General features: G+C 28.3%; 2 protein-coding genes and 1 long non-coding RNA gene across 7 annotated transcripts in view; 2 read left to right on the top strand and 1 right to left on the bottom strand.

Annotated features, from left to right (window-relative positions):
• The window catches only part of LOC101236342 (axonemal dynein light chain domain-containing protein 1), a 75,478-nt gene extending 43,026 nt beyond the window's left edge, over nucleotides 1–32,452 (top strand). For 2 of the 4 annotated variants that reach the window (XM_065791468.1, XM_065791469.1), the window contains exons 12-24: nucleotides 2,944–3,005; nucleotides 14,620–14,792; nucleotides 15,910–16,005; nucleotides 16,119–16,171; nucleotides 17,030–17,219; nucleotides 19,522–19,688; nucleotides 19,964–20,273; nucleotides 20,374–20,646; nucleotides 20,750–20,884; nucleotides 21,078–21,257; nucleotides 26,675–26,696; nucleotides 26,873–26,933; nucleotides 32,262–32,452. In XM_065791468.1, the coding sequence (XP_065647540.1) occupies nucleotides 2,944–3,005; nucleotides 14,620–14,792; nucleotides 15,910–16,005; nucleotides 16,119–16,171; nucleotides 17,030–17,219; nucleotides 19,522–19,688; nucleotides 19,964–20,273; nucleotides 20,374–20,646; nucleotides 20,750–20,884; nucleotides 21,078–21,257; nucleotides 26,675–26,696; nucleotides 26,873–26,933; nucleotides 32,262–32,400 (1,861 nt within the window). In that variant the 3' untranslated portion in view covers nucleotides 32,401–32,452. Of the gene's footprint in view, nucleotides 1–2,943; nucleotides 3,006–14,619; nucleotides 14,793–15,909; nucleotides 16,006–16,118; nucleotides 16,172–17,029; nucleotides 17,220–19,521; nucleotides 19,689–19,963; nucleotides 20,274–20,373; nucleotides 20,647–20,749; nucleotides 20,885–21,077; nucleotides 21,258–26,674; nucleotides 26,770–26,872; nucleotides 26,934–32,261 lie in introns of those variants that run through there. The other 2 variants (XR_010636792.1, XR_010636793.1) reach the window with 2 other exon arrangements.
• A 37,421-nt stretch (nucleotides 32,453–69,873) lies between these two features.
• Nucleotides 69,874–112,077, bottom strand: LOC105844254 (uncharacterized). Of its 2 annotated transcripts, XR_010636791.1 has the most exons (7): nucleotides 112,060–112,077; nucleotides 111,845–111,912; nucleotides 79,803–79,893; nucleotides 79,559–79,614; nucleotides 79,302–79,324; nucleotides 70,286–70,376; nucleotides 69,874–70,023 (listed from the first exon to the last, which is right to left on the bottom strand). It is a non-coding gene; the product is annotated as an uncharacterized LOC105844254 (long non-coding RNA). The 2 variants fall into 2 exon arrangements; XR_010636790.1 differs by lacking the exons at nucleotides 111,845–111,912; nucleotides 112,060–112,077 and adding an exon at nucleotides 80,055–80,260.
• A 2,455-nt stretch (nucleotides 112,078–114,532) lies between these two features.
• On the top strand, nucleotides 114,533–134,800 carry LOC100208781 (tetraspanin-9). Its single transcript, XM_065791467.1, has 6 exons — nucleotides 114,533–114,679; nucleotides 114,795–114,983; nucleotides 115,302–115,376; nucleotides 115,468–115,758; nucleotides 124,859–124,942; nucleotides 134,486–134,800. The coding sequence occupies exons 1-6, from the start codon at nucleotides 114,617–114,619 to the stop codon at nucleotides 134,549–134,551; spliced, it is 768 nt and encodes a 255-aa protein (XP_065647539.1). The 5' UTR covers nucleotides 114,533–114,616; the 3' UTR covers nucleotides 134,552–134,800.
• Nucleotides 134,801–144,179: the final 9,379 nt, after the last annotated feature.

Genomic DNA, 144,179 nt, shown 5'->3' with positions numbered 1-144,179 from the left:
GAAAAAAAAAAGGATAAACCATAGAATCTAAGTTGGTTAACATACTCAATATAATTTTTAGAAGATGGCCTTTGATATGTTTTTTATAACAGCTACCCTGGAAACAGGTGGAACACCATCTGTCCTTCAAGTAAAGACATTTTTACAACTGAGCCTAAGCAACCTTCTATAGCTGTTTGATGAATTTCTCCATCTTCTATTTTAGCCATGTTTTTAAATGCAAAAACAAATGGGTTCACTTTACTAACTATAGTTTGCATAATGAAACATTAAATCATGTAAGTAAAGATTATTGCCACGTTGTTGCTTTTTAAAATTTACTGTTGCAAGTGTCATATATATACAGTTGACAATATGTTGGGGGATTATTTTGATCTAGCCTAAGATTACCTAAACAATTAAAAACTTGACCATATATTCTAATACAGGTAGGGTCATGATTCCTTGGTTGAACCACATTAGCTGTAAATGTAGCAAAAGAAAGGCACATTATAATTTCTAATATATTTAAAAAAATTCATATTGGAATTATGATCTATATAACTCCCTGTATATAAATCTTGTAAAGCTTATGGTAGTGGGGAAAGTGGAGGCAAAACTACATTTCCATTATGGCAACATAGAGAATGTGTTTCATCAGGAAACTTTTTAGCACCACAATGCTGACAGATCTGATTTGATTCTCCTTAAAAATTATAATCTGGAATATTATTACTTTTTGTAATACAATGCATTCTTGCTTGTTTCTGTATGCAGCTCATTTCATACATTTGTAGATTAATTTTATGATTATTTCATCTCACCTAGCTCCATTTCTTTCGATTCCAATGGCAATTATTGTTAAGTAGCCTGAACACATTATCCTCATGAGGGTTTAAATTAATTTCTGCTTGCTGAGCAGCATTTCTTACATTTTGTAGATGATTAATTTTATCTTGCCTAGCTCTATCTCTTAAATTTTGATGACGGTTATTATTAACTCCTTTAAACACATTATCCTCATTAGGGTTCAAATTAACTTCTACTCGCCAAGCAGTTTTTCTTACATTTTGACAACAATTAATTTAATTTTGCCTTAATCTATCTCTTTCATTTCGACGATTATTCTCAAGTTGTCTATTTACACTAATAACTTCTTCAAGCCCAATATCATTCATTTCAATTTCACTATTATCATGAAGCATATTAGTATTGTACTGTTATTATTAGTACTGTTTATTACCAATAAACATAAAAAATCATGTGATGTTTTTTTAATAAAATTTCTTACTACTTCTTTAAAGTGAAGAAAAGACAAAAATTAGTAATTTTAATAAACCACTGTTTTTAAAAAAAGTAATACTAAAACTAAATCAAATCATGAGAGACTAAATAAAATTAAATCTAAATACTAATTCTCAAGGTAAAAAACAACAACATATTTTTAACATACTCTTAGGTGCCTAATAAATGGGAGAGGACGTTTATTAATTTGGAAATTTTTTTTTATTATTTTTTACCTTTCAATTTAACTCATTAGTTTAATAATAAATTAACAAATAAAAATTAAACCAATTTTATAAAAGTTTTCAAGGTTATTTCAAAATTATAATATTTTAATTTAAGATTTATTGAAATCCATATCTTGATGTATATATTATCTGATGTATGTGTGTATATATATATATATATATATATATATATATATATATATATATATATATATATATATATATATATATATATATATATATATACACATATGTATAATATATTATACATATATATATACATATATATATATATACATATATACATATGCATAATATATTATACATATATATATATATATATATATATATATATATATATATATATATATATATATATATATATATATATATATATATATATATAAATATATATATATATATATATATATATATATATGTATATATATATATATATATAATGTATTATACATATATATAAATACAGACAAGTATAAAATTACTGAAATATATGCAGATTTATGTATATAAACTTACATGTTAATAAATAACATACCATTTCTAAAATAACAACAATGTAGCAAAAAACTGAATAAATAAATATCTATAAAATAAATATCTATAAACCTGATAAACTAAAAAAATAAACTATATATGTATCAAAACATATATGTATACAAATAAAAACATAGTCAAATACAGACAAAACCCTAATCAAAATGTAATAATTTGATGTATGTAATTATGAGAATAACTAACAGTTGTAACTAAGCACATTAAACAGTTACTAAGCACATTAAATTAACTTACAAACAATTTATCTAAAAAAAATAGTTTTTAAGTTATGATTAAATTTTCAAAATAGAATTATAATTTTAGATAAAAAAGATACAATAAAGTTAAAAAATAAATAATAAAGCAAAATATTAATTTTAAGTTGTTTATACCTGTTACCTGATTAGTTCTATTTAAAACAGTTAAATTTGATGTCAATAAACTGCTCAGGAGAAAAAACCATAGTTGTTATAACGAAGCGAATTAAATTAGACTTTTCATTAATAGCCAAAAAAAAAATGTTAGCAGATTTTATTTTAGCCAATTACCTTTGTTATAACAATTGTAACTAAGTGCATTAAACAGTAACTAAGCGCATTAAACATTAACTAGAGTAGTAATATTAAGATTAACAATTAAAAACTTTATGTGATGTTAAACTCTTGTAAATATATGCTTGTTAAACATTTATTAATATATTTTTTTAAACACTTAAAAATATATGCTTCTTAAACACTTGTGAATATGTCACGAGTGTTTTGTTAAACACCTGTAACTATATCTTGTAAAACATTTATAAATTTGTATTTGTTAACCACATTGTATTTGTAAATATGTGTTTGTTAACTTGAACAATAGATATTTTAGGTATTTAAAAATGAAAATATTTTTAATTTAGTCGATTGCTTGATTATCATGAGTTATATGAACTACAAAGACACAGAATGGAGAATCAACTATGTGAGAATTTTTAAAACCTAACTCTATATCAATACTTTTAATAAAGTTAACAATATTTTTCTCATTATTTTACTCAGATGTTTTATAAAATGAAATATTAATTTGGTACTCAATCGAATATTACTTAAAATTAATAATTGATTTAATAATAATCAATTATAGTTAAGCCATGTATAAATACTGCATACTTAAGTCTGTTTGAAATGTTACTGATGACTAGTGCACAGAATATATTAGTGCAGCTGCAACAAGTAGTAATTACTGCAGTAATTACTACTTGTTGCAGCTGCACTAATATAGTGCAGCTGCAACTAGTAAGCAATTACTATTGCAGCTGCAACTAGTAAGCAATTACTGTTCTATATATGCTTTAGTAGATATATATTTATATATCTATATATATACGCTGTAGTGGTGTAGTGGTAGAGCGCTCGCCTGATAAGCGAGAAATTTCGAATTCGATCCCCACCATGTCCCTGGTAGTACTGTGCTCAACTTGTTTCTCAGCGCAATGACCTTGTTCGTTGAGGTTCGTGTTTCGAAGTTATAGAGTTGAGAGAAGGTTGTAACCACACAAAAAAAAAAGTAGCCTCCTTGACTGTAGTGGCCGTCTTGGCCTTGGGAAGGTGAATAAATAAAATATATATATATATATATGCATATATTTTTTATATATATGCATATATATATATATATATGTATATATATATATATATGTATATATATATATATATATATATATATATATATATATATATATATATATATATATATGTATATGTATGTATATATATATATATATATATATATATATGTATATATATATATATATATATATATATATATATATATATATATATATATATATATATATATATATATATATATATATAAAATAAATTCCTGGTAAATCTTTTATTTTTTGACTATTTGATCCCATTTATACCATATTTAGTCTTCATAAGTTGGATATATTTGAATTTGTTCATTCCTGTCATTTGTAATGTGAATACTTCAGTTGAGTCTGCATCTTTGTCAAGTATTTGCCCAATGTAATGCTTATTCTTGTATTGAACAATACACCAGTTGTGCACTTTGAGCATAATAAGTTCAGCTGTTGTTGGGTGTTGTTTAACATTTGAAGGGCCATCAGAATTTATCAGATGGTGTGGCTGACTAACTATTTGAGATTGCCCATCTGCAATTAGTTGTACATTATCTATTACTGTATTGAGCAGTTGGATTCAATCTCACCAACATGTTTATTTTCATTTTCTGCAACCACTTTCAGCTGACCAAACAGAACCCTCCGTACTTATGGCAAGTACATAAGCTTTTGGATCTGGTGAAAGCATGAAAAAAGTTCCCTTCTCAATGAATTACAATTGATGTGGCTTCATTTTTTCTGCAACAGGTTTCACTCCTTCAGGGATCATTTTAGCTATAGCACCAATATCTTCTTCGCTGACTAGAAATAGCTTGATAACAGTCTTCTGGTGTAAAGCTTCTACAAAGTTTGCAGCTGAAGTTATCATGACACCATGGTTGGCTAATTGATCAGCGGTACATTTTAAAGTGCTTCTGATCGCGTCTGCTGTGCACTCACCATGACTTTAAAGTAATTTCAGCTGCTGCGTGTAAATCCTTTATTGTATAAATAATGACGAGTTAACAGCATACGTTCCTATACTTTGTTGTCAGCCCATCACTCCAAAAATGTATTGTTGTATGTGTGGATGCACCAATGTGCAATGACTGTATGACTCGCTCCAACTTACATATATAGATTTCTGAAAAGTTAATAACTCTTACTGTGGTGCTCTCCGAAAGGCTAGACTTTAGCATGCAATAAATATTAAACTGGTGGCTAATAGTGAATACATGAAGACTTAGCAAAGTGTACTTAGCTAAAGTCTTCAATATTTTTTTTCACCTTTGTGTGTGATTGTTTCCCTTGCTGGTAGTTATCCTACTGTTATTATCTCTTTCATAGAATGCTATCACAACAGATCTATAGCGAAACACTATAGACTTATATCTTGACAGTGTGTACAATAGGGATATGACTTTTTAATTTTTTTTCAAATAAAATGTTTCCTGTATCATAAATCGATGAACTTTTACCTAAAATCATGAAAAAAGGCCCAAATAGCTTTCTGCAACAAAAAAAGGTCACCCCCAAAATAAAAATTTGATTTACCATTTTTATACATTCATTTTTGACCGATGTTTTAATCTTAAGCTTAATTCTCAGCTTAATTCTATTTATTTCATTATTTTGTTATGAATTTATAAATATAACGCCACACGTTACCATGGCAACGAAACGGCCATGTGCCGGCAAATACTTGGAACTGTTATGTGATGACGTCATTGTGTTACCACGGTGATATAGACGACTGTAACAGACTGTAGAAGATTATAGAACTTAGTAGAACATTCTGGAAGCTCTAAATAATTATATAAGCGAGCTGCTGTCAGAGCTCAGTGTTGATAATGTGAATAGTTCTATGAAGTACTCTGCGTGTAACTGAGCTAATAAGGAACTACTGTAGCGAACTAAAGACACTGTAAGTGTACGAAGTATAAGTAGTTGTAGCATTATCGTTAGGATACGGACTGGATTATCGAACTGTTATCAACATTGACTGGATTATCGAACTATAATTGGATTACTATACAGTTAAAGTATTTTATTAATTAAACGACTTTATTAAACGGATATGTACGCTTGGCTATCCGTAAAGTCGTAACAATATTATATGATGTCTCACAAGAAAAGTCATACCACAGTAACAAAGAACAAGAAGACTTGGACTAAAAATTTGGTGAGATTTCAAGAGTCACACAGAAGAAGAGGAAGCGTGGCTGTAGAAGAACATTCACTCGATGAAAAATCCAGAATACCACTTCAATTGCAGATCGTAGGAAGATACCAGTTTCTCGGAGCATATGTTAAAGGAAGAAAAGAACGAATAGACCAAATTTCTAAGGAAATTACAAAATTGTGGGACAATAAACTGAATTTTCCACGTGTGTCTGATCAAGTGATAAGAGCAAAGCTTATGAAGGTGCTGAAGGTCTATGATGAATGTGTCAAGCGTGGAAAATATGATGTTCTCAATGCATTATTTGACATCACGAAAGTGAATGGCCAGTGGTTATCCTCGGAAGATAAACGTCTATACCACCTACAAAAAGAAAGTAAAGGACAGGTGGGGTACTCAACAGGACAAGTGGCAAGTAAAGAAACCATTCACCCTTCCAAGAGAAGGAAAGTCCAGTCTGGAACAGCAATACCTTCCACATCACAAGTCCTGTCTACCACAGACAGTGGTACTGAATCTGAAAACTGCAAAAGTAAGAGTGAAGATGATGAAGACGACGACGGTGATAAAGACGATGATGAGGACACTCAGAAAAAAACTAGAAAGCACTACAAAAGTAAATTTGCTGTAAGTATGGTTACATCAAGTGGAGTTTCCACAAAGAAAGCTGCTAAAATATGCAATGTATTACCAAAACAAGGTATTGATATTTCAACTCCAAGTCAATCAGCAATTTACAAGTCCATATTCAAAGAGGCAGGTAAATTAAAAAAAGAAATGATACAACAACTTAAAATGGAACAGTGGTCCTTACACTTTGACGGCAAACGAATAGATGATAAGGAATATCAGGTAGTTGTACTTCAGAATGAAAGAACTGACGTGAAACTTGATGCACTGCGTTTAAAAGATGGCAAAGCTGAAACTGTTGCTGAAAAAATTGCCAAACTTATTGATGAATACAATTTGTGGAATTCAATTAAGATGATCATTACTGATACAACAAACGTCAATACTGGGAAGAGAAATGGAGTTGTTGTGAAGTTGCAACGTATGTTTAAATTAAAGGGTGTCACAATACCACAATTTATCGGTTGTCAGCATCACGTACTAGACAGGATTCTCCGTCTGGTGATGGACGAAGAACTTGGGGGTGATACCAAATCTCCAAACATTGAATACCCATTTGTGTCTGAACTGTTGAATAAGTATGATGAACTGAAGGATAAGTTTGTGAATGGAACTGTAGAAATTCTTGATAAATCAGGGTGGAGAGACGATATGAAGTTTTTGTACCATTTAACAAGAGTGTTTAGGTTCTATGAAGAACAAAGAAACTTCCCTCTGATTCACTTTCAGAACATTCCTAATATGAGCAATGCCAGATGGAACTCAAGAGCCATTCTCGCCATTCTGGCGTTCATTCTTATGCCTGAAGCGAGAAAGAATTTGGAGAAGGTTTGCAGGTTCATTTCATATGAGTGGGCAGAACATTGGTTTAGTAGTCAAAAGTACAATGACAATGACTTCAAGAATTTACCTGATGTATTGAAGCCTTACAAAAAGGCATTGCAGTCATTCAAAAATCACTGGAAGAAAGAGCCATCCGTCATCGACATACCACGAAGTAATCAGATAGCTGAACGTGCAATCAAGGTGATGCAAGACCTGTATGCTTCCTGCAGAAAGAAAGACAAACTGCAACTTCGATTCATTCTAAGTAATAAGCGCTAGACTCTTTATGAGACGTGAGCATCATGTGACCCATGTACTAAACACAGTAGGCCTATAGACACAGACAGTTATGTATATTGTTGTACTAGACGCTTTGATACTGTTAATTTTGTAATACTTGTATAATTATATATCACATAATGTTTTTTGTTATATCACAGTACATGTTGCATAAATAAATAAAATAACAACAGGAGTATGACTCTTACAACATCTTCAGCCTTTAATATTCATTTACTGTACAAAAGTGTACTTATTGAAAATTCGATTTTTTGGTTTTGGGGTGACCTTTTTTCAAAATATGTCAAAATGAAACATCTATTCGTTCTTTTTACATAAAAGTTCATTGAATTACGATACAGGCCTAGTAGGTTGCAAAAAAGTCATATCCCTAGTGTACAAGTACCAGTGAAATCTTGACATGTTTGCTTTAGTTTATCCTTCTTCATCAGTTTAGATGTAATTATTTTTGCGATGACAGATTCTTTTCTGTCTGATTTGGTTCATGAATACTTTTTGCATAAGTTCATCACATAAAACATTATGAAACAGAGTGCTCTTTTGATTTCAGGGCATCCATTCAAACCTTGGGTCATGTTTCTCATTTTACTGTGTGTAATGTTACTGTTTAATGGTTTCTTACTTAATCTTTCTGCTCAATTTCAATACTTATCAGCTTGCTTGGTTAGCTTCAATACCTGTATTTGTAGCTTGTTTATCAGTTGATACGCTTTACTTTGTTTCTTTCTAATGTTTTTCTGCCTAGATTCATTGTGGTTTGGAGTTGATGAACTAGGTAATGAAGAAAATGATGTACCTGGTAGAGATTCTATACTTAAATCATTTGCCGATGACATTCGTGTTTTTGCATGTGCTCTACTGCGCTGCTGTGCTTCTCGCCATTGTTTCCATTGATGTTGCTGCTCACGTTCAGTCTTTGGCTTTGTAGCTTTTCTTTTTTGCATTTAACATTCTTGTTCCTTCTTCTTATAATCTTCGAATTTTGCAGGATCATATCTTATTTTGGCTCTGAATTTTGCTTGCCTTTCCTGGTTTGATTTTGTCTTCTTTGCCATAATTGTAATACAGATCTCTGATAGAAACAAATATAATATCAATTCTTTAACATTGATAGCTTAGCAGCAAAATGGAACTATTAAATGATGGTTTAAAATAAAAATAAAATATGGTTTAAAATAAAAACAACACTTATGGTATAAAATATAATTTTTTGGTACGAAAATTCTTAATTATCCAACTAATAAACTGGTTTTTTACATAAATGGCCATTTGTTTAATATGTTTGTCAAATACATAACGCTATTGTCATGTCCGTAACATAATTATGTTAAGTACATGACTGTTACGTATTTGACATTTTTACGATGTTTCTGTTCATATGTTTAAAATGAATTAGTCAATTCAATACAATAATGATTTTTTTAATAAATAACAACATAATGTGTCTAATCATATAAATTTCAAAGATATACATATTAACCTTTATGTATATCTTTGAAATTTATGTATGTAAATTCAACCGTTATGTGCCTGTCTATTTAAAAACATACGCTATGAATCGATTTTATTTAAAAATGGTAACACAAATTTTATAGATTTCTATTAATTCGCAAATACTTTAAAATGAAATAAACCATTTTTTATGGTACGGTTACCATGTATACGCAAGGTGTTTATTATTTTGCAAGTGAATTGTTATTGTTACATACATGACTGTAAAGTGGAGGACTTTTATTCATCAAACATGCAACCTTATAATATAATTAAAATATTCAAATCAGACATTGTAATATTGTGAATTCAGGTGTTCAGCAATAATTTTAGTGACTTAGGCTAAGTGAAATGTCTGATTTTATTGAACATTTATGCGAAACATAGCACTATTAACACCAAGGAAGTGTAAAATCTTAAACCCCAAGCTACTTTCAACTTCAGAAAATTTTAGAAAAGTAAATTTAAGAAAGATGAAGCTCCTCAAAATGGTTAAAATTTGTATTAGTAGCTGTTTCAAAACATAAGATCATAATTTTTATGATGAAAAATATTCTAAATAGATGTTTGAAATTATTGTACTGGCAAAATGCACTTAATTTCAGAAACACTCATATACACTACTGTCCACAATTATTCAAATGGTCATACTTTTCAATATATGGTATCAAAGTTTTACTTACTATTGGAAGAAAAAATGAAAACAAAATCTACCTCAGCTATATGTTATATTTTAGTGTAGCAGCACTACTTGTAGCAGCAGGCTATAAAATAATCAGTGTAGCAGCACTCCCTTGTAGCAGGCTATAAGATCAATATAGCAACACACATGTTTTAAAAATAAATTCTAGTCATTATTATTGCAGCTTTTTAAAAAACGATAGAACTAAATGTACTTCCGCATTATTTTAATTGTTTCAACTTTTACATAACAATAAAATGCATTTTATTTGAAGTTTCTTAAATCTTGTTGAAAGAGACTTTTTCCCCGATAACTACTAGTTATCAGGGAAAAAGTCTCTTTCAACAAGAAATAATTATTTAGAAATAAGACCGATAATTACTAGTTTCAATCGGTTACAATTAGTAAAAAAGGTTACATTCTCTTATTTTTAAATAAATGTTGTTTAAATAAACTTGATAACACAGTAAATGTTTGTTTATCATTGCCGTATTGCTAATTACCATATTTACTTTATTTTTTATTATATAAAGTAAATATGGTAATTATAATTACTTTATTTTTATAATAAAAAATAAAGTAAATATAATTAAAAAGTAAAAAAAAAGTAAAAAAATCGTTTCAACTCGTTTCTTTGTCACCAAATAAAAATAAAATTCCTATTCGCAACGTTGCATATCAATTGGCATTTTTTTTAAAATTACGTTACGTTATGTCTCAATTGTAACCAATTGAGACATAACGTAACGTAATTTAAAAAAAAATGGCTTTTTTTTTTTAACTTTTAAAAGAGTAACCAATTGAGACGTAATGTAATGTAGAAAAAAAAAGCGCAATTAAAATATGTCTCAAATGCAGAATTTTTTTATGTTATGTCTCAATTGGTTGTATTTACGTGAATTGGTTACTCTCGAGTCCTTAATACAAAGGGTGGGAATGAAAGGAGGATGGGTGGGAATTTTAGTACAGGTCTGATTAACAAGGCAGGGTTAAAAAAAAAGGGGGGGGGGAAGTAATTTGTAATTTCCAAACTAATATTTTTTACACAACATGCATAAAATTTTATGCATATTAAATAAGTTATTAAAACACAGTTGTTAGAAAGTGTACATTTGACCACAAGCTATGCTAGAATTAAGTAGTTTTAGAACCATTTAAATCTAGCGTGGCTTGTGGTCAAATGTGCATTTTCTAACAGCTGTTTTTTCATAATTTCAATAGGATTTTTTATGTTGATATAAGTTTTATACTTTGGTGAGAAAATGTCGACAATTTTTAAAGCCTGTTTACACTGAATCTTTGATTTTTCGGTGACTGAAGTAATGATTTTCTAATTTTTAAGACCGATTTTTACAGAATTTTCCTTTTTTAATTTTGAGATCTAATTTTTCTGTTGATAGCAAGTAAAACTTAATAAATGTGTGTGTGTGTGTGTGGGGAGGAAGGGGGGTTCTTATTAAGTCTAGGGCAGGTGGGAAAATTTTCCGGAAATTATTAAATGCCTCCCCCATCCCCTCTCCTTGTATTAAGGACTCAAGAGTACACTTTTGAAAGTTGAAAAATCTGAAAATTATTAAATAAGTTATACTTAAAGATTTTAAGAGGATCACTGATCAGATTTTTTTTGAAAGTGGTGTGGGAGATGATGCCTATTTAAAAAATGAGCATTTAGCCGGGTGATGATTACTCTTTTATGGTCTTTGCGTTCCCAGGTTTTAATCTGCGCAATTTTTTTGTCATAAAATCATTAAATTACATAAGTATGAACATATAAAAGTTAGATTTTTTTACTTACCCGAACTTTCTATTTAAAGAATTAAATAGTAAGTTAATTTATATTTTAAATAGTAATTAAGTAATAGTTTAATTCTTTAAATAGTAAAGTTCAGTTAAGTTAAAAAATTCTTCCGGGTTTCAAAAAAAAATTGAAAACGCTTTCAATTTTTTTTTTTTTTTTGTATAATTAAAAGTTAAATGTTTCAATTGGTAACTTTTTCACAAAATTTTTTTTTGCGCTTTTAAAGTTTTAATAAACCCACAAGCAAAAATATATATAAGGTTTCAACCAATACTATGTGTTCACAGTAGTTCATATAAAAATTTATATAATGTTTAAATTAGTTAAATCTACAATTGTGTTTATAACTTGTTATTTGTAATGTTTAATTAGTGTTTTTTTTCACTATTGTTATACTATTTACACTATACTTTGAAGATTTTTTAAAATTTATATTCTTATATATATTTACATATACTTATATATATATTCATATACTTATTTATGAAAATATTTATATATATAAAACAAAAAATTATAAAATATTAAGAAACTGCATGTTACAATGTTAAAAATGTTACTTTTTGTTATGTAAAAATAACAGATATTTAATTTGTAACGATACGTAAAAATGTTATGTCAGGTTACGTAAACATGTAAACAGTTTTGTAACATTATGTCTTGTTACGTAAAAATGTTGCGTCTCATCACATATGATTAACGGACATTTTGCACGTATTGTAACCTGGTTTCGCTATGTAACAAAACTTAAAAATATTATAGGGGTTTTTACCATGAAAGTCTCTTTTGACAATAATATAAGGATATATTTATACATATATTTATAAGTGTGTTTTTATATATATATTTATACATATATTTATAAGTGATACATATATTTATAAATGTGTTTATATATATATATATATATATATATATATATATATATATATATATATATATATATATATATATATATATGTATATTTATATGTATATATGTATATATATATATATATATTTATATATGTATATATATATATATGTATATATATATATATATATATATATATATATATATATACATATATTTATATAAGTATATATATATATATATTATATATATATATATATATATATATATATATATATATATATATATATATATATATATATATATATATATATAAACCATTTATCTATTTATTTAACCATTAAATTGAAAAAACTTTGTATTTATTTATAATTTTACAAAATTAGGTCTGGTGTCATTTTTATAGTTAAAAACTAGTTATTGGAGTGACACCTTAATAAAATAATTAAACAAAGCAAATAACAAACAAACAACAAAAAGTAATAATGTAAAGATTAACAAAATGAAGAACAGTAATATTAAAAATGTAATTCTAATAACACAAAAAAGAGAAAAAGTTAATGAGCTAATATGAGATATAATGAATGAATAAGATGGAACAACATTTAACAATCAGAAGAATGATAGAAAATAGAAAATAAAACAGAAGGAGTGATTTAAATATTACAATGAGACAAAAAATATGAAATCATATGAATAATAGCAACAAGACAAAACCATAATAAAAATAGTTAGCAACAGCGCCACAAAAAAATACACAATATAAAAAATACACAAATGTACATGTCAAAAAAATACACAATATAAACAATACACAAATGTACATGTCAAAAAAATACACAATATAAACAATACACAAATGTACATGTCAAAAAAATACACAATATAAACAATACACAAATGTACATGTCAAAAAAATACACAATATAAACAATACACAAATGTACATGTCAAAAAAATACACAATATAAACAATACACAAATGTACATGTCAAAAAAATACACAATATAAACAATACATAAATGTACATGTCAAAAAAATACACAATATAAACAATACACAAATGTACATGTCAAAAAAATACACAATATAAACAATACACAAATGTACATGTCAAAAAAATACACAATATAAACAATACACAAATGTACATGTCAAAAAAAATACACAATATAAACAATACACAAATGTACATGTCAAAAAAATACACAATATAAACAATACACAAATGTACATGTCAAAAAAATACACAATATAAACAATACACAAATGTACATGTCAAAAAAAATACACAATATAAACAATACACAAATGTACATGTCAAAAAAAACGATGCACAAAATTATACAACAGTATAAACAAAACATAAAAATACATGACAATATAAAAAATACACAAAAATACACGACATTATAAACAATGCAAAAAATATAAAAATGCACAACAATATAAGCAATGCAAACAACATAAATGATAAAACTTAAAAGTTGTTCTTTATTTTATATTTTAATAACATATTAAAGTTTTTTTATTTTCAAATTTATCACAAACGTATTTATTTTAATTTTTTTTATAGTTCTGTTATCTGTTTTTCTTCAATTTATACTCTTTAATATTTTTATTGTTTCCATTTTATTAATTTTTTATAAATCTTTTATTCTAAACAATTTTAATTTTTTTTTCTTTTCCTTTTTTTTAAATCTATATTTCAACTTTAATCAGTTAAAAAAATACTTCCTTAATTTGCGATGTTATTGCAAATTGATATGTATATGTATATATATATATATATATATATATATATATATATATATATATATATATATATATATATATATATATATATATATATATATTTAGGGTGACCAAACATCCTGTTTTTCAGGATTGTCTTATTTAAGGCGTGTTTTGAAATAGATCATATGACACATTAGGTCACACGTGTCCTAATGTGTCACGTGTCATGATGAATATTTTTTAACTTTGGATTGTGATAATAACAAAATAGAACTAAAAAATAAAGAAAGTATTCATATTGGATTGGAAAAACCTGGTATGAATAACCAAGTAAATAATGTTAAAAATGACTCTTACCATTTAAAATACTTAACTGGTTCTTTTGTTATATTTGACATTTGTTAAAATTATTTATAATAATTTACATTTAAATATACGCAAGTTTATATAAATTTTTTTTATACATTAGCAAAGCTAATAGATGAGCGTAATCTATGGACTGAAACTGCATTCATGTTATCATTAAAAGTTATAGAAAAGCATAAAATGATGACACTTCATAGGCTTCATTTGTTTGAAGAACTTTGGCATAATATTATTAGTCAGGCTGTTAAAACATTATTACAAAAAGATGAGCAACAGGTTATTTTATTAATTTTTATAGATAACATCTACAGAACAGGACTGAGATTAATTGTTTATAGATAACATCTACAGAACACTTTTTTTATAAAATAAAATTTTTATAATACCTTTTTTTTTTAATTGAAATTTTAAGATATAGAAGACTTTTTTAGAAATTAACGATTGCACCCCTCCACTTTAGAACCAATGTTGTCGGCCCTGCAGAATATTCTATTTTATATATATATATACATGTTACATTTTCTATAAATATATTATTATAAAAAATTTACAAAACTCCTATGATTTACTTTATCTATACAATATTTAAAATGTAGTAGTGTTACTGCCTCAGAATGCCTGATAGAAAGTTTCTAGATTACACCCTACCACATTCTTATAGATGAAAAGTTTATAGATGAAAGATTTCTAGTTTGAAGCCTAGCACATTCTTATAAAGGGGAGATTTATAAAGAAAGGGTGTACAGGTTAAACTCTTACACATTCTATGTAGTATCATGTCTCATTTGTTTTTTTGTGAATTGCTTTGCTTAATAAAAATTATATTTTAAAATTATAGGGTTGAGATGGAAAAGTAAACAATATGAAAATGATTAGACTAAACAGTGACTAACTTGTCTTAAATAAGTGTGTTTTAGAGTTGAGAGAAGGAAAATCAATAAAAATGGCAGGTTTAATGACATTAGTGATTGTTCAGTCTTTAAAATTCAAATATAGCTGCTAAAAAAAACTAACCATAAAGAAATACAGGTAACAATAATGAAGAACAGGAACCCATAGACAAGAAGAGGAAATCAAATGTAAGACTGAGGCTTGATTTAATAGACAAGAAGAAGTAAAATCATCCATGTCCGAATAAATAATACTTAGTTTTGCAATGTTTAAAAGACGATTTTAAATAAAATCTGAAAAAAAATCCTTCTTAAATTATAAATTTTATAAATAACCTATATATATACTGTATAGGTAAAAGATTTAATAATAAATTTATAATTATAATAAGTTCAATAAATTTTATATTAATAAAGTGAAAATTTTAAATATCTTTTTATTTTAGAAGATAAAAATCATTGATGTTAGCTTTAGTTACCTTCAAAAATAATATATGTTTTAGATGGAATTGATAAAAAACAATGTAAATGATTGGCTAAGAGTTGGTAATCTATTTGATGAAAGATTATCTCAAGCTGAAGTAAACAGCTACTTAGATGTAAGTGCAATTTTTTAAAAGAAATTTAGGAATTTAAAATTAAAGATTTATAATTTGTTAGGTTAATTTTATACTTATTATATATAATGTTATATATATTTTTTTATTTAAAGATCAAAGAGGTCTTTTTGGAGATCAAAGATTGGGCTTCAAAGTTTCAAACTCAGTAAGTCAGTCTGAGCCTAAGTAAGTCAGTTTATTAAGTCTCTGGCAATCCCATTGTATTTATTTATATTTTGTTAACATTTTTTTCTTATCACGTTGTTACTATTTTTGATATATTTGAAAAAATTAAAATTATGATTGATGTCAGGGCTACATGGTTATACTTATTTAAAAAATTTAAGAACTAATAAAGTAATTAAGGAAATAATATATTATTTGTTTAATGCAATCTCAAAGCAGAAGTTAAAGTTAGATTAGATCTGCATGTTTAAAATTTGTTGATTTGATTCAATTGACTTCATTGTTTTGAAATGATGAGCAATAGATTGAATTTAATGATGAGCAATAGATTGAATCAGATAATTAATTAAAAATATGCATAAATAATAACAAGAATTTATAGATTACTAAGGTTATAACTGGATTAAGCTTTCGTCTCACTAAATTTAAAATTTAGAACAGCTAAGATTGTTTTAAAAAAAATTAAAGTGCCATTCAAACAAGAATTAAATTGAAAAAAATAATAATAAAAAATAATTATTAATATTAAGCTTTTATAATTATTTTCAAAGAGTCAAGTTTTTAAATTTTGTTTTGTTTATAAATGTGATGGTTAAGTAAACTAGTAACTTTGTTCATATCGGAAATATTTTTAAAACTTGTATACAAATTTATTTTTAAATCAATTGGTATATAATTAATAATTACTTTTTTTATATTTAGTTATTAGACTTTTAGTTTGTTAGTTCTCAACGTGTCAATTTTAAACTATTTAAATGCTCAATCCAACTTTCTATTTTCTATAAATTCTTTTTACTTCGAAAAACACAGACGTGTTGTTACTAAACTTTACTTTTAGACAAGAAAAAGGTTTTCAGCATCTACTAAATGGTATTAATATTAAAGAGTTACTTAGCAGATTGAAATCTTGGGAAAAACATTTTCTAAATGAAGCTGACAGGTTTTCTGATGCTATATTGCTTTGTAATGAAGACGATCTATTAAAAATGACATCCTGTTTAGATCTTTGTTGGGAAAATTCCGCTCAGGTTAGAAATAAGTTTAACTCTGACCAAATAAACTAGAATTTTCATTAACTCCTAACAACAGTTCTTGTAAATAGAAAAATTTTCAAAGCCAAAATCTTTTTGGCTTCTTCAAGCTTCATTGCAGAAAAATGTTTTGTTATTTCTATATATTATATAGAATATATAGGTATATGTTAGTGTTGTTTTTCTTGCTCCAAATTAAGGTATGAATCCTCTTATTTGTTTAAGAGTCTTCAACATAATGTAAAATTAATTTTTTACAAAATCATAATTGATTTTTTAAAAAATTAATAGAAATACTTTTCATTTTTGTATAATTTACAGGATTTTGTGATAGAGTTATAGCCATTGTACTTTTTTGTTATTTTCATTTTAACTATAGGGTTTAAATTTGCATCTTCTAGTTTCCAAATCTCCTTTGATTGTTCAGTTTCTTTTTTAAACTTAAGAATATTAAATGATTTAATATGATCAGTAAATCTAATGGGGTGATTCAAAAAGCAACATTAAAAAAAAAATTTACTGGCAACCTCTTAATGTGTTTATATAGCAAAATAATAGTAGATTTAAAAATTTTTTGAATTTTTTGAATTGAAAAATATTTTTATGGGTATGAGTTACAAATGCATTAAATGGCCCCTGATATTATAGAAAAAAAAAGCTTTCCAAAAGTATGTTAAGTTGGGTCTCAAATATAGCTAAATTGTATAAAAGTTTTAAAAATAATCATGATTTAATAAAATGATGTAATAAAATAAGTATTGTATTAGTTTTTATTGCATCAAAAATTTTCAACAATAATTAATAAAAGCATTCTTACAATATTTTTTAATAATGCTTTTTTTTTATAAAATAAATTTTTTTGAAATTTTTATAAAATTTTGCTTCACTTGAGACCCAACACAACATACTTTTGGAAAAAAAAATTTCTATAACACTAGTGACCCAAATAATGTTCATGGTAGCAACCCCTAAAAACATTTTTTATTCAAAACATTTTTAAAGCCAAAATTTATAGAATTGTGAGCATACAGCATTTTTTTATTACGTATTATTATTAATGCTTCAACAATGGTTTTTTATTAGTCCGACAAAAGGCAGGTCTTTTATTAATGCTGTTACAATTGTTTTTAGTAGAAACTTTGTCGCTGCTTATAATATAACAATTGTGAGCATTAAGATAGATTTCATATTTGGTAAACAGCTGTTACTTGTTTTATTGCGTTTCTGTTAAAAGTTATGAAGCTTGTGGTTAAGAGAGAAGTCATAATTGATTAAGGCAAAAAAAAAAAATTTCCTATAATTTATTTAACACTATTGCTTAGAAGTTTAAACCAAATGATGTTGTGTTTATGGTTTTTGGTATCTTGGAGAGAAATTTAGGTTAGGATGGAAGTTTGTAATTAAAACCTAACTACAATAATTCATCATTAAACATTGATGAATTTGCAGATAATCTTAATTGAACAGAATGCAGAAATTGTTTTAAAATGCTAAGTGTATAATTCGATTCTGTGTGACTACAGTTTAAACGATTTCAGGGTTTGAAATACAGTTGGGAAGTGTGCTTGTTAAAATTTAATGTGATGACAAGGTAACTTACAACTTTTTATATTGCACTATGGTGATATAAGAAGGTCATTTCTTTTTAATAGATCAACAACATGTTTTTTATTTTTTTATTTGAAGACCACTCATTTTATTTGATTATCGACTTCTGCATATTTTATTTGATTACCAACTTCTGCATCAGGGAAAAATAGCTCAAGCTTGTTTTTTTGTTAATAAACATAGAAAAATATATTTTTTGTTTATATCAATTTCAAAATTTTTTTTTAATGTAATTTACCTAAAATGAATTAAATGATTTTACTTTAAATTTTGGATTGAAGTATAAGTGGATTTTTATAATATTTTTTATTATACTGCTTAATTGTTTTCTATGCAATTTGGAAATAAATTTTGCAAAACTGTATCATATTTTAGTCCATTTTTTTTTGTGCTGATTTAAAAATATGAAAAAATAGTTATAAAAAATGATTTTTGTTCCCACTGGGTTCTTTAATAATATTTGTTACAGAAAATGTTATTAATGGAAACATAAATAACTTAATATTTTTCTTTAAACAATGAAATTAAATTGAGTTTATGTACATACTATTTATTTTTATATATTATAATTATAATAATTATTTTATATAATACATATTCTAAGTTTGAAATACCATCTGTATATTTTTAAACTTATAATATATTTATAGAAAAATATTTGGTGATTTTGTTTGAGTTTTTTTTTATTTAGGTGTTTCATCGTCATTTTTTAAAAAATAAACAGCATCCTCAACACACTATAATGATTGAATTGAAAAAAAAGATCAAAGCACTTCATAATCATTTAAGTATTCGTATGTGTGGAGAGAATGGTCTTACAAAATCAATCAATTCTTTAACATATACAATGAACAAATGGTGAGTGTTTTCATTAAAAGAACATCTTAATAAAAAAAAGATAAAAAAAAACAAACAGAAGAGGTAGAGGAGGGGGGGGGGTAGGAATGTTAAAATTAATAAAATGATAATAAGTTATTTAAATATTATAATATACTTATTATAATATTTAAATATATAGAAATACTATTTGCTATTCAATATTAAAAAAATGCTTATAAAATATTTTGTATTTATTCTAAACATATTTTTATTTCTAAATACTTAAATAAGTTTTTCATAACTTTATGATTCAGGATAAACAAGATCAATGGTGTAATTGATGGTCAACTACTGTTTGATTCGGAGTGGATTCAGTTTGCTGGACACTTACAACAACAGTGGTTAGATTCAATTTCAAATATTTTGAGCATTCTCTCTACTTCAATAAATAATCTAAAATTTGATGCTAATACATTAGAAAGTTCACCTCAAACATGTGATATTGTGCTATCAGAAAAAAAGAAGTCTAAATCTCAATTTATGCTGGTGAGTGAGGAACTTCAAATCTGGTTAAACAACACTGTTGAGAGCATCAATGAAGAAAACAACAAAACACTAGAACAGGTGTGAATCGTGTTGTCTTCTTTTTTATGATCTTCAAAGTTTTATTTTCAACTTGAATTTTGAATCTTTTTTTAAATATGTAAGTTTAATTTTCAATTAGGTTTCTCTAACACACTTAAGCATGATTCGTTGGGCAATTATTTTTCTTTTAAGAATGACTCCAGATGTTGAATCTCGAAATGCTAGTAAAGTAACAGTTGCAGATGTTAAATCTGTGATTAGTTTAAGTATATTAGATGAATGTTCATCTCAAGCTATCGTCAAACAAGCAAACACAATTTTTAAGAATTTAGCATCTTTATGTGAACTTGTGAATGAAGCTTTAAAAAATGACTCTGCACTGTTTAGCAGTGAGGATCTTAAAAAGATTGAGGTATTTTTAAAATTAAAGCTTTGTATTTGTTTTAGAATTTTGACATTTTATGTTAATACAAAATATGAATCGTTATAATAAACTACAATAATCCGTTTTGTAGATTGAATCTCAAGGATGGATACAAACTGCTAGTCTGCTAGCAAAAGAACTTTCTGATGAATTTGTGCAAGTTGACACTTTTACTCAGGGTCAAACATCTCTCATTGCTTATAAAAAAATAGAGAAAAAACAATTTGTAAGTGTTTTATACTTTACTTTCTTTAAAAGTAAAAAATTAATACAATGATCTGTACAATATATAAGGTTCTGATTTAAAGTTCAAACTTAACAAAATATGTTAATTTTAATTGTAATTAAAAAAACTAAAATTAAGTTTATACTAAAATGAGTTTTTTTCGTAAAGTTGATAAAACACTTTTAAATTCTAGTCTTCTAAAACAAATCCTCAAGAAGATGTTTTTGTTACTGTCTCAGAAGATTTACATTCAAATCAAATAATTGATGTTTCTGTAGATGATTTGGATCCATCTGATAACTTGAGTCCCAAAGTAAATATTATTAGTGATAACGAAATCTTGATCCGGAAATCTGTAAATTCATTTAACAAGGTAAGAAAATAACTTAGTTTATCTCATAAGGTAATGAAACCTATGAATTCATTTAACAAGATATAGAAATCAAGTAATGGTGTTAATGTTTAATCATAAATCTAATCATGATTACATTTGCTCCAAGATTATCATTGGCTCCAAGAATGAACCACAAAATACTTACAATAAGAGTTTTTTAATGACAACAAATATATTACCACTAAAGAATAATTAACCTTAGCAATTCTATGCAAATTTTTTAAGATATTTTTTATGTTTCTTTTTACTATCCTTTTACTAATCTTTCAAATCCTTTTAAAAAATTTTTATAAAAATTTCCAGAATTTTACATTAATTTGTGCAGCATCGAACATTGTATTACAAACTCCAATTTGTTCAAATAAAAGCTCCCTTGCTGCCTAATTATCACTATTGCTTTTTTATTGCTTTACTTTTGTACTATACATCCGAATATAACAGAATGTTGTAACATATCACTACTTATTAAGAAACAATGTATTTTTGTCATAGGATTACTACTTTGATAGACCTGTATATTAACTTGATGTGGAACTTCACTATTTTCATTGCAAAGTAAGAATGCAACCCTAGCTACTATTGGATTACCATATGTGTTCTTGTTAACTCGAGTTCCAACATGCTTATCCATTTTTTCTGTCAATGTTATTACACGTTCTTTAATTAGATGTCCTTTTCTCCTGCTCATTTTTCTTCAAGTCCCATGACTTCATTCATTGACATTAACTCCTTAATGAATCCATTAACTTTTCTCAATTCTAAATCTCACTAGGCTAACTAACTCTGAATCTATTTAACTATGAAATCTGTTTCCAATTATATAACTAAGTGACTTATCTCCATCATGTATCCAAACTTACATAAATTAAGGTTATTCACCATTAGATGGTTCTATGTTTCCTAAATTGTGATAAATCTGTACATTTACGCTATAACTGGAGGTTCTCCAAACATTGTTTCAATGCCAGATCCAATCCATGATATAAAAGACAACTTGTTATTGTAGAAAAAATCTATGATATATTTGTGTTAAGAATCTTTAAACAAAATTTGTTATTTCAATAGGCGACAACAGTACTTTATCTTTGTGCAACACATGCTATAAACTACCTTTGTCATTGGACTCACTTGGTCCACAATAATCTTCACTTATATCAGTTGTTGCTGCCAACTTTAATGTTTTACATACTTTAAATGCTGTTTTTTTCTGTTGATTCTTTTTTATCCTTTCAGATTCTTTTAGGCTGTTTGCTCCCAGTTGACCATTGTTCCAAACAAAGTGAGCATATAGTGAGAATGAAAATTTAATAATACTAATGATATTACTAATTCTAAGCATTCTTAACATAGAAGAAAGGTTTTTATCTCATGAACATTAATGATAAACATTTTGTAAGATACTTACAAATTGATTAAGAGATTAGATCAAAACCATTTGTGATTATATCAAAAATATTTGTGTATTTTTTTGCTACTATATATCTAAAAAGATGTGAATATAAATCAAATGCATTTTATCTATAAATTGAACACATTCATAGCACATCAAAACTTATGAAGAGAATGAATAAAAAGTTTGTGAAATAAAAGTTTCTAAAGACCAAATAAAGTGCAATGTTCTTATTAAAAACAACTTCCAATGTTTTCAAACATGTTATTATTTTTATTAGCTAGATTTCTGGGCGTTATATTATTATTTATTAATTAATTATAATACTAATTATGACATTTATTTGGTAAATAACCTTTTCACCTTTTTATTTTGATACAACAGTGCAACGTAATTGGTTACTCAGCAAAAAAAAAAAAATGCTGGAAATAATATATATTAAGTTAGTTTCAACATAAAAATTTGTTATCATTTTGTGCATGCTTTATTTTGAAAAAGGGCCCAAAAAAGATTGTTCTTCTGTTGTGAATCATGGGGCATTTATTTCATGTAATATACATACCTTAGGAAATTACTAAAAATTTCAGCATTATAAAAAATTTCCTACAATCAAGGTAATTTACTTAGTAGAAAGAAAACTCTGATATAAAACCCCCAATTTAATTTTAGCTGTGGGTAGAAAGAGTTTGCAAACTTTGAATGGCACTTCTCTTAGTGGTAATATCACAATAAATATACTCAATCTGCAAAATAATTTAATGTCAAAAAGAAGGTCTGCCTGTAATTCTTCAGTAGTATCACATTTGAATTAAAAAATGGCATTGTGGAAACCCATCCAAACACTCAAGTATTTAACATATGTAAAACATGATTACACAAAACATTACTAACAGTTTTTTTGTTTTTTATTAATTCACCTCCCCAAAGCCCAGAAGGCCACTACAGACGAGGAGGCTACTTAAGTATGGTTGTAACCCTCTCTCAACTCTATAACTCCAAAACATGAAACTTGACAAACAAGGCTGCTGCGCGGAGAAACAAGTTGAGCGCGGTACTACCAGGGACGTGGTGGGGATCGAGCTCGGAACCTCTCGCTTATGAAGCGAGCGCTCTACCACTACACCACTACCGCTAGTTACAAAAATAAAACATTACTAACAATCACAAAATACCCTGCTCAAATGTTGAGGTTATAAAAATTTTCGACTTTATTGTCTATACAAAATTTAATTTTATCAACAGGTTTTAAATTTTATCTAAGTTTCTTTTAGTGTTTAAAAGTTATGACCATGCAAAATTTACAACCTTATCATTATGAAAAGGGCAGAAATTTTAAATGGTCACTTCTTTCAAACACTAAAGTATTATATGAAATTTAAAACCTGTCAATGAAATTAAATTTTGTATAAGATAATAAAGTTGAATATTTTATTAACTCACTTTCTTTACATTTGGGTTGTGGTGTCTTTGTTTTGATTTTTGTTCCCAGGATTCATCACCAATATTTTTTGCAAAATATTTTCACATGACATAAACATGAATGTACTTAAGTTTGAAGTTTGCACAGTGCCTGATAATGTTATATCTGAAACATAAAATAATCCTGTGGATGCCCATGAATGCAATCATATAACTTTATTGAATAGAAACATTTTCAGAACTGGAACATTTTAATTAAAATTTTGCTTTTAAATTTGACACCAAGGTTGTTTTTTTTTGCAAACAAAACTCCTGTTGCGTGTAATAAATTTCAAAACAATTTAACAACGTAAATCACATGCATAACAAAAATGATATTTTTGATGTGATCCTTCATTTTTATCTATAAAGCTTGTTATAGTTGAAGGAAAGTGGCTACTCCCTATTGTTGTGCTGTATCTTTAGGGTTAGTGGAAAAACTACCTTGATATTGCTGACTAAGAAATCTATGATAATATGCTGATACACTGCTTGTAAATCTTATGGGATTTTAAGGAGCACTGCAAGAAACCAAAATAATACTTTCTTGTACACTAATATGTATTGCAAAATTTTTGATTTGTTAACGATGTATTTATGGAGTTGGCATGCAGTTTAAAGGAATATCCTACAAATTTTACTGGTTCCGATATATTAAACCCAAAAAAAAGGTAAATTTTAAAGATATCTTTGTGACCCACAAGGTGGGTAGTTGTCACGATAGTGTTATTACTAGATTGAAAATTCCAAAAAACTTTGATATTTAACCCTTCGGTTGTTGTAAAAAAACCTTGTCCTTAAAAAAGAAATGGAACCGCAAGATTTTTTTTAAAAAACCTAAAATTTGATCTGTCTTAAGTATTTTTTTACTTTATTTTAAATATTTTAAATAATATATATTACACTATATCCTTTATTTAAAATAAAATAAAAATTTTTAGACACTAAAACTTTGAAAGTCTGAATAATTAACTAAAAAGGTGAAATTGATTAAGGTTTTTAATTTTTTAATTATTTGTTGTTAGATACTGAATAGTTAATACAATTACTTTTTACTTATTACAACTACATAGAAATTAAATCATTCTTTAAGTATTTTTATCAGTTTAAATATTTGGCTGCATAACCTTTTGCATCATTAACAGCTTGGCATCTGTGAGGCATGTTTTCAACCAGTTTTGTTAAATTGTTAAACTTCCAGCTAGTTTCATATAAATTCCAGCTAAAAAATAATTTCCATCCGGAAATAGATGTGTTATACTAGTTTTTAACTGATGCAATAAAATATAGTTAATCCATGGTTCCTTCAACTCTATACAGGTTTCCCATTTAATGAGCAGCAAATGTAGGCCAAACCATGTTTTTTTTTAGTTATGTTTTACTTATGTTTTACTGTATTTAGTTGTGTTTTACTGTTTTACTTTTTGTTTCATATTAGTGCTTTCCTTTTTTATTGAGGACACTGTAGCTACTAAATAAGCTATAATATAAATAATAATTTTTTTTTTATATAAGTATTGATTTAAATTTGCTCTTTTAATTAAATAATATAAACTGTTTAATTGATATTAATAAATATTGATAAAAATAAATAAATCAGGTTATTATTTTTTCGGGTTATTATTATTACTTTTAATGAAGCCAACTCAGCATCTTGAGCAATTAAGTATTCATTAGGAACACATGAAAAAATATTAGGCTATTTTGGATTAATTAAATAGTATTTTTTTAAACATTTAAAATTTATAACTGTCGTTAGTTCAAAAATGAAACCTAAAAAATCACTCTTTTATTTGATTGTTAAAAATTAAAAATTATTCTTATTTAAAGCAATAATGTTGTAATATAAATATAACTTTTTTTATACTAAAAAGTAAACTGCTAATAAATAGCTGCAGAATTATTATTTTGTAATTGTTTATTTCTTGTGGTTTTTAAAATGTTGCCAAGACATGACATTTAACATTTTATAAAAAGAGTAAATTACCCTTTGCACCCCTCCCTCTTTTGGATCCAGCACTGTATATACAGAGTTTTGCAAATTCTTTTATTTAGGTTTCTTAATGGTTCTTAATAACCACCCAGTCTTCTTTGAGTCTCCACATTCTTCTAGATTATAAAACATAATTTGTTCATATGATTTCTTATCAGAAAGTAGTTGATTAAAAATGATAGTCATAAAAATTTTATGTGTTTATAAAAATATGCAATAAAAAATATGGAATAAATAAAATAGTGCTAATATATTCTTGTTTGTACTAATAGCATAAAAGTGTGATGCGACATAACAACAAATACTGTAAACTCATATACTATGTATATGAATTTATATATGTTATGCATATACATATATACATAACAGATACTCAAAGCATATAGTATCTGTTATGTATATATGTTATGCATATACATAACAGATACTATAACTTATATAAGAATATTCTAATTTAAAGTTTTTTTGTTGTTTCTGTTGTGAACCTATTTTTTTTTATTGCATAATAAATTAAGTACTTATTTTTTTAGATTGTTTTATTTCTTATTTATTTAGGTATTAAAGACAGCATTCAAAGGTAACTATCATATCAGTTAAAGACATGGAAACCTAGACATAATAGTCTTACTGTATGTCAATTCAACTGGAAGGTTTTTCGAGTTTAATGCGGTGTCGTTGTTGTTTGTATGCTGTATTTTTATAAAAGTTGAGTATGTGAACATCCTTGAAAAGTCATAGATTTCTATTTTTTAGAAGGTCCTGTCTTGAACAACGATGAACTTAATTCGCTGCAACATTTGCAATCACAGCTTATGTAAGTACTATATTGTTATACAGCAACTGCATGTATTTTAACAAATGTGGTATGTAATATAACAATTGTACACTGCTATAATTAGGGTATATAAATATGTTTAATATAATAATATATAATAATAATAATAATAATGTATAATATATAAATATGTATAAATATGTGTTTATGTTTGTTTATATATACATAACATATTATGTATATATAAACAAACATAAACACATATACATATTTATATACCCTAATTATATGTACATGTGTCTAGTTTTTGAATGTTTGGGCCGAATTTGTATATTATCTGGTATAATAAAATCTGGTTGGTTATGCCGGGTACTTCATGTTTATCAATAATAAGGAAAAAACTTGTTATAACTATTGCAAAATATATAGTTTAATATTTATCTTAAAAGAGTTTAGACCTGATCAAATCATTTGATTATTTACAGAATAAGAGAACCTAAAATATAAATTTCAAAGTGTTAATCTTCTTAAATAATATAATGTTAGTGGATTCAATAAATTATTGTTCAAGTTATAGAATTTAAACAATTGCAAATTAACTATGTACAAAAAATACAGATTTTATCACTCGTAAATTTATTTGCATTATGATGAATAAGCAATAAGATTCTTCACAATGATATAACAGCCTTGATCGTTTTTTCTCATAAATATTTCCTTATTTAAAAAACAATCTCTCCGAAAGTACAGATGATGCTGGCAGTGCTAATAATTCAAGGGCTGATTAGCAGTGGAAAGTTTTCTTCATGTTTCCAATAATTTAAAGCATCTCTGTTTTTATATATAATTGAATGATTAAAATAACTTCTTAAGTAACTTGTTCAAAAGAGACTTGCTCTGAATTTATATGACCATTATGTTCTAAAAAATAATAACAACTGAAATTACTCTAGATGATTTTAGTAATTTTATTAAATGATATGAAATAAAGTAAAATAAAATAGCTAAGCAATTTTCAAAAATAACTTACAAATCTTTTACAAGACTTAAATATAAATATAACACTTAAATCAGCTATCTATAATATAAAGTAGTGTCATAATAATAATTATTTAAAAAAAATAAACGAATTTTAATAATAATAAAAACTTTTAATCTTATTTAGTTTTGTCAAAATGCTATTAAAAGACAAGTTTGTTGTCAAATTTTCTTATAAACAGAAAAATAAGATCTTTATATTCTTCATTATTTGCAAGTTGAAAAACAAAATTAAAATCATTCTCTGTCAAATCAACCTTTTTTTTTTTTTGGCTTTAGTTGTTAAATGATTGGAGCTGATACCATCGTCAATGAACTTCTAGTGAAAGTTTTTTGTTTCTTCGATTTTTCGAAATGGCTTACTACTCTACGTGCTTTAGTTAACAAATCTATCACTAATACTTGGGATAAAACTGCATCCTTAATAACAAAATTGAGTGCTAAGATGCTGTACGATATACTTCCCATTTTCTAGAATTTTACACAGGTATTGCGCAATTGACTGACGTTATTTGAACAAATTCACTTTGTAGAGACATTAGCAGCACCATCTTTAACTAAGATATGTCTTATTGGTGCATTAAATTCCCAACTTTTTAAGATATTGATAAAATTTCCAGTTATATTTATACCTGTGTAAAATTCTAGAAAATGGGAAGTATATCGTACAGCATCTTAGCACTCAATTTTTTTATTCATTTTTAATGTCCTGATAAAGAAATAAATGTTTTATGAGACGAGGGACAAGTCACAATATCTAAAGTGAAACTTATGTGCTATCATTTTGCAATTTCATTAAAAACATTTTTCTTTATATTGTCAAACATATTTTTTGTGTGTGTGTGAGTATGTCGGTTACATTTTCAATGCCAATTTTCCAAGTTGAGGTGTACTTTACATTAACGGGACGAACGTAAACTTATTCTTTAATTCTATAAGTTTGTACTCAACATTTCTCACATATGTTTGTAAACACATTTGAACTAACACCGCTCGATTGTTCATCAATAGTTTTTTTGGTCAGCTATGGTCCCTTAATACATAACCCAATCGAACTACTACACTCTTGATATCTTCGCGAGGATTTTTTTTTTCCAAACTGCGAATCGACTTGGTCCACAGTCAATCATTGTTAGGTATGGTGAGCTTTTATATTGATTCATATTACAAGCAATACAATACCACGTATCTGGTGCATCTAGCACTCCGTGTTCCCATTTCATTGGTACTGGATCAATTAAATTACATTGACAACATTTGCGCACAAATTCTTCAACGTATTTTCTCAGTACTACGGAATAATTTGTTGCACTGTAAAGATAGTTCGATTTACGCCAAAATGATGCTTTAAGCGACATTTGCGAATTTCATCTCAATATTCACCCCACATAATTCTTTAATATTTCTCCGTGAAAACTCATTTAACCAGGTCTTTGAAACTCTTGTTTATACATCAACTTTATTTCTGGTGGACGGAACTCACTTCATCGCGATGTTTATACGGTATTCTTTAATTAACTCTCGCTATAGAAAAAGTCTTCTTTAATTAGCATTTTCGATAGTCCATTTGGTCGAACTCTATACTTTTAAAACGCATCGGGGCAGCGTCATAAAAACAATTAAACCAAGCGTGTTATGTATTTACATTCCCAAAATATCTCTTTTATTCGAAAGTAAAAAGTCTCCTTGTTTACAGCATTAAAATATTCAATAAATGGCTAAAAAGCTCATATTCTATCTTTCTGTGAACAGTAAAAACCTTAAAATCGAAGTTTTTACATTAGTTTTTACTCATAGCAATTTACTTTCATAATCTCTTTATAGCCGTTTGAATAAATTAACAAAAAGAAATGTTTCAGCTTTTATATAACTTCTGCCCCATAGTATTAAGCTAAAACTTGAAACTCGTAGATAATAAAATCACCGAATATTTGTAAACAAAATAATACAATAAACTTCGAGATTTAAAAAAAAAATAAACCAATCAGAACGCACACAAAATAAAACTGAATTTTTTGAAAACAAAAGGGCCTAAGCGCGATATTTTTCTTCGGATCTCTCCTTAACTACGTTGAGTGCCACATTCTCTACCATATTTTCTACTAACTACTTTCGTACTAACAACAAACCATCTAACTTAGTTTCGATGTTTATGAGCAGGTATTTACTTATTATATTTATATGACATATTACAGCCATAAAAGAAGTGGTAAGTTTTTTTTATTATTAACTGCTATTTTCTATTTGCTTTGTGTAACTTTTAGACATTACAATTGTTTATTTTAATACATGCGCATACGTGCATATTTACACGTTTATACGTATATATTTACACGTTTGTCTCTTCTAGTGTGTATGATAATGATATTTATGTCTAAACATTGACATATTTATTCGTATTCTCTTCACGTGGATCCATCACCACCACGAGATCTCTAACGATGTTGGAGCTGTATTAAAAACTGGGATAAGGTTTGGAACTTTTGGCTTTTGCAGTGTAGTTCTGTTATAGGCCAAGGCTAGCGCAAACATTTGCAAGACCAAAGACCTCAATTTTTGCCTTACGTTAAGGCTAATTATTAACAAATCTGTAAGTAGCAAGTGCTATGACAATAGAACCACATTTTGTAAAAATTGACCAAGGTTATGCGCAATAGAATTTAACCCAAAACGATATGTAAGGTGGTATTGCATCTCTTTGTAGGCTACTCTCTGATGCTTTTACAAAACCAGATCAAAGTGTATTAGCATGTTTACATAGCCGAGATTATGCTTTGAAAATTTCTTCACTGTTTCATCACATGCATCACTTGAGGCATTATGTGAATTAAAATACTGATTTAACTCACAAAAATCCAAAACAGGTTTTATCCTCCTTTTATTTTCCTATTTAACTGCCTTTACAGGACAATCTCTATTTCATTTTTCATGATTTCAACCAACCATTTTTGAACAATGTGTCCATCTCTTTATTAAATTGATGTATCAACTGGGGTTTTACTTTGTACAGAGACAAAATTTGTGGTTCATCTTGTTTCCATTTATATTTTATGCCGTCAAAATAAGCATTAAAATGCTTGTTTTTCATAGCAACAAATTGTTTCGCTGTATGAATTAGAACAAAACCAAATTTGATCTTTTAACCTACAGGTGCGCTCCTCCACAACGAATAATAACATCCATACCAAAAACAACATTTTTAAAAATCATTTTTAAAGTCTGAAGTTGTTTTCTTGCAATGATTAATGTTAGTGTACTTTCTCCCTGTGTTCGTTTACCGTATGAACACCTGCTTTCTGATCCATTATGTTTGAAATAATTCACTGTAAGCCAGTGCTTTTCCTGCAAATGTGTTCACATGCACAATACATATCGGAAGCGCTGTTAGTTTCCCGTTAAGCAATTGGCGCTGGCAATTTCCCGTTTGCGTTTCTCTGTTGCAATGAGTAATGTTATGTGTCCAGTTTTTCTACATTGGAAACGTTTTGTTAAACTATTAGTTTCTTTGAAGAACAGATTCGGGTATCATATCCAGTCAATTGTAGAAACTAAAACGAGCCGCAATTGTAGCAGCTAAACGAGTAGCGGATATCTATTAACGTTTTTATAGATTTTAGAGACCGTTGTCGAATCACATTTTTCTTCAGTTACCTCTGACAGGTAAGAAAAATTCTTTTGCGTGGTTTAATACATCCTGCCAGTTGATCCCAAATAACTTTACTTGCACTTGACCTGCTTTAAAGTTTCACCTGACAATCCATTTATAAAAGCTCGCTGCATAATTCTTCGAATTATCAAAAACAGATTGTTCATCTTTTGCAGTTTTCCAACCAGTTTGACTTATTTCAGCCACACTATAACATCGCCAGATTTCATCAAGTTTTTCAATCATTTTCGCCATGGATTTCATAATGCCGAAATAGCTTGAAAATACGATAACTGTATTTACTTTTTGAGTCTGTTTGCATACGTATTATTATTATTCCAAATAACTTATTCCAATAAACCATTCACAATGAATAAATCCATTATCAAATAATCATCAATAAATCTTTAATAACACTAAGTGGTTGGTATCTAAAGCAATCGTCATAGCAATTATTTTATGCATTTGCTTTGAATTTTCATCATTAATATCGCAAATCTTTTTTGATGAGATAATATTTTTTAAGAAATTTGCTTTGAATTTTCACGCATTTTCATTTTCTTTTTTTACTATCATAGTAAAGGATGTTTCTTTATACTCGTGAACTAATGTAAACATGCGGTTATTGATTACGTGTTTACCTTTTTACTTAAATATGGTTTTAAGCATAATCTTGTATTTAGAAGCACAGAAGAGCGTGCCCAAATGGCTGAAGAACGTGCTTTGGCAGCGGAATTGTCGCTGAAAATATCAGACGAAAAAATTAAAGCTCTTGAAAGAAACGGCATGAAGTTATCAAAACATTTATTAACAAAAAATTAGTTATCACGTGATTATTGTTTTTAATGTTTTTAAATAGTTTGAATTAAACTTTTTCATGAATTACTAATATTGCTGTTGCTAGTTAACACTTGCCGACAGCAACAGGTTACTATAATTTAATCGTAAATATAATTAAATAATGATTAAATAATTATATAATTATTATAAAAATTTAACTATTTGTAGTTTCACTAATGGTCAAATAAGAATTACTTTTGATTTATAAGTTGTTTTTTTCTTTTTGCACGAGGTGGGTCGATTCAAAAAAATTTCGTTCAGCCGTTTCTTTGTCTAATTTAATAATTTTCATTAATAGTTCAATCAGTAATCATTTCTATCATCACTATAAATGTTTTTTAAAACTTTATAATTACAATTTTGTAATGCTGACTTGATTCTTACTAAACACTGTTCCCCAATTTGACCGCCAGGATAAAAGTTGCGTCACTCAAACAAATTATGGTTTAATATAACACTCAGGACTATAGAAATTGTTTCCAATTGTTTTTAAAATGACCGTGGCACATAGCTTTTTTTAACTTTTCTTGGCTATTTTAAAGGACTAAAATAGTAGTCGGAAATAGGGGCTACTATGGTCTGCATAAGAGTGGGGGCAACCAACCATTAGAGATATTTCAGGAAAAATAAACTATAGTTGGTTGCTATATTTAACTATGCGTCAAAAGTGGGAGGAGCAATCAGTCTACCATCATTTTTCATCAATTTTAAAAAAATATCAGCTTATATTTCTTCATTATTTTAATTGTCATTTTTTTACCAAGTAATAATATAGTCAAACAATAAATATAAAGTTCTATTTTTTCAATTGAAAAAGAAAAAACACACACATAGGGTGTGTGTATTTTATTACACACGCATTAGGTTATTTTACTTCCTCCAAAATGTTTAACAGCTGCCAAAAGTTTATCGCTATGCTCTGAATGTCCTTCACTTCTTTTATATCTAGACCAGGTTGGTTTAAACTAGGCATGTATTGATTCACACATTGTTCATAAACCGCATCTACGATACTTGACAAATGGAACTACATGGCACAAAATAATATGAATTTTCTAAGTCAAACTTAGTTTTTTACCAAAGATTAAAGCTAGCTCTTGTGTAGAGATAAACGAGTTCTTTAACTTGGAGATTCTTCAATTCCAGTTTCTAAAGTGTTACCAAAGCACGCATCTTTAACAGATCTGAAGTTTTTAAGACATTCAACAAAGGGAGTGAGATGATCATGAGTGTTTTTAATGGCAAGCTCTAATTCATCAAAATTTTTAATGATAGCATTTGAGTTGTTGCCATCCCAGCCTCTACCTTGGTAACCTCTTTGAAGAATATTTTTTGATTTCAATCACTCATCAAAACCAGGCCATAGATCTAATAAAAGAGTTCCTAGTAATGAAACAAATCCTATCATAAGGTGTAGTTCTGGTGGAGCGACAAGGTACTGTATTAAAGTTTTAGGATCTTCTTCTAAGTAGATAACTATGGGATTTATTACATTCATACAACCTTTCATAAGAACCTTGTTGAATCCGGTCTCAGCATATTTGGAGTACCAATAATCCAGGTTTTCAAGAGATCTCAATTTTCCTGACTCTGTTGTTGAGAGCCCTTCGCATTAAAGACATGCTCTCAAACCAGCATGAGATGATAAACCAAATACTGAATTAGCACATTTTAAATCAAAGGCTGTATTGGTTAACAATCTGCAAGTTTAGTTTTTCTAGAATAAGTCGTAAATTATAATTTGATTCTGGAATATTTTCTGTGATTTCAAGTATCTGGCATCTTTGAACTCCACTGTTTAGAAACCTTCCAGAATTTACATTATTATCTTCAGGATCAAGTATATTTACAATAACTTTCAAGAATGAAACCCCCTGAGTCTAAAGAAGTACGTACAAGAGTACTAAATGGATCCATTTTCCGCTGTTCAATTATATTTAAAATGAAATTTGATGTTTCTTGGACAAATACAACATCTCTACGAAGAACAGATTCATTTTGTCCCAAGAACTCAATCTAAACAAATATTATTTAAAAATTTTTTTTTTGGTATTTTGTAATTAGTCAATACTTATATAATCCATTACCTTTTTAACTTCATAAAATTTTGAGATGGATTCTTCGATTTCATTTAGTTTTTCAAAGATATTTGATTCGATGGATGATCTTTTATTCATACCTTTTCTTAGAACTCCTATTATATCTTTTGTTTTATTTAGTGAGAGTTCTAAAGCAATTTGCAATTCTTGTACAATTTGAACAGATAACTGCCTGATAGATCGCCTATCAGTTTTGTTTTCAGGCGTACCAACCTTTATAGTTAGTGGTTTTCCTCTTGTTGACATATAAAAGTTAAATGCATATGCTATTTTGTCAGTTTCCATTTTTCTCTTAAGTATTCCTGCTGCAATTTGTTCAGCTTGAAGATAACCAAGATCAAAAGCTAAACTTATAAGAATAAAAACAGCTGTTTCTTTCCCACCCTGATGTGGTAACCCTGCTCCAATGCTAGAAAAACAGTCGGAACATAAAATCCTTTTAGTTTTGATTTCTGTTTCTGGTTCAGATTTATTTTGAACATTCATCCTGCCAATCTTTTTCGTCCAATCAATCTTAAAAATACAATTTATATAAATATTAATGCATTTGTTTAAACATACAATTTCAAAATTAACTCGTTAAACTATTTGATGTTCCATTATTCTTAAAAACTAATACTATTCCAAAAAACTTTGTTATAAATATAAATTTAATTTAAAAAAATACAAACAGAATAAAAATTCCTCCATTGCATACCTTTATTTAAAAAAAAAAAAAAATATTATCTTTACCTTGGATATCTTTTCTCCCTAAGCCATTCTTAGATTTTTTCCAGTCTTAAGCAAATATAGATTTCTACGACAACTTGAACATATATTTGTTGGAAAATCTTCTATTAGTTTGAATATCCATGAAACACATATAATTTCATCAACTCTTCCACTGTGCTGTTTACATATTGTAGAGATTTTGAATTTATTTCAAATTGCTCCCAACAACAACAACAAACTTGTTGTAGACACACTGATGAAGTTGACATTATTATAAATATATAAAGTAGATATTTTTTTATATTTAAAGATTCATTTTCAATCAAATAAGGATAGCATTTTATATAAAGCTAAGGAATATATAAAGATAATCATGCATTGCATATAATATATAGCACATATATAATGTATTATATGTACCAAAATAAAAAACATAAAATAGTCAAATAAAAAACAACTCATTTATAAAAAAAGAATATTAAAACATACATATGAGATGATAAAAAAAATAGAACTTTGCAGCAGCTTAAGAAAGATATCTTTCCTAATCTTTGATCTATTACATTTTTTGATCTTTCTTATCTTAGTTTTAATTAACATAAAGCGTAAATACTCTAACAAAGATCAACCTTTTTTAAGAACACTTTATACAAAGTTGCGCAAAGTATTAATATTTTAAAATGGCGCAAATAATGAACTTCAAAAATGGCCAGAAATTGAGTGTAATTGTCATATATTTAAATTTACATTGAATTTTTTGTCTGTTTAATAGTCAAAATGATTTCTTTTTTCTTACTTTTATCATTAGATTTAAATAAAACCTTTCACGTTGTGTAAAAAATAAACAATTATACAAAAAAAAAATTAAGCTTAAAAAAATAGTTAAAAATAGAAAAAATCACAAAATAGAAAAAATAACAAACAAAAGCATTCTCCTTCTTATAGGCTTTAGTAAGCTATAGAAGAACTCCTAAAGTCAATGAAGCCTTATGGCATCACTGGCCCATAAAGGGTTAACCCTTTATGGGCCATATGGCATCCCTGGCCCATAAAGGGTTAAAAAAGGAACTTTTATATATATACAGTATTAGACAAAACATTTGCAACCAACATCGAACAATGCTAAAAAGTGTTCCTAATTTTACATGTCTTAAAAACGAAACGAACTATACTACCACAGCAAACAGTTCAGGAGTCTGGAGTCATAGGATGCCATGACATGAGAAATCAGCTAACAGGTGACAGCACACAGGCAGAATTTCGTTGACAAGTGCCATTTTGCAGCGGACAAAACAAGTGCAACTTTTTTGGTTTGTTTCATTTTCTTAAGTCTGGTCCGTGTCAACGTCACGGAAGTTTTTTAATAATTAAAGGAAGTATCCAGAAGTTTCCAGAAGCATGCAGAAGCTTCCAGAAGTTTCCAGAAGAAGCATCTGGAAGCATCCAGAAATATCCAGAAACATTCAGAAGCATCCAGACGCATCCAGAAGCTTCCAGAAGCATCGAAAAGAAGCATCTAGAATCTTCCAGAACAGATTCACACAGGTTCATTTTACTATATAAGACACATGTAAATCGACATGTAATTCAGTCAGTATATGGAAGTCAATCAGTCAGTATTATCAAGACAGTTTATCGAAGTGAGTTTTATCAAAGTGTTTTATCGAAGAACATAAATGCAAGAAGTGTAATACAACAAGTGTTTCATTACATCAGTCCACATCCAACCAAGGCGTTGTGTTCCACAGAGCATTATTGTATCATCACAAGGTAAATGTAACACGGTAAGCTATGAGAAGCGTGATTATTTATTTTTATTATTTTTATGACTTCAAGTGCAAAAATGGCTCCCGACAGTCTTGGATTGGAACTAAGAAAGAAAATTATTGGCTTGTACGTAAGTGGAATGTCACAAAAAAGTATTTGTGATAAATATCGCGTGAAAAAATGGACCGTATCAAGACTATGTTCCAAATATCGTTCTACGGGGAAGTTGGCAGCAGATAACAAAGGTGGAAGACCGCGTTCCGCCACTTCTAAAGAGGATTCTATGATCGTCAGATCCGTCAAGAAGGATCCCTGGATATCATCAGTTGAGATACAAAAGCAATTAGAGCTGCCTGTATCGGACCGAACAATCAGACAACGTGCTGTTGAAGCCGGATTGTTTTCTCGACGCCCTGCAAAGAAACCGCTGATTTCACTAAAAAACCAGAAGAAAAGACTCCTGTTTGTCTGTTCATGGTGCACTGTCCTGTTCAGTGACGAATTGAAGTTCAACATCATTGGGAGCGATGGCATTTGCTGTGTACGTTGACCGGCCGGAAAATGCCTCGATTTACGTTACTGCCATAAGACCGTGAAGCATGGTGGAGGCAATGTAATGGTATGGGGTGTTTTTCTGCTAACGGTCTAGGTCCAATACATCGAAACGATAGAATAATGGACCATTTCATGTATTAAAATATCCTGGAAGATGTTATGTTACCTCATGCTGAATGGAATATGCCAATAAAATGGGTTTTTCAGCAAGACAACGATCCGAAACACACTGCAAAAGTAGTCAAGCAGTGGTTTCAAGACAACCACCTATCAGTGATGGATTGGCCGCCTCAATCTCCGGATCTCAACCCTATCGAGAACCTGTGGGAGATCGCCAACCGCAGAATTAATTGTGAAGGTGTTCGTAATAAAAATCAACTGTTTGAACAAATCTAAAAGACCTGGGCAGCGATTCCACAAAGTTTTATTGATCACCTGATCGAATCTATGCCTCGAAGATGCAAGGCTGTGATCGACAGCAAAGGATTCGTCACGAAATATTGATAGCGAAATACAGCTTGGTCAATATTTTGTCGAGTTGAACTTGTTTTGTCCAGAAGGAAATTAACTTTTTTTAATACTTTTGATTAATTTATTAATTTTCGTGTACAAATAATGAACTTTGCGATGAATAAAACTTGAAGAACTTTGTCTCTAAACAGTTACATAGTTATTTCTATAAATTGAAAAAATGCATCACTTTTATATAAAGAAACTAAATTAGCATTATTTGGTTGCACTCGTTTTGTCCGATACTGTATATATATATATATATATATATATATATATATATATATATATATATATATATATATATAGCTGCAAAATTCAATAAATACAACAGTCTGGCTTCACAAAAACTATTTTTTATTTAAATATATTGTTTTAAAATGAACACCCATTGGTTTTATTTGTCTTTAATAATGAATTTATTAGAAGTTTTATTAGAAGCATTGAATGTTTTATTAGAAGTTGCGAAGAAAGAGTTTTTATTTCGCGGACTGAAATGTATAGGAAAATTAGGCAATTCAGATTTTAAAAATAACTGTTTTTGGTTCCTAAAGAAAATTGGAGTGAAATACCTTTGTATTTTGCTCGAGAGCCAAAAAATTTGCCTAAGTAACATTGTTAGCGTTCGGCTAACTATGTTTTAAACGGTTTCAATATTCTTATTAGCATCTGGCAAAGAAATTGTTTTAAAGTCGCCATTTTGAAAATTTTAGTGTAAGTTAACGATATGCCAAAAATTCAAATTTTACACGTCTTCAGTTATTTTTGAGTTTATTTAAACACTTTACGTTTCAACTGAGAATTTCTTTTTAATGTTGTTATCTCCTTGAGTTTAACTAAAGATCTAATTTAAGGTTTTTCGACCGAATATAGAACCGGATACAGGCTTTAAAATATGATTTTATACATTATTTTATAATTTGATAATTAATGACAATAATTTTTTTATACTCTCCTCAGTGTAAAATAAAATCATGCCATGAGTCAAACGCAATTTAAAAATTGCACTATTCAATTATTATAATTGATTAATTATAGATATATAATTCAATCAAAATTTATACAACTTTGTTTTCAAGTTTCATTATTTAATTAACCATTTAAATTCTTGTTACCAAAAATTTGGATAAATGTTAAATCAAGTAGATAAGAACAATTTATTAAGCAACCTAAACTAATAATTTAATTCTAAAATTACCTATTTAGTAATTTAAGATATTGAAAAATGCTAATCAAGTTTACACTGTTCCCCAATTTGACCGCCTGGATAAAAGTTGTGTCACTCAAACAAATTATGGTTTAATATAACACTTAGGACCATAGAGGTTGTTTCCAATTGTTTTTAAAACCAAAATGACCGTGGCACAGCTTTTTTTAATTTTTTAAACCCCTTCCTTTTTTAAAAAAAAATCTAATTGCAAGCAACTACTAATAAGTTGTGAATTACTAGAAAATAAAGAATAGAGCTAAAGAGCATAGAAACTTTGACGGAAGACTTCAAAAGTTGTAGGTTGTCTAAGTCAGGAAAACAAGAAGATGGGAGAAAGACTTTCAAAGGGTTGAAGTGCAGGGTAAAAAATAGACGAATAAACGTTTTTAAAACATGCTGGGACAGAAACAGTAAATGAATGAAACTTTGCTTAATGTTAAGCGAATCAAGAAAAAATGAGTCTCCTTATGATGATAGCTCCTTTGAGCAAAAACCATGATAATATTTGTAAAAAAGAGAAAGAGATGCAACCCTGCAACGATGGAAAAATAGATCAAGTTTGGTGGATAAAGCAGATTCAACTACGTTCACAATCCGTTTCTTGACCTTGTCTAGACAAGAAAGAGCATCATTAGAAAAAGGAACTCAAATATAGCAACAGTATTAAATACAGAGACGAATAAGAGAATTGTAGAGGTAGAGAAATCAGGAGTAAGAAAATGGCGAGCACGATAAAGAGAAGCAACCTTAGCATGTGCTAACTTTGAGTCTGCAGACATTGTATACTTGGTTTCCATGAGAGGTCAGTAGTGAATAATAGTCTAAGAAGACGCAAAGAAGTGGACTCAGTGAGAGGGTTGCCACTCATTTATATAGGAATGTCAACAGTGTTGTGATAGTTGTTTGCAGTAAATAACTGAGTTTTGTTGGAGTTAAATTTCACAAGGCACTGCAAGCCCCAAGCTGTTTTATAAGTTAGATCAGATTCTAGATCGACTGTCTGTACTAATCAATTAAGAAAAGAAGACTTATTGTCAAAACAAAAGCGTAAAGCTGAATCGTCAGCAAATAAAGTCACTTTAGATATAAGGTTGTTAGTAAGATCATTAATGAAACACTGCGATATCAAGGATACAAAGTTATCAATAATAAAACCTTAAAGTACCCCAGAAGGAAATGAAGAAGAGTGTTGGCCATTGAGAATGACTTAAATAAAGCGGTTAGAAAAAAATAACTTGATAATTTCAAAAACTTTCCAAGACAAACCATACAAAGCAAGCTTATCGGGAAGGCCAGCATGCTAAACTTTATCAAATTTGCTGGGTAACTTTAAATGAATAATTAAATAAGTATAACCCTTAACCATTGGCTTTTAAATAAATTACTAAAGGAAAAAGGAATAGTTAAAATTAACGTCACCTGTTATTTTTCTATATATTTTTTCTCCATATGTGGGGGTTCTAAGAGAAAGAACCATAATAAAATTATCAATTAAAATTAAAACTATTTTAAAGAAAAGTTTTCAGTAATAGGAACCAAATAAATTTTAATTATGATTTTTGTTTTTGTAGTTATTTTAGGTGCTCCCAGAAGTCCTTACGGTCTTATCACAGAGCACCGCGGGAGAGCATTTAATAAGAAGTTCACGCCTCCTTCCGTACCAATGTCACTTGTTTGGCTAGAGCTGGCATTGAACCTCGGACCTCTGGGTGCTAAGCCAGAATACTAACCACTGCGCCATGGTTGCTCAACTTTTGTTTAGAACATTCTGTGAAGTCTATAATGCAAATTTTTTCTTATGTTATCTCTTTGGATTTCTAAAGTTCTAAAGAAATCTTCAAAAATTAAGAAAAATCTAATCTTTAAAAAATTAAGTTAAATACTTAAAACTGAAATTAGAAAAGCATAAAATAAATTATCAAACCTAAAAAAGCTTGTTTAAAAAACTTTGCAAAAGTTATTAAAAAAAAAGACTTTTCTGACTTGCCCTATAAATACAAACAGGGATCATAGTGCGTCTGGCAATTAATGAAAGAAATCACAATTAAAATGAAAACTAATGCTACCTTACTGCCACATCCGTTGAAAATTTGAAAGAATATTTTAAGTCAATCAAATGATATTGTAATTGAATTAAATAAATATTTTACAACCATTGGAGCAAAACTATCTAATAATATTCTATACATATACGATAAATATGTTAATGGTGTAAAAACAAGTAATTCAAACATTATTTATACTGAATTGGCTTTAATTAACTTGAAGATGCTTAAAAGTATTAAAAATGAATTAAGGCAACAGGATCTGATAGCATAAAAGGAAATAACATAATAGACTCTTACGATGTTATGAAAGACATTCTTTATATATATATGTATTCTTTATATATATATATATATATATATATATATATATATATATATATATATATATATATATATATATATATATATATACACATGTATATATAATAAGCAAATGAAAAATCCTTCCCAAATATATAATTCATTTGAATTAAGATAAAAGTATATAAAAAAACACATAAATATATGAAAGACACTAATATAATATTAACACACATACAAGTCACCAATAGTTTCTTTCAAAAAATATATGTTGTTTTTTTCATATAGGGGACACGGAATATGTTTTATGATTGATTTTCTTTCTGTAACAAAGTACTCAGAATTTGTGGTTCTTTGAAGGAAATGATTCTTGGGTTTGAAGCATCAAAATTTCGTCTAAAGTATTTAACATTCCAATTGTTATCTTTTTCTATATTTACAACTGGGCCTACAAAATGATATGGTGTCTTTTTTCCTTCAAACCTTACAACTAAAGAACCATCTGCTAATAAATATTGAGGGGTTGCAACCACTCCAGGATCACATATTCCTTTAGAACAAAGAGAATCTAATTCGTAAGTGCTTTCATTTGAGTAGTTGTCAAACTTTTTTTGCATGTGTACTTGTTTTTGATGAAAAAGCGAATCTTCAAGGTCATAATAATCATCATATAAATCCCTTTTTGGAGTAAATAAATCTTTTTTTTTTAACATTTCACTTTTTTTTTTCTGTATACCATCAGATTTCTTATCAGAAGCTTCTTGTAGCTTAATATACATCTTGGAGCTAGAAGGTATATCATAATCAATCATTTCTTTAAAAGTTTTCAAATTTAATTTTAAATCTCTTTCTTATCTCTCTATATTTAAAGATTCATTAAGTTGGGTATTTTTTATTTTGATTAGCTTGTGTTTTAATTGGAATTTAGAAGCAGAAGAATCTGTTGCAACATCTTCTAGTGAAACACTTTTTCGTGGTGAAACCTTAACTTTTTTCCCACGCATTACTGCTCCAGACTTTTTAGCATTCTCGAAGTTTCTCGAAGCTTCTCGAAGTTTTGCAAGACGTTTAAAAACTAATGGGAATACTAAGTTTTGAGAAGATTTAGTCTGTCCTTAAAATCTTGTCAATATTTTTTTTTCTGTTTAGTGGGTAGGTACCATATGTTTTGAACCCATTTACAGCAAACTCTTGTATGTGATTTATATTAGTCAAGAGGTTAAGGAGCAATCTTGGAAAAATATTTTTTGGTAGGGATGTATGAAATCTTCCTTCACCAATTTTCCATTCAGTAATTACTTTTTTCCATATTGATTTCATGGGTTCATAAACTGCAAATTCAAGAGGCTGTAGCAAATGTGTACTATTAGGAGGTAAAAGACCATCCTAATGTTGTTAGGTTCACAAATTTCGATAACATCAATAGATAAATAGCATGCTAAATTATCACCTATAAGAAGTTGTGGTGTGTTGTTGTCAACATGTCTGAAATAAGGTATTACAAATGTTTGCATCCAATCTTTAAAACAGTTGCTATCAAACCAACCAGATTTTGTACGGTTATAGCGTGTACCTATTGGACCTCCATGTATCCAAGTGTCCAATAGACGCTCAGCTTTATACACTGTATATGGAGGAAGAAAAATACCATCAGCAGTACATGCAAACATTATAGACACTGATGACTTTAATGTATTTATAACTCTTTCAGCACAAGGCCGTAGATAACTTTTTTTGATGTTTGAGCTAAGCAACTTTGAAACATGAAGAAAACTCCATATTTAAGTATGTTTATATATAAGAGGAACGAGGATGCTATGCATAAAATTGCGGTGATTGGAGACTGGGAACAACAAAAACCCCAAACGGTTAGCCCCCCAAGCCCCAAATAGGAGGGCAATAAGTCAATTTATTATTTTTTTTCAATCTTAAACTTAATTTATATTTATCGACGAATTTCAATTATCTTTTGTTATTCGATTTTTATGACCTTTTAAAGTTTACACCCCATCAAATTGAGAGGGCTGTAAACTTTATAAAGTCATAAAAGCCGATCAACTAAAAGATTATTGAATCAAAATTGAAACTCGTCGATAAATATAAATTAAGTTTAAGATTGAAAAAATAAATAACAAATTTGACTCATTGCCCTCCTCTTTGGAGCTGGGGGGGCTAACCTTTTGGGGTTTTTGTTTTTCCCAGTCTCCAATCACCGAAATTTTATGCATAGCATCCTCATTCCTCATATATATAAACATACATAAATATAGAGTTTTCTTCATGTTTCAAAGATGCTTAGCTCAAACATCAAAAAACGTTGTCTACAGCCTTGCAGCATGTTTAGTACCTTTCCGAAATATCATTTGTTTTGACTTTGGGTCATCAGAAAGATTAGTTTCATCATAGTTTATTATGTTTTGTGGTTGAAAATTTTTTATAGTATTTTCTAAGTTGTTAAAAAATCTATTAACAGAATCACATGAAATTGCAGCACGCCTTCTGCAAATATTTTGACATGCTCGATAAGACAAAAGACTTTTATGTCGCTCTAAAAATGATCTTACCCAATCATCACCAGGCAAATTTTCTTTAAACCATGGGCAATTTCTTCCAGATTTGTTAAGAAAACTTTGTACAAATAATTTGAGATCTATTTTATCAAATGCATAGCCAAAATCACTAAAAGTTGCAATGTATTGTGCAATTGACATCTCCTCGTCTGGTAGCAATGAACTCTTTTGACCAACCACACTACTTTTGCGAAAACCACTAATATAACACCTTAAAGTTCTGTGTAGTATGTTTAGTAGCCTTGCCACACGTTTACAAGGTTCTCTATCATTAACAAGTTCGATAGCTCTTTAAAGTTTACTATCAGAGTAAGTTTTGGACTGTTTTTGAGTTGGTTTTATATAGTTTCTCACCATTTCCACAAATCTGTTATAAAAAAGTGAAAAATATGAGCTAAAAACTCAAATTATTTGTATCTTTAAGTATTAATTTTATTATTAAAAATATTATAAGAATAAAAACCAGTAAATTCAAATGGTGCTCATTTACCCCATATAAAAGTGTTCAATTACCCCATCTTACTTTAAACACCTATATTTTATGAACAATTCATTTATAAGACTTGAAAACTTATACGAGTTTACTGCAATATATAAATGGTATACAAGAGAAAAATTCAAAATTCTAAGAAAGTTTTAACTACAAATGTTTACCCTAAGTGTTTTCAGTTAATAGTTTTTACGGAATTCTATGAATCTACACCGTGATATAATTAACTTGTTATCGGTTATTTATTTTCTTCCAAAAGAGCTGTAATTAACAACTTATACTTTCTTAAAGTTACTTTATGTATTTTTAGCTTGAAAATGAACTAAACATTATTACTAAATGTTTTATTTGTCTTTTAAAATGAATATGTTAACGAGTGCACGATTACCCCGTGAAGTGCTCGATTACCCCATGCTACGGTAGTGAAATTTAGCGTAGCGTTATTTATGAACGATCCTTTACTAAACATTTGCGCAGGAGAAATCAAAAAAAGTTTGTGTCTTTTTTTTTATTATCAGAAATTCGGTACTAGTATTTCAAAATTTGAAGTTTGGCCAAAGAGGAAATTAACTGTTCTGTTTATACTTGTAAGTTACGTGTTTACAAAGGAAATTTTAAAAAGTTAAAAATTTTTTTAAACATTTTTAGAAGATAAACGGGGTAACTGGGAACATTGTCAAAACAGCATATAGAAAAATATAATTGACAATTTGTTTTTAAATGCTGAAAGGGAATCCCGTGCTCAGTTCCAGACGTGCAGTAGTTTAATGAAGCTGCGATTGTTGTTCATGATAATTTGATCATAACTTTTTCTGATAATTTCATGCAACTTTTTTCTTGAGTAACATTCCTGTTGTAGCTACTATGGACATTAAACCACTCCTCTTGTTGTTGTTGTTGCATAGTATAATTTTTGCACATAATTATTACAATTAGCATTTTGTTTGTTATTACACAACAGTATTTGTGATTACCCACGGTGTGTTTAGAATAAATCACTCGTACGTAGTTTAATTCCAAACACCGATGGTTTTATTTTTGGTCTTAATTTTTATTTTATAATAAAATTTATAAAAATTGCATTTTAAGCTTTGTGACTTAATAGTTAAATTATTTGATAAGCAATAAATATGATCGATTTTGTATAACTGGTGTCTTTAATTCGCATTCCCACTTAGCTTAGCTGTTCGCCAATACCCCACTCTCCCCTATACAATTTTTAAGACAAATATTCTGCAAATTTGTTTGCTAAATTTAGCAATCCTAAAAATTAAACCATGATATCATTGAGTCAATTGTGAATTGTATTATTATACAATTTTTTAAATTATTTAAATTTAAATAATTATTTACATTTAATTTTTTTTTTTTTTAATTTTAGGTGCCCCAAGAAGTCCTTACGGTCTTATCACAGAGCAACGTTGAAGAGCACTTAAAAGGAAGTTAACGCCTCTTTTCTTTCTGATTTTTTATAAAACTTGCCCAGAGGTAGCGTTGAACCAATGATCTCTAGCTTCTGAGGTAAGCGCACTAACGACTGCGCTACGGCTGCTGTAAAATTTTAATAAACATAGTGGTTGTAAAAGCAACATTGGTAAGGAAAACGGCATGAACTTCCAGGTTAAATGCTTATGCGGTGTTCTTTGACAAAACAATTAGGTCTTCTTGAAGCTCCTTAATAACTAAGAAAATAATAAAAAAATGACAATTTATATCCGTTTATTACTAATAAGTAATAAACGGAGGAATAAATTAAACTATAATTTGTATTAGATAATGTACATTTTGTACAAGAAAATGATATTCATGAGCTCGAAAACTCCGGACCGATTGGATTAGTTATTATGATGGTGGTTGCCGAATGTTTTTTACAGTATAATGAAAGTAATTCTCACTCAATGACACTTAACAAACTACGTCAAATCATTTAGAATATAAGTTGATGATGTACATTCAAGGTTCCGGGTAGAAGAAATGTTCTATTGAGAGTAATTCTCTAAGAAATTTTCTACGTCTCTTAGAAATAGAATATTTCTTATAACTTTTTAAATCGTATTAGTTTTAGAGTTTACCATTTTTACATGACAAGTATAAACTTCAAAAATATAGAAATATTGAATTTTTTTTGATGGTTCAACTCGTGGTCACTCGGGTAGATATTTTTATATTATTTTTTGGTAAAACGCCCTAGTTTATTTAACTTTAGTTTAAAGTAAATGAAAATACCTTTTGGGACAATGGTCTTAACCGGGATGACGGCAATTATGTGACGACATTATTTTGGAAACCCATGTTACAATTCTTGCGTCACGAAAAAATCTCCTGAAAAACTCTTAATAAAGAAAATGAAGAAAAGAACATTTTTTCGTAAATTTAAACGGTTTTGTACAAATAGTGGTTTTTTTATAATGGCTTTTGATATACTTGATAATGAGGAATTTTTTAGCCCAAAGTTTATATTTTGAATAATAATGCCTTTTAATAATATTTGCTCAAAATATCGTAAAAATAAATGTATTTTTAACAAATAGAGTTAAATCCATAAATAGAAACTTTATTTTAAAATAATTAGATACAAGAATAATCCGCTAGCGTAACGTAACCTAAAACTCAAATTAGACTTAATTTAAATTAAACTTAGAGAAAAAAAACGCTCTTTCACTAATTTCACTAAAAAGTTTTAAATTTTGCTGAAAAAATAAAAAGTCTTGATCGCGTTATTATTCATTATATAAACGTTGGGCTAAAGAAATACGCTAATCATTGGAACTTCAAAAGTAATTCAAACTTGTAATTATCTTAGATTCAAGATGTCATATCTTGGTGTTAAAAGATACAAAGTCAACGTTTGATAATGACTATCGGATGACAGAATCAAATTTACCATCCGGATCATGTTCAAAATTAAAAAGGATACCTTATGAGAAGTATGGCGCACCTCAAGTCCCTTTTTTGGAACAAATTAGGCGATAAATTCTTAATCGTGCAGTAAAACTGTGCAGTAAAAAGCTTCATTATTAGGCCTATTCAATTATTGTAATAGTGCTCAACATATTAATCTCCTCTTGGACAAAAAACAAAGGCGTATTGTTTTTAGCGAAAAAGAGAAATGTAGTCTAACATGTGTGTTATAAAAGTTCTAATTGATTTGGCTTAAACATTGGGTAGGCAAGGAATAGCGTTTCGTGGAGATCATTGGGATAAAAATGAAAATTTTAGACATTTAGTATATTTTATGCTGAGACTTATTTTGGACTAATTTGGTAGTTACAACGTAAGCTGGTTGAGCAACACAAAGCTAAGAAAATATCACAAGACATATATGAGTGCTAAATCTCAAAACAACTTTATTCATTTTCTTGGACAAGATGCTCAAAGCAAAATTGTTTTCGAAGTAAATCAAGCATCAATATTTTCAGTTATGGCAGATACAATTCCTGATGGTCACACAGTGGTACGTTAGCAATTGCTGAAAATTACGTGGATAACGACTGTAATATTAAAAAAAGAATTGTGCAAATATGCAAAGTAACTGACAAAACAAGTAATGGAATTGCAAATTTAATAATATCGACAATCAATAACCTTCAACTTGATGTCAATAGTGTTGTGCTTCAAGGATACGATTACGTCAGCTCTATGTCCAACAACTTTAAAGGAGTTCAAGCAAAAATTTCAAAAAAGCTAAATAAAAATTTCAAAAAAGCTAAAAAAAAAGTTATACCTTATATTCCATGTCAAGCTCATTGAACAAGTACTTTTGTTGAACATGCGGTTAAAAGAAGTAAAATTGCTTTAATTGTCTTTGACGTTCTTGAAATGTGCTTCGTATTTACTTCATTAAGTACGAAACGATTCAGATTACTTAATTCTAAACTTAAGTGCATTGAAAATTCATAGAAACATCGCAATCTATTAAAAAATAGATTGTCAGCACGTTCAGAACCCATTCAAGCTTTTTAGATAAGTATAGAATTTATTGTTAAATGCTTTTATAAAATGAGTCAGTCTGGTTTATTTGATAGGAAAACAAATTATTAATTAACCTTAATTTATTGATTAAGCTGTAACAATTCTTAAAAAGATTGCGAATCCTTTAACTTTATGTTTATGCTAATTAAAGGAGTGATTGAAAAAACATAATAACCTCAAAATAATCTTTTAAAAATAAAAAGTATTTATGTTCAAACGTTGCCATGCTGTCAAATTATATATGAAAATTGAAAAATAAAAAAATGGATGATTTTATATTAAATTGGTCCATCCTTAAACAGCACCTACGTATACAGAGGCGGATCTAGGGGGTATCCTGCGATGTCTAGGATTCACCAATAATATAAAAAAAATTAACTTATAGTGTACAATTATATATACAGACATTGTCGCGTTGGTTTGACAAGGTTCTAACTGACATTTTTGCCAAAATTGACTACCATTTTATTAGACTATTTAAATCATGATGAACAAAATAAACTGAAATTTACAGCGATATAGCGTAAAACAAGAAAACTGCTAATGTGCCAAGTTCTATCTGCAACTTTAGTCAACTAATCTTTAGTTTGACTCTTGCTGGTTTTTATTACCTAATTATGATGATAAAGTATTTTATACCCATTAAAAATCATATAAAAAACGAGTCTGAAAATTAACATAAAGTGCTCTAATTTGCCACCAATGTAGAATAAAATACCATTAGAGCTATTATTGATGACATGAACGTACAACCTACAAATGAGTCCTCTAAATCTTAAATATTTATTTATTTATGGTTTGTTTTTATCATAAAAATTTCATCTAAGAAGTTGATTTTGACATTAAAATCTACTATTATATACAAAGTGAACCATTTTTAACTATTTAAGAATGATTTAATTAGTATATAACAATATACTAGAGATATGGACTAAATCAATGGCGGGAAGAAGCGGCAATGATCTTGCCAGGGCTTTTGCAAAATTTTGAGTGATGTGGCAGAGGAAAACGACGTGAGTGACTTAATTACTTGGTTTGACTCTTGCGTTCCTCAAAATCGGAACAGTATATTATCAAATGCTGTGTTACATTTTTTAAGAGACAATGCTAACATCAACTTAATCACTATGAAATATTTCTTTCCAGGTCATTCATGCGTCCAAGAGGTGGATCATGCCCATAGCGAAATTGAAAAGCTCATGAGGAAAACTGACTTTTATAGTCCAATTGGATTGATAAGGATGCTGAAACAAGTTAACAGAAAAAATCTTTATCGTATCATTTAAATGAAACCACATGACTTCAAGGATTATTCAGTAACAGCGAAGCTGTCTAAATACAATTCAGTTCCATTTTCTAACGTTGCTATTCTAAAATTTACTCAAACATCTCGCATTATACATTTTAAATCTAGCAACAAGTCGATCAACTTCCACTGTTTTGAATGTAAAACTAAATATTTAAAATTGTACAAAGGAACTTGCAGACTTAAAAAAAAAAGATCTTAAAGCTGCATTTCTGTTTATGCCTCTCAAGGACATCGATTACTATCTACTTGTTCTTCACCTATAAAATAAACATGAAAAACTTTTAAGGGTTTTACTTAATGTAATGGTTTTAAAATGTACCAAAAATATTTAATACAAAAAAAAAAAAAAAAAAAAAAGTAAACAAAATGTAATTAATTATATTATTGTTTCAGTTACAAAATTTAAAGTAACTAATTGCTTCAGTCACAGCCAAAGTCTTCAGTCAAGGTAACTAACATGTTTCTAACTACTGTTATAACAGCAGTTAGAACCTTGTCATAGTGAGAATATGATTATTTAACTATGACAAGGTTCTACTGCATGTTGGGGGTATTTATTTTTCTATGAAGAGTGAAACATTTTTTAATAAAAAATAGTAATACTTATAGCAAATGCTTATGTTATTATGAGTAAAAAATATTATCGATGGATTTTAATAACTTTTGATGGTAGGAACATAACAATTTTTAACATTGATTTACTCAAAACTACTCACGGATTAATTAGAACCTTATCAAACCAACGCACAGTGTAGTATTTAAGGTCAAAAGTTGATCGAAATTATTTTATGGCTTTTATCAATTAGATAAACAATAAAAAGCAGTTTGAAACCATAATGTTTGAAATAACTGGTTATTTCAATTCAAAATTATTGAAATATAATATCTAAAATAATTGGGCAGGTTTTTTTTTCTCCCAAAACACACTTTTGCATATAAATCATACAAAAAGAAGTTTAAAAAAGAAATTAAAAAAAAACAACTGAACAACAATATAAAGTGTTAAACTTCAATTAAAACATTAAATGTCTTAAGAGTAAAAATGTTTAAAAAAAGTGATGCAAATATAAAAAATTTTAACAAAAGGAAATATATAAATACACATACTATAAAGGTGAAATAAACCCTACTATAAAAGTGAAAAAAAAACGTGAAATAAAAAAATATACTTAAAAAACGATAAAAAATAAACATTAATCTGATTCATTTTTGCTAGATGCCTCCTCTACATATTGTTGTAGTTCGTTCAATGTTTCTGGTAGCAAAACTCTAATGTCTCACTGGAAATAGAAATTCTCTTACTGTTGAGCCTCTTTCTAGCATTGCTCAACAAAAATCGGAACTTAACAGAAGTCTGTTTAGGATATCCCCATTACAAATTTCTCTTAAAAATTTCCTCGAGAAATTCTGTCTATAATCACGGAAGTGCTTGTTTCGAGCCTCAGCCGCCTCTTCCGATAATTGACCAATAGGCAGTATAGCTTGGTCAATTATTGTGGCATCATGTCTCAATATCTTGTGCATTGTAGGAGTCATTGCGTACCATCTATAAATTTCAACCTAAAGTTCTGCTGTCAGTTCTGCAAACTTTTCAAATTTTTTTATATCTATTTTATATCCACTTGACAAGGTTTCCAAAATGATACTGCAATTTTTAACAAGTCTAATGTTAACTCCTATAATGCAGGATGAGGTTTGAGGATCTGAGAAAATCTTCTTGGTGTATTGCTATCATTATTAGTCCCGAAACCTGCAGTTGGAATATCCACCAGCAGTCTTATTTTCTCTTTGAATTTGTTTTGTATGTTTTTTTTGTTTCGGCCACAATTATTTTATCATCTTGTGTTCTCGCTTGCTATTTTTTTATGGGAATGCGGTATGATAAATGTAGTGAAGATTCGAAAAATCTAACCCTTGCATGTAATATCGATAAACCAAATTTAAGGGCATCTGGATTATCTATGTTTTTATGGTTATATTATTAAAGTCTTTTGACATATATAGCACTTTATAGTAGATGTCGTGTTGGTTGCAGCATTGCATACTTTTGCATCAATCATTGTAAATGGCATGCTTTATATTTATAAGGCATACTTTATATGTATAATACCACCAAAAAACTTCGGTATTTCAGTTTTTCTTAAGTTTTTTATTTGATCTTCTACATAGCAGATTTCTTCATTTGTTATATCTTTAGTTTTATGGATAAAACGAATTCGTATTGGGCAACAATATCTTGGTAGAAGAGGGCACTGGGTTTTGCCAAATAATCTTCTCGCTACCAATATGGCATATAAGCCGTAGAGGCAGAAATGAACTTTAAAAAATGTTAGAGTCACTATCTTTACTATTTTGGAATTTTTGTTTAAATGTTTGTTGCTGTCAGCCATCACAACCCCATTTTGATAACATCTCTAAATTCCTTGTTTCTTCTTCGTTTAAAGTTTTCAAAACTTTATCTAAATATTCAAACAAGCGTCTAGATGTGTGGTCTAGAATATCTTGTAGTTTAATTTCACAACACGTTTCTGAAACTGTCATTGACTCTTGTGGCGGATAACATTGTTTTTTTGATTCTTTCAAAAGCGAATAACATGGATAAATATTTTTTTTGGCTGCATAAATTATTTTATATTGTCTCCTTGTCATATCGGCTTCCACAAAAATCGATAATGCTTCCGATGGTGTATATTTTTTTATAACATTCGTTTGAATGAAATTAAAGTTTTCTCTATATTTTTTTTGCCTTTTCCGGTGAAAAGCTAATATCTTTCATTATTCTAGACGCGTCACAATGTCCTGAATCACGCTGACTCATTTGGGCAGCATAGGTTAGTTGTTTAGAAGATATTTGGTCTCTCAAAGCTTTTGTTCTGCGTCTCTCGCTTGGCGAACTCAACACCTCGAAATATTTTGGAGGTTGATCAGGCCTTTTTATTATACAGGAGGGTAAACTTAATGATAGCATTGAGCCATAGTACATTGTGCTTCAAAAAACGTTCTTCTATATTGTTAGCAACTATCCATTTTTGTTTAAAATGAAACTTAAAAGTATTTAAGGCGTTTTTTAGTAAACTTTGTTCATTTTCAGTAATAGTTTTGAGATGATCTTCTAAAAACACAAATTTGTAATCAATTTTTTTCTTTGGGCATTGTTTCATAACATCGTAGAGTCCTTTTCTAGTCATCTCTTTCATCATTGGTTGGGATTCTGAAAAAAAAAAATTAAATAAGTTTTTATTCAAAAAACAATGTTTTTGTCGTATTATTTAATCAAAATTAGATTTTAAAAAATAGAAGATTTATGTGGAACTTTTTCTTTCAAAAATATTAACTATAATAACTAATGTTTAAGTTACATAAAAAATCTTAGCTTAATTTGCTCAATTCATATACGAAAACAATTTTGAAAATAGTATTTACAAAAAAAAACCTAACATTTTTAGTCTCGAATATATATTAACAAAACTCTCACTTTTTAAAGTAAAATGAAGAAACTATACATTTATTTTGTATATACATACCTTCTTCTTCAACGTTCATCGTGATTTATTAAAGGTTTTACAGCATACAAGCCTAAATAATACTTTTAAAAGTTGTGTTTGGCTGGAAGCGTAAAAATCAAATACAAAAATCTCAAGCGAAGTCCGAGTTTTAACTACTGTAATACCTGGAAGGGGGAGTGGGCAAGACTAAATTAGTTGTTTAGTGATGTAGCCTTTATAAAGCTTTCATGATATATAGTTATTAGTATACTTTTACAAAATTCTTGTAATCGAGTTTTGATCAACTTTTACCTTGAAATACTCCACTGTGCAACGCGACGAATATATACAAAAGTATTTACGACTCACGATGTTATACGGAATTTAAGCATAACAATCAAAAAATAGCTCTTCTCCGCTATACTTAAAAAACCGTATTTCAGGATACATTTTTTATAGTGAACGGAACCGAGAGAACTGTTTAAGTTAATCGTTTTTAGAAGGTTTTTTTTTTTTTTTTTTACCGTAAATAAGGCTAAAAAAATCCAAATTATTTCAAGATTTATTTGACCTGATTCTCCGGTATACAGTATATAAAATTTGCAGGAAAGCTTGTTTAAAAAGATTCCCTTGGTTCCATTTACAAATAAAAATAAATCCTTAATTATTCTAATAAAGCCTTAATAATTAGCAAAGAGTTTTATTCATTTAAATAAGGCTTTAATTATTTGAATAAAGCGAAGTTTATTGAATGAAGTTGAAAAAGTTACCTCTGGTGCATTTATTAATTTTTTTAAAAAGAAGTTGATTTTTATTCACAACTATGACCTCATAGGTATTAAAAGCTAATAAATCCAAGCGCTTGTCTAAATTTACGAAGCAAAGCTCCGTAATAATCATAACGAAAGACTATCAAAAAAATCTCCCGTTTTTAAAAAAAATTCTTTCTTTTAATGAATTTCTGTAATGGAAGCTTTTATTCCAATACAAAATCAAGAACAACTGATGTTAGTCTTGCAAAGACAAAACACTTCAGTTAATGAAATTTGTTTTTATATCCAAAAATATAGTAGCCTTAAGTATGATGGCAAAGAGGCAATGTCTGGAAAATTAAGAATTGTGTCATAAACTTAATTTAGATGTTGGTAAATAATGCAATGTTTAAAATATTAGAAATGTGCAAGCTATCTCAATAAGATCATTTTTTGTCACCAAGCAAAACTAATTGATACCTCAAAACTAGATGGGTTCAAAAACATAAGGTCTAGATATTTTTCAATCAATGGAAGAAATCACATACAATAAAGGTATTTAGTATTGATGAATGTCCTAAAGTCTAATGTTTTTAAATCATGTAACATTTTTTCTTTTAAATTGTAAGATTAGTTTTATCAAAACAAATAACTATTATTACGCTTCAATGTTGTTTTCTACTAAGTTTAGTATATCACAACAGCGTAATGAAATTGAGTGAAAACAAATTTCAGATCTAAAAAAAATATCGATATTTATTATACCTACTGTTACTCAACTGCTCTTGATCAAGCTAAAAATTTTGATGCTTCAGATTTTGACATTACTTCTCTTCTTGTAGATCATTTAATAAATGAATTAGAACTTGGATTTATTGAATTTACTGCACCTGTCGTAAAAAAAGGTTTGTAAATATTAAACATTTTGGTTTTTTAGTTTTTCTATACACCGCATTTGTATGGTATATATGATGTGGTCTCGTCAATATTACAGATACTTGCATGACATAGTAAAGGTTTAATATGTATTCATCAAGAAAACATTTCTGATGTAAGAATTTTAAATATTTTTTCTATTTTAAGAGAATGGTGCTTAGAAAAGGTTTTTACTTTATATTAATTACTTTTTTGATTATTGATAAAAGCTGAACCTTTGATAAAATTAAACTCTTACCTTCATTGCTTCATACTCTTTACCTTCATTAATTTCTTCTATTGAGTGAAAAACATCTAGACCTTTATGCTTCGGAACCCATCTAGTTTGACATGTAACAATTAATTTTGCTTGGTCAGAAAAAATGAACTTCTTGAGATAGCTGGCACATTTTTAACACACTTTAAACATTGTATGAGTTACCAACAACTAAATCAAGTTTATTGCACCCACAGTGAACAGAAAGACCTTTTGAATTTATAACTTTAAATCTGATTCGTCTAATTACCGTCCCATTAGTCTTCTTCCTATCATAAGCAAAGTTTTTGAGTCTTTAATTAAGAAACACTTATTCTCTCATCTTGAATCTAATAACTTACTTTCTGATCATCAATGCGGATTTTGATCTTCTTGTTCTATAGCCAATTTGCTTACAGTAATAACCAATAGGTTTTATCGTGCGTTAGATAGATGAGGAGAGGTTAAGGCTATTGCTCTCGACATTACTAAAGCTTTTGATAAAGTTTGGCATGCTGGTCTTCTCCATAAGCTTTCTTCTTACGGTGTATCAGGTAACATCTTTAGGATTATTGAATCCTTCCTTACCAATCGTAGTATAAAAGTTGTCCTCGATGAATAGCACTCTTCTCCATATCCTGTAACTTTAGGGTTTCCTAAAGGTTCTATCCTTGGCCCTGTACTCTTATTAATTTACATTAACGATTTTCCTGAAATTCTCACATCTAAGGTGGCATTGTTTGATGATGACACTACCATTTATTCTTGTCTTTATGAGAAGCCAGCATTCTCTGATTGCTTGGAGGAGACATTTGAGATTGAAAAGTATTTCACTTCTGCTACAGCATGAGGCTCTCGGTGGCTGGTGAACTTTAACTCAGATAAAACTCAATTTTCTTCAGCTAATTGTTATTGCAATAGTCTAGATCTTCCTAAATGTATGAACGGTAATGCACTCGATGAGTAATCAACCCTTCATCTTCTAAGATTAATTTTTACTTTCAATCTTTCTTGGAAACTATATATCAATTCGATTGCAAAACTAGCATCTGCTAAGGTTGTTTTTCAAAGTTAATACATTAACTTTGATAAACAAGATCACCGCGTGGAGAAACAAGTTGGGCGCAATACTACAAAGGACGTGGTGAGGATAATATATATATATATATATATATATATATATATATATATATATATATATATATATATATATATATATATATATATATATATATTGTAGAAATTGTGTTAATATTTCCAGTAAGAGTGCTCAATACAGCGTGTTATATAATTAGTAGAGCAAATAATATAGTGAAAACTAAATAATTAATAATATATATTTCAATTACATGACTAAAAGTTTAACGCAATAGCGATCATCAGATTTAATCTGTACATCTGATGATCGCTATTGCGTGAAACTTTTAGTTATGTAATTGAAATATATATTATTAATTATTTAGTTTTCACTATATATATATATATATATATATATATATATATATATATATATATATATATATATATATATATATATATATATATATATATATATATATATACATATATATATATATATATATATATATATATATATATATATATATATATATATATATATATATATATATATGTATACATATATATACTGTGCAAAAACTGCTTATCAAGCAAAGAAATGAATCCAGAATGAATCGAGTGCTAAGTCCTATGGCTTACCTGCTAATTTTTTTTCACTTTGTTAAGTGAGTTAGACGAGTATCAAATGTCTAATATTTAAAAGATAAGCTATTTGCCAAATAAAGGCATTTTGTTTAATAAATCAATTTTAGATAGGTAACTAAACATATATTTATTTAATTAAAATATATAAATAAGTAATAAGTAGACAGACTAATTTCCTTCATTAGTTGGAAGAGATTACAATAACCCCACCCCTTAGTTTCTCTTCCCCCACCCTACTTTTTTACTCCCCTCTACCGGCTCGAGAGGTTGTAAAAAAAATAGGCATCACCCATGAAAAATTCTGCATCCACCCACATGGAGCTTTCTATATCATATCTAAACAATTCTACCCAACTTTAGATATTTCCAAAGATTACAAATTTCTAATGGTTTTCTTTTAGGCCTCAGTATCTAAAGAAAAAGTTTTAAAGTTATTTTATAAATGAAAAATGAAAATTATTAATAAAAAAGTCACAAAGTTCAACTAATTGAATCAATTTAATAAATTCCATAAAAGAATAAAATTCAGTTTGTATTGCTTATAAGTTATCAGTTTAAAAATTTTTTTAAAGCATATTTTAGGTATTTATATCTAATTGTTTTTTTTTTGTGTTGTAAATAAATCATACGAAGTGTAACGAAGAAAGTTTAAATTTATATTTCGTTTTATCACTAGAGCTGACAGGTTCTAATAATGCCATCAATTATTAATAATGCCATCACATTATTGGAAACTGTTAGCTTTAAAAAAAAATCTAATTAAATTCTAACAAGATATTCCAAGTTAGATTTTTCTTGTTGTTGAGATTTTATTTACATTTAATTTTATGTTTCAAAGATTTGTTTCTAGACTATTTATAATCAACTAAGCCAAGTTGAAATAATCCTTTTAGACCAAACTCTTCTTTCTTGACTTTTAAATAAAATCTTTCTTCTACAGGAATCTAAATATTAAATAATAATATCAAGTTATTGCTATCAGTATAATACTAATCATTGCTAGTGTTATACTTTATCATACTACTAGTATGAAAACTAGTAATATTAGTAATACAACAATGTTTATTTTATTGAAAAGTATTTTTTTGTTGCTTTATTTATTTAATGACTATTTTAATAAACACTTTTTTTATCTGGACCACATGTTCATGTGCACAGAATGAGTATCAGAACATGTGCACAGAATATAAGTATTAGAACAATTATCTCCTTTACATTTTTTTTTATCATTACTTTACTTTGGTTTTTAGGCTAGATATATTTAAAAGCACTCCAACTTTTTTTCAACGCAATAAGTGGGCATTAAAGGAAACAAAGGATTTCCTATTTTTCCCATCAATTAAGTTTAAAAATCATGCGTAATTTTAATAACGCAAATGGTTACCATCATGGATAGGAAAAACAAATGATTAGCTGAGTAAAAAAAACAGTAGAAATCCTACGCAGAGTTATATAAAGTAAGTGTTCATGTCGCTGAAACGTACAAAAACAAACTTGAAATGATTAAGATCAATCAATGGCCATACAAGCTAACACTTGGAAAGAAGCCCAACTAAATGGCTTCTTTCCAAGTGTCTATAAAGTGGTTTTTCATTTATAACACTTTCCAAGTGTTGTAAATGATAAACCACAATGTTTATCATTTTTTAATCAAAAGTTTCAGTAAACTTTTTCTTGAGAATATGGATAATTACACAGTATTAGATGCTCATAAATATTTTGTCTTTGGTTGAGTATTAACAGTATTACACAGGAAATTGTGCTTTGGTTTCGTTATTTTGAAAGCAGAAGTTGAATCGTCTTAAAGAACCAGAGATTGCTATTAAAAAAAAGGATCGCTAATTTTAATTCAATGTTAGTGACAGGGTATAGAATCATTGAGGCAAGATGTCCCTTCAATCTAAAGATATTGGATTGACTCCATATAAATGATGAAAATATTTAAGTACGAAAATGTAATAAAAACTTCATACTGAAAAGAGCACATCCATATTTTAGTCAGGTACCATATGAAATGTTCATATTGAAAAAGTGTTACTGTGATTTTTTGCCAGAACTCCAAACGATTTTTTTTTTTCTAGTTGTGTGGACAAGATTGTCTCTAAAAGTACAATGTTCTTTTAAAATGTATTCTTACAAGTACTAAAGACAAAAAAGTTGGATATCTTAAATAAAATTGTTAAACAGCAAAATAAGGGAGAAGTATTTTGCATTTGCAAAACTTTCGAAAATTGATGGGTATGTGGCAAATTGTGGTCCTTGGAATCAATGGTTTCAATCAATATGTAACAAAGTTTTAGACGATCAAGGTTAGCAGGTAAAAAGTAATATTTCAGACCACTCATGCTGTTTATTATTTATGCCACTGTTTGTACTATTAAATAAAAGTGTTTGCCTCCAAAATGGGAGCTATTCGCGGCAAAGATTATGACGTATTTCAGACTCAAAGGAGATTATAATTATTTTTTCTGCTACAAGTTTTACAACTATGCTAAAAGTACACCTTCGATAATTAATGTTCAGAAAAAATTATGAATAGTCTGTCTGTGGGTGGGTTGATCTGTATTTAAATAAGGAAATTAATCAAAAGATAATACTAATGACAATTTAGTTACGAAAAAAAGTGTTTTTCTAATAGTAAAAAATTTGAAAATAATAAGTATACTAAAGAATTTCTCTTTAAAGATTTAACCCTTTGTTATTATATTTGTTAGGGGGTAATTATAATTTTCGTTTGAGAAAAAATTTATGAACGATGCAAAATTATTTGATTTATAAAACAACATTTTAAAAAACGGGTACTAAATAAAACGTAAGCAAGTTTAAATTTTTAAATTAAAGGCTGGATTCGTTCATTATTTACCTAATAAACCTGTCATAAGAGAAGATAAAGTTACAATTAAAATGCGTAATTTACTTGATGCGATTTTACAAATACAAATTCAGTTGAATTTTATTTGGGGTCACTTTTTCCCCTTTCTTCATTCAGCAACTTTAATTTCTAGGCAGAGCGATATTTAACTTCTCATCCTATATTTGGAAGTCAATTTAATAAATTTTCTTTATGAAGATAATTTTAGTTTTTGCTCTGATTCTGTTATTGAATGTTTTAATTTTATGAAAAACGTTTTTCACGGCTTGGTAAGTTTGAATCTAATTCAGTGGATTTAGATAATTAAATTAAAATATTTTAAAACATATACTTTATTTAAACCTACTGTCAATGTTGAAGAATAGAATCAGGGCCCAAAATGATGCTTTATTTGTTAAATCTTATTTGGTTCAATACACGCGTTATAAAAAAAAGATATTAAAAATATTCTAGAAATATTTTTTATTTACTACTTCTCCCCAATCTCCTCAAATTATTTTAATATGGCTTTGACATTACCTGCTGCAGTAAATTATGTTAAAAATAAGCCCAAAAATGTGAAAAAAATTGTGTATAAAAATTTTTTTTTCGACACTGACAAAAGCACTGAAGGTGTAATTTTGAAACTTTACCAAATTATTACATAAGCAAATTGATGAAAACGTGAGACATTACAGTACATACACCTAATGTTAACTAATATACTTTGATTGGTGTTAAGTTTTCAGTAGGAAAAAAAAATACAATATTGGAGTAATTAGGACAGCTTGCCCAGAACTCAGGAAAGAAGTAAAAGTTGTATCTTGGTGAGTTAATCAAGCTTTGTACTCGGTGTAATGTCTTGGAACATTTCTGCGTTCTGTAAGTTACGGGGATGGACAAATCACTTTTCAAAATGTTAAATAATAAGATGTACAAATCAACCCACTATTAAAAGTAGAGATGTTTTGAAATTCATTGTAGACAGGAAATGGTGACGATCCTCATTTTGTTAATACTGTTAATAGACAGTGGTAACCGTACCAAACTTTTTTAGTATTAATTAAAATACTCTACACTTGAACTTTATTTTAGTATTAATTAAAATATTTTACACTTGAACTTTATTTTAGTTTCCTTTATTTTAATGAATAAAATGGTACTCATTTTTTTTCTTTAAAAATTTGTTAAACAACTTTTTTCGTTAATTTGTGATAATGATCATAAATCTGTGCTACTGTGCCTTATTTACATTTTACATAGTGATACTATACTGAAAATCTGTGATTTTGATGCTCAGAACCATGTGATTCACCTTTTAATAAGAACCTTTTAATAAGAGTTGTAATAAAAATTTTAGTAACAAATTGTTTTTTTAAAATTAATGAAGCTTTTGTCCAATTATGTGCCTGTTGTGCATTCTAGTTAGTGTTAAATGTTATCTGTGCACTTTAGGTACACATTTTTGAAAAACTTTAAGTGTCTCTTTTATACCCCTACAAGGGGTGGAATAAAGACAAACATCTAAAACAGTTGGTGCTCCTATTCACTTCATATGCGGGATTATTAGGACAGACAGAAGAAAAAAAAAGTTGATCACTAATTTTATTTATCAAAAAATGCATTACTTCATACAAGTAGTACATACCATACTTAGGACTAAAAGTCGTAATCAAACCTTAGTCAGAAAAGTGTTAAAAACTATCCCTAATCATATATATACAGAGGCGTAGAAAGAATTTTTTGGTGTTTGAGATAGGTAACTTCCAGACATGGAGCAAACTCCAAACATTTATATGTTTATACTTATGTCAAATAATGAGGGTTTGCAAAAAATTGCGATGATTGGAAGCTGGGAACAAAAAAGCCCCAAAATTTTCGCCCCCCCCTGCCCCAAACGTGAGAGCAACAAGTTGATGAAGTATTTTTTGTACTATTCTTAACTAGACTTATATTCATCGATAAATTTTAAGTTTCATAGTATTATCTATTAGCGTTTAAAAATTATTACCATATAAAATTTGCAACCCCCTCAAATTGAGGGGGGTTTAAACTTTATATGGTCATAATTTTTGAACGCTAAAATATTTCAAAATGAAATCTAAAATTTATCGATGAATATAAGTCTAGTTAAGAATAGTACAAAAAATACTTCATCAACTTGTTGCTCTCACGTTTGGGGCAGGGGGGGGCGAAAATTTTAGGGCTTTTTTGTTCCCAGCTTCCAATCATCGCAATTTTTTGCAAACCCTTATTATTTGACATAAGTATAAACATATAAATGTTTGGAGTTTGCTCCATGTCTGGAAGTTACCTATCTCAAACACCAAAAAAATTCTTTCTACGCCTCTGTATATATATATATATATATATATATATATATATATATATATATATATATATATATATATATATATATATATATATATATATATATATATACATTAGACAATATTGTTTCGTCCTTTAGGATTCATCAGCAATGTTCTAATTTTATGAGACCAAATCTTGAAACTAATTTAAGCAATTTAAATGATTTCTTTTATTTTTAAACTTGAAACTTCGTATTTAGTTTATAGCTGTTTATGTTTTTTTCTCCTCAGTCATTTTATCTATTTATACAAGATCTAATAATATATATGTATATATGTATATATATACATATATATATATATATATATATATATATATATATATATATATATATATATATATATATATATATATATATATATATATATATATATATATATATATATATATATGTATATATATATATATATATATATATATATATATATATATATATATATATATATATATATATATCAAGATTACGGTGAGAAAAAAGATAAATGTGATAAAATAAAGAACAACTCAGGTTTCGGCATTTTTATTTGATGTTAAAGTTTATAGTTTTAGAACTTAGTGCATCTTCGATCAGGCAGCATAATATAGATAAAAAAATCTCAACATCACATTTTGGATATCTAGCTGATGTGTTTATATATATATATATATATATATATATATATATATATATATATATATATATATATATATATATATATATTTAAATAAGCTTCAAAAAAGGATTTAAAAATTAATTTTTTTTCCAAAATTAAGAAAGTTTTGTTTATTGATTGATAAGTATTTCAAGTATATCAACAGTATATTTTTAATGAGTTTAAAATTAGTTAAAACTGTTTATATAATTTGTGATATTAATTTATGTACTATGTTAAGTTTATATTTAAGTTTAGTTGAATTAAAATTTATATATTTTCTTAAATTGACTTCTGGAAAATTTAATATTCATTTAGATAAAATGCATAATGAAAAAATATGCTTGGTATTTAAGATTAAAAGATGCCTCCTACAATGCAATACATTAAAGGAGTTTTTGTGGAATTTTATAGATAAGGATTTTTAACAGCAGCTGCTCTGCTGTTAACAATCCTTAGCCATAAAGATTAATAGATCAATTGATAACATCAAAAAGTTAAAGAAACAACTAAAATAAAATAAAAATAAAAATTGGCATAGTTATAAAGTGAAACCTTTACTTCACCTGTAGCAAATTTTTTTATTCATATAGTAAATAAAATTAAAAGTTCTAAAATCCTAATAGGCGAAATAAAAATAAATAAAAAAAAAATTTTCGAATAAAAAAATTAAATTAATAATAGATTGAAAATTGGAATCTAAAAGATTTTGAAGATATGTCAACAATTTACAAATACTTATTGGAAAATATTCTCTAATTGAAAGTGAAGATTATTTGACGTTAAAATTTAAAAAAAATAAACCATAATAAAAACGTTTTTGTGAAAAAGAAGTAAACCTTACCCAGTGGGCACCAAGATATCTATTAGACATCCCAAAAACGTCTTAGACTGGTGTCTAAATGCCATCTAAAAGTAATCTCAATGTTAACCCCTTTTAGACGTCTGAATTCAGATGTATTTGAGGCATCTCAAATTAGTCATCTGTGAGACTACCACCTATCAGATGCCTTCGAGACACCTCATACTAGTAATTTTGAAAACGGCTAATTTGCTTTAAAAAGGTTACAAAAATATTAAAACATTTGGACTAAATTTGTGTTATGTAAAATAAATATCAGATGAGTACTTTATACTGTGATGATAAAAAGTATTATTTCAAAAACATGCAATACACATATATTGGAAGGTACAATACAATAAAAACTAATTAAAACTTAAATATTTATTTCGATATACTATTTTTTTAGTTTAGCGTTCTTGCGTACTGGAGCATTTCTTAATATGCTTTGAGTTTTCTTGTAAAACTCAGTTTACGTTGTTTTCGGAAATTTATGTAGTACAACATTGTATAGAAGGCGGTAGATTTTCGTATCCGCAAATTTAGTTTTACTACTTGTTCCTCTAACAAGACCCTGCATGTTTAAATTAGCCACTACCTCATTGCTCAGAACACGTTTCATGATATTTTTGCTGCAGTCTTTCCAGTCGCATCCATCCACTTGGCAAAGGTGCGTCAGCTAGAGTGAAAAACAATTGGTTTAGACTAAAGCTTGGATGGATTTTAATACATAATAAATAAAATTTTACATGTACTCTTGGGTGTATAATAAACCGGAGGGGACGCTTATTAAGTATCTATTAAAGAATTGTTATTAACATCCTTACTTTTACTGATAGAAGTGTGCCACTCGAGAGGTTCTTTTCAAATTCCATAAACTCATCGGTCGTGTTTACCATGTTCATATCATGAATCAAGGAGCAGTTAACTGGGCTGTTTATTGAACTATTTCCAACTCTACCCCCGTTTTTGTGCCTCCAACAAAGAAATTTGCGTTGAAAAGAAATAACTGAGCGCTGGAAATCTGGAAACCAAAGAAAATATATTTTAAACATGGATCGCTACATAGTTACAAATTCCAAAACTTAACATAATGTTTACAATCTTTTCGAACTTTTAAAGATTGCATCAAATTGAGATGAACTATTTTTTAAGAAACACTAAAACAAACTAAGCGAAAAATAAATGTCATACTCACTTGATTTTGACATAGGTACAAATTCCTTATTTTCCTTATCTTCCAAACCATCGTCAGACATGCTTACTACAACAAGAAAAAAGTTGTACTTTAATCAAATTCAAAAAAGCAATTTCATAAAACAGTGTTCAAGGAAAACTTAGTTGTTACTTTTAAAAGTAATATAGTACCTGCAGATACATCAAAATGGGGTTTCTTTTGTTTTCTAGGTATCTTCTGGCGTACTTCACTATCATAATTTTCAAAATCAGAAGAAATAATAGGTCCTTTTTTCTTGCGTTCTTCTCCCCTTGATTAATAAAGTGCAGATGGTTGTGATAAAGCCACCCTCTGATCACAGTTTTCCTCAACCTTTTTTTCGTTATTGTTACTATCAGCTGCTGTAGTGTAGTTGCAGGTCATGCATTCTTCCTTGTCAGCTAGAAAAATGAAAAGTCCTCATTTTGATATAATAGTATATCAAAACGAGGCCCAAGGATTAGATATTTGTGATACAAACATGGGTTACGTCTTGGACTTAAACCCAATCATAAGTGAAAATAGTTTTCACTTTCAAATTTTTAGTAATTCTAATCCAGATTAAAGATTGTTACAATAAAAACTGAAAAGACATTTGGAAACCCAACACTCGCGAGAGATAAAATGAGCAATAACAAACAAATTTTTTTCATTTCAAAATACTTACAATGTGTCAATTGGACTTTTATTATAGAGTAGCGTCTCCAGCCATCTTTTGGAACCATTTTCTTTAATGAGGCACGATTAGCAGAATGACCCTTTGGTGGCCATTGAAGTATTTTACCTTCAATCCAAACGTATGGAACTACATCTTCCATAAACTTTCCATCCTCTTCCCACACAACAAGTTGACTATTTGTATATTCATTATTTGCATACTAATGTGTATATATATATATATATATATATATATATATATATATATATATATATATATATATATATATATATATATATATATATATATATATATATATATATATATATATATTATATATATATATATATATATATATATACATTAGAATGCAAATAGTGAATATACAAATAGTCAATGGGATTGCAAGTTTTTACAAAGTTCAAAAACTATTATTTGCACAAAGTTTCTCACATTTCAAGTTTTTATTGAGTAAATGTTAAAATTAATTGTGTAAAACAAAACTGAGTATAATTTAAAAGTATATAAGTTATTTTCGATTGCAAAAATTACTTCTTTTAGTTTTCTTTTAAACAATAAATAATTCCATTCATGAGAAAAAACAAATTTTTTTAAAATTATTTGGTTCCACAAAAAAGCTTCGCGAAAGAAAAATGCAAGAATTACTAAAGTTTTTTTGGACAACTGGCTGTTTAATAAAATTATCATTTCTTAGAGAATATATATTTTTTCTATTAAAAAAAGACAAAAAATGAATCTGAAGATAAGTTGTTTTTACATGTGAACATAAAACAAAGAACATGAAAAATATTTAATTGATTTATATTAAGAATATTTATGTTAAATAAAAAAGGCCTTGAGTGAGTAAAACTGTTTTTAAATTTATAAGAAGTGCAATATGCTTTTGTTACCAATAAAGAGGCTTCAATTTATTTTTACGAGTACTACCTCAAGCATTATAATTTTAACTATAAGTATATACAAGTGTTTAAAAGAGTAATAATGTAGTTTAGGGTAATATGAGCACCTTGGTATTATGAGCGTACTTAAAGATTTCTTAGATGTAAGCAGTAGAGTTAAAGTTGCTTTGTATTTTTTAAATCGACTTTATGTTGTGATAACAGGAATCAGTACAATTAGCGTAAATTTATATGCAGTAATTAGCGGCTATCACCTAGTTAAAACGCTGTTCAATTTTTTGCGTTGTTATATTAATATCATCACGCATGAATAAATCTGTGGCGCGATATTTTGTTGCTAAAATAATAAAATAAATTTTTTTCATAAAGAAAAATGTGTAAGCTAAAAATCCAATTCATTTTTGTTTGAAAAACAATGCTCAATGCATTGTTTTTCAAACAATGCATTGAGCATTGTTTGAATAAAGTCAAAACTAAATGTTGGACTTTAAATAAAGTCCAACATTTAGTTTTGACTTTATTTAACGATGCCATTTTTGTGTAATATGAGCATGCTCAAATTACCCAGTGTTTTTCATTGAAATTACCTAGTTTAAAGTTCTAAAATAGCAGTGGTTTTAATTGCTTTTTGAAAAAAAAAAAACATAGTAAAAAATCCTAATATTTTAACAATACTAAATATTTTTCTGTAATTTCAATTCAAAAAATTTGTAATTTTATTGTTCAAAGGTTTGAGTTAATAAAATTGAAAAAATAACAAATAATTAACTAATAATATAAAAAAAAAAATAACGAACTAATTTTTTTATTTTCTTATTTTTTTCGGATATATAGTAGTATTGTTGCAACAAAAAGTTGCTTAAAATTTAATTTTTTAATGATAAGTTTTGTTAATAACGAATCATTATATTCCAAATATTATTTCTAATTGTCAGGTTGGTATTTTTTACGTAATGTTATTCTTTTGAGCTAATTTAAAGTGCTCATATTACCAAGTGGTCTGAGTAATATGAGCACTTTTGCTACTTTTTTATAACCTCTGTTTTATAAAAAATTTGGGCTAGATTTTCATTTTTAACTATGCCTACAAATTTTGTGGACATTACACTTTGAAGTAAGTTTTTAAAACATGAATGAAAGAGTGTCCATTTAGTTTTATCAATATTGAGTGAAAGTTTGTTAGATTTGAACCAGTCAGAGATTTTTGATTGCTCAACGTTCATATTATAAAAAAGTTTATCGATATTATCATTAGATAGGAGTAAATTTGTATTATCAGCAAACATAAGTGTTGTTAATTTTGAGACTTTTTAGAAATCATTAACATAAATTAGAAATAGTAAGGGCCCTAGTGTAGATCCTTGTGGAACTTCTCAAGTAATATTTAAAAATTATGTGAAAAAAGAAGATTCCTCGACGTGGGTTAACTGTTGGTGATGTTTTAAATAGTTCTACAAGTGATACCATAATATTCCAGCTTTTTTAATAGTACTTTATTGTGAATAGTGTCAAAAGCCTAAGATAAGTTTATAAAGACGCCTAAAGTAAAAACTTTCCAAAACGAATCAGTTATACTCAAGTAAGATGAATTATTGTATGTTATTTCTTTTGAAACCGTATTGATTCTAGTAAAGCAAGCAAGATGATTATATATTTGATTGAACCAAATTCTTTCTAAAAATTTTGAAAAAATAGAGAGGAAAGATCTTAATCGATAATTGCTGACATTTGATGGTTCACCACCTTTAAATATAGGCGTACTTTTAGTTTGAGTTCTACAACAGAATGTAAAGAAGACAATCGAAGAGTCAAGAGAATCCATCGATTATCATCCTAGACAGGAATTAATCTAAAACAGATTAACTTGTACATAACTTGTGTTAGATTAATTTTAAGTTTAATGCTGGTCAAAAGAGATTTTTTTCTAACATCTACAGATACTGTTATATAGTAGGTCTTTGCTTGTCCACAATATTATTATTATTATTGAGATACTACCTCTCGCTTTTACTCCAACCAAGAGCTACAAGGTATTAGGTATTTTAACTTAGAGTTAAATTTTCTACGACTAGAAATACGAGTCCTATAAAGCAATAAGACATGAGACAGGTTGTACTAGATTACATGATACCAGTAGCAAGGTGATCATATTGATTTTAATCTTGACCTGATTTAGTTTAGACAATAACATACACGAGTACAACTTTAGCGCGCAAAACTTTTTGATGTTTTTGATATGAAATATTCAGCAATTGTGCAAATCTAAACTTTAGTATGCTTGCCATTATGTCAAATTAAAACGTTTTGCGCAAAATTGCGATAATTTGAGTCTAGGAACAAAAACACCCTAAAAGCTTGGCCTTTCTCCATCCTCTGCCCCTCCTCAAAATGAGCTAAACTATATATATTTTAACATTTTTTTAATACAATATATATCTTTTAATATTTATTTGATATGTTCATCAGTAGGGCCCTGCGAATCAAGTGTCGCTTTGATTCGAGATTCGTTTTGAAAAAAATTATTCGAGTTTTTCGAATCACTATTTAGTTTGAGAGTGTTGTTGTTTTTTCAGATAAACAACGTTAAGATGTTATCAAAATGTTTTTATTTATCTCAGTCAGAGTAAAGTTATTGTAATCGAAAGTAATTGTAAAACTGTTTCCAAACAACCGCTAAAAAACAACTTCTGGCAAAAAATTCTAAGTAGATTTTTTTTTCAAAAAAGAAGCTTAAATTTGGATTTCCTCATATTGCTGATTCGATTCGATTCGTAAATCAAGACCCGCTTTGATTCGAGATTCGATTCGAAATTAAAAATATAGATTCGCTGGGTCCTATTCACAAGTTTATAATCATGTATAATTTATAACCACTTTATCTTAAGGAAAGTGGTCATAACGAAAGACAATCCTGCTTGAAGTATGGTACTAGGTAAAGCTAGAATTTTGGATTTTATATCAAACCTTATTTTTGCTAAAAAATGGTGGTTGGTAGGTTTAACTTATTTTCAGTTAGCGAAATATAAACATTTAAGTTTTATAATTTTATTCTTTGAAAAAAAAAAAAGTACCGAAACATGAAGAACAATATTAAACAAGACAATATTTAAAAAAAGATTAAATTAACAATATATAATAAAATATATTAATAAACATTTTTATTGCAATGCTATAAGATTGAGCTTCATAAATACTGCAACAGCAGTAGTTTTTAAATAATTACATAAGTTTTGCTTCAGCAGAAAAAAAAAAAAAAAAGACGAAAAAATGAACATTAAAAATTCGTTGAATTTTTATGAAAAAATATTTACGTCTTATAGAAATATATAAAATATTACAACAGAATGAAATTTTAAAATTTTAAAACAATAAAAAATGGCTTGATCATTAAGTCACCTTTTTACTCTAGATAAATCTTCTTTCGAGTTATAATCGCGACCCTAAAGCAACCATTATAAAATAAAACAAACTTTGACATTAATTTTAGAATAAATAGGATAGAAAAATGTTTATAAACTGATACAATAAATTGGTGTCACTTATCGTGATATTTTTCAACTTGAAATGTCACGATAAATGAATTTACGTGAATTAAACACGACGCAAACACCACGAAATGAAAACGTTTTAAAAAGTTTAATGCAATAAATATGTTATGTGATAAATATTTAATGTAAATATGTAAATAAAAATCTTGAATACCAAATCTATTTTTTTATCCAGCATCTCAAAAAAATCTAGCTGTGACTGAGTACAAGAAAGTTCTTTATTTGAAGGAACAGCAAGTGCGGATCTAAAAATAAATCGAACAAATTTAATAAATCCTGAATAAAATGCTTTTTAATAGTTACAAGTCTGAAAAAAGTAAAATTTAAAATAATAAAGAACAAAACATAAAATTAACACTTTTTTTATAATATATTTTTATCTTTAACTCTTTTTATCTTTAACTCTCTTTAACTATCGCGGTCTGCAAATATCAGGTTTGATGGGTATTTCCCAAGTAAATCCATAGGAGAGTTGATTTTTATTTGGTCAATTTAATCTACCATATGTGTTTCATATGGTAGATTAAATTGGCCAAATATCAAAATCTTTTAATTTTGTCCAAGGAAGATATTCAATTTTTTAGATTTTGCTGAAAACCTCTATAAATTAGCAAGATTCAAATAAGACTTTTTTTCAAACATAACATTTTTCTAAATTAACCGTTTATTTTGAAAGTGGCATAAATCACCTTTTCAAAAAAATCAAGTTATTAATAACAATGATTACCATGCAACGGAATCTCTTCATTTGTGAAATAATTTATACCAATTGTGTTCCAAATTATTCTCGAAATCATTAATTATATTTGTGAAATTTTTTTACCGATTTTACCGTTACCGAAATGAGAGTAGTAAAACAAAATTGGTAAAATCGTTATTTTGTAGATTGTTCCAAATTAGAAATTTGAATTAAAGATGTAATAAAATAGATGGGATAATAAAATAGCGGAATTAATAAGTAATTGAGGAGTATAATTATATAGTTAAAAAAAAATAAAAAATAGTAAAAATAGAAAAAACAAAATAGTTTAAAAGATATTAAAAATGGAATTCATAGCTCGTCATACACAAGGCAACATGTCTTGCAACATGTTAGAGATTAGGCTTTAAGTGCACGCAAACTTGTTAAAAATGGCTCCAAGAGGAGTTAGTAATTAATGCCGAACTTTTCTCGAAAAATTAAATCGAAGTAATAAAAGTTAAACCAAGGCGACAAAAAAGTTTTACAGCCTGACCTGTTTAATTTTGATTCAATTCACAGTTTAGAGTATTTCAAGTAGTCAAGCCACTTACTTGAAATACTCTGAACTGTGAATGTTTGATTTTCAAGATTGGAAAACAAATGCTTAATGAAAAACATGTTCTTCGTCAAACATAAAAAATAAATGACACATATTCTTCGTCAAGCGTTGAAGCTACATTTACGCAACAAACTGAAAAAATGCATTAAGTGTTCATCCATTATTGGTTGAGGTTAAAGTTATTTTTGCACTACTTGAAAAACACATCAGAATTTGCAAACCTTTGTTTTTAATAATCCGATTCAGCTGAACAAATTGTATTATAAGCCTTTATCAAACACCTCATGTTACCATAAGACTCAGACAGGTCACCGGCGGCAGTTTACAGTAGCTAGAGGCAACAAATTTTCATTAAAAAATTAGTTTTTTAAATTAAACGACTGTTTGATTTGTTTAGGACAGTAAAAACACAGATTTCTTCACCAAATACTCTTAAAATCTAAGACATGATCAATGTTCAACTTTATACCAGTCATTTTACACCAAAATGACGAAATTAAAATCAATTTTCAACTAGTCTACAGTGTTCAGACTGCGTCAGCATATTTTGCACAAAATTAGCGGCAAAAAATAAGTTATTCTCCGAATTCTTGAAAGACAACAGGGATCTTAAAATTGTTAACCCTTTGTGTGGAACTAAATAAAGTTCAAACATCCCTTCTGTTGATGTAACATCAACTCAGAAAATGTTTCTAACGGAGGAGTTTTAGGAAAATTCGGAAGTTTGAAGATGAATCACAACAATTTTCTTGCCTCTGGAAATAAATAAAAGCAAACCCAAAGAATTCAACAACGTGTTAGAAGCTTCGTTGATCATAGTTGAAGACTCGGAACTTGTTCTTTTAGGTTGTAAACCATTTTTCGGAAGCAAGAGACTGGCCTGCAAAACTAAACCTTCAGATGCAGCCATTTCACGGTGGTAGGGAATTAGTGCAGCATCCTATCAAAGAATGTTGATACGCTGCAAAGAAATAGAGAAAAACCCTATGCATTTCAAGTATTAAGCTTCGTCGAAATGTTAAGATTTTTCAGAAGCGCTATTATTTCATGTCTCGGACTATCTTTAGATGTCAGGTTCATAGATTAAATTAAACAGTTCAAACAACCATACCACTTCTTGTCAGTCACAGTGTTCAATTATGTTACAGAATTTATTAAACACCACGGCACTTCACTTGGATTATTCAGTGAACAGGCAACAGAGTCATTACATTCAATATTAAGAGATCAGTGGAAAAGATACAAAATAAAAATAAAATTCCATCCTGATTATGAATCCATGCATTGTCGATTTCAACATCAAACATTTGTAAAGTCATTGAAGAAACCTTTTAAGCATAAAATATTAACAAAAATGTGTTTGTTGATGTTGTGCTGTTGAAGTATATTTCGGTACTTTTTTTCTTTTTAATAATATTATTTTATAAATATTTATGCTAAAAAAAAAAAAAATTTTTTTATGAAAATTGCTCATTAGAGACGTTTTTCATCGAAATCTTAAAATTCGAATCTCCTTAGAATAAAATAAAAGATTTTATACTTTGCCAAGTTAATCTACAATAATTGTTGTATCATACTCTAAAGGTTTTTTTTTGGAAACCTTTTTTTTTAAAAACTATATTTACTACAGTTATGACTTAGATCCAACCACACAATATTTGACATCCGACCACACAATATTTGAAATCTGACCACACAATATTTGATTACTAGAAAAAGTTTTAATCAAAAAACAACATTCATGAACTTGAAAAAAATAAAGAGGTCACAGTATAAAAACATTTAGTGACAAATGGAATCGTTCCTTTTCAAGGTGTCTTTGAACTGCGTGAACTCTAACACTCGCATTAGAAGGCAATTGAGTAAGAATTTGTGCTTGAAATTTAAGCTTGAAATAAAGATTTTAAGCTCACAAATGTTTATCCTTCACAGTCAAACGGCGTATCATATTGTTAGTTTTTGGAGTAATAATTCTTAGTCTTTTTAAGAATTTTACTGCATTGGTGCCATCTGTTGACTTTATGTGCTGAATTTTATCATGAACAGCTGTCTTCAAACTTTTTCAAAAAAGATATCTTCAAACGTGTAGCAATCATTCGTTCAGGCTCGCCGTCTTCCATTGAAAGTTGTATTAATGTACGTTAAGGAAGTGATGTAGAAGCCATTCTCTAAGATAGTAATAACTGAATTATTCGTGATTTTAATGTATATAGAGCATATAAGATATTTTCCTATTGGTTTATAACTGCGCTATTGCCTACGCAACACGTGATTGTTTAGTGTGTTGCCAGCGCGCATATTTTGCATTTATAAGTAGTTATCTATAATAATTTTCTTGAAGTAAAAAATACATTGCGTAATTTTTAAAGATTAGTTAATAAGACAAATTAACCTATTTTGCCAACAGGGCCGTCCAGAAGTGGGGGGGGGGGGGGCACTGGGTACATTTTACCTAGGCACATGGACAAAGGGGACACATGTGACCTTCGATAAAATATTTTATGAAATTTTTTAATAACCATAAAGAGCACTACACCTGGGAAAAATTTAAAACAGAATCTAAATGATTACAATTAGAATTTATTACAACAGACTTCAAATATTTATTATTCTAAATTTAATTCAAAATAGAAAAAAAAAAAAAGGTTGTTATCATCACTAAGAGAATATATCTTTTAAATTAAACATTAATATAGAAAATGTGTTTGCATTAATATATATGTATGTTTATATTACTTTTATTTTAAATCAGTAGAAATATACCTTAACATTCTTTTAAAGACATTTTTAGCATTTTGCAAAATTTATATGTATTTTAAAACGGATTATGTATATATTTGCTTTTATATAAACGCAGACAATATGTAAACGGGGCTCGGTGATAAAACAGTCTTCTAAGTCTTATGTCTTCTTCTTACTCCGGCCTAAATTTAGATATGTAGTATTTATTGAAAATTTATCAAACGGCAAATTTTCAAGTAGGCAAATTATCAAACGGCAAAAAAAAAAGGAAGATTGTTTGCATAATTTTAAGCAAAAATTTTAAGACAAAATAGAAGATTTTTTTTTTTTCCTGCAAGATATTTTGTAAGATTTTTAGAATTTTATAACATGAAATGAAATTGAAATTTAGGTTAAGTTAAATGGAAATTTCACAATTTCTATTTTTTCTGTGTGGAACTGATTGCAATGGCTCCAATTTAAATGTAGTTAAAATTCGAATTACATAACACTTATCCGAACAAAAGGCTTGTTTTAAAACATTATCAATGTTATGTTACAGTGTTAGCCAAAAAGATCCGACCACTAAGGTTTTTAGACAGAAACGTAATACCACTTCAATTAAATGATAATATGATTGAGTTAAACGCAACAAACAACTTTCACATTAGTCAATGACACACTTTTGAAGAAACCAACAAGTAGTTCACATCAGAAAAGAGTTTCTAGTACCTCGAATGTCTTCCATCGGCTTTGAGGATAGCTTCTATTCTTCGAGGCATAGAGGCAACAAGAGAGTCACAGTAATCAGGCGTTATTTTTTGGGACCACGCCTCCAGTATAGCCTCCTTCAAAGTTGTCGCCGACGTCGAGTTTGCTTTTGCCACTTCTGCTTTCAATTTTACCCAGCAATTTTCAATCGGGTTTAAATCCGGTGACAAGCCAGGCCACGGAGCAAGAGCATTGATGGAATTCTCTTGGAACCATGTCTTGACGATCTTTGCCTGATGACATAGCGCGCCGTCATGCATAAAGATGTCACAGTTGCGAGTTCTGAGCCAAATAGGAGTATTTTCCTTTATTATTTGCAAATAATTAACAGCTTTGATAGTTTCACCTGGCGGGCATGACATGGATTCCCGCTCAACCTCTGGCAGTAATTGCTCCCCAAATCATAATTGCAGGGCAATGTTTTACCGCTGGAGCAACATAACGGGCATTGTAGAGTATGTTTAGTGGCCGTCAAACATTTACTTTATGCGTAGCAAATTGTTTCACCTGCAATTCGTCTGAGAACATGACACGTCGCCACATTGCCACGGTCCAATTTTTATGTCCTTTTCAAAATTTGAGGCGGTCACGAGTATTTTTCTGAGATCGTTGTTTTAATGCAGCCCGATAGGATCGAAGACTGAAATCGTCCACAAGACGTCGCCGAATGGTGCGAGAGCTCACATTCACATCAGAAAGCAGTTCATTGAGAATTTATGAAGATGATGTCAGTGGGTCCTTGTGGCTGCACGGCGGATCATAGCGTCAGTTTTTGATGTGGTACATCTCAGTCTGCCACTGGATCTTCCTGCAGTGCAGGTGCCTGTTGACTTGATATGCTGAATGACGTCGTGAACAGTTGTCTAAGGCATTTGTAAACGTGCGGCAATCGCACGTTAAAACTTCTCGTCTTCCATCAAAAGTTGTATTTAAGCACGTTTTCCAGGTGATGTTGTCGCCATAGTCAAATGCAAATAGTAATTCACAGCCACGCATACGATGGTATATATAACAATGGTACAACTGTTTTGATTGGCTGATAACTAGCCAATCACACATGCAAAGCGTGATGGTGAAATTCCGTGGAAAGCGCCTACACTACAATGTACATCTGTATACATAGATAAACAATGCGTGGTCGGATATTTTTGGCCAGTACTGTACATAAATCAGTCAAGCTACACTAATTCCAACACTTTTTAAATATTCTTTCTCAATACATTCATTCCAATTAATTTGATATTGTTAAATTGCATTTAATTATTTTTCTCTTTAATTCCTTTGAGAATTAAATTCTATATAAAAAATTCGTTTCGATTTCGAAACTAATAAAAAACTTTTTTATTTTATTTAAAAATAAGTAACACACATCTTAGAGTAAAAACGTCATACCCAGTTTTCGAAAGCACAATTCAGGGTCTCAAGGCAGAAAAAAAGCTGTAGAAAAAGTTGTAAAAGAATACAAGAACAAACGTACACTGGAAGAGTGTGGCTACGATAAAGTTCAAAAAAAAAAGGCATCTAATAATTCCACGAAGACGAATCATAGGATTTTGAGGTGAACGTATTTATTGATGTTCTTGACACGCTGCTCCAGCAAATAAGATACAGTATGGATACAGCTCAAAAGATATAGATACTCAAAAGATACGGAAATGTTTTAGTTCATATGGTGTTCTCCATCTCTTTCTAGTGATGAAGACAAACTTGGTCAGAAAGAAAAATGCAAAGTCCTGGCAAATCTTCACGTAAATGATGTAAACAAGAGGAGTTGATTGAAGAAATCCGTCATCTAGATATTCTGAAGCGATCAAATACTTTTGGACAAATAGGATCTCTTTCTTCTATCAAATTGCTCAACAGAGTCTACCAGAAAGGTCTTCAGTCAATATTTCCTTCAATCTGCATTTTGCTTCGGATTTTTAATACAATACCGGTTTCAGTGGCTGAAGGAAAGCGCTTTCAGTAAGCTTGCTCTCATCAAATCCAAATTGCGATCAACAATGACTGTGGTGTATTTATGGATTGAAGAATATTGTGATTTCAACTAAAAACGACCTAGCTAAGACTTTATCGTACGAAAATGTCATCTTTAGTTTCGCTAAGAAGAAAGCCCGCAAAGTGAAATTAGTATGATCTGACTAGTCTTCATAATTAACATTTCATTGATGAAATATATAATTCCATTTATTTCAAATTGTATTTGTATTTTCGTTTTATCATGTATAACCAAGTTCAAATATAGAGTGTTTTTGCGCAGCGATAGTTAATACAAAAATAATTATTATTTTCATTAAATTGTAATGTGATAGTAGACATACGGACGATAAACATTGAAATTCATGCTTAATTCAATATACCCAGGAATCTAAAGTTTGGGGCACCTAACAAAAATTGACCCTGGGCACCAAAAAGTTTCTGTGCGGGCCTGACTAATTTTTTAATATTTATTTACCACTACTTTATATCTAATATAAAAATAATGGTATTAAAAAAATAGCATTTTCATATTAAATGACATTATGTCATTTAATATTAAGAAAAACTAAAATAAAATAAGAAAATCACAATTACCCGAAAGCACATATATATATATATATATATATATATATATATATATATATATATATATATATATATATATATACATATATACATATATATATATATATATATATATATATATATATATATATATATATATATATATATATATATATATATATATATATATATGCATGTATGTATGTATATAATCAAATAAAATATTATTGGTCAATAGAATCTAAAAACTAAAATAAAATAAGAAAATTACAATTACCTGAAAGCATATATATATATATATATATATATATATATATATATATATATATATATATATATATATATAAAATCAAATAAAATATTAATGGTCAATAGAATCGGTTAGCGCTTTATGTAATTGTTTTCATATATATTTGATCGCGATTAAATTTTATATTCGTCTATATTAAAAAAGCACCATAATGGCAATCGGCTATATTAAAGTATGTTAAAATTAAAATTTAATTAAAGCACCTAGAGTTCTAAAATTTATAAGCACAAATACATCTAAAAGTCACGGAATAAATTTGTTTACTTAATACGCTATGAATATTTAATTACAAGGTTTTCGTAAGTATAAATCCCTATCAAGTGCTTTATCGCAAAAAATTATTTAAACTTCTGGCTAACTTATTGTAATAATTTTTATTTCACGTATAACATATATATGTTTTTGTATAACATATATGTTTTTTTTTATTTTTAAAGTTTTAGTGTATAATTCCATATTTTGCATCTAAACGCAAAATAATAAAAAACTTAGCGTAGAATTCTAACAACAATAGTACTAATGCTCCGTGATTCGAATTTGATTTAAAAAAAAGGAATAGTAAGTAAAATAGAATATTTAATAAAAATATTCTCAGATTAGATTTTAAAAAGGCTTTTAATCATTTTAACACAAATATAGTTTTTTTAAACAATATATTAAAACAAAGAATATAATAACGTTTTATTAAGAATTTATTTTTTTCAAATTGAAAACTATTTCTAAGCAGAGATGGATGAAAAATATATATTTTTTTATACTTTGTTCCGCTCTGTAAAGAATATAATATATTTTATATTCTTTTCACAGTATATAGTATATATTATATATTATATTTTTTTCTGAGTTATATATACGGTTATATATTCTGAGTTATATATTCTGAGTTATATATATATTTTCTGAGTTATATATACGTACAAAACGTTTTAATTTTACGTTGTTATAGCAATTAAGTTATTAGACGCGCTTATAAATTAAAAAAATAAAAACGCGTTTAAAGTGGTTTAAAATTTTATGAATTCAAAAATAAACATTTGCAACAAAAGAACAATTAAAAACATCTGGATATCCAATAAAGTATTAACAAAAAATTATATAAAATTATGACATTTTTATACATTCTGATATTTATAGATCATAACTGTGTAACTATGTTCTATTTAAAATTTTATTTCTAAAACGAGCGTAACGGCGTTAAATTTTAAAAATAAAAATCGGATTTTTCTAAAAACTATCGCTGGCATGCCTCAGTGATTTAGACTGGTGCCAAAAGCTTTTTTTTTTTTACCTCATTAAATTAGTATTTATTAAGTACCAAAACATAGTACATATATATATATAGATATATATATATATATATATATATATATATATATATATATATACATATATATATATATATATATATATATATATATATATATATATATATATATATATATATATATATATATATATATATATATATATATATATATATGTATGTATAAGTTTATACATAAACTTTTTTTAAATGTAAATACCTTTTGTTGACCTTGTTATAATTCTAAAAAGATTAAAGATAACAATTTTATTAAATAACTCTGGTGAACCACAAACAAATAAATATAAAAAATTACGGTATATATAAATAACATTAGAAAAATTAAAATATTAAACTTTGCTAAAATTTATTCTTTCATTTTACAGTTTAGCTTTTTTTTTTAAGTACTAAACAATACACTAAACAATATATTAATAAATTTAATGGATAATTTAATAATATATTTATTATATTTACTTGATGCTTAGTGCCATTGGTAACCTGATTGCAGTTACTATCATTTATATGGTTACCTGAACAAAATAAGACAAATTAGACCAAATCATTTTAAAATATTTTAACCAAGACTTTTCCGCCAAAATTTCACCAGCAACACACAAAAAGTTAACCGATGAAATTTTTTGTGTGTGCGTGTGTTGCAAAAAATGTTAAATGATAACCTAATATTGATAAATCATTTGATGAAAAATTTGGGCAGTACCATTGGTGAGACGGTCAACATTTTCATCAGCAACAGAATTTTTCGGCTTCGTCGGACGGCATCCCATTACAGCACATGTCATTTCACATATCTAAATAATGGCGTTTTTTAAAATTAGGAACGCATTAGAAATGCAAAACATTTATCGATCAAAGAAAGCACTCGTAAACATTTATACAACTTTGATAACGTGTTTAAAAATATCGCTTATCAAAAATTGTTCGTTATATTTAAAAACAAAACACATCTAACCTTCAATAAACATATTTTCAACACAAAGCATATGTAAACTAAAAAAGGCTTTTTCTTTTTCAAAACAATTAGAACACAGAAAAATAAAATTGTACAGCTTTTTAAAATACGTCTAACTTCAAAGTCACTAATCCTTTAAACGAAGATAAAGTTATCGTGAATGAATTTTTTTTTTTAAATAATAAAAGATTTGCTCTTGAAATAGAAAAAAAAACACTTTGAAAATACAAATTTAAAATAATTAATGCGAGTATGTAATTTAAACAATAGCCAAAAGAAATGACATCCCATTTATTTATTTATTCATGAATGTTATTGGAACATAAATCTGTTTTGAATTGATTTTTTGCAGCATCATCAATAAACAGTAGGTTTTTATATCGTTACGTCATCTATAATCAATACATAACATTTTTTTAAACAGTGCTGAATGCATAACTGAATTAATAATAATAATAGAAGAGTACTAATTAATAAGGTGGTTCTAGAAACTTTTCACAACAATTATATACACTTGGGTATCAACCTCTGCTGATACCCAAGTGTATATCCCTAGCAAATAATTCCGGTATCTTGTTTTTTTAGGTGAAACTTGTTATATTATTTTTGCTTAGCTAAACATTATAAAAGATTCTTACTTATAAGTTACGTAACCTATTTTGATTAGAGGCGATTCTACGAATAAAATAAGGCGAGAGTGAGGTGAATCCTTAAAAAGTACCGGCTGCTTCCTTAAAACTTAAAAATCACTATCCCCCCTCCATCTATTATATATATATATATATATATATATATATATATATATATATATATATATATATATATATATATATATATATATATATATATATATATATATATGTGCATATATATATATATATATATATATACATATATATATATGTTTATATATAAGGTAAGTATGGGTATTAAGGCCCACCTAAAAAATTGAAAATGTAAAGAACTGCTGATTTTTTTTTGCTGCCAGTGATAAAAACAGATAACTCGAATATATTAATGTCGAAAAAAGTTTCACAATTTATTTTTTCCCTAAGTTTGGATTAGTGGGCCTTTTTACCAGCCGGGCCTTAATACCCACACTTACCTTATATGTACATATATATATATATATATATATATATATATATATATATATATATATATATATATATATATATATATATCCATCTATTATATATATGTATATATATATATATATATATATATATATATATATATATATATATATATATATATCGTGTTTTCTTTTTTAATAATAATTATACTTTGAAATATTTTAATTAAAAATTTTTGTATTTCTTCATTCTTTAGTACAATATAAATAAGATAACGATCAGTAATAAGCATCACAATCAGATTAATGGATATTTCAAAAAAAATCATTTAATAAATCTGTAAGTTAACAAAAAGTATAACACCAACAAAGACGCAACATGGTATCGTTATGTTAATAACTAATGAATAAATATTCCAAATAAATATTTAAAGGTATCGTATTCAATTTATCGCTCATAAACTGATTGAGACAAGTTGAGGCACAAATCGGACAAAGTTTATGTCAAACGGCAACTTGGAGCGGTTTTAGCTGATCAGCTAATTATGGCAGATGATATTTACTCAACTTGTTCGGATCAAGGTTTAAGTAAAACATTCTGAAAAGTTATTTTACTAGTTGTTTCAAAACTAGAGATAGAGAAAAATCCAAGAAAAAATTTTACTTGGATATTCTAACAAATCCGTACAAATCACACTTAAATTAACAAATATTTGCGTCATCTCCCAGAGCTTTGTCCTCCACAAATAGTTTATCCTGTCTCAAGGGTCTGACTTGCTTTTATATATAAGTTAAAAAAATTACTATACTACTATATTATGAACGCATTAGAAATGCAAAACCTTTATCGATTAAAGAAAACACACATAAACATTTATATACACCTAAACAACTTTGGTAACGTGTTTAAAAATAAATAAACTATTTCATACCTAAAATGCGTACTTTATAAAGCTTCATAACTATATATTTATAACTTCATAAATTCACAGGAGGGTATGGGCAAAAGGGTCTAAGCCTTTTTTTTTTAAGGACCTCTTTTTCGGACTGGTATTGCCCAAACTATCGCTGGGTAAGCCACTGCGGTATATAATTATAATATTCATGTACAAGGTGCGGAAAAAGTTCCCGTACAAAAGTATAATTTAAAAAAATTATCTGTATGGTGTTTTCTTTCACTATATAGTGTGTTTTTAGTATTCTTTTGTACTCCTTCGTATTCTTTTAGTATTTTTTAGTATTATTTTGTTTTAAATTAAAGTGTAATTTGTTTCTCGTCTTGTACAGGAACTTTTGCTGTTTTTGCAGTTTATATTTTTGTACGGGAACTTTTCCGCACCCTGTTTGTTTACTTTGCCGTTTAATAACATTTTCAATTTAAAAGTGTTTAAATAAAAATACTGGCAAGTAAAAGACATTATTTTGTCTCATCACCGAGCCCCAATCGTAAGTATTTACAATAACCGCATGTAAAATAAATAACAATTAGTTCAAGAAATACTTTGAGAACAATATTCATGTTAAGAGCAATCATCAAGTAAACAAGAAAAATTGAAAAAAAATAAAAAAATAATAATAAATAGACTAAAGAGCATTTACAAGTATTTCTTATATACGTATTAAATACGTATACTTTACAACTTATTTATTGAAAAATATTAAAGTAAAATATATAACAGTTTGTGGTTGGTTAAGGAAAAGTTTTAAAAACAGTGTTTTTGTAATAAGTAATATTCAAGTAAAGAAGGAAATATTAAAAATTAAAGAGTACTTTATTTACAAAAACCGTAATTTATCTGAATACCTTAATACTAATTTATATAAAATTTATATAAAAGTAAAATAAATAACAATTCATTGATAGTTATAACTATAAGAGGAAACACCATAACTGAATTAATGAAAAAAGTTGATACATTTTGTGGCATATTTTATATAATTGAATTTTAGTTTAAAAGAAGCATTTAAAATCGGATATGTTAAAATCCATAAGTATTAACACCTGTTTCAATTCATTTTAAACTGTTGTGTACTAACTTTTTTTCGGATTTGCAATTTTAGAAAACTTTTTCTATGAATAAGGTTTACGATATTAATTTATATATATGAACAATGTAGTTATTACCTGAAAATTTTGTCGGATATTTATGAACTACTTTGTCAAAATAGGACTGAAATATTTTAGGAGATAGTCCCATCTTTGTTTTATAAATTTAATGCGCTACTCTAATTTTATAGACATTTAATGCGCTAAGTTTACTCAGAAGAGGCTCGCACGGTAGAGTTTTATCAGCTCCAAATAATTTTCTACACACATGTTTTTGTTTACTGTTCAATACTTTTAATTTTTTGTATGATTTGCACATGCCGATGCAATACAACAATAAATCAGATAAGAATGAATAAAAGAAAAATTTAAACTTTTTAAAGGTTTCTTCAATACTTATGGATATATGTAAATATATATATATATATATATATATATATATATATATATATATATATATATATATATATATATATATATATATATATATATATATATATATATATATATATAGATATATATATAGATATATATATAGATATATATGGTAAATGAATATATATATTCTTCAATGAATGTCTTCAAGAGTATTTCTGTTAAAATTGTTCGCTGTTACTTTGCATTCCAACATTACGTTAATAGACGGATAAATCAGTTTATTTGATTTTGTTGTATGTACGTTGATATCTCCCGACCGTTTGCACGTTAATATCTCCCGAACTTTAAATAGAGAGTTTATATAATTTTTGTTACACTTGGAGACATTAAAAAATGACTTAATTGCGTTTCTTCCAATTTTATCAAATCTTTGCAAAGGTTTATATAATTGGATTGGATGATTGAAGATGGATGTGCAAATCGGATACTAGGTTGAATCAGAGTTTGCACTGTTGTATGGAAACCCTATTGTTAATATTTGATCTATTTAGTGAGGCAAAAATGTATTTTTCTGTTTTCCAAATGAAGCCCACGTGATTAAGTTTTTCATTTGTTATTATTTGATGGGCGTCTAGAGTTATCTTGCAATTAATTACTTGTCGTTTTCCGGAGAGCAAAAGTTCCGTATTGACAGCATTGAGTTTTATGTCGTTCTCATAACATATGTGTTCACTCCAGCGTAAATATTGATCTAATATTACGCCCAAAAAGTTTAATGAAGCTTCGCTTTTAATGTTAGCGTTACTGGTTATTAGATTTGGCCGTTTAATGGGAGTGTTTTCCAATTTCTTTACTTTATTTATTTATTCTATAGAATAAAATAATTTTGGTTTAATCCACATTAGCAAGAGTTTATTACTTATAATTATAATTTATATAAACCACTTTTTAACTTTACCCAACTGTTTGTTAGCTGTTTCAAAAAGTGTTTGAGTATCTGTGTGGGAATAAAAAAGATTAGAGCCATTTTCAAAAAGAATACAATTTAATAAGTTTGATGCTAAATTTAAATCATTTATATACACTATTAATAATAACAGTTTTAAAAGAGCGCCTTGGGGAACCCCACAAGTTACAGCATATGGAATTGTTTGTTTTTGCTCATATTGTATAAATTGCTTTCTATTGGTCGAATAACTTTTAAACCAAAGTAAGCTATTTTTTTTAACTCCATAATATTCAAATTTTTTTAATTAGTATATTGTGGTTTACAGTATTAAAAGCCTTTGACAGATCAATAACAACTTCTAATGTAAAGTCGTTAGTACATAATGCGTTTGTTATTTGATTATAAATTAGCTAATAATGAATGTTTATGAATTTGTATTATGTCTATGAATTTGTATATAATAATGAATGTTTATGAATTTGTATTCTCCAGATGGCAGTTAAATAATGTATTTGTACAATAACACTTATATTTTAATATATTTAATATAAATAGTTAAATATAAAAATATAGCTACATTTTATGATCAGTTAGTACAAAATAAACGTTTTGCGCATTTTGGTCATGTAATAATTTATGATTATTGTCTTTCAGAAATATATTCAAGCATTATCATCAATCATAATGTTCAATCACTGGAAGATAAAAATAAGATACTATTTAAAATCCAAATTTTTGGTTGCTATATGTTCCTGAGAGAATCCGTCACAACGAGACGAGAGCGCAACTTTAGTAATAAGTAACAAGTTTATTGCGAAAAAAATTCAAATCGTACATGCAAAACTTGATCGAGACGTGAAATAAATATGTAAAACAAGAAAATACAATCAATTGAATGAGGTTTTTGACTTTACAAAAAAAATGATGAATGGCTATGCAGTGACGACAAAAGATTGTACCATTTTCAGATTGAAAATGTCAGGTTGGGTATACAACTGATAAGACTCCTAGTTCAAAAATTATCTACCCATCCAAAAGAAAAAAAATGTCTTTGAAGTATCTACTTCAACAACAGCAACGGCACAGCAACAACGTAAACTTCCGAATCCGAGTCTGAGGCAGACTATATAGAGTCTGAAGATTCAGAAGATCAGTCCACAAGTAACAGCAAGAAATACAGCTAAACCAAAACTGCAATCAACTAGTAACATCTTCCATATTAGTTACATATTAGTCATTTTTTCGATAATACTTTTTTGTTGAGTTGACATATAAGGCACTCAAAATTTATGTTATTGTTTAGCAGGTGTGTTATTTAGTTGTATTTATTCACAAAAGCGTTTTATAGCATGTGAATACAACAGATAAAAGTAGTATTGGTAATTTTGTAGTGACAGAACCAAAGTGTAAAGTCAAAAATCAAAGTGGAAAAGCACCTTTTATAGCTCGAAAACTAAATTCAAAGACGGAGGCTCAAGTTTAGTTGAAGAAAAGGAGTATAAAAGAACTTTAGATTCAGCAAGCCAAGTCTTGGACTTCTCTGATCATAGGTCAAAGCACCATTGATCGTCGATAAGATAGAAAAACTGCTAATAGTAAAAAGCAGCATCTGCTAACTTGTGCGGTTCAGGAAAAATACTCTTCTGCAAAATTTATCAAGAATAAAAACAGATGTCAAGGAATATTAAGGAAGCTAATCTATTACTGACATAATAAAGTCACTAATCTATATACTGATGTTTAAAAACTATTTCAAAACCAAAAGTCAAGGCAGCTTCAAGTTTTTCAAAATATCAGATAATGCAAAATGTGTTATAAATACAGGAAAGTAAGTTGAGCTTTATGAAAAAATAAACATTTAAAATACAGATTAAAATTTTAAATTGTTTTGGCTCAGTCAGTAATTTGGCAGAAATGGGAAGCAAACCACCATGACTTAGTTCTGAAAAGATAAGAAGATGTACCAATGAACAGACTATTGGACTGCACAAGGGAAATGGAAGAGTTACAACTATTTATTGCCTTAATCAGTCTTTAATCTGATGCCTAGTATTTAAAAAAGTTCGCTGTAGCAAATATTAGAAAACAAAGTACAAAAAGAATCTTTTTGTACCTTGATTAGGGAGAATTGAGAATAAGTAAAACAATTGTTTTATTTCCAGTTGTTTCATTTCCAGATATCATATAATTTAACGACTATCAGCAAACAAGGTGCAAAAAGAATCTATTTGTACCTTGTTTTCTGATATTTGCTCCAACTTTTAAACTTGATTTTAAACTTCCATCGCAAAATATTCATTCATTTACATGCTCCATAATTTCAGCAAATTCGTCATTTAGTTTTTCAATTTCTTTATTGAGTTTTCCTATAATTTCTTTTGATTCTAGAAACTCGTATTTCTTTGATAATTCAACCATTATCTTGAGAGCTTCGTTTTGAGTCTTTGTTAATTGATTTCTCCATTTGCATTTAATTTCAGCAAATTCGTCATTTAGTTTTTCAATTTCTTTATTGAGTTTTCCTATATTTTCTTTTGATTCTAGAAACTCGTATTTCTTTGATAATTCAACCATTATCTTGAGAGCTTCGTTTTGAGTCTTTGCTAATTGATTTCTCCATTTGCGTAACTTGTTTTTACAAGTGGGTTCATCGTCTCCAAGTTGCTGAATAATTTCATGTTTAGTTCGTGTAAATGAAGACTTTATAATTATTTTCTTCCCGTTTAATACAGATACTTCATTTTGAACGGTTAACTGGTCTTCCATTTGGTTGTTTGACTTTTGATTTTTTCTTTTTACCATTCTACCGTGTTGAAGAAACTACCCTCTACTACCAATTATGATCTAATGGCGATCACAAATTATACTGAACATGCATTAAAACTTTCATTTTTTAAAGATCTTAACCGTTTTACATTGACTATAACACTTATTTTTTCTTGTTCACAAATACATTTATATTTTTATACATAAGTTATACATTTAATAAGCACTACTGTTTAAATAGTCGCAATATAATTGTTATTTAGTTCTTTATAGCAATAATGGCGCTATTTACTGGTTATAGCTATCGTGGTATTGGATTGTCGTTTTATATGCCGATTCTGTTTCTTCCAATCATATATATATATATATATATATAATATATATATATATATATATATATATATATATATATATATATATATATATATATATATATATATATATTTATATATATATATATATATATATATATATATATATATATATATATATATATATATATATAACATTCTATAATAACATAATATTATAGAAGACCATGGTTAATCCTCATTAAAATTCTTTACTCCATTTTTTTCCATTTTTAAGTAAAAGCTGATACAACAAGTGAGCTGTTACATTGAAGTGATGCGTATTATTGGGACATGCAAAACTAAATTAATTGTCTTCTTTCTGCTATTTAATTTCAAGCTAACTAGCACGTCTATCACCATATAAAGCCATTTGTAATAAACTTATGTAATACTCCTCTATATCTCTAATATATTCTTTATTATATTTTTATATTTTTTTATATAATATATGGTTTTCTCATATACACAGCTCACTATAAACAGTAAATGTGAATGTTGTTTAAACTAAATCCACTGTGCCAAAAGTGTTTTTTTTATTTTTATTAAAATGCAATAGTGTAATTTGGAATTCCTGATTTGTGTAAATACTTTCGTCCTTTTCCTTATAAGGTTATAGATTTTTCTTAATCTTCATCATCTTCAAATAAATTTATTTAAGATTGCGAATACAATCCAATAAAAACAATTGCGCTTTTCTGCAAGTTTTTTTCTGATATAAATGAGAATCATTTTTCTACCTGCTTTATTTGTGTCGGTAGTTTCAAAAATTTAACCATCAAATGGTAGTTAATTATTTCTATTAGTCAGTTAATTAATATAATAGTATATTTTCCTTTAGGTTTAGACTTTCTCGTAAATATCATCCGAGAACAAAAAATGTTTTTTTGACAATTCAACGTTGATTGATAATGATAAATTCTTTGGAGCAATAAAAATATTTAACAACAACCTAAGCATAATTAATATGTTTTTTAAATTCAGAAACTCGCTCCTTAAAATTTTTTTAAATATTCTTGCCTAAGCAGAAAAAAGAGTCTCATCTTTTTGGTTCATTCTTCCTACTGACTTTATTACGTTTTTGGTTCATTCTTTTTGCACCTTGTTTGCTGATAGTCGTTAAATTATATGATATCTGGAAATGAAACAACTGGAAATAAAACAATTGTTTACTTATTCTCAATTCTCCCTAATCAAGGTACAAAAAGATTCTTTTTGTACTTTGTTTTCTAATATTTGCTACAGCGAACTTTTTTAAATACTAGGTATCAGATTAAAGACTGATTAAAGCAATAAATAGTTGTAACTCTTCCATTTCCCTTGTGCAGTCCAATAGTCTGTTCATTGGTACGTTTTCTTATCTTTTCAGAACTAAGTCATGGTGGTTTGCTTCCCATTTCTTCCAAATTACTGACTGAGCCAAAACAATTTAAAATTTTAATCTGTATTTTAAATGTTTATTTTTTCATAAAGCTCAACTTACTTTCCTGTATTTATAACACATTTTGCATTATCTGATATTTTGAAAAACTTGAAGCTGCCTTGACTTTTGGTTTTGAAATAGTTTTTAAACATCAGTATATAGGTTAGTGACTTTATTACGTTAGTAATAGATTAGCTTCCGTAATATTCCTTGACATCTGTTTTTATTCTTGATAAATTTTGCAGAAGAGTATTTTTCCTGAACCGCACAAGTTAGCAGATGCTGCTTTTTACTATTAGCAGTTTTTCTATCTTATCGACGATCAATGGTGCTTTGACCTATGATCAGAGAAACCCAAGACTTCGCTTGCTAAATCTAAAGTTCTTTTATACTTATATCAAGTTTGCTGACAATCAGCGTATGATATATTTTCAAAAGCAATTCATATTGCTTTGCATGTGCGATGCATATTGCTTTGCATGTGTTTGCAACAAAATTGCTGGCGCACCTCTAAGCGAATAAGCATATGTGCTGTTAGTGTGCACATTAAATCAAGTTTCATCTAAATAAAGAAGTTTTTCATTTGAAATTCCGTTAATTTCGCTCATGGCCTACTGTTATTTTACGGCCTGATTTGTTGCATTTTCCGTAAAAAATTAAGAGGCCAGTTTTTTTACGGCTTATTTCTAAATTTTAAATTATGTATGAAAGGGTTTATTAACAACAACAACGATAACAATATATTTACCAGTGAATATTATACAAAGCTGTTGATTAAAATATTGAATTATAATATTGTAACAATTACTATATAAATATTTGCTTGCATGCCTTGGTTTATGCTTTTATAGTCATTTAATATGTAATATATTCTGAACTGATTATTATGTGAATGTATTCTGACTGATTGCCTGTTTCATTATGTTCCATTAGAGAGTGGAATAATGAAATAGACACACAGAAATTCTATTATTATTACTGTATATAGTCGAACTGTTTTTTTATGCGATGTTATTTAAGTGGAGATAATTCCAATAATAAATGTAAGTGAACTTTATATTTAAAAACAACTGTGTTACATTTTTTTGATTTGTTTTAGTAATAAAATGGTTAATAAATGTGTTGTTACAAACTGTAAAACTGGTTACTCTAATGGTCCAAAAAAGTCAACATTTCATTTTCCTGAAGAATTTGATTTGCGAGAACAATGGATATACTTTGTTAATAGAAAAGATTGGGCTCCATCAAAATATTCAGCTATTTTTGTGAATCATTTTGATGAAAAATTTATTAATTACCGAAAAAGATGCACCTTGAAATGGAATATTCTTCCAGTTTCAACTATTCAAACTGATGAAATAAGTGGATCGTTGACTCTAAGGGTTCCAAAGTTGCCCCGAAAAGAACCAACTTCGAGATATTTAGGAAAAGATGAGTTTGAATATTTTTTAAGTGTTGATAAATAGTTGATCTTGATTCTTTGACGGAACAACATTCTCCGCCAGGCTTTACATTTAAAAAAATTCATGATAGTGTTGTTTATTATAAACTATGTTTTGATGAAAAATCAGGCATACCAACTGTTTTTGAGTCAATAACTGTAAAGATCTTTATGTTTTATTGTCATGTAAAGGCTATCATATTTCTTTACCTGAATGGTTTAGTAGTGTTCATAATTGCAAATTAACAAACTGTAGTTTGTTAATTTGTATGTTAGAAAATTTTCCTGTCTATATTAGAAATAAAGCCAATGATATGAATCAATTTTGACAGAGTTAAATGAAATTAGATACTATTCTCCTCAAGGCAGACCTCCATATTCTGCATCCATTATATGTTATGCACTAATTTTACGTCACACTTCAACACAGTCTTATAAGTTATTGTTAGAACAACTACCTTTACCATCTTTTAGTTTACTTAGAAAAATCCAAAATGGTGATATAAATGCGTATAAAGCTATAACAGTTTTGTTACAAAAACATTGTCTATCAAAATATTGTGTGCTTCTTGTGGATGAAATGTATCTGCAGAAATCAGCTCAATATCAAAGTGGGAAATATATTGGTGAAGATTCAGAAAGTAATCTTTATAAAAGTGTTGTTTTTATGATTGTAGGGCTTCAAAAAGCTAATTTTAAAGAGTTACATAAATCATATACTGGAGATGGAAAACTATTTATTTATCATCCAGCTTATAATGGAGTTTTAAAAACATATCCATTATATGATATAATCCATTTAATAAAAAATGTTAGGAATAACTTGTTGAACAGAAAAAAATTTGTATTTCCATCTTTTTCGTTTGATTTCTTCAAAGACATAGTTTAAGTTCCAGCTGGTTTTATTACTTGGGATTTATTTCATAAAGTTTATGAAAAAGACCAATTATTAAATGGAAACTTGAAAAAAGCAAGGAAAATTAATTAACAGGTCACTCATCCTGGAAACAATAAACAAGATGTTAACCTTGCATTAGCAATTTTTGATGAAACAACTATAACTGCGATACTAAGTTATTTTCCTAAAAGAAATGATGCAGCACAATTTTTATCATTGTTTCATAAGTTATTTATCACACTTAATTCAAAGCAGATGTTTAATACATCCAATCAGTTTGGCAATGCTGCTGTAAAAGGAGATAATACCCACATTTTATAGAGAAATAGCAAATTGGAATGAAATTTGGTCAACATGTGAATATTTTACTTTAACCAAACAAACTTCTCATGCTCTTATCACAACATTACGTGCAACTGTATCTCTTATTGATGATTTGCTTGAAGAAAGCTATACATTTGTTCTTACTTCCAGGTTACAAAGTGATCCTTTGGAGCTACGCTTTAGTAAGTATAGACAAATGAACGGTGGTCGATTTCTTGTAAGTCTTTTAGAAGTTTGCAACAGTAAAAAGATTTTAGCAGTTAGAAGTCTTCTAAAGGAAGATATTAATTTCTGGGATAAAAATATTTATCAGACATTTGAGTACTCTACATTAGAAAATATTATGCAAGATATTGCATTGTTGTCTTCAGAGATATTAGAGTGTCAGCTTTCTGAAGATAGCATGGAAGTTACTATAGCAGGCTACATTGCTAAAAAATTGAAAAAAGATTTAAATTTCTATCTTGTGGTCAAAAAATGGTTTCTACAGACCAAGATGTTTTTAATAACGAATATCTGAAAATATTATCCAGAGGTGGACTTGTATGTCCAAGTCAATCCTTGTCTGATTTTATTTGTCATTTTTTTAGTATTCTAAATATTATTTCTCCTATTCTAATCAAACATTGCAGTTATTCTTTATCAATTAAAAGTTTTGCAGAACAAATTTTTAAGATTTATTATAGCAGTGTTGATTTTACATGCGAGAATCACCAAGAATGGGGAATTTAATATGGATCTCGAATTGTTATTAATATTTTTTATAATTTACAAAAAGAAACTACAGATTCTGTAAGAAAAGATCAGGTAAAAGAGTTTAAAAAAAGACAAAAAACTGATAGCTAGTGCTAATAAAAGATTTTTTCTCAAATCCTTAATACATATAGAATTACAAACCTTTGTTTTTCCTTTTAAGAGTTGTAAGTAGTCTTTGCAATATGTAAGTTTGTTTTAGTAACATTTTGATACATAGCTATTTGAAAGCCTATTTCAGTATTTCATATGTTATTGAAATATACTGAAACAGGGAATCAGTTAGCGGAAAATATTGTATAGCATAATGTAATTACATGGTGTTAATCTCAAGTATTCCTCGACCATCTTGATAAAATAAACATTCGCCGTAAAAAAACTGGCCTCTTACTTTTTTACGGAAAATGCAACAAATCAGGCCGTATAATAACAGTAGGCCATGTTTCGCTTGCAAATGCATAGCGTGCATCTATAACTTGTGTTGAGTTTCGTTCTTCTAGCACATGCACAACACGCTTTCTTGATAAACTCGAGTGTTTGAGTTTTCTTGAAATAGTAGGCTGACACATGTTGAAGCCTGTTGCTGAAAGATTTTCTTTCATTGCTTCTTGCGTACAAAGATTGTTTTCTTTTACGCATAATTTGATAATATTTTTTATTTGAGCGCTTATAGATCTTTTACCTCGTTTTTTATCAGAAAACGACTTGAATGCAGTCATTTCGTCGAATTTTCCTCTGTTTAACTTAACGACAAGATTTTGAACTGTGCGCTTAGATAAATTAAGAGAAGTGGAAATGCTTGTTGTAGATTCATTTCTTTCAACGAAATCCTTAAGCCTTTCAATGTGCTCTTTTGTAACATTTTTTCTTGTTTTACGATTGGCACTGGTATTTTCTATTTTACATCCATAGGGTAAAGATTTGATATTAATAATAATTATAAATAACTAAATTTAAATTTAGATAAATGAGTAATTAGATATATAATAACTTAATCAGTCAAGAAATTTAATAATAAAATTAAACAAAGACCGAATACTGTATTAAATAAACCATCATCGAATGTAAAAATTCTTCGTCTTAAGTATTTTTAACCTCGTTTACAAAGAAACAAGAAAAATTGCTTAAATATGCTTTTTAAAACGTATATAAGAATAAATAAATACGCATAATAAGAATGAATAAACGTGCATATAAAAATGAACAACCCTGTAATTACATATGCTCTGCATATGCAAAACAATATGCAATGCACATGCAAAACAATATGCATTGCACATGCGAAGCAATATGCATTGCACATGCGAAGCATGTATGCATTATGAAGCAATATGCATGTGCAATGCATATTGCTTCGCATGTGCAATGCATATTGTTTTGCATGTGCATTGCATATTGTTTTGCATATGCAGAGCATATGTAATTACAGGGTTGTTCATTTTTATATGCACGTTTATTCATTCTTATTATGCGTATTTATTTATTCTTATATACGTTTTAAAAAGCATATTTAAGCAATTTTTCTTGTTTCTTTGTAAACGAGGTTAAAAATACTTAAGACGAAGAATTTTTACATTCGATGATGGTTTATTTAATACAGTATTCGGTCTTTGTTTAATTTTATTATTAAATTTCTTGACTGATTAAGTTATTATTTATCTAATTACTCATTTATCTAAATTTAAATTTAGTTATTTATAATTATTATTAATATCAAATCTTTACCCTATGGATGTAAAATAGAAAATACCAGTGCCAATCGTAAAACAAGAAAAAATGTTACAAAAGAGCACATTGAAAGGCTTAAGGATTTCGTTGAAAGAAATGAATCTACAACAAGCATTTCCACTTCTCTTAATTTATCTAAGCGCACAGTTCAAAATCTTGTCGTTAAGTTAAACAGAGGAAAATTCGACGAAATGACTGCATTCAAGTCGTTTTCTGATAAAAAACGAGGTAAAAGATCTATAAGCGCTCAAATAAAAAATATTATCAAATTATGCGTAAAAGAAAACAATCTTTGTACGCAAGAAGCAATGAAAGAAAATCTTTCAGCAACAGGCTTCAACATGTGTCAGCCTACTATTTCAAGAAAACTCAAACACTCGAGTTTATCAAGAAAGCGTGTTGTGCATGTGCTAGAAGAACGAAACTCAACACAAGTTATAGATGCACGCTATGCATTTGCAAGCGAAATTAACGGAACTTCAAATGAAAAACTTCTTTATTTAGATGAAACTTGATTTAATGTGCACACTAACAGCACATATGTTTATTCGCTTAGAGGTGCGCCAGCAATTTTACAGTCGTCTACAAATCGTGGCAAGAATGTTAGTTTAATTTGTGCTGTTTCAACAAAGCAGTGCTGGCTTATGAAACAAAAACTGGAGGCTGGAATGCAGATTCCTTTTGTACTTTCATTACTACAATGTTGGCACCAGCAATTAGGAATGCAGATGTGGAAGCGCCGGTGCTTGTTATGAACAATTGTAGATTCCACTGGAGTCTTTCTGTTAGGCAATCACTAGCTTCTCATGGCATAGCTATAAAGTATCTGCCAGCATACACGCCACCGCTTAATCTAATAGAAGAATTTTTTTCTTTATTAAAGCATACTTACAAACAGGTAGAAAGGCCTCGGAATACGGATGGGGTTATCAGAAAACTTAAAAATATCATGGATACTACAGAGTTAAATTTAATTCCATTTTACAACCATATGCGTAGTTACATAAATCCAGCGCTGGCTCGGCAACCATTTTTTAAATAAATTGCAGTGGCAACAACCTAATTTACATTTTATATATACCTATATAAAAACATAAAAGCCTATTTATTGTTTATATTATTAAACGGGGATATATTAAACGTTTCCCAGTGACAAAATGAATTCACTCGTTTTTTTATAGTTGTTTTACTATCATTTCACTGCGAGTATATTATTTACAAATTTTATCCTTTTTATCTAAAATTCAGAACTACAAAGTATTATATTATCGACTTTAAATACATGTAATTACGTTGGCGTAATTTTCCAATACCTTCACGAAGACCGCATTATTACAAATACATTAATGTTAATACTAAGATTTCACAACAATATAAAGTTATATTAGAGATTTTTATGAGTAGTTGACTCGGATATAAACGCGCCTATAAGAATAAATAAACATGCATATAAAAATGAATGTGCATATAAAAATAAATAAACGCGCATATAAGAATGAATAAACGCGCATATAAAAATAAATAACCCTGTAATATTGTGTTGCGAATGCAACGCATATTGCTTTTTGCATGCAATGTATATTGCTTTGCACATGCAATGCATGCTGCTTTTTTTTATCCGATGACATTTTTTGCAAAAAACTGCTCGAACATTGAAACTGTGTTGGGTGTTCATTTTTATAATCTTTCACTTGATATGAACTAGGTATTGTGGTTTATTCCGGCTTATTGCCATACAGAGGCCATATGACCAAGGCTGGAAAAGACAAGTTCAGCTAATTAGAGGGCATCATAACCCGATTCGCAGACCAAGTGTAAGTGATATTAGGAAGAATGAAGGAATTGGATTGAATGCCAAAATGTATTGCAAAGCATATTGCTTTGCAATGCATTTTGCATTGCATATTGATGTTGCGTAAGTTTAAAAGGTATGGAGTTACGATATGTTTTTTTTTTGAAGAAGCTGCTGTACAAATCCCATAAGATATTATTAAAAATGAACACCCAACAGAATTTCAATGTTCAAGCAGTGTTTTAGAAAAAATGTTCTCGAAAAAAAAAACGTAATAAAACTTTTATTCTCTCTCTTTCTTTTTTACTGGAAAAGTCACAAGAAAATCTATACTATTGACAAAACGAAAATTTATTAGAAAATATTCTAGGTTTAATGACTAATGACAATATTTAGATATTTCAGCTTCTTCTGCGTGTGCGGTAATTTTGATCTTCAGTAATCTTTAGGCGTTTTCGAATTAGTACGGTCTGGGTACTCTGTTAAGGTCAACTCAATGACAACATATTTTCAAATCCAAAATTCTTTTCGCCTTTATTTTCAAAAGTCATCATCTTTGCGTAATTGTAAAAGTTCCAATGTATTGAGACTTTTTTCGTTCTTTTAAAAAAAAGTACATTTGGAAACATTATATATAAACTCACTATTTTTATCAGACAAAATGTAATTTTAACAAAAAATGTTTTTGTCTTTTTGTCGAAATATCTTTTTGTCGGGGATTATTTCACCGGCATCATTCCGACATTTGCTGGCGACAACTTGATCTTCAAAAGTTATAAAACAATTAAAAGTTATCTTAATTTTGTTTCAATTATGGCACACAAAAAAACTTAAGTTCATTGATTTTAACTTTTGTTACATATGTAAGTTTATAGATTATTACTAGACTTATTAGTATACTTAAAATACACTAATAAATTAGTTCAATATCGAACCGATTAACTAAAAATAAATTTAATAAATTTTTCTTAGACATATAAAGATAGATAAAGTTAACAAAATTACAAATAAAGTTTTTATTTTATTTATATATTATACTTTTAAAAATAGAATGGATTACATTTACAAACATATATTTCAGTAGGATCAAGCAAACTTATTAGCGTTCTTTTCTATATTTGGCAAGATATGTCAATATGTTTTAACGTTTTGTAAAATTTTCTACGTATTATAGTCTTTTTTCTTATAATCATTAAGATGCTCCAAGGGATTGTTTACCTTTGCTCGCTCTCTCATCAACCCACGTCACAATATCGTAACTCTTTCGTAACAAATTACACAAAACCAATAATCCTCCCCCTACCCTACCCCCTACCCTACCCCCTACCCTAAAGCATGACATAATTTATAAACGAACCGAAGCAGATTTAACTGATAAATTAATATTCAATAAAACTGTGTCTAAGACTTATTTTGTGATGTTACTTTGAGCGTGGTAATTTTTCAGGTTTGTAACGTTTTTCTTTCCCATTTTATTTTAGTTTTCATTTAATATTTTTCGATAATATATTTATATATTTTTGTGATTTCATTTTTATTTCAAATTTTTTTTATTAATTTACTATGGATTAATTTCATGAATAAAAAAAATATAAAGTAGATTTTACTTCTTCCATTACAAATATAAGAAATAATAAAAAAAACTTTATTACAAATAAATTTTAAAGTATTATTCCATAAACATGGATAAGTGATAAAAAAGGAAAGCTAAGATGCAAAGGGTCTTGCCAAGGCGGGAAGCATGACAAAAAAAAGATATGAAACCAGCATCGGTACCATCGGTAAGCATCGGTACCATCGGTAAGCATCGGTACCACTTTTATGGGGAAAAGAGGAACTAGAACATTTTTACAATATGGACATTTACTGCCGGTACGCATGACGCATGACATGTTTATATAGTAGTTCTACGTAGGCGGCTGAAAACATGAAACTTTCAAAATTACTGAGATTAACATCAAAGATTCTGCTTATTCAAGAATATAGATTAATTTCGAAATTAATGGTATCATATCAAATATTTGTTAGAAAAGTATCTTTTAGCGCCTTACCAAACACTTTATCGAATAGCAAAGGCTAAAAACCAGATACAATATTGAGAAGTTTTATCTACTGCAGTGCAAATTACAGAAACTATTTACGGAAAAAAGCCTGCAGATGGATTGCGTAAGTTTTCTCTCTCCAATGATAAAGTTGAAGGATGTTTGCTATGATTAGTTTCAGAAACTTTACAAAGAAGTAAAAAAAGTAAGAAGTTTGAAATTTAGCTGAATGAATTTACAGGTATTACAAATTTTGATCAATATTACAAGTTATATGACAAGCAAAGAAATCTTTTTAAAAATTAATGAATTCTTTAAAGAAGAACAATTGGACTGGAATAACTGTATTGGTGCATGTTCTGACGGTATGGCAGCGATAAGGAGATATCGCGTTAGGTTTCTAGCAAAAGTTAAATCGATTCAAAATGAACATGTCATATTTGCATATCACGTTTATTACATCGTTCATTGAGAAGCGTTAGTAGCTAAAAAATATTACCAGATCTTAATGTGGTCTCAAATGATGTCAGACTTAATATAAATTTTATGGAATGCCGTGCACTTAATAGCCGTTTGCTTGCAAATTTATGTAACGTTATAAGAGAAAATGAATGAATTTTGGATTTGAAAATTGTGTTATTTGTCAGACAAATTCAAGAAACTAAATGAACTGATTATGTTCCTACAAGGTGAAAATACAAACACATTAATTTTGTATGATAAAGTTCATGCGTTTATTAAAAAGATAAATTTATGGCAATTAAATGTCAGTGACTTCGCTGGAGTTTGTGTTACTCAGTGCGGTAAACTTTTGTTGTCACCCCCCTAGAATTTCACTAATAATTTTAGACTCTGAGTGTTCCTATACTATAGACCATATATAATCGTTTATAAAATGTTTGTTAAATAAATCAGAAATTTAATAAGGAAAAAAGAAAAAATATATATAAATTATTAAATTACAAACTTAGTCCAACTCTCAAGTTGACACTACACTATATACAACTTATTGTAGAAAATTAAACATCAAAAGTAGGTAGTTTTATGATAAACAGGCTTAAGATAATAAAATTGTAAAATCACAATAAAACATCAAGGTTAATCAGGAAATCAACAAAACACAATTTTCTCTTTGATTTCTGTGAAAGACATACAAAAAAAGAACGAAAAATAATCTTCTGTAAAAGACATGCAAAATTCAATATTTTGTAAAAGGCATACGAAATACAATTTTTTTATTTTGAATAAAAGACACTAGATTTTTGTGTGAAATAGCAGAGTTATAAATAAAAAATATCGAAAAATCAAAACCTGAATACTATTTGGTTAGACCAAACGCAAAAGTAAATTACCCCCAGCATGAACAATTCTGTCAAATTTGCATTTATTTCATTTTGGTGAAACATCTCTCAATAATTGCAAAAGAAGAATTTCCAAATTTAGTACGATACTAAACTTAAAATCGAGTTTAATAAGCAAACTTCGAATTATTTTTGGATTAGTCTGAAAACAGAGTATCTAATATTCGCTGAATTAGCAATGGAAATTTTTTATACCCTATGCAACTATTTAGTTTTGCGAAATGGCATTTTCAGCAATGACCAACATTAAACCAAACGTTCTCAAATATTATCCAACTCCAGACTAATACATCAAATGTTGATGTTTTTAAGTTATCAACTATCAATTATTACTCAGAAGCAAAAAATAATAATAAAAAGGTAAAACACAGAAGTGGTACAAAAATTCAATATCAGTTTTTGAATGGATGAATAGATGTTACAAATCACTTTATAAAATTCTGATCACGGACCAAAAAAAATCTGTTGTACAAATATATGACAGCTGTAAAACTCACTTAACTATTACTAAATAAAAAAGGAAGTATAATGATAAAATGTTCATTTTGACTTAACCAACTTATTCTACATAGAGGTTTCAATTATTCTACATAGTGGTTTCAACCATTTGACAAAAGAGTTATTGGGCTTTTTAATAATGAGTTATGGAGGTCTATTTTATGCTGGATCGCACACTTGGAGCACAAAGGCTATATCTTGGGAACGACAAACTGATTGAACTAATAGCTTTGAAAACTTTAAAAGTAACCTAAACTAAATCATATTCAGCATTACTGATTTTTTCAGCAATGTAATAGAATACCACCTACGTAAGTTTTTAACAACTTGACAAAAAAATTAACCGGTAATCTGTAGTCCTCTTAAACTGTTAAAGATAAAGCTTGGGATTATATTTATGCAAATACTGTTTTTATAAGCTAAATAAACTAAAAAGTGCAAATATTTTTGAATAACTAGCCAAGAATGTTGTTAAATATATGTTTTAAAATACAGTTTTGTTCTATTATTTGACTCTATATTCTGAAATAAAGGGTCAAAAAATAGAATAAAAAATACAACAATCAAGTACATGAATATGCAACACAAAGAACAAACAAAAATTATTTTCATTCAGATTCCTTCGCAATCAAGACATCTCTGAACAATATGTGCAGAACACACTGAGTTGCCACAAGCTAGGCACAAAGATATCTTTGTATATATATGATACTGGTAAATTTGTTTTGATTTATCTCAGCCATCTAATTTATAGATGCAAATTTTACAACATTTTTGCTTTTCATCAAGATCTGAACTAATGCATTCTTTTCCATTACCTGTTTTATGAGCTATATTTTCTCTAAGCATTGGGTGAACTAGAGGTATTTTAAATGTTATGATTTGGGGAAACCGCGCAGTGTTGCGTTGTTGAATAAACGACTTCACCAATTAAAAACAAAATCCATGCCAAATTTAAAAGAATTAATCTTTAGAGGACACTCAAAAATATTGAACGCGTACTTTAATGGACACACGTTTGTATTGAACGCATCCAACAATAACACAGGCTAACGTTGTATACAATTTAGTTGTTGTTCAATACAACTTTATAACTATTTTTAAAAATTTAGTCGGTATTTTTTTAAACTCATACCCCCCTCTACCAAAAATAAACGTGTGCTGCATGCTGGTTGTGTCGAAGTTATAGAAATTATTTGAATAAAAAAGATACAAATTTAGTATTTTAAATGGTAATACAAAATCCTTCAAATAAATCAGTAACTTGTATTTTCTCACGAACGTCTTGGTAGTGATTTTGACTTTAATATATACACAATGCCCAAAAAGGGCATACGTAAGAAATACTGTTTTCAATACTGTAGTTGCATCTGCTGTTATTGTACACAATAATGCTCAGAACTACTTTCAGTTTTTATAAGCTAAATATTAATAATAGGTGTTATACTAAGGAAGGTTTAAGAAAAACAATCAGCGCGTTAAGCAACCTTAAGAAAAAGTCGCTCAGTAAAGCAAAAACGTAAAAAAACTTTGCGCCATCAAAAAAAGCCTTAATGATCAAAATGAACTTTTTATTAATAAAAAAAAATAAAATAAAAATAAACAATAAAATCTAAAAAAACTAACTAAAATGCTTTGCTAACATCTCCTTCTTTATTTTTTTTAAAAGAGTGAAAATGATTCAGTATGCAACGCAATAAAGTATTCTATTTAAAAAAATCATCGTAAATCAGGTCAAAAATCCTGAGCTTCGAGTAAAATTAATAATGCCAGTTTTACTTTTTATGAAGTGTTGAGTGAATTTTTTAACAGAGTATGTTATTGCATTAAAGAGTACTAAATTATTTTCACTTTTTTGAATTTTTTTGGAGAAAGGAGAGCAATATTTTAGAATAGGTCTAATTTAGGTAGTAAAGGTTTTTACGATAACACGTAGATCGTGATTTTTAAAGCACTCAAGTATTAAATATCCTCGGATATTTGATGCTATGATCTGTATCCCTATTTACCTATATTTTTTAATTTAGTTTGATATTTTCTGTATAACGCATAAAAGAACAATTAAGATTTTTGATTATAGAGGTTAAATCTTGACATATAGTAAGGGTAACGTTGAATCCAAAATGCTACCCTGTAGAACTCCACTAATAATGCTAGATGGTTTCACAGTGAATTTTGAACTAAAACTCATTGGTATCTACTCGAGAAAAATGCTGAGATCCAATTAAGGAGGTTATTTCTCTTATCATGCATTGCCAGTTTTTTTTTTGAGTTTTCATGAGTGTTCTCATGAGACACGACAGCTGGCACGTGTAAGAGAGATGGATCTATAACTATTAGCATCTGAGATGAATCTTTTTTTAAAGACGGGGGCAACCAAAGTTTGAAGCCATTCTTTAGGTAGCGAGCTTGAAGTAAAACTTGATTGAAATATGAGAGAAAGCAGAATACATATTATGTGTGCTAATTTCTTTATAATTATAATTGCTATACCAAGTTTTTGATAAACAATCTCTGTTGAAAAGTCTACAACACCAATGTTAATATAATTACTAATGAAGTTTTTTGCTTAAGGCAAACATCTGTTATCTATTTGTAAAAACACTTCCTAAGTATTTGCTAAATACCTAAGCGATATCATTAATAGTTAAGTTGTTGTTTGTTTTTAGAGAAATTTTTTTGGACTAACTAAAAAACTTACTAGTTTTATTGTCTTTGAACTTCATATTCTTGTGGTGTGTAAATACTAGACACTAGATAATCGGTATCGTATAAGTCGATACCGAGAAGACTGGTCTCGTATCGCGTGGTATCGCTTATATACTAATGTCGATACAAATAGTATCGGTTCGATACCACTCGATACCGAGAAGGAAGGTTTCGTATCGAGTGGTATCGCTTATGTTCCAATGTCGATACTATCAGTATCGCTTCGATACCAAACGATACCGATAATAAAAAGAATCGTAAAGTATCGCATGGTCTCGAATCGAGACTCAATAAAACAAAAAATTAAAATGTAACTTATTGAATTTTTTATTAACAAAATACAAGTACAATTGCTTTTTAGAGATTTAGCTATTGTTTTTTAATAAGCTACAATACTTTGGCTATCGTCCATTCGTTGTTTTTTTCTTTGCCGTACTTTCGTTGGTATTTTAGGATTTTCTTCTATTAATATCGGCAAAGATAAGTCTGATTCATGTCCTATATCACTTTCATTTTCTTGTTCGATTGGTCATTTTTTAATGTAATTTTTAAGAGCGGAATAGTTCTGCATTATAAATACAAGCCTATCTGCCTTGTCACTATCGAGATTGTATCTACGATCAGTGATGACAAGGCCAGAAGCAGAAAATGCTCTTTCAGATGATGCAGAGGTTGGTGGAGTTGCCAACCAAGATCTTGCAACACCGGAAAAGATAGGAAGTTCTGCTGCATGCTGCTTCCACCATGCTAAGGTGTCAGTTTTTCCTGCATTTTTGGATCTTATTGGTTTTTGGTATTTTTCCATTTCAAGTTTAATAGGAGGGTTTTCATGTATATGATGTGAATTAGTATCTTCCTTATACTTTGCTAAAATAATATTGTACTCATTTTCCTCCTAACCTTGTGCATTATAAGGAACGGAATCGTTACTACCGTTGTTATTACTGGAGCTTGAGACAGACAATGAAGAATTTTCAAAGTATTCTTTGGTTGTGGGATGGTTTTCAACCAGTTTTTGAATATTTTTATCGTCAACATCAAGAAGATGTCCACGAAAAAATGGATGAAGGTAATGTCCTAGTTCAAATGCGGGTAATTTACGGCCTTTGTCTGGGAATCTCTTATTTAGTTCTGATAATAAATCCTCCAAAAATTTTTCTACTAATTTGTTGTTTCCATCAGTAACATAATTATTTTTTTCTTTCTCGATGAAGTTGATGAAGCTGTTACTTTCCACAGTGACATGTCAATTCGGATCTCTGTGTCAGAAGATAAAAAAACTGATAAATCTTTGACAGATTTAAGCACTGGAACAATAGCTTCAAAGAGTAAGAACTGTTCATCTGTAGGTACGGGTTTCTTCCAATCATCACCTTCTGTATCGCGTAAGTATATGAGTGAAACCTTCAGTCGAAGCATGACGTGCAGCATATCGTAATGGCCATTCCATCTCGTGGTTACTGTGGAGGGTATTTTGAGATAACTCACATCTAACCTAGAACAAGCATCTTTCAACGAAGCACGGAAGGCTGTAGATTTATGAAGCCTGGTAGTAAGTGAGCTGGCTTTAAGAAAAACATCTTTCAGTTCCGGGGTACCCTCAACTGTTCTTTGAAATGCAGTGTTGAGTTTGTGATCACTGCATGTAACAGAACCTTCTTCTTTAGTTATTAAAGTCACACTGTTGTTTAGAGCACATGCCATATTTGATGCCTGATCAATAGCACACAGTTTATTGGGTACTTTTTTAATGATTCAGGGTATGAGATTGTGTTATCAAGTGCTTTTGCAATGTTGATACCAGTGTGTCGCTCTTTGAATAGGCACACTTTTAATGTAAATTTCTTTAGGGCAAAGTCTGGCGAGATATAATGTAATGTCACGGACATGTATGAATCATTTGCCCTTGATGTCCAGTGTCCAGTGGTTGGTGTTTATGGCAACCTGATTAAGATCTATGAGCTCTTTTTCCATAACTTCATGCATTACTACCTTCAGTGTATGGTTAAGCTGAGGGAGTTTATTTTTTGAGAAAGTCGTTGAATTTTTTATTGTGGCATTTGGTAATATTTTGTTCATAAACCTCCTAAAATTTTCAGAATCAGCAAAACTGAACGGCAAGCACTCAGTAGCAATCAAAGTAATAATGTCATGATCAACTACTAATTGACGCCGATCTTGAAGTGGCCACTTTTTTGTAATCGCTTTCTTCGGGAAAGTGAGAGTTTTGAAGGCTACATCTTTTGCGGATCCAGAAGCACCCGCCTCGATTACGTTTAGTTCTTCATCTACTTGTGATCTCCGCTCGTCTTCTTTTTTTTGAAGTTCGATGAATAACTTCCCATGTTGTGTTTGAATATGCTTTCGCAAGCCAGTAGTATTTGCTTGCTTTGTTGCAAGCTTATTTCCACAAGTTTTACACAGCGCAGATTCTCCAGAAAATGTAAAATAAAGTTTAATAACACATAAAATGATTTTACTTTTTTATTATTATTTTATTTTATTTTTATTAAAAACAACAGAGCCGGGACGCTTCGAACTCACTTGGGGCCTGAGGCAAAATTAAGTTTTGGGGGCATTTACTGTAAATTTTACCTCTAAATAATGTCAAAAGAGTTAAGTAATTTCAAAATTATTATTACCAAAAAAAGACCCTTTGATAGGTGTGAACTTAATTTTTTTTTTTACAATTAGTTACTAGGTATCTTTAAATGAAACAAAAACAAATTCAGAGTGGGCCGGCATACAATCAATTTAGCACACTGTGCTTTGCGAATTATGAATTATTGCTCCACCAATTAAATTAATTTTTTTTCAAATCTTAATAGTTAATAAACAATAATAGTTATAACGTAAAAATGTAAAAAAAAAACCTGCATTTTTAGTTAAAAAAAATTAAAAAATCTTAAATTCTCGTGAATGACTTTAACCCAGAACTCCTCGCGTACATGCCATAACTTTATCCGCTTGGCCACGCAAACATACGAGAAGGCTAGTTAAGTTATTATATGTAACAATAATTCTGCCGGTAAATAATTTTAGAATTATTTCCCGAAATTGTCGGCAATTACCTTTTGAGATAAAGTATAAAAAATTCTTAGTAAGTAGTGCTTACCTATATTTTTCTTGAAATAATCCCAGATTAAAGATGTTGTAAAAGGCATAACGAGTGAAGATTAGTTTTCTTTAATAACTAAAGTATACTTATGTTTAATTGTTTAAAACTAAAGTTTAGTTGTTGAATGTTGAACTCAGAACAAAGTGAGAATTAAGATACCACGAGAGATTTAATTAAAGTAACTATACCAGAAGAGAAATTAAAATATTACACAATTAATTAAATTAAAATAACTGTAGTGACTGTTAAAAAATCAATTCCCTTTGAACAATCATTTCTAATAAGCGTTTAGAATAATTATTAACGATTGCATCACAAGCAATTTCCTTTGGAGAATTATATGAAAAACTCTAATTAATGATAGTTACAAAACTAATTCCCTTTGAACAACCATTTGTAATACTCGTTTAGAATAATCATTAACCATTACATCACAAGCAATTTTCTTTGGAGAATTATATGAAAAACATTCTTTAATGATTGCAAAACTATTCCCTTGGAGATTATATCCGCACAGAAAATTTTCGATTGAATGGAATAAAAATTCGATAGAGTTGGAATAACGACATGGAAAATTACACATTGCAGGGGCTAATCCAGGTCATTGTTCTAAGGGGGTAGTCGGACCAAAAAAAATATAAAAAATAAGATTTGCGTTTTTTCAAAATATAACAATTGTTTCATTTGATATTTAGAATGATTTTAGAAAGGTTATAAGATAGTTAGCAGTAATAAATATATTGAATGGTTATATATATATTTTTTATACTTTCTTATTTTTTTAATTTTATCAAAAATATTTTGAAGTTTGACGTTTCTTAGGTAGGAGAAGGGGGTAGTTACCCCGAATACCACCCCCCGCTCCCTTACCTTTTTGTCCGCCCTTACACACTGTTTAACATAATTTAATAATTTGTAAAAATTTCATATAGAAATAAATGTTGAAAAAATCTTTTTTTTCCTTTTAATCACGGTAGAAAAAGTTGTAATAAGGATAACAGATAAGAAATTAAAATACAGAACCACACAATTAGTTAAATTAAAATTAAGATACCAGATGAGAAATTAAATGATAAACATGATGTCATACAACCAGCTTAGAGAATTTTTTTTTATAACAAATGAGCTATATATATATTTCATTAATTATACGAATTTACTATTTCAAATTACAAATCATTTATAAAAATAACATGGAAGTTCTCATGATGATCCGAGTTGCAATACCAAATGATACTATCGGTACCAAACAATACCAATATAACCGATAACTTTTAATATTACTATCGATATCGATACCGTAAGGTATCGCACCGAGACCAAACGATTCCGACATAACCGATACCAGTATCGCGTGATCTCGATATCGATACTGTATGGTATCGCAGCGATATCAAACGATACCAACATAACCGATACTTTCGATACCGGTATGCGTGATCTCGAAGTCGATACTGTAAAGTATCGCATCGAGACCAAACGATACCAAACAGTACCAACATTAACGATACTTTCGATACCAGTATCGCGTGATTTCGATACCGATACTGTATGGTATCGCACCGATACCAGACGAGAAATCGAGACTCGAGACCGATTATCTAGTGTCTAGTAAATACGGCTTTTTTGCATTTAGTCGCGTATCTGATATATGCTTTTTTATGCGAATCGGACTTAGTATTGGACCAGCTTTTCCATAAAAATGCTTTTTGAACATTTTATAATTATACTTTAAATAAAAATAACTTTTATGATATTTTGTTATGACAAAAAAATTTATCGTAAGCATAAAGTCTTAGATATACAATGTAAATCTTGAGAAACACTACTGAGAACATCAACCCAGAAAGAGATAGTATTATTAACTGTAACGTGTTGTTTTCTACCTACTAAAAAGAAATAAATCCAGTTTAGTAGTTTGCCGTTTATTCAGAATGATTTTAATTTTAACATAAGTCTATTGTGAGGTACGGAATCAACAGCTTTAGCAAAGTTGAGGTAGATTACACCTATAAGCTGATGCGATGCTAGGGAAGACGAAATAATATCAAAAGTCTCTGTTAGATTGGTTACGCAAGGTTTATGATGAAGGAAGCCATGGTATTTTGGAGAGAGCAGATTGTTATTGTTGATGTGGTTCAAGGTTTTGAACTTTACAACTTTTTCAAAGGTTTTGCACGCAATCGAGGTTAGTGAAATAGGTTGATAGTTTTCAGAAAGTATTTTGTCTCCTTTTTTTTATAGACTGGACAATTAACTGCTAATTTCCAGAGAGTTGGTACTATTCCAGAATTAAAAGATTCATAGAAAATATCTGTAAGCGGAATTGCGAAGCTTTTGGCACATATCTTAAGTATTAAAGGGTGCAAGCCGTCAGGCCAAAAGATTTGTAAGGGTTTAGATCGGTAAGTCCATTAATAATGTCTGCATCAAAGAAACCCAAGCTGTTAGTATAATTGCATTTAGGTTTAACATCACTTTTACTTAATAATAGAAAATTTTCGGAGCTTCAAGAGTAAACGTAGATTTGAATACAGAGTACAGAAGTTCAAGTACATCGGAAAGAGTTTCAGTAATTGTCCTACGGCATTTTTGAGAGAACGAATTTTAACTTTAATTTTTAGCTGGTTGTTAATGTATTCGTTGAACTGTTTTGGATTATTCTGAGATTTTGATATTATTTTTTTTTATGTATTAATCTTTAAATATTTCAGCTTTAATGAAACGATTAAGACGGTTGTAATTTGTTTTGAGATCTTTATTCTTCCATTTACTTGAGCAGTTGATATGTCAAGTCAATTTTTTTGCTCGGATTAGGCTTTTAATATGTGGAGTAACCCAAGGGTAATTAGTAAGTTAGGTAACGCTTAGTGATTTAAATTATTTTTTACTTGCCTAACTTTTATATAATTAGTTTAAAACAAATACCTAAATTATTTACCATTTGCTTGGTTAACTCCTACTCACTTTTGGGTAGGAGTGAACCAGTAAATACACGTCATTATTGTTAAGTTAAATAAAGTCTCAAGATATTTTGATATATCTTTTTAATAATAATCTTAAAGCCTTTTAAGCCTTTTTTTCCTTAAAAAGTAACGCATGGTTTTTGTTGCGTGTTTAAACCCTCAAGAACGAAAAGAATAACTCCTGTCAAAATAGGGTTTTAATTCCGTGAAATAAAAATGAAGAGTAGGGTTTTAATTCCTTAAAATTTAGTATTAACCTTTACCACAACACCAATTAATAAGTTTTTATGTAAGATATTAAGTTTTTACTAATGGTTTCATCGTTATAGAAACGTAGTATAATATTCCGTAATTTACTAAGTTTTTGCAACGAATCACTGATCTCAAAATATAATTTATATATTTTTATATTATATAAGTTATATTTTGAGATCAGTGTAACGAAGATAAGGCCAGTAATAAAAGCACGCGACATTTAAGTTTGACATTAAAACCTCGTAAAACGCGTGTTGAACTCTAGTAAAACTGCCCGTGAAATCAACGTGTTTTTATTTTACGCCACGATTGCGACAATTACAAAAAAGTAGTGTTGCGAAGGTAAAATTTACCACCTAGTAAGTTTTGAAATTTTTTTTCACTAATTTTTATTTTTCTTTAAAAAAAATATTTTTTCTAAGGTAAATTTACGATTTAAAATTCCGATTTAAAATTTACAAGTAAATTTTACCGGTAAATTTTGAATCAAATTTTACCGGAAAATTTATATCGCTACAAAAAAGTTTTAATTTCAAAAGTGAAACTAGATAAGCCATAGGCCGGGTGAAAAAAAACAAAAAACAATTGCTTTTACTCAGTAATTGGTCAGCTTTACGTGAATAAAAATTTAAGGAATTTTTCTTAAGTTTTTATTCACGTAAAACTAAGCAATTACAAAGTAAATTGTTTAACTTTACGTGAATAAAAATTTGTCCAAAACTGCTGAAGTTTTTATTCACATAAAACTGACCAATTACCGAGTAAAAGCAATTGCTTTTTTTATTCACCCGGCATAACCTTTTACTTCTTATCTTATTTTTTTATATATTTAATTTTTTCGATATAATCGTGGCAAAAAAGGTTCAAAAATCTAACATTTCACAAATAAGAAAGTTTATATCTAGCAAAAATGCAGATTTATAATCCGCAAGCAAAAATAATTTTTAAACAAAAAATTGAAGTGAGTTTAAATGCAAAAACAAGTAAAATTAAAAACGAATTTTTGAAACCCAATGCTTTTATATGTTATTAAAACACAAAATTTGCAATTATTTTTTACTGATATTACTATTTTATTTTATTAACATTCGGCTGTATGCGCGTGTAAAAAACAAAAAAAATTTAGGAAGAGACGGGTTCTCGAACCTCGGACGAAGTCAACATTATCCAAATCAACCTTATCCAAATAAGCAATTAAATCAACCTTATCCAAATAAGCGTACAAGTTAGTAAACAAATAATATACTTATTTTGAAAATTCTTTTTCTTTCCATATAAAAAATAAACTTAATTAAAATTAACTAAATTAATTTACCTATTGCATAACTAATTATTGAATATTTTATTGTCATCAAGCAAAAGTATGTATGCAAAATTTGAAGAAAATCTATCATCAGGAAGTGACTCAAAAGTTGATTACAAGATTTGATGGTCACAGACAAACAAACAGAGACGAGGAGTTAATAAAAGCATTGGAAATGATTGAAAAAATATATTAAATATAATATAATAGTTATAAAAGGGATCGTCCATATATTATGCAACACTTAAACTTATAAACAAAACAAAAAAGATCAACAGTTTTCCTTCGCAGAGTCATAAGTTGAATAAAATATCAAAATAGCCCATTAAGTTTCATGAAAACCGCTGCGTAAAAGAGCTTAAGATCTAATATTTTTGTTTTTAAATAAATATAACCTTGCGTAATTTAAAATAAAATAAAGATAAAATAATTTAATGATTTTAATAATTTTAAAATAATTTTCTTCTTACACGTTTTCTTCTTTCTGTTTAACTAAAAGTTACTCTAACACTTTATTGTGTTGCGTGTAATCTTGATATACGTAACTAAAACCTTTTAACGGCTTACAAAATTAGTGACGCGCAAGACTTTCAAAGTTCGTAAAGAAAATAAGTTTCAAAGTTCGTAAAGAAATAGCGTCGAATCTCAAAAAGCGTAACGTAAGTTACTAATAATTACAAATCAAACTATTGGTTGTTTCTTTTGAAAAATATAGATGCAGCATAATCATATGTTTGCTAATGTTAGTGGTAGTTATTGTTTTTTGAAAAACAAACTGTTTCTAATTATTATTTTTTAAACCATTTTAAAACTATAGCCGTTCTCTTGCGAAAAAAGTAAAACAAAGGCAATCCTAATTGTTGCAAATTTTTTAAATAAAATAAATTGTAGTTAATTAACAAATAAACAAATAACAATAACAAAATAACAATAATAATATTAACCTTTGAGTTAAAGCTTAAAACTTTCATTTAGATTTCTAACAATTTTTAAAAATTTATTAGCTTTTTTCAATATCGAAAATGTGTGTGCTTGTGTTTGTGTTTATGTGTGTGTGTGTGTGTGTGTGTGTGTGTGTGTGTGTGTGTGTGTGTGTGTGTGTGTGTGTGTGTGTGTGTGTATGTGTGTAAATGTTTGTGTGCATATATGTGTATATATATAATGTATACATTTTTTGTTGTTGATATTATTATAACAAAGATATATATTCTATGTAGCGATGATGCATTTTTCGGGGCTTGGTGGTAAGACAAAGTTTGTCTTCTTCTGTATTTTATTTATAAATTACGATTATAAATGTTACAAAAAAAATTAAAAAATGTTTTTTTTGTTTGTATGCAAAAAGCATTTACTAGCAATAAAATTACATAAGCTGAGTTGATACTCTAATGATATCGACATTTCTTCATAGAAATATGATTATAAGTTTTGATAGATTGTGTCACAACTTTATTTATTTGCTTATAGCTTCTAAACTAATCAGTTTTTCTGTATAATAATTTTTGATAGCTTTATGAGTTTTTAAGATTTTTTCAATGTTTACTTTTGTTAATATAACCACGCGCTATTTTCGCATACTTATTTGAATTATATTTAAAAAAAAAGAAAGTAAACCTGATAAAAATAAAAATCTGCTTAGCTTAATAATTCGTATCGTAATCGATAATTCGACGTTTCCGTATCTCAAATAAAAAATTTTCATAACGTAACAGTCTCTTTAAAAAGTAAAAAATTATAAAAAAAACACTGCTCTTTTTTAAAAAAAACACAAAGGAAAAGCGTACTATATTAAGTAAGTGTAATAAATTCAACAAAATTAAGTTATTTACTTTCAATAATACTTAATTAATGAAGTTGATTGTTGCTCTGATATAACGACGTGTTGTTGATGTAATTAATGCGTAAATTTTTACGTACAACGCTCTAATCAAGGTTATATCGTTATACATTCATTCATTCGAATTGAATGAAGATTCATTTCGGTTTCCTATCTTAACAGATATTTTATAGATATTTTTCTATGAACTTGTCAATTATTTATAGTTTTACGTGTTTGAAATTTTTTAGGGATATGCAAAAAGATATTTTGATTTTTCGAATTTTATAAATCTTCACAAAATATGTGTTACACAAGTGTTTTAGATCGCACGATTGTACATTACGATTGAGTTATAAGTACTTCGTAAATCGGCAAAAAGCCGTTTCTTAGGTTCTTAGTTTTTCACCATTCTAGTTTGGTTTTTAGGGGAGTTTACATTTTTTTACAGTGGAAATATTTTGTTAAATTTCATATGAGAAGTAAGAAGTGTTTATATTTTTTAATTAAATGAAAAAAAAGGTTAAATTTTTAGTTTCGCTATTACGATTTTAGCGTTAAATAACGTTTTTTTAAGTTTTTATTGTTAGATTACGTTGTAAACAAAATGAATGAAAATCTGAACAACATGTAAAATTTATTTTTTATTCTTTATTTGATAACACTCTGTTATCTTAATATTTGACAACTGTACATGTACATAGGTCACAGTGTTTACATTTAAAAAAGCATAAACGTGACCAATTTTTACATTTGCGTACTACATTCAAATTGTATTTGTGTATTATACAGTGTTTAGAATTTTGGTTATTTCTACGCATTTCTACGTATTATTGATGATTCAGAAAGATTTATTTTTATAAAGTTAGTTTTTATTTTTTTTTTTGCCTTTTTTTATTTTATTTTTCTTCAATTTATGTTCTTTTTTTTGTGTTTAAATAATCTCATGAAAAAATGAAATGAAATAAGTTAAAAGTGCAAATCCCATACGTTTCTTCCTTTCATGTTAGTGCCGGAGAATCTGATAAATACTGTATTACATTATCTACCTTAAACTTCTTGGTAATTGACAATATAGTACTTTAATATTCATTTTTAAAAACCTAATGATGGTCAAACCTCTTCAAGACCTTTCTCAAGGTCAACCCCTTCTTATTGTAAACTTTGAAAATGCAAACTTTGTTTAACAGAATTTAAAAAGTTTTTATAAATTATTTTTAGTTTTTTAGTTCTAACTTTTATTTATAAAATTTTTATAATTCACAGACAATTTTTATTTTTTTTAAATTTTACTTTTGGTAATTTATTTTAATTAATTTAGGTCATTTAAGTGAAGCAGTCGTTTTATGCAGGAGAGCGCGGTACAAATCTTAATTACAAGCTGTGCTCTCCTCCATAAATAAAAGGTTTTGACAACCCTAGCTGTTATAGAGCGCTTACTTTTTATTTTAATTTTTTTATTATTATCTTAACTTCTAACAAGGCTGCAAGCAACCACTATTAGAGTTGAATGTTTTTGGAAAAGAAAAAAATGAAATTTATAGAGCAAGATAACGATTAACAGTAGACTTAAAAGATGCAAATTATGGTCGTATCATCAATGAACAATGATTATGGTTGTATCATCAATGAACAATGCAACCGAAAATTTCTTAATGTAAATTTAAAAAAGTATAGGGCCAAAGATAGAACATTGAGGAATCCCTAAAGATACAGGATATAAAGAAGAGTGCTGTCTATCGAGGAAAACTTTTGTACTACGAAGACAACTTTTATACCTCTCTAAATCGCGAGATCCGTAACAAGCGTGACTTTTTAGTTAAAAGCTGTACCGCACTACTCTGCGATAAAACCGTAGTGACTTTTTTAAGCACCTTTATAACTGGGTAAAAAATTATACTTTTTTCAATTCAGTTAAGTTTAATCAATATAAAATTGAGCTAACAATGAAACAAATGAAAAAGTACTAAAAAAAAAAGAAAAATTCTAAGAAAAATTCTAAGAAAAATTTGAATAAAGTTCTAAAAAAAAAATACAAAAAAAAAAAAACAAAAAAAAAAAAAAAAATCGAACAACGTTAAAATCAAAAAAAACATAAAAATAAATTATAAATTCGGAATTAAAATTGATTAAATAATAAAAAAAATAATGGATTCCGGAATTATAGAATATTTTACAATTTCTCTGGCATAAACGTGAGAGAAACAAATATGAAATACAAATATATTTGCATTTGAGATTTGTTATTTTATGTTAGTATACTACTAACATGAAAGTGTCCTATTTTGTATTTTTCCCTTTTAAACTTTTTGTTGGCGTATTTCATTTTTTTATAAGGTTTTTTACACCTAAAGAAGTTATTTACATTTATGAAAATTTTTTGTTTCAAAAAATTCATTAATGAATTTTTTGAAACACCTAAATGTTTCAGTGCGATGACATTAGTGATGTTTTTTGATTTTAAACTTTAGTTAATTAGTTATTTAATAAGTTTACTTAACTGAATAAGTTATAAAATTATTACTTGTTATATTTTTAATATAGTTTATATAAAATAATATCAATATAAAATGATATCTGGTGGAGCAAAGTGCATTAAATACCTTCTCTTCATCTTTAATTTTCTGTTTTTTGTAAGTATAGATCTAATTCGTTCTCAACATTCTACAATTCACTATCAACAATATAATTATTTGTATAACTATATTATAGTTATAGTCTATAACTATATATTATGTTTTTTAATAGCTCACAGGATGTGGACTAATTGGCATAGGAGTTTGGCTTAATGTAGAGAAAGGAAGTTGGAAAGCTGTGTCGGATTATGATTTTGTTTCTATAGCTAATACACTTATTGCTGCTGGCGTTATTATTGTGATCATTTCCTTCTTGGGATGTTGTGGCGCTATCACAGAAAACAAATGTATGTTAATTGTGGTAAGTATTGAATGAATTGAAAATCAAAAAATAATTTTTTCAAGTATAACATAAATGTTAGTTTTTATTTTTTCTTAAATTAATATTCTTTATTAAGAATTAGAAACTGAGATAAAATGAAAAGTAATTTTAACAATTTTTTTTGTCAATTATAACTTTTAATATGGTTATGGTTTTTATTTTACTTTTATATTGATCAATAGTTATGTTATTCATTTATGAAATATAGTTTTTTAATTAAATATAAGTATAAATAAATATTATTTATAAATAAAATAAAAATAAATACTAATTATAAAAATTTCAATACTTTTTTAGTTCTTCATTTTCCTGTTAGTTATTTTTTTAATGGAAATTATATCTGGAATAATGGCATACTATTGGAGAGGAACTGTAAGAACTTGTTTACTCATCTTTGAATAGAAATTGTAAAAAGCCTCTTAACATTCTCAAATTTAATTTTGACTTTCTTTGTTTAATTAAGATAAAATCAGAGCTGAAGACTGAAATTAAAAAGCGTATACCATCTTTATATTATAAACAAGAAGATGTACAAGAAGCCATGAATACAATTCAGAAGACTTTTAATTGTTGTGGTATTGATTCTCTTAATGATTGGAGTGTTTCTGCTCCTGATAGCAATGGTAAATCTGTGGCACAAGTAGATGGAACCTGTTGCAAGAAAAGTGGGGAAAATGGTTATAGCTCATCATGCAAAACTCTTCCATATGATAGTGCTACTCAACCAAACATAATTATTCAATACTACAATACAGTAATCCTCATATTAAATATTTAAAACTTAGATTTTTTAAAACTATATGTATGTGTGTGTGTGTGTGTGTGTGTGTGTGTGTGTGTGTGTGTGTGTGTGTGTGTGTCTGTGTGTTTGTATATGTGTGTGTGAGTGTGTTTGTATATATATATATATATATATATATATATATATATATATATATATATATATATATATATATATATATATATATATATACATATTCACTTATATATATATATATACATATTTATATATATTTTTATACATATATGTATATAATATATATATATATATATATATATATATATATATATATATATATATATATATATATATATATATATATATATATATATATATATATATATATATATATACATACATATATATATACATATATGTATATATACAAAAACAACAACAACAAAAAGCAATATATTCACCAGAAATATAGATGTTTTACATAAGAATGTTATAAGTTATAACAAATATATGTACAGTCTACATTCTGGATGGTTTACTCTCATATAGCTAGGCCTAATTGAGGAGAGCAACCATTAATAAAACAAAAACAAAAAACAAAAAAGCACAAATAAAATAAATAATACACTCACAGAAGGTTGCAATTAGTCAACATTCATATTAATATCTTATACATTTTTTATGGTGATATATCTTTTATCACCAGTGATACTACTGTTGTTTCTATTTATCTTGATTCAGCAAGTTGTATTTTAATTTGGTTTTGAGGACATATTTTTTAATGTTGTTAAAAGGGATTGATTTTAATTTATTTTGGATTTGATTCCAGTCCATTAATACAGAGTATTTTATGCAATTTTAATTATATCATGCACTTTTAAAATTGTAGTGCGTTAGGAGATGTGAGTGTATGTTAATTTTTTGTAGAAATTCAATAATCCTGATTGCTTTTTTCTGCATGATAAATATGCGATTTACAATACTTATTTGACTCCATGATAGAAGGCAATATGTGAGGTGAGAGTGAAACAAAGCTTAGTAAATAGATTTTAGAGTTTTTTGTTGTATAAAATGTCTTAGCTTTGACAGAATGGCAAGGGATCTATTCAACTTATTAGATAAATCGTTATATTGGTAAGTCCAGGCTAAGTTTTCGTCTAGCTTTATACCCAAGTAGTTTACAAATGCACTAAAGTTTTTTCCCATTTAACTTAATTTTGAGCTGCTGATCTAGTTTTTTGTGATGACTTTAAATAATATTAAATCAGTTTTTTTGGAGTTAAGGGAAAGTTATTGGCATTAAGCCAATTGCATAATTTTTTAAGTTCATAGTTAACATATTTTTTGATTTTTTTTATAGACTTATTAAAATAGAGAAAGTTTGTGTCATCTGCAAAGTGTTGAACTCAACAAAATTATAAAGCTTTAGACATGTCATTTATATAAATAAGAAACAGCAAAAGGCCAAGGACAGATCCCTGGGGAACACCTACTTTGATATTGTTCAGGTCTGAGCTCACCCCACTAATGGATACTAATTGAGTACTATTAGTAAGGAAAGATTTGAACCAAAAGTTTGAAACTCCTCTAATACCATAGTAGAATAGCTTATAAAATAGAATGTCAACATCTACAGTGTCAAATGCCTTATCAAGGTCGATAAAAATGCCACATCCAAACATTCCTTCAATCTGAGAATCTTTTATTTTTTCTGTTAGACTTAGTAACGCAAGTGATGTAGAGTAGTTTGTTGGAAAACCAAATTGTAATTCAAAAAATAGTTAATTTTCATTAAAGATTTTGTATAAGGGGTTAAACATTAGTCTTTCAAGAATTTTATCAATGTTGGAGAGGAGGGAAATTGGCCTGTAGTTTGACATTAATAGTTTTAAATCAGTTTTAAAAATAGGAATAACTTTGGCAGTTTTTAAGTTTTCTGGGAAAATACCAAGAACAAGATATTAAAAATATTAGAAAGAATTCTAGAAAGTTCCGTTTTTGAATTTTAACTGGCAGACCATTTGGTTTAAGTTTTATTGATTGGAGTAGATTTTCAAGGTCATCAAAATGTTTTGAGAGCAATGATATATTGATATGAAAGACATTGAATGAAGTTTTGTCATACATTTTAAATCATCAATATTAGTATAATAGCTGTTTATTGAGATTTTTTGAGTTTTATTGTTGTTATCAATATGTGTAGTTAATGTGTTTAAGATTAAGTGAAGACTCTCTATGGGAAAATCTGATACTTGATAAGTTTCATTTTAGTGTCAACATTAGTAAGATTTTCATTGTCAGTTATAGTTTCGTTATTGAAGGGAAATATACTAGCTAAGCAATTCATACAAAACCATGAAAAAATTTTTGATGAGTTTTTTAGTAATTGGTAGTCAATATCATTGAGGTTGTTACATTTTAGGTGGACCCAATTAAGACAGTTATCACAAAAAATAGCTCTCTGATTTTTATAGACATTAACTTTGCAAACAGCACATTAGTTATTTGTAGTTTTCATTGCGGTGAAATGATATGGCGATAAGATATATAAGTAAGAATATTTATATGAATGTAAGTAACTGCAACCTATTAAAAATCAAGAAACAGAATAAAGTGTAAGCAATAATCAAAAAAGTAAAATTAAAATTATATATATAATAATAATAATAATAATAATAATAATAATAATAATAATAATAATAATAATGTGATAAATATTAACTGTCAGGTAAAACAATTAATTTGTCTTGTTGTGTTTTATAGTTATTAACTTAAGAGAAATATTAGTAGCTAATATTCGAAACAAATCAAGAATTAAATAAAATAAATAAAAGATAAAATAAAACAAAGAAAAAAACAACTGAACCATACAAAAAATGCAAAAATAATAGAAACAAACAATAAAAATTACAAAAATTATAAAACTTTTGGTTCATTTATAAAAAGCTATTTATAAACGCGTGGAGCGTTCTTTGTTCCTTTTTTTTTTAAAGAAAAAAGGAGGAAAAAAAAAATTTCAAGGATTAAGACTTAATTATTCAATGAAACCAACCAAGCTCACATTTTCTACAAAAGAACTTTTTACTATTTATCCGTTGCAACGTCTTCAACTCAAAAACACTAAAAACAAAATAAAAAGTAAAAATAAAATAAACATCACAAAAATTTGTTGAGTTAGTGATGACGATTGACGTGTTGAGTTAGTGATGACGAATACATTTGTTCAACCCGAATACTGTTTTTGGACTTATTTTTTGTGTGTTCACTTCAACCCATTTATGAAAATTAACAAAAATGTGGCTTGACTTGGTGCTGTTTTCATAAACTTTTCCTTGATGACAGTGTTTAATTATGTTATGGGCATGTTTTGGGTCTATGTTAGCTTTTGCGATGGTATCTGCAATAATTAGTTTGGTATCAGACCAGGATTCCTTGGATTTGTTTGTGTTAACAGGAATGTTTTTAAAAATCTGTGTCTTTCTTAAATTTCTGTTTACTTGGTCATCTAATGCAGCACTAAGCTTATTAATGTCTTGGGAAAATGTTTTATTATCTGATGTCAGATTGAGCAGTTCCTGTCGTATTTCATTAATATCATCAGTATTTTTTTGTACTTTAGATTTAATATTAGTATATGTAATTTTTAGTTCAGCTATATTGCTAGTTATTTTAGAAAGACTTGTGTTTATTGCTTGTAGGATTTCAATTTTTTGTGCATCTAAAAGTGCTTTAATGATTTTCATCAATAATTTTTGATTAATCGACATCGTGAGTTTTAATTTTTATATAGATAGATTAATAAATTAACTTCAATTCACTTTTTTTTATTTTTATTACATAGCGGTGATATATTGGAATAATTTATTTTGATATTATTTGACATGTGGCTTTAGTTAATTTTATAAATTTATGCCATCTTACTTCTACTATGGCGGTACGCAAAAAAAAGGTACAGTGGTAGGATTCAGCCGGTTTGCACCAGTTCAGTAGAACCGCTTTCTAAATGTTTTATAGTTCGCCGAACCGTTTTTTAAATGATATTTGTAGTCATATTTATCTGATTATTTCATAAAAGTAACATAATATTCTTTGTGAAATAAAGTGTATTTTTTATTGCATTCATTTTGTGATGTGCAATAATTATTTGATTAAATTAAGTTACTTTCGTTTGATTTATAAGGTTTTGTATTTAATATATAAAAATATATCGATTGTGATATCCTGTTTGTTGACAGTGAAAATTATCCATAACACTACAGTAATGTATTCGTTGATTTTGTTTTTGTGTGACTTGTGCTTAGGTCTTCATTTTTACTTGGAAATTTAACCATAAAGTAATAAGTAATTGTATTTAATTTTTCAGTAACCCTTAAAATTAATGCAATGAAAAGGCAACAGTGTGCGATGGATTTATTCATCAAAAAGCAAAAATTGGAACCTGTTCTTTCCCAAATGGCTTTGGATGATATGATTCCGTTACAATTGCAACCTATACACTTTAAAGAAAGCAACAAATCAATAATTGAGACAAAAACTGATACCAACTCTAACACTGAAAATAATCTTCCTGAATGCTAGTCTGTGCAACAATACCAGAACTTTAAAGACAAATATGATGAATTGATAATGTACACAATATGATTTTACAAGCAAAAAAAGTGTTCACACTTCAAAAGAGTGAAAAACTTGAGGCATCAGGGAAAAATAAAGAAATACAATAAGCTTCTCTAAGGAAGAAAATAAAAAAGCATTTTTCATCAAGAGCCCAAAACATTTGTATAAAGACTTTTTTTTTTTTTTTTTTTCAATACCTTTGCTTCCAACAAGGCTGCAAGCAACCACTAATTAGAGTTGAAAGTTATTGGAAGAGAAAAAATGAAGTATATAGAGCAAGATAACAATTAACAGACAACTTAAAAGATTGCAAATTATATGAATCAGGAAAGCAAGATGAAGGAAGCGAATTCCAAAGAACTGATGTTCGAGAAAAAAAACTAGACGAATAAGAGTTTTTGGAGCACTTAGGAACAGTTACAGAAAAAGTATGAGACTTAATTGAATGACAAGTAACACAAGAATGAATTTTAGTAGACGCAAGAGACGCTAGCTCTTTAGAGCAGTGCCCATTACAATATTTATAGAAAAGAGAAAGAGAAGCAACATTACGACAATGTGATAATGGTTGGAGGTTGACTGCAAGAGCATCTTGTTTAAAAAGAAAGGGCATCATTGAAAGATCCATCCTAGGTATAGCAACAGTATTCCATACAAGGACAAATTTGAGATTTATAGAGAAAAAGAATAGAATCTGTAGTAAGAAAGTGGTGAGCACGATAAAGAGATGCAACCTTAGCAGATGCTAATTTTGCAATGGATTTGATATATGGTTTCCAAGAAAGATCATAAGTAAGAGTTAATCCTAGAAGATGAAGGGTAGATGACTCATTGAGTACATTACTGTTCATAAATATAGTAAGATCTAAACTATTGCAATAACGATTGACTGAAAAAAATTGGGTTTTATCTGAATTGAAGTTCAACAGCCACTGTGAGCTCCATGCTGTAGCAGAAGTAAGATCCTTTTAAAACTCAAATGCCCCCTCCAAGCAATCAGAGAGTGTTTGCTTCTTATCATGACAAGAATAAATGGTAGTATCATCAGCAAACTATGCCACCTTAGATGTGAGAATATCTTGAAGATCGTTGATGTAAATTAAAAATAATATAAGGCCAAGGTTTTAACCTTGAGGAACCCTGAAGTTACAGAATATGAAGAAGAGTGCTGTCCATCGAAGATAACTTTTATACTACAATAGGAAAGAAAGAATTCAATAATTTTAAAGATGTTACCAGATACATCGTAAGAAGGAAGTTCAAGGAGAAGAACAGCATGCCAAACTTTATCAAAAGCTTTAGAAATGTCAAGAGCAATAGCCTTAACCTCTCCACATCTATCTAATGCACAATAAAACCTATCAGTTATCACTTTTAGTAAATTAGCTGTAGAACAAGAAGATCAAAATCCACATTGATGATCAGAAAATAAGTTATTGTTTAAACCACCGCCTCCAGCTTGTTTTAAATGCAATAAATCAAGTAAATCATTTTAAACTTTTCATCGATAAGATTATTTTAAAATAAGATATACACTATTTTTTATCAGTCTAATAAGAACCAAATTGAACTTTCCAAAATATCCAAAGAACTTGAAATTGATTTTATAAAGGTTGGTAGAGTTTTTGGACCCAGATGGGTTGCCTGTAGTTTAAGATCGGTCCCAGCTGTTTGGCGCGCTTATCCAGCACCACATAAGTATTTTCATTTAAATAAACAGTTCATGGGTATGGCTACTCTTCTTAAAAAAATAGATTTCTTGAATGATTTTGAATGATATTTTAAACAAAATTTCACTTCTTTCAAATGCAATACAGGCAAAGGAAATTAGGTATGATAAGTGCTGAAAAGCTGGTAATAAAGATCTGTTAAAGCGTTTCAAATGCTTAAAAAAGAAAAAAGTCCATATGAAAAAATATCGATGCACTAATTGCTTCAGAGGTCTACAAAAATATAACTTTTGTAAAAAATAATTGATTCATCGGACTTCCTCAAAACTTTTTTTTCAATGATTTGATAAGCCTGCCCCAAACAAGCCCTCAGTCGATGTAGCTGCACTTTGTTGTGAGTCAGGCTATTTGTCAGTCGTAAATGAGTGCGAAATCAGAGAAAAGCTCTATTAAAATAAACCATACAACTGCTCCTCTAAACAGCTTTTTACAAGAGCTTTTGGTTTTCCTTAGATGTTTTCTTTAGGTTTTCACACTAGCTATCCATTTATTTAATAGAACTTTACTAAAAATGAACAATCACATTTTGTAATTAAAAAAAAATCAATCTTTATTTTTGGAACTTAATTTTTTGTTTATTGAATGTAGTTTGTGTAGTTTGCACAATAATTTTTAACTAAATAGTTTAACTTTAACTCTAATCAATATCTAAGAATAGAGAAGAAAAGAAAGTGGTTTATATTTGTGAAAAATTTATACTATTGCGAGAGCTTTAAATCGTCCCGTAAACAATATTAGGGGAGTGTTGGGATGAATGAGAGTTGAAGCTCTCGCTTCCTGCTGAGGCCAATATATATATATATATATATATATATATATATATATATATATTATATATATATATATATATATATATATATATATACATATATATATATATACATATATATATATATACATATATATATATATATATATATATACATATATATATATATATATATACATATATATATATATATACATATATATATATATATATATATATATATATATATATATATATATATTTATATATATATATATATATATATATATATATATATATATATATATATATATATATATATATATATATATATATACATATATATACATTGGTGGCCAAAAATTAAAGACCACTCATTTTTTTTTCAAAATTTATTATAGCCTAAGTATAATTTTATTTTGGAAAAAGGTATCAAAAAAAGAAAAACATTTTTAGAAAGAATTTTTATTGCATTTTATATTTTTTATAAAAGAATTTATAATTTTTTTACAAAATAATGTTAAAAAATTAAAAAACTGACTAGTAAAAAATATAAATGGGAAAAAAAATCGGACAAAATTCTAAGACCAGTTTCAAAAATATTTCAAAAAGCAATAAAAAAATAATTTAGAAACGTGTTGTTCCTCCATTTGTTTTCAAGCACTCTTGTACTCGTTCTGGCATTGAATTCATTTAAGTTTTGATTACTTCATCAGGCATATTTTTCAAATGATGAGAGATAGAAGATTTCAAATCTTCCAAATTGTAAAGTTGTTCTTTACCAAGCTTGTGATCAAGCCACGACCATAAATTCTCTATTGGATTCAAGTCTGGACTATTGGCAGGCCATGGAAGCACTTGAATTTTATTAGAATTGAAAAACGCCAACTCCACAGGCACTCATACAGGCCAAATGCCTATTGAACCACTGCCTTGTTTTGTTCGTTTCAAAATACATGAGTCATCGAACCGTTCGCTAGGAAGTCTACTCAACTTTACGCGACCTTTTCTGTTGTCTACCTCAACGTTCATTTCATCACTAAAGACCACACTGCTCCACTGATCTGTTGACCAATTTTTATGTAGTTTGCACCACTCTTTCCTGGCAAATTTTTGTTTTTTATTTAAGCGTGGTTTTTTTGCAGCAGCACGCCATAAATAATTTAAATTGTGAAGGACCTTTTGCACAGTACTAGGGCTTGCTTTCAGACCATTTGACAGTGTCCATTTCGTAGACAAGTCTGTAGTTGATGCTTGTCTGTTTTCTTTCATTAATCTCACTAACGAGCAAACATCACGGTCATTTGAAATTTTATTGCGTCCAGTCCTATGACGATCATTAATTGACCGAGTCTCTTTGTATCGTTGAATTATGTTAATAATGCAAGAGTGAGACCTTCCGAGCTTTTCTGCTATTTGTCTGATGCTATAGCCTTCTTCTTTTAATACAAGAGAGCCGCGTACCTGTCTTTTACTTTGATCTTTGCACGCATTTTTGCAATATTTTTATATCCTTATTGCAATTCAAAAAATAAATGTTTATTTGATATCGAAACTCAGGTTTCGACATTTCATTTTATAGCCAATGTAATAAGCAATTAAGACAGTTAAAAAAAATAATGGATTATTATTTTTAATAAGTGCAAATTAAAGATTTGAAAGTGGTCGTTAAATTTTGTCCAATTTATTTAAAAAAGATTTATAAGTACTCATCAGTTTTTTAATAAGTTAAACGCTATCTAATTAGAATTAGATTAAAAAAATTATACCACTTTAATCCGTATGTTTTAATTAACAAGATATTAAAAAAAATAATTTAATATGTCAATTAGAATCTTCTTAATTTTAATTTAAAGATTAAGAAACCAACTAAAAATGAGTGGTCTTTAATTTTCGGCCACCGCTGTATATAAATAGCCCTTGTTTTAAATAAAAAATGCTTTAAATTAAATATACAATATATATAAAATATTTTCCTATTACTTTTATTATTTACTTATCTTGTTTTTTTGTTTTTTTTAAGGGATGTTTTTCATCCATTGAAGATTTTCTGAAAAAGTACACTTTATACTTAGGAGCTGTTGGTATTGCTTTCGCATTATTTCAGGTATTTTAGCAAGTATATTATGTATAATTTTATTTTGTATAAACATTTAGGTAGCACCATATTTGTAGCTAATATAGCCCTAAAGCTATACATAAGTTATACCTATCATGTCTTTCTATTTTTATCAGGATATCTAAATAGAATAAACATGCTTTAGAATTTCTGTTAAGTTAATGTAAGTTCTAAAAATTATGGTAGCAATATCATCAAATAAATTTTTTTTTTTTTTCAAGCTAACACAAAGCTGTAAAAACTTTATGGGTAAGAGTGACTTACTCACAAAAAAATAACTTTTATCTAAAGAAACTGACATGCTGTTTGTTGCAAATAGATTATATGCTCGAGAAAACTTGATCTCATTCTAAATGTTATCAAAGCATAGTTTTTAAACATTTTCATAATGCTTTACGAGTAAATTTAAAATCTATTGAGAATTGGTAACAAAATATATAACATTTTGATTTGTAAGAGCGCGTTTATGTGGAAATCATTAGAACTCATGAGTTAGTAAGAAAGAATATGTAGTGTGTTTATATAATATTCGTTGTAATATATATATATATATATATATATATATATATATATATATATATATATATATATATATATATATATATATATATATATATATATATATATATATATATATATATATATATATATATATATATATATATATATATATATATATATAATATAATTATTAATAATAATTTATTATAATGGATCCTAAAACAAATAAAATAAGAGTTAGTAGTTATATTTAAAATAGAGAACACAATATTTGGGAATTTTGATGAAGATCAAGCTATGGCAAAAGTAATTAATAATTACCAGGTGTAGAACAATTTATTATAAATCAAAGTGACACAACCAATTTAAACAAACAGTTAAAGACATGGAAGGAAGATTTTGAGTTGTATCTAGTTGCGACTGGAGTCACGCAAGATGCGCAAAAAAAGGCATTGCTTTGGCATTTAGCAGGCAAGCATGTAAAAGAATCATAAAACCCTGAATGGAACTAACACTGATCAATACAAGGCAATGCGGATAAACTCGATCAATATTTCAGCCCAAGTAAAAATATAATGTACGAACGTTACATCTTTATGAGAATCAAGCAAAATGAAGAGGAAAGTACAGTAAGTTTTGTTATGTTATTAAAAAAGCAAGCGGATACCGTGCCTTTCCAAATGTTACAGAGGTAGTGAAAGATCAATTCATATCATCATGTTATTCTTTAAAATTGAAACAAAGAAAAATAAATCTCAAGAAATGTTTTGAGATTGGTCTAAACATGGAAATGTTTTAGGCAAAAAAAATGTCTGATAAAAAAGCAAATGAATGCACAGAGGAATTCGACTTATTGAGTAGATCAATCAGAAAAACAAACTATTTTAAGAAAATAATTTGTTATGTTTTCGATGTGGAGAGAATTACTTTGTTGAACACCAAAAAGATTGCAAAGCTATTGGCAAAATGTGTTTCAAATATCAAAAGAAAAATCATTTAGCCATTTGTTGCCAAAATACTCTACAACCATTTTATAGGACAAACCAACAAGTTAATGAGATAAATAATAAAGCTAAATGTGAACTCAGCTCAGAAAATAAATCAGAGAAAACGCTCTCCCTGAAATGTAGTACAATTTTCAAACGGATGAGGGAGTCTACCAACAAAAGATTAGTGTATGGGATCAACAGTTCATTCGAAATTTTTCAAAAACTATGGAGCAAAGCTATGGTAGAATAGAAAAAGTAAAATTTATCAGTGACAATATTATACTATGCATTAGACAAACAAGACTTATTAAGAAAATTAGAACTTTTGTTCATCAAAACAAGGACATTGGATCTGAAATTAAATTTAAAAAAGTGTATTTTTGCTCAAGATAAAATAAAATTTTTTAATATTGAAATAACTAAAAATGTTATTGATCCCGTATATTAATCAAAAATGCAAGATCACCAACAATGGTTAGTGAGCTTCGAAGTTTTCTTGGTGTATGCACATATGTATCAAGATTTATTAAAGACTTTAGTGAATAAACAACAGTATTACAAGAACTATTAAAGTAAAATTCAAAATTTAAGTGGGATAAAGAACATAATGATGCCTTCAACATGCTTAAATGTGAATTATCAAGTGAATCTGTTTTGGCTTTTTATGCTCCATGCAAAGAAGTATGGCTAATTACTGATGCTAGTAATCATACCATTAGGGAATACTTTTACAAAAAGAAGGAACATGGATCAAACCAATCTGCTACATAAGCAGATCCTTAACCGCAGCCAATTTAAAAATAGCATTACAGTAAAGGAAGCACTTGCTTTGGTATGGGCTATCAGGCTTGGTTGGGAAAGGCGTGCGATTGCACTCTGATCTTGACCACGCATACAATATTTAGTTGCGACAACTTTCAAAAAATAATCAAGCGCAAAAAAGTTCAACTGGACCGATGAGAGACAATTACAAAAATTAAAAGCTGCCTGATTAAATTGTTATAAAATAAGTTTAGAATAATTAATAAACTTCGTCTTTTATAATTAAGCGACACTCTTTTATATAAAGTAAAAACTTACTATTAATAATTGTTTAATAAAGAAACAATTGTTATTCAATTTATCAAAGAGTTTAGCATAATTTCTTTTATTTGAGTACTTCTGATTTATTTCAACAAGATTCTAATAAACAAACGTTTGTTGATTTATTTAATAAATAAAAAAGTCAATCTTTTTTTAACCATTTCGCGCTTTGCGTAGTTGGCCTGAGTTTTGTTTTTACAAATTACATACAATTCTTTGTAGTACGTCGAACAAAAAGAAACGATTAAATCATTCAGTTACTATGACATCTTCATAGATGTTTTGAGAACATTCAAGTATGTTTCCATGTTTGTCCGCATAACAATAAGTTTTAAAAATACATGCAGAAAAATTAAATTCATAACTTTAATCTTTACTAATTAAATGATTTTATATTGGCGAATGCTTTAAAAAGATTCGCTAATATAAATTTGTTTTATTTTAATACGTTGACTTATTGTTGGAGCCACACACACACAGATATTTAAAAGATTTAATAAAATGGCAGCGTATAAACTTTTTAATAACATATTTTGATCTATATTATTAAAAAGTTTTATATATACAGCATATAATATATACATATATTAGCTTATAAGCTGCCTTTTTATTAATTCAACTTATTTATGCAATCGTATAACAAGAATATGACAATCAAAGATATCATATATATAATGCTATATATATTTTTGTCCTTCAGGACTCTTTAGTAATGTACATAAATATAAAATTATGTGGGATAAAAATTATATAATAAATTGTTTATCCGTCCGATTCAGATATAAAACTTATATCTTCACTGGTGCAGCTTTCTTCGCTTCTATAATCAGTGACAATACTAGCATTAGCTGAATCAAGGCAAAAAACTCTTCGCTTATCTAAGAAAATATCCACAGCGCGACTTAAAATATCGTCGCGTCTTCCATTGTTGAATGATTCATCTTTAAATGTCTATCAGTCTAAATCACAGTCAAAATACTGAAAACGCGTTCGACAGCTGAATTAGAACCAGCAATACACATCAGAAGTTCAACTAAAAGACTCAAGTTTGGAAACTTAACTTTATGATAAAGAAAAATATTCTGCCATATTTACAATGGTGTGAGTGCAATGGTGTACTGCGCATTTATTACTAGTTTTGCAGCTCTCCATTCCAAAAGAACCATTTTAAAATCCATTCCTAATTTTTCTAGAGGGTAAAAAATTCGTTTAGTAATAAAGATATGCTGGCATCACCATACATGCTGTCTGCTGTCCATACTTGCGGATCTAACCAATCCATTGATTTGAATATGGGATTTAACAGCGAACTAAATCTATCGTTTATCAATGGCAGAATGATTTCAATTGCTAATTTTCTTACTTTAATGACAGAATGAATACATTCAAAGTTAAGATTAGCCATATTGTTGAGTTCAATCTCAACAAACTTTGGGTTTGATTTTTTCAATTCGTTACCTTCTTTGAAATACGAAGAAACAAGATTGGTTGAACCATCTTTTTCATTGATTATAAACTTGAGTAAATATGAATCAATAATATTATCAATATCTGCATGGCTTAATTCCGCTAAGCTAGCCTTTGTTATATCCACCGCTGGTTTTAACTCATTCACCATTAACAGTTGTTTTTCAAAAACCAATGATAATGGTGATAACTTTTCTAAGATGTCCAAATAAATACAAACCATACATAATAGTCTGTAGTCATGCAACCGTTTGGACAATCCAAAAAGTTTAGCATACATATCTGCTTTAGTATCGCGATCAGCAAGAGCATTATTGAAACCGACAATAAGCGAAGGCCAATTATGTAAAAGTTTTGTAAAGCCGCGTCTCCTGTGACTTATAAAGCGCGTTCCAAATATTTTAGGCAAGGTGTAATATGTAATTTTCAAAGCCTCAGCAGCTTTTTTAACTGCGCATTTTAGTTTTCCAGAATTGCGAAATAAATTAGATATGGAAATGTAAAAACGTTCACACTCTTTATACTGGGAAATATCTTTCACAGCATCTTTTATTGCTAATTCTAAACGATGGTTTACGCAGTGAATTTTTATCAGCCACATTCTATCTTTTTTTAATTGTGTTAACACGCCATTATAAATTCCAAAATTAACGCAAGCTCCGTCGGCCCTAGCGCTTACAAGTTTGTATTTGTAAGCTGACGCAGTTAAAGAAACACTACCGGTTTCAATAAAAATGCTATCAATAGCCTTTTTAATGGTATTGGCACTCATACCACCCAAACTGTTCATATCAAGTAAAGAAACTACAAAACAGGCAGGGGTCCCCTCGCGTTCAACGTGCACAAGAATCAACTCTTTTTCATCCTTTGTTTTTCTAGCCTGAGAACCATCGGAAAGAATGGAGAAAAAGTTTGTTTCATTGACAGTTTTAGCAACTTTTTCTTTAATGGCACTGGCAATGCATGAGATATATTCACGTGCTAAAAAAGAAATTAAAAACAATAAAAAATAATAATAATAATATAACTAATATTTTTCAAATTAAAAAATCAAATGGATAAATCAAAAGGATAAGACCATTCGGATGTAAAATCTTGAGAAAAAAATAATTAAACTTTCATTATAATAGTAACGTAACTTTAATTTGATTTTTTCATTTGAATTGTTTTATCAAATTACGAAAAAGAAACTGAACCTAAAAATCAATAACCTGCTTTATTGTTGTCTTTTCCTTCTAAAAGGAGTACACCATTAAGTCTTTGGCATTTGATCAGTGTCTTGAAATGGCTAAGTGGCATGCTCGGTTTTAGAGCCATTTCATTATAAAGTGTAATAGGTAACAAGTTTTCCATATCAAGGTTAGCAACACAACTACTTCTAGGATCTTCTGAGTTACCATTATCAATCAGCACCGCTAATCTATGGCTTTGCCCTCTAAGATGGCGATCAACCTTTATTATTATAGTAATATAGTAAATTATAAGCTAACTACAGTTATAAGTTATGTAATGGTAGAAAAATTATGTTTAAATCAATTACTTTACTTTAAATTAATTACTTTAAATTAAAATACTTTGTCACCACACAAGTTCCCTCCATAAACGCTGTCAAAGAATTATTTGGTACTCCTTTAACTAAAGCATCCGTTAAAATTTCAGTTTTGTTCCTAGCACAAATCTTACACCATATTTTGACAACTAAGCCATTAGCTTCCTAAGCTTCTTTCTTTCTTAGATATTGGTTTACTATCTTTAATTTTTTTTGCTTCAGATGTCATTCTTATATATTTGTTATACCTAAACTTAAATTTACTTATTTCTGTTTTAAATACTTATTAAAATGAAAAATAAAAAAAAAGCCTACTCACTATTCATAATCAGTGGTAAAGCAGTTCCGCTTCCTCCTCGTAATTTATTTTTACCTTTTGAGTTTAATCATAAAAAAATGCTTTCATATAGTTTGACGTATTTAAAATTTGGTTTTGGTTAGTAAAATAAAAAATAAAAATATAATTCATTTGGAATGTAATTTGTTTGGATACTGATCATTATAGACCACTAATTCAGGGGTCTAGCACATTGCGAAATTGTTTTTAACATTTTTAAAGATACTGCTAAAAACAACGTTCTAACATTGTCATAGTAACTGAATGATTTAATCGTTTCTTTTTGTTCGATGTACTACAAAGAATTGTATGTAATTTATAAAAACAAAACTCAGGCCAACTACGCAAAGCGCGAAATGGTTAAAAAAAGATTGACTTTTTTATTTATTAAATAAATCAACAAACGTTTGTTTATTAGAATCTTGTTGAAATAAATCAGAAGTACTCAAATAAAAGAAATTATGCTAAACTCTTTGATAAATTGAATAACAATTGTTTCTTTATTAAACAATTATTAATAGTAAGTTTTTACTTTATATAAAAGAGTGTCGCTTAATTATAAAAGACGAAGTTTATTAATTATTCTAAACTTATTTTATAACAATTTAATCAGGCAGCTTTTAATTTTTGTAATTGTCTCTCATCGGTCCAGTTGAACTTTTTTGCGCTTGATTATTTTTTGAAATGTTCTCAAAACATCTATGAAGCCGTGGGCAAGTTGTCGCAACTAAATATTGTATGCGTGGTCAAGATCAGAGTGCGATCGCACGCCTTTCCTGACCAAGCCTGGGCTATTGAAAAGTTGCATATGTATTTATATGGAAAAAGCTTTAAGCTCGTAGTGGAGCACAAACCTCTCAAGTTCATTTTTTCTTCTGGCTCTAAATGAAATGCATGTATTGCAAGATGGCAAATCAAATTGCAGGCATATGATTTTGACATAATATATCAAAAAGGAGAATAGAACATTGCAGATTTTATCTCTTGAAACTGCACTCCAAATGAAATGCATAGTGAGTCAGATGAAAAAGAAGTAGCAGTGTATGTAAATTTCTTAGTGACAAAAATGGCACCCAAATCAATATCACTTAAAGATATGAAGACAGCAACAAATATCAGTTTAGTTGCAGTAAAAACGGCTTCTGCATTGACACTGAGACCAGAGGATACTTAGTGGGTTCAGTACAACTTGCATACAATTGTAAGTAAGTTTTTTGACATGAGTGTCGATAAGTGCAGTGGTTTGTCGCAGTATAACAAGGGTCAGTGAGAGTTGTGAACTGTTTGAAGTTCTTATATCTGTGTATGTAATGTAAATAGTCAATGCAGTGTACATGTGTGTCTACAGTAGTAGCATGTCTTGATAGTATGAGTTATTAGTACAAAATTAGTTGAAAGTCATTAAAACTGGTATAACGTGAGCTGGACATGAATACTAGTAGTCCTTTAACATGTATCTTAAAAATGACAAACTATTATAACTAGATAATCTAGAATACTAAAATAGAATTACACCAATATAGGAACACTAAGTTGTGTATATATTTTACAACTTATAATTTAAAATCATATGCAATTTTGTAGCCTAACAGGTAAATGTATGTGGTACTAAAGTGTGTTTTGTATTTTGTATAAGTGACGAGATTACCTGTGCATATATCACGTGACTGTAATGTTACCAGGAGTATCTGAAGTGGAGTAGAAATATTCGTTTTACAAAACAGTTAGCAGGTAGCCTTTAGTCAATTAAACAAACTGTATGTATAGTGTGGCCTGTTTTGTGTTTAATTATATTCATAGTGACTTGTGTCTTTAGTATGAGTTTTTAATATCAAAATAATATTAGTTGTTTGAAGCGGGTTATTAAAATTAAGTAATGTAATATCTAGTAATAATGTGAAATGTGTTTTTATTCTTTAATAGCTTAATAACTCTTTATTAGCATTATCCTAATATTTTAACAGTGTGAAAACAGTACATTAACAATAACTTTTTAGGTTTTAAAATAAAATAACGTTTTAGGTTTTTAAATATTATTTCAGTAAATAAACAAAATAAAAAAGACACCAAGTAATTCTCACGCAGTTATAAAAAATTTACTGGTTTTAGCATAAAGTTAAATAAAAAAAAAATCTTTTTTTATTAGATTGTCTTCTAGGACAAAAAAGCATCAGATTAATATAAGACTAAGACATTTTTAGTAATGAGCGTAATAAAGTTTTCTTAGTTTCTGTAAAAGGCACCAAGTTAAATAAAAGTCATTTTGAGGCAATATTTTTAAAATTGTAAATAGTGTCTAATAGAAACCGGTTTTTGGTCGCAATGGTGTAAAAGAATGTCATTGGTTAGGAAAGCAAATAAGAAAAGGCAAAAAATAGAAAGAGAGAAAATGAAAGTAGTATTTATCGGGTGGACACGCAAAAATCCGGTCAACTTTAAATTGAGATTTCTGTAAATCTATAAATGCTTTTTATTTCAATATCATAATGAAATTGTCGACCAGGAAGTTGTGAAAAATCCGCCTTGCGATATGTTTCGTCGTCTTTAATTATGAACGTACTATTATCCGCCATTATTTTAACCAACTTCTTTGCGCGTTGAATTCCTTTAATTTCACCATTTAAGCTTCTCTTAGGTGTATTTTTATTATGAAATGCTTTAATTCCAGCATTTTTAAGTACTTTTTTGATATAAGAATGCGAAGTTTTGAATTTTCTTGCTAAATCTCGCTGTGACTGGTTCGGATTTCTTGCTATTGAACTGATAATCGACTTTACCTTTTTGGATTTTTGGAAAGTTTTCTTTCTTCCACTTCCAGGTTTTCTTTCAAAACCTTGAGTAGTCTTGAACTTATTTATAATATCTATGACTGTAGATTTTTGGGCATTTGACGTTTAGCAATCAAGCGATATGAAGCGATAAAAGTTAATGGGTTTTTGCAAAAAAAGTTCACAACTTTTTTTAGCACCTCAATTTGTTTCCGAAACATTTTGCAAATCATTGATTTGTAAGCAAAAGTTTATCAACACAATTAAAGATAAGAAAGCAACATTTAATTAAAAATTAAAGATAAGGAAGATAAGATTAGATAAGGAATACATTTAATAAAAAAACAAATAAAATAAAAAGCAGGAGTGGTTTTAGAGAAATCTCAATTTAAAGTTGACTGGAGTTTAGCCACCCGATAGTAGCCAAAGATGTGTCTATATAAGAATAATGCTAAATAAAATGATGGATTAAATGTGTTTAGTTCCAGCAGTTGAACATAAGAATGGGTCAGCGATGGAGGATATTTTTCTTGTGTACGCACTAGAGATATTATAAAATCAAAGGGAAAAAATGTCAAAAAACACTAATATCAGAAGAAAATGTTATTCCATCTTGCCTTCTTGATTGAAAGATATTTTTAATGCATTGCATTCCATTTAAGTAGGGGCTATGAGATGGTTAAATTGGATTTTGTTAAAAATGGATTAAAAATAATCATTGCGTTATACTTTTTTTTAAATACGAAATCATCTATGTGGGTTTTATGTGTTAAGTTAAATAATTTGATTTGTATTAAAATCTTTTTTGTAAACCTATGACTCTGGTGCTTTTTTTAGATCATCGGGCTGATTTTCTCCATGGTGTTGATTTGTGCTCTTAAAAGAGATTCTCGCGTTTTGTAATTTTATATCGTACTTGTTTCTATAAATATTTTTATTGCTTCTATAAATATTTTGAACAAATAATTTTTGGGGATATTTAATATACGGTTATTGTGATTTTTTATTTTATATGGTTGTTGTACCTTTTATTCAAATTAAATTAACATATTTTATTCATTAATTTATTAAAGTAATATATCAAAGTAATGAAAATTTTATAGTTATATATATAATTATGATTTTATGAAATAAATGCTTTTTATATTTCGAGATTTTATATTTGCAATATGTTTGATATTTAAGCAGGCATATTTTGTGATTTTTTACAAAATTATAAATGTGAATGAAGCAGACTTGTAAACAGCAGAATATCTGCTTTCTTTAAAAATTATGTGTCTACCCTTCCACTATGCCTTTTCTTATTTAAGTCAATGCACACTTGCATGTGTTGCATTTGTCTCGCTTTTTCCGTAGGAGAACGCGATCAAAATATTAACTTTATTTAGTTTATCGCAGCGCAACGTAAAAACTATAAAAAAAGACTCTCCTACGTAAAAGCTAAGACTTTTGCTACGTCTAACCCAAAAAAGTAAGAATGTGGGCTAATAATATTTGGAAGTTAATATTAGTTGTAAGGTTTTGTACTGGGGAAATAAAGAAAAGGTTTAAATATATTTATAAAAGAGTTGAAAAATGTTTTTATGAAAAATATAGTTGTAAAAAAACCTAAAATAAAAAGGTAAAATTAGGGTTATTCGCGATATTTTCGATAACAAAAAGCAAACTTTTTTATTTTCCCTGCAAATGCGAATTATTTGCCAAATAACATATTTTGCTGCGAAAGAAATTTACTTTTCAAAATTCAAGATATTTTGTTAAAAAGCAAATGCAGCCTCTATCAAAAGAGCTGGTGACGCTTTTTTTGAAATTTTGTTCTGTTTTTAGAGATAAAATTCATGTTCAACCAAGAGAAATATCATGGAAAATATTTCATGATTTATTAAAAAAGGACAGCCTGTTGGATTCAAGTTTAAAAAAAGCACCAAAAATAAATAAGAAATTTATCCATTCTGGAAACTACAAGCAAAATGTCACTGTTGCTTTGTCTTCCATTAAACTACAGCAATAAAATCATATTTTATCGACCGTTCAGGTATTGCATCGTTCTTAACTCTTTTTAATAAATGGTAGACAACTACAAATTAAAAAAATCAGTCTTCTAATATTCTTGGAAATATTACTATTGAGAGCACTTTCAGTTTTTTTTTAGTGTGTTTTAAGACCAATGTTTCTATACGAATTTTAATCAGCATAAAATTGCCTTTCGTTTTTAATCATAAAAATAAAGATGAAAGAAGGAGGGGTGGGGTGAAGAAACTGCAGTAGCGCAAAAATGTACTTTCACGAAAAAAATTTATCTTTGCATACTTGCGTTTCCGAATGTTAATCATTTTCTTCTCCATTAGTAAGATCTTGCATTATAAATATTTAGAGCCTTTGTTTTCTAGATATTTTTTTTAGCGAATTAAATTACACAGTTTTGAATTTTTTCTTTTCAATAAAATGGTTTAATAGAATGTAGAGAGTATTTTTTTAAATTGCTATTTCTTTTACTTCCTTATATAGACCAAGCTATTAGAAAGTTATTTTTTCGCCTTTTCTATCATCTGTGTTAAGATTTATCAACATTATTTTTTGATCAACAAAATATATTGATGGTGTATCTTGGTTTTCTTTTGCGTATCATGATTTTGTGTTTTCATAGTCTATCTTTAGTTTCTTTTGTGAAAAAATAATATTGGTCATGAATTCTTCCTCAACCCTACTATTCATTTGTAAAGTTTTTTGTAAAATCTCTTAACCGTATGCAGAATTGCAAACATCATCAATGATTATATCTGCGTACTTTACAATGGTTGAAGACAAGGTTGTCGGTTATACATTAGGTAAAATGGTGAATACTCCATTAACTGCACTTTAACAAGTAGATCAAAAAGGATTCCATTCTAAAACTTAGAAATTTTCATTTAAGACCTAGAAAATTACTTTTTTAATTGTCTTATTCTGTCTGTAAAGCCATTGGTTTAGATGTATATCCACATTACACATTACACATTGCTGAAAGCCATATAGTTATATTGTTACACATTGCTGAAAGCCATATAGTTACACATTGCTGAAAGCCATATAGTTATATAGTGCAGTTATACTGAATTTGCATGTGAAGTGCTGCTATTACTAATAATAAAAAACCTGAGTTTTTTTGAGCTTTTCCTGACTGGTTAAATATATGGATAAACAACAAAATTCAAAGATTTGAGAAATATACATTATCTCCTCAAACATCAAAGCACTACAAACAACTTTATTATGTTAAGCTTTATTAATAGAAGATCTGTGAGAAGATAATTATAAATTTATATTGACTGCTCGTTTTCAAAGTGCTCCGTTAGAAAGAAGATTCGGACAATACCGTCAAATGAGTGGTGGCAGGTTCCTAAACAGTTTAAAAGACATGTTTTATAGTGAGAAGATAATACGAATAAAAAGTTTAATAAAAAAAAGGATTCAAACTTTTAAAATGATAATAATGCTGTTGAATATACACATCATGCTAGATCTTTGATGGATCAGATCAAAAAAGTGATTTAGATTGTGTGACTTTATCAGATGATTCTCGTTAAGTTATATACTTACTTCGAATACTAGTTATATACTATAACATATTAAATCCATTGCAAAATTAGCATCTGCTAAAGTTGTATCTCTTTATTGTGCTCGCCACTTTCTTACTCCGGATTCTATTCTTTATCTCTATAAATTTCAAATCCGACCTGGTATGGAATACTGATCTTCGAATGATGCCTTTTCTTTTTTAGATAAGGTACAAAAATGCATTGTAAACACATTCGGACCTGCTCTTGCAGCCATCCTTGAACTGTTGTCATATCGTCGTAATGTTATCCAGAGGTTGGCTAACTACTCCATCCTTACCACTTTTAGAATATGTCTGTTTTGCTATGCTAGATCATGTATTGATGTTATTTATCAGTCTCAAATGCAACACCTTAAAACAGCAAAATTAGTTTGGTAGAGAAGGTTACCAACCATTTTTATGCTTAAATCACCGAAATTGTGGAAAAGAAGTTTTAGACACATTTCAAATATTTATTTTTATAACACCAGAAGTTCCATTGTTGCAAATAACATTGTTACAAAAAAGACAAAGAAAAAAATATATCTACTTTGTTCCACATTTTTAATCAGTTTGTGCTCAATTTTTTCATACTTTCAAAGCTTGTTTTTGAGAATTATGTATTTTTATTTCTTGTGCAGTCCTTGATTATTTCAAAGTTTCTACAGACAAATCTAACTCATGTCTTTCTAAAATCATTATAGTAATATATAGTTATGAAGGTTAATATATGTTGTTTGGTTTTCATTAAACACAGCATTTATTAACCATTATTACTATTTATTACTGAAAAGAAGCCTCAATTAAATATACAAAGTTTAGTAGATATTTCGATTTAGCCAACACAAAAATTTTTATCTTGTGCCAGATTTACTTACTTAAAATTTAGAGGGCAATAATAAAAATATATTGTATAGAAAGTTTGTCCATCCAACAGAGCATGCGTTTTTTAACTAGCCTCCGTTTTTTTCAATTAAAGCAGAATAGAATGCCGTGTATTTAAGTAAGCCATAGATTTTTATTTAAAATTTTTTTATAAATTGTAATTAAAATACTTTTTATAAACCTTTGAGTCTGGTGCTTTTTTTTAAGTCATCGAACTGATTTTTTCTATAGTGTTGATTTGTGCTCTAACACGGTTATTAATAATTATTTAGCGAATTAATAATAATTACATATCAGTTTATTAGTAACTATATAGCAGTTTACTAAAAATTATATAGCGGGTTGTTTACAATTATATACAATTCATAAAATACCTTTCTTAGTTAAAATAAAAAATGCATCTAGTAAAATAAATATAAAAAGTGTTGTTAAATGTTAAGTTTTTATTTAAATTCTTGTCTTATAAAAGCAAGATCAAGATAGTGCTTCATATGTTCATAAAACGCCATAAAATCAACATTTTCATTCATATCTGCTATTACCGAATTAATGTGTTGAATAATATCTTCTTCAGTTTCTGGATATGGGCGTAATTTGTAATATCTTTCTTTAAACATGAAAATACTTCTTCTATAGGATTTAACTGGGGAGAATATGGGGCAGATATCCGTATCTAATATTCTTATCCATGAAAAATAGAATTATCAGTCCTGATTTATGAAATTTTACGTTATCCATGATAAGAATTTTATTTTTAAACAATCTTGCTTCATAGCATTGCTTGAGAAATTCTAAGAAAATTTCAGTGTTGAAAGGACCTTCAATAATTGAATATTTTAAGATGACTCTGACTGATATTAATGCCAGAAGACTGATATTGCGACTTTTGTCTGCAGGAACAGTTATAAATGCAGGAATATTTTTTGGTGAATATCCGAAATTTGGTCTTGAATGTAAATTGAACCCGGTTTCATCCAACAAGAATAACATTTGAGAATAGTTAATACTTCTATATCGAATAGAATAACATTTTCTCTCACTAATTATTCTTGGTGAACAGGTGACATCAGATACCTTTCTTAATCTTTTTCTTGTAATTTCAAGCTTCTTAAGGTAACAAGATATAGATGGTTGGGAAATGGTTATTCCATTTTCTTGAAGCTTTCTGGCCATTTCACCCTGTGTAAGTGAATTGTCGTCTTGAATACATTCAGATAGCAACATCATAGCACGAGAATTGGAGCTTTGCTAGGGGCCACTTTTCTGTAGTAGATTAAAACAATCAATAAGATTATTCTTAGTTGATATTATAGTCTGCCATTTTCTAATGGTAGATACTCCCAAATCAGTAGCATTGGCAATTTGAACTATACTTTCCCCTCTGTCCATTCTTATTTTTATTTGCTTCAATGAAGCTGAAATTTAAATTTTTTTTTTCCTTCTTTTATTTTTGACAGGTTCACTTTTATTAAAATCATTTTCCATGGAGCTAAAATAACCAAAAATATATTTAAAATAATAATGATTTTCTTATGGAATAACGTGGTATTTATAGATGAATATATCACTTATTTTCAAAAAATTAAATTATATACAAACGCTATATAATTATTATTAAATCGCTATATAATAAATAATAAATTGATATATAATTGTTAATAAACTGATATATAATTATTAATAAACCGCTATATAATTATTAATAACCCCGTAAAAGAGATTCTAGCTTTTTTTAATTTTATATTGTATTTGTTTTTATAAGTGTTTTTATTGCCTCTATTAATATTTTGACTAAACAATTTTTGGGAATATTTAATGTATGGTTACTGTGATTTTTTGTTTTATATGGTCATTGTGCCTTTTATTCAAATTAATTTAACATTTTATTTCAAAATAGTACATTTAAATATTTTAAGAGGCGATTAAAAGCAAAGGGTCACGGTAACAACATTAGTTTTTGCTATGTCAAATAACATCTGTTCAACAACATCTGTAAATACATCGAGGTATAACAACATCTGTTCAACAACATCTGAAACTTCATTGATGTGTAATAACATCTGTGTAAAAAGTATATGATTAATACAGATGTAGTTACATCTTTTCAATTATCTAAGTATAATAACATCTGTGCAACAATATCTGGAGGTTTTACAGATGTAGTTACATCTTTTTAATTTTTTAAGTATAATAACATCTGTACAACTACATCTGTAAATTCTACAGATGTAGTTACATCTTTTAAATTATATTAAAAATAGCTGCAGGATTTTATGAAATTGTAAAATTATTATGCGTTATTTTACCCAGATGCAGATACATTTATGGTTTTTTCTGATGTAGTTACATCTTGAAAAAAATATTAAATATAAATGCATTATTTTAACCAGACATAGTAACATATAAGATTTTTTTCAGATGTAGTTACATCTGGAAGAAAATCTTCCAGATGTTATTGGAATTGGTGAAAAATTACTAGATCTAGTTACATTTTTCTAAAGATGTTAATAGGGGTCATTGAATTTCCAGATGATATTGAACAGATGTAGTTGGAGTAAAAAAAAATACAGATGATCTTGACGAAAGTGTACAGATAATCTTGAGCTACTCTACAGATGTTGTTGGACAGATGTAGTAATCTATTACCAAAGCAAATATTCAAAAATATAGAAATATGTGATCAATTGTAAAAACGATTTTGTTTCGTTTTTTTTTTTTTAAGAATAACTCCAATCACAAATATAATCTGATTATTCACTGTTTTTTCCACAAAAAAGCTCCATGAAATGGAATGCAAGATTTGCCAACATTGATTTAAGTTTTGGTTGTCGTAGAAATTTATTATTTCATAATTAATATTTCTTTTTATAATTAAATATAAATCACCAAAAGAAACTAGACACGAGGTAATGTTATGGAAGCCAAAGCAGCAGTAAAGGCTTCAGTTGAGATGGTCCCAATGGAAGAGAGAGCGGCTGATGAGGAGACAGTACTCGAACTAAAAGTAGAAACTTGAGTTTTAACAACTACAAGTTAAAAACATAATAAATCTAGAAACATATTCGTGCATAATTTAAAAGAATTACAAAGCCCGATTGTAGTGTGGAACATAAAAATACTTTATAATTGAAACTCACACCGGTCCAAAATTGGAAGAAACTACTTTGTAGCCCTCCAGAAAAATTCCTTTGGAGGGATGATTTTGGTATTATTCCTGATCACAAAAATGTAAAATTTGAAATCACCTGTAACCGTCCGTGGAAGAAAATTTGATTTGAAGAATTTCTCTGTTTTAAGATAATTTAAAACAATGGTTTAATATCTCATTTGCATTTTTGCAGCATTTTAGGATAAAATAGCAATCAAATACTTAAATAAATACTCAAATAACAATTTTTTTTGCAATAATTTTAGCTTTCCTGGAATTTAAAATATTTAAAAGTCAACAAAAATTTTTTCGGGAAATAGCAAATTCTCTGATACTTTACCTTTAGAATTAGACCTTTATTGAGCAAAACTTTGTTAAAAGTCTCAAAAAAATGCCAAACTCAAAGAAAACTCATGAAGACTGTAGAAAAACAGTTTGTATCTTTTGCTTGAAAAAATGTACAAGAGAGTTGAACAATCAATTGATCAATACAATTGAAACTGTGCTCCAAATGAAACTTGACATATCAGACTCTAGAGTTCCAAAAGGGATTTGTGACACATGCAGGATTGCTCTTGGAAAGAAGAAAAATGGTGAGAATGTTTCACTTCCTCTTATGTTTCAATTTGAAACTATAAAAGTCAGACCTTCAACTCGGGAACAGGACTGTGACTGCCTGATTTGTCAAATAGGACATTTGAAGTCTTATGAAAAACACCCACTGGAGACTTCCTTTGAACATTCACAGTCTTCTTCAAATTAAAAAAGATGTTCAGAGTGCTTGTCAATTCTTGGAAAAGGAATATCACATAACTGCTCTGACTTCTCATTTCGTGAAATCATGAGAAAACTAGCAATGAGGGATTCTCTTGTCAGTGAGCAAATTGCAGCTTCAGTTGTTACTGTCAAAGAAGCATCTCCACATGGAACTGTCAAACTTGCACAAAGCAGAGGTGGCCGCCCTTTGTGTCTCACAAAAGGAACATAAATTTATGCTAAAATTACTATTGTGTTATGTACAAGCTTTAAGACTAAACATTCTTATCCTCAGTTTACTATTTTAAGAAATCACAGACACGTTATCAAAAAGCCTCTTGTAAAAAGAGATATGTTTGTTAGTTATCTCTTATAATAAAATAAAAGATTAGTTAGTGTTTAATGTACCCTTAAATTTGAGATAGGGCAATGTTTGAATAAGTACAAAATTTATTTTGTTGCATGATAAAGTACACCAAACTTAACTTACAGCTGAGTTTAGTTGAATCAAACATATCAAATAATTATCCAGGTTTAGTGTAGTGTCAAATCAGTAAATGCATATTTTCTTACACATTTAGACTAGCACCTAGCCAAAGATCAAAATTTGTTAATTAGATAGTCAAATGCTTTTTACTACTTATGTTTGTTTATCCATCATAATATCATTATACTTTAAGTGTCTATTTTACTTGTAGCAAACAAATACAACTATAACATATATGTTATATAAATGTTTTCAACTTTATTTTAGGACCATCAAGTGCCAAAAAACTTTTTAGAGACACCCCACTACTGACAGCAGAAGATCTGGTGAATGTCCAAGTAAATCTGGTTTGTCCAATTCCTCAATGAATAAATTGGTGTCTACCATAAACTAAGTCACCAAAAGTCACGTTGTGGAACCCAACTTTAAAATAAAGTTTATTGAGATTGGAAAGAAGCTGTCTGCTCATTTCACTCAAACTGACATTGAAGTCTGCAATGACAAATCACAGAGAAGGAAGCAATTGGTTGTACACTGCAAAAACCTAGGAGAACTTCTGAATGATGTCCTGCTTCAAAGACAAGTCTATACACAGCACATTGTGAAGCTTGGTCTAGATGGTGGTGGTGGCTTCTTTAAGGTCAGTCTGGGCATTCGTGTTAGAGTCTAGGTCTCCACCTTGCAAGAAAACCTTGACATCACAAGTAGCTAAAGAAAGTGGAGTGAAGCGTCAACTTCTTGTTGCTGTAGCAGAAGAAGTTCCAGAAAACTACAACAATGTAAGAAAGATTTTGAATCTTATTCATCCTGAGGGTGCCCATTTCCTCATCTCATGTGATTTGAAGTTAGCCAATATTATCTGTGGTTTGCAGTCCCATTCAAGCTCTCACCCATGCACTTGGTGTGAAGTTGACTCAAAGGATTTGTCTGCATGTGGAAGTCCTCGAATATTTGGTTCATTGAGAAAATGCTTCAAAGCATTCCAGGACAATGGTCAGGACTACAAAAGCCAAAGATTTTAAGAATGTTGTCCATGAGCCTCTTTTAAGCTTGCCTGATAATGTCCTAGTCTTGGACTTCATTCCACAAATGGAACTCCATCTCTTACTTGGAGTAGTCAACCATCTGTTCAGAGCATTGAAGGAAGAGTGGTTGAAAGCTGATGAGTGGCCCAAGGCTCTTCACATCAAGCCTCAGCTTTTCCATGGTGGTCAGTTTGCAGGAAATGAGTGTAGAAAACTCCTCAAAAATGTAGATATCGTTCAAAGGCTTGCAGAAAAAGACTGTGCGTTCAACATTTTTGGTATTGTTGATGCACTGAGAAAATTTGATGCAGTGGTGTCTGCCTGCTTTGGAATGACCCTGGAACCTGACTATTATGAAAAACTATCATCATTCCAAGCCTCCTATTTGGCTCTTGACAGAGTAAGTGTTACTCCAAAAGTCCATGCAGTGTTTTATCACATCAAACACTTCATAGAAAAGAATCAAGACTCCCTTGGAAAATATAGTGAGCAGGCCACTGAAGCTCTTCACCACAGCTTCAAGTCTCATTGGAGCAGATACAAGAGGCCAGTAGACCATCCAGAATATGGAAAGTGGCTGCAAACTTGTCTCGTGGACTACAACAGCAAGAATATCTAAATTGGGAGTAAAAACTATTTTTTTATTCTGCCAG

Source organism: Hydra vulgaris, chromosome 02, assembly GCF_038396675.1.
Source record: "Hydra vulgaris chromosome 02, alternate assembly HydraT2T_AEP".
Lineage (NCBI taxonomy): Eukaryota > Metazoa > Cnidaria > Hydrozoa > Anthoathecata > Hydridae > Hydra > Hydra vulgaris.
Note: the sequence above shows the minus strand (reverse complement) of the source record. Positions and strands in the feature narration are given on the sequence as shown.

Bases quoted from the DNA above. Each gene is read 5' to 3' on its own strand.
- LOC100208781 (XM_065791467.1), top strand. From the start codon at position 114,617: ATGATATCTGGTGGAGCAAAGTGCATTAAATACCTTCTCTTCATCTTT. The intron at 115,377-115,467 runs GTAAGAACTTGT...TGTTTAATTAAG, and splicing joins CATACTATTGGAGAGGAACT to ATAAAATCAGAGCTGAAGAC. The intron at 115,759-124,858 runs GTAATCCTCATA...GTTTTTTTTAAG, and splicing joins TTATTCAATACTACAATACA to GGATGTTTTTCATCCATTGA.